General features: G+C 32.4%; 5 protein-coding genes and 1 long non-coding RNA gene across 9 annotated transcripts; 4 read left to right on the top strand and 2 right to left on the bottom strand.

Moving 5' to 3' along the window:
• Nucleotides 1-3,014: 3,014 nt before the first annotated feature.
• Nucleotides 3,015-10,005, bottom strand: LOC106719091 (SNF-related serine/threonine-protein kinase). 2 transcript variants are annotated; one of them, XM_045680173.1, is made up of 8 exons: nt 9,781-10,005; nt 9,292-9,526; nt 8,340-8,545; nt 7,926-8,261; nt 7,559-7,849; nt 7,296-7,422; nt 6,882-7,055; nt 3,015-5,006 (listed from the first exon to the last, which is right to left on the bottom strand). In XM_045680173.1, exons 2-8 carry the CDS (start codon nt 9,511-9,513, stop codon nt 4,392-4,394), a joined length of 1,971 nt encoding a protein of 656 aa, XP_045536129.1. In that variant the 5' UTR covers nt 9,514-9,526; nt 9,781-10,005; the 3' UTR covers nt 3,015-4,391. The 2 variants fall into 2 exon arrangements, with proteins under 2 accessions (XP_045536129.1, XP_045536130.1); XM_045680174.1 differs by having other exon boundaries at nt 9,292-9,533.
• A 1,055-nt stretch (nt 10,006-11,060) lies between these two features.
• LOC106719110 (protein cornichon homolog 4) lies at nt 11,061-11,576 on the top strand. The gene has a single exon (XM_014513365.2). It carries the CDS (start codon nt 11,103-11,105, stop codon nt 11,574-11,576), a length of 474 nt encoding a protein of 157 aa, XP_014368851.1. The 5' UTR covers nt 11,061-11,102.
• Nucleotides 11,516-14,297, top strand: LOC106719109. The gene is made up of 4 exons (XM_014513363.2): nt 11,516-12,126; nt 12,265-12,622; nt 12,910-13,159; nt 13,611-14,297. Exons 1-4 carry the CDS (start codon nt 11,598-11,600, stop codon nt 13,935-13,937), a joined length of 1,464 nt encoding a protein of 487 aa, XP_014368849.1. The 5' UTR covers nt 11,516-11,597; the 3' UTR covers nt 13,938-14,297.
• A 4,111-nt stretch (nt 14,298-18,408) lies between these two features.
• Nucleotides 18,409-62,656, top strand: LOC106719092 (heparan sulfate 2-O-sulfotransferase pipe). 2 transcript variants are annotated; one of them, XM_045680234.1, is made up of 10 exons: nt 18,409-18,603; nt 21,128-21,339; nt 44,951-45,090; nt 55,856-55,944; nt 56,300-56,519; nt 56,860-56,998; nt 58,106-58,262; nt 59,969-60,093; nt 60,382-60,536; nt 62,072-62,656. In XM_045680234.1, the coding sequence occupies exons 2-10, from the start codon at nt 21,296-21,298 to the stop codon at nt 62,305-62,307; spliced, it is 1,305 nt and encodes a 434-aa protein (XP_045536190.1). In that variant the 5' UTR covers nt 18,409-18,603; nt 21,128-21,295; the 3' UTR covers nt 62,308-62,656. The 2 variants fall into 2 exon arrangements, with proteins under 2 accessions (XP_045536190.1, XP_045536191.1); XM_045680235.1 differs by having other exon boundaries at nt 18,409-18,598.
• Nucleotides 62,657-64,572: 1,916 nt separating this feature from the next.
• On the bottom strand, nt 64,573-103,078 carry LOC106719206 (glycogen-binding subunit 76A). Of its 2 annotated transcripts, none has more exons than XM_014513487.2 (2): nt 102,919-103,078; nt 64,573-66,738 (listed from the first exon to the last, which is right to left on the bottom strand). In XM_014513487.2, exons 1-2 carry the CDS (start codon nt 102,928-102,930, stop codon nt 65,098-65,100), a joined length of 1,653 nt encoding a protein of 550 aa, XP_014368973.2. In that variant the 5' UTR covers nt 102,931-103,078; the 3' UTR covers nt 64,573-65,097. The 2 variants fall into 2 exon arrangements, with proteins under 2 accessions (XP_014368973.2, XP_014368972.2); XM_014513486.2 differs by lacking the exon at nt 102,919-103,078 and adding an exon at nt 88,265-88,568.
• On the top strand, nt 66,665-106,987 carry LOC123721445. The gene is made up of 3 exons (XR_006756234.1): nt 66,665-66,736; nt 87,551-87,554; nt 106,966-106,987. It is a non-coding gene; the product is annotated as an uncharacterized LOC123721445 (long non-coding RNA).
• The last annotated feature ends 4,190 nt before the right edge of the window (nt 106,988-111,177 follow it).

The raw sequence follows: 111,177 nt of genomic DNA on the forward strand, positions 1-111,177 counted from the left end.
GACGTCACATTAATTTCGCTAACTACGACATTCTCGCAAAAGCTTAGTTTATGCCTACAGATGGCGTCCAGGTACACGTTTATTAGAATATTTCTATATCTAAAAAAAAGCTATCTACAAATATTGTTACTTAGAAAACTGACTGATAAGTGATTTATAACGATTCTAACACTACAAATGTGCACAACATATAAAAATGGAAAATATATAACAATTTAATATTACATTGCTTTGATCGCATATATAATGTACGAATATAAGGCAATAGTGATAGAGACGGAATAAATAATAGGTTATATCCAAGTATATTTATTACAGATCTATTGCAGAACAATATAGAAACGATCATTCTACAATCGTACAATATAATAAACAAGATAAAAATACTCACGATACTAGATTAGAGGGTACATAGGATAGTTAGGATAGTTTTGTCAGTTTCATTATTATAAGGCCCTTGTACACAAGGCAACGTAAACCTTTGAAACCCGGCGATTTTAGTGGCTAAGCGACTTACGCAATAGGATGTCGTGGTTCATATACAGCGCGCCTTTCTGAAAACCTTTTTTCAAGATTGTCCTGAGAAAAGTCGCTGCGATTTTCTAGAAGGCGGACCAAATCTATGCTTGATCAAATAGACGACTTGCAGCGACGATATAAGTTGCCTTGTGTACCGGGCCGTAACACTGAAAATAAATAGAAAAATCGATAATTTATTTAAAAACATGTGCTATTTATTATAACCGCAGCACCTCACTACCTACATTCTCTTTGAAGAAAAATACAGACAATACGCGTTACAAGTGTCGCGTGGAATTCCACGCTATATACCAGGGGTGGCCAACTAATTAGTGCAAAGATCTGTTTACTAACGAAACCCTTGTGGGATCTATTACAAACTTCTTGAAATCTCAAATAAAACAGCACATAGTACACAATTATGTAATGTTTTTATTTTATTAAAAGGGAAATTATAAATTGAAAATTATTCTTAGTAATTGCGTATTAATATTAATGAGAGCGTTGCGTCGAAGCATCATCCGCTACGTTGGTTTAAGTAATTATATTTTCGCCTTGCTATGATCAGTTGGACTAATAGTTGCAACCGACCGGTTGGCCACCTCTGTTATATCACCTGATTATAAACACTAGTCTGTATATATTTTGAAATGATACAAAAATACTCACGATGAATGTAATCTATGCATTAACTGTCTCATACTCAGGGTGACGGTTTAAGGGCTCTTATTACACCCACCAGGCAGCGTCTCGTCGCGTATTTAGCAAGGCGTTTTTGTGTGGATCACGAGTGAACGCTTCGCTTACATTTTAGCGAGACAGATATATAAATTTGTAGCAAAAACGTTTCCGTTTCGCTTTATTCCCATCCACGTCAAACGATTTTTAAGACGCCAAAGTAATTACGTCAGAAGTGCATAGGAACTTTTTATTCAAAGTCAATACAAATTTGGCACACACCAATATAAATATGAAAATATTGGCAGCAAACTAAACTGAAGTAATAATCGCCAAAAATAAATTTTAGATCAGAAAACAGACTCACTGTTTGGTATCTGAAAGCTGTTTGTTTATTTTTTACAGATTTTTTTAACTCATTGGTTTGGTTATCTTTCAAAACAGTTAAAATATAAAAAATGTGTGTAAAAATTGCAATTTTTATATTATCTACATCATCTATCTCTTAGATTGCAATCAATATTGCTATTTATGAATATTTATAATATTTTAGTAAATATTTAATTCCACAAAGGTAAGTTCACAGCTCCTATGTGCAGATATCTTTCGTTACAACAATGACCAATTATTCTTATATGCTTAGTTTTTTAAATGTATTATATTGAAAATTAAAAATTATTCAAAATAAAACCACGTTTTAAATACATAAAAATAAAATATAATAAAATGTACACGAAGAAATGAAAGATGAGAAAGAAAATTATAATTTTTTAACTACATCTATAATTATAAATTCCAAAATAAAAGGAGCCATAGAGGATAAAAATATTGCCATTTATACATTTTTAATAATAATACGAAAGTATAAGTGTGAAATTTATTCAATTAATATCCAGAATTGAAATAAAGGTAGATTTGATAAATTATATTTTGTCAACATTTCGATTTTTTTGATGCACTAAATATATCCGCTCCTTTTTCTTTAAGAGTGAAAAGTAGACAAAAGAAAAAAAACAAGCAAAGCACATCTGAGGTCATTTGAACTACATTAAAGCTACAACTAAATTAATTACAAAGTAAAAACAATCATTGTTCGAATTATTACGTCATATAGTCCATTATAGAAAAGCATTGTGACGGAAAATGCAAAACTCAAATTTCTAATCTTTGGCTTTGGTTATTTTACACTGATAGAAAAAATTAAATGAATAAAACCTTGTTATAGTCAATCTGCAATTCATAAAATTGTATTATGCTAACTAAAAAATATATATAAAAAAGATAACTTATTCATTTTATCTATATAAATTTTAAAATAAACTATTTATTTACAACAATTTAAATATTTATATACATAAATTTTTAAATACACAACATTTAACTCGACCATTACAGGATTTAATGCATACAAATTCACAACAAAAATATTCCGTCCAAACATTAGCAACACACAAGTTTAGGATGGAAACACACTAAGTGGAAAACGTACCATACAATGACCCAGGAATTTCATGAAAAAGAAATATATCAATGTTATCATCCAATTAATCTCTACAGCAGTACCAATTTCTCTCATTTTAAATTATAATGCAAACATAAAAGTGTTAAAAAAACGGTATGTTTCCACCCTAAAATTCATGCGGGTAGTTTTAAAGTAAAGCAACAAGTTCAAAATAAAAAAAAATGGAATTGGAAATTGCTTTCAAACAATAAAATCAAACCCGAAAAAATTTAAAATGTAGTGCGATCGAAAGAAGATCATCTATCAAAGTTATATATATCTTTGAATTATAGTATTGCAGCTTATAAATATCATTATATGTTATTCAATACTACTGCCGACTGATACAAGACGAAGTTAAACTATTAAAAAGCGGTACTATGTGCTCTATACTTCGAATATTCAACATGAATGAATCTTTTGCACTCCGCCCTAATGGCTCTAATCTATGACAAAACATCAAGACAGGGGTACACAACCTAAACTTGTTTTGCCCAATTTTGATAATATATTTTTGATCTTTCACATAACACATTAAAAATAATTATAATTAATCCAAAAACCGAATACAATTTTTTCCTCTACACATGTATATATTTTACAAAACAAGATTTGATTCCGTACCCCTGAAATGGAATAATGCAAAACGACAATAGTACTTTAGTAAATCTAACATAGAATTGGAATCCAGAATCCTATATAATGTAGCATTTTCATAGACATAATACTGACGATTTACTTGAATTAACTAAATTCTATTGTAAAGATGAGGACGTGTGTGTATCAAAGAATCATAATAAATAATATACCTCGAAAACATCATGATTTGGGCCTTTATAACGGTCAAATAGATAGAAATTAATCGTTATAAAGTCTCAGTAACGGATTCGTCGTAGGCACCCTGTTGACCTAAAATATTTACTTACATATAAATGCGATAGATGTGATCTGTAACCGTAACCAAGATGGCCCCGACACTGTGACACTGCGCATTGTGAAACTGATCTCTTGTGAATTCCATGTCCCTCGATCTCGATGTAAAAAAGTGAAAAATTAACTAAAGGTATAAATTGCCAGTCCATTTATATATAACACGGTGAGTAAAACGTTTCTAAAACACTACCGGTATAATTTGGCGGCAAACGGGGGCCTCGTTGCTATATTATACATATTCAACGTCACGATTAGAAAAAAGGCATCAAATTATGCTGATTGTTACAATAACGAGGACGCGATAGCACCTGAACCGATTCGCTGATCCGAGCGCGAGATGCATTCCGCAGAGGGAATGATCGCACTCGTGACACGCTCCCAGACATTACGTAAATTGATACTTTACCCTTCTGTCGACGGTCTATCATCATTTTGTTAGTAAAAATATATATAAATATTGAGATTTTATTCTGCGAATAAATATTTCATAACGTTCGAAAAGTGGCTTCAAGATGTCACGAAGGGAAGACGCACGCGACAAACGCTCTACGAAGGAATTACATAAAAAAAGTTCAGATGTAACAATATGAAGTAGAGGCATTGATTGCTTAAAAATTAATAAAGTTAACTACAGCATATTCCGACTGCTCCTACTGCGACCGCAATACGAGCATTTTTTCAATAAATTAGAAATAAATTTAAGTGTATGTATCGTAATAGAGTAGAGCGTTCGTCGAAGTTCCAAATCGATCCAAATCCGTTAGCAGAGTCCGTGCAGGCGGCGAGCGGTGGGCGCGGGGCGCGCGGCGGCCAGCAGACGCAGCAGCGGGCGGCCGCACATCGCCACCAGCCCGCCGCCCGCCCAGCGCGCCGCCGCCGCCTCCTCCACCTCCGCGATGCGGTTCAGCGAGCGCGACTCGCGCAGTCTGCTCTCCTTGCGCGCTGCACGTCTGCGCCGCCCGCCGGTGGAGCCGCCGCGCGCGTCGCCCGCCGAGCCCCCGCCGGCGCCGCTAGAGCCGCCGGGTGCGCCGCCGGCGGGATGTGCGGGATGCGCGGGCTGCCGTGCGCCGCCCGCGCCCGCCGCGCCACCGCGCTCCTGGCTGTCGCTGGAGTCGTCGTGCGAGTCGCGACGGGCGCGCTCGTGCGGCGCCTCGGTCTGTTCTGCGGCGCGCTTCTTCTTCTCGGAGTCGTCGTCGGAGAGGTCCGAGGAGGAGCAGGAGCCGGCGCGCGGGCGACGACGGCGGCAGTCGAGACGCTGACGCCGTGCGGGCGGTGGTGCCGGTGGCGGTACACGCGCGGGCGCCGGCGTGCCGTCTGTGGCGCTCGCGCGACGCGTCTCCGATACGCACACAGTTGCGCCGTCGTCCAAGTTCACCTGTGTAAATTTCTTCATTAAATTTCTTTAAATTACGGAGTAGGATTACATTGAAAGGTCCATATTTAGTTTTGTTTTATGTTAGTAAGGGTAAGAAATCAACGTTTTGAACATTGCAATGACTAACAATAACTTGTTGTCGGGAATGAAAATTTATACAACAGTGATCACCTAACAAAAAGCGAAAGCCGAAAAAATAGTAATTATGTTTTTTTTTTAAATAGACTCTAGATCTCTTTCTTGATTAATCCAAGCTTAAATTAAGCAAAATTGTTAAACAAACTTCTGTAAATGGTCAGAAATCAATAATAAAATATGTGGAGGTTAAAATCATTTTATTATCAATTTTTACCATGTGTCAGTTCACAAAGTAATAAAATATATTGTTGAAAGACTATTAATTATTATATTAAAAACTAAAAAATTCACAATAACACATTACTTTGTCTATTTTTTACATAACAATAGAGTCCAAATCCAAATAGATTTTTATTTATACATATTTTTTTATCACACAAATCTAAGGTGAAATAAATTATAGTAATTCTTCAGTACGTTATTGCAACATTCACTTTACAAAATATATGACTTTCTTAATATTGGAAAGTATTTATTAAAATTCAATTCCTTACAAGTCTTTCTTTCCATGTAATCTTTAGTCTATGGCACATCAGTTTTCAAATAAAAAAAATCATATTCCTTTTTATTTTAATGTAAATTTAACTTGAATTCTTTCTTATAGAAGAATCAAGATAAATACATTATTAAATATTCCATTCTAATACTAAACATTCATAAAATACGATATAATAAAAATAAAGTTAATATAATCCTAACATATGTACTTCTAATAATACATTACTTACAAATAGGTCACATTGTAGAATACGAAACGTATAAGCGATTAATTCATAACGGTTAACTTTAATAATAGTCAAAAATAATTATTTTTGGTGTCTATGTCGTTTACAAATACATAGAGTAGCACCAACATCAAATTTCATGTCTCATAATAGTTATTTGATCAGTCCCAAAGTGTATTTCTTTCACTTAAATCAACACTAAGTTTCTCATTAACCAGATCAGAACAGTTAAACACACAACAACAAATAAAGGTAACAATAGTGCAGAAGCAATAATTATACATAATAGTAGTACACAAATACACTTTTCAATTAGTAAACTTGTGCAAGATAACAACAATTACACAATCAAATGAGACCTGACGTCACAACAAATAAGTACAGTCGGGGTAAAAATTGGTTCGTCACTTTATAAGCGACATGCATTTGTGTAGGTTATTTGGAAAATAAAGATAGTGTCCATACAAACTTTATAACGCACTGTACGTAGACTAAAATGGGGGATGTAAAGTCAGTGGGGGTCTCATGTTGTTGTGAACTTTTACTTGTCACCTTAATGTTAGCGAAACTTTTACTCCCTAGAGATAAGGAATTGCGTGTTTCATACACGGTTACAAAGCACAGTCAACACTTCATTGGTAGATATATAGTTTAAGTAGCAGCAGTAAGCATGTTGTTAGACCGAGACGTTGTGTTCGCTGATACTGGAAGCGGAAAACATATAAATAAACATAACAGACATTAGTGTAATCTTTTTTTTACCGTTATTTATTTATTCTGTTCAAAATGTACTTCATCTTTTCTGGATTTCAGATTGTCATACAAAGTACTTTAAAGGAAGCGTACTTATATTATAATCTAAATAAAAGCCTAAATATTGTAAATATCTAAACATCACTATACTTAGATATAATTAGACTAATACTAATTTTCTTCGGAACTGTAAATCCGTGTAATTGGCATTTTATATTATTAAAACAAAATTGGACAACTTATAAGATGACAGACATACCTTGGTAAGGTTGTCTGCGAGTTGCGCGGGACGTGCGAGGTGCAGGCGCCCCTCGGAGCGACTGCCGCGTCGCACCTCCGCCGCGCGCCCCGCCCCCGCCCCCGCCCCCGCACCCACCGCGCCCGCCTCCTCGTCGTCCTCCTCCTCGCGCACGATGCTGCACTTGCGGGAACGCTGCAACAATCATAGTATTACTGCAATACTGCATGTTCCATCACACTCACGATGCAACAAAACTTGATATACCACACATGCTGAATTATATTGTTTAATGCTATTCTAGGTGGGTCCTAAATTTAATTCTTCAACTGCAAAATAATATAAAACCAAATAAAGTGTCAAAGATTAAGTATCAGTTCTGACTATATAAATGTGTTGTTAGCACTGGACATATTATATTAGTAGTGTAGTTACCGGCGGCGCATCTTGCGGTGTGCGCGGTGCTGCGTGGTGCGGCGGCGGCACCAGCAGCGAGCGACCACGCGAGGTCCCCAGCGGCACGCCCAGCGCCTCCGGCCGCCGCGCCGCGCGCGCAGCTTGCCTGACAACCAAAGCTTTACTAAAATTTCGTAACAAAAACTGGAGATGAAAGCGAATATTAACAAGAATGTAAACGATTATTTACTTATTAATCAAAAGCTTTTCATTTCTAAGCTCGAAAGTATTCAATTCATTACCTTTTAGCTCGCAGTTTTCTTTCCGCTAGTAGATAGTAAGTGGCGGTTATGTGATTATAATCATTCTTTTCTAAAGACTCCAATATATGTTCTTTTGTTGCGATAGAACCGTTAACCATCCTCTGTAAAATAGCTGTACGGTCTTCTTCAGATAGCTGTTCCTTTGTAACAAGGGGAGCATCAAAATCTTCCACAGCCATGCCCTCCCCGGCGGTCACCCACGGATCTGTTGCTATCTCAGACAGAGTAGCCCGCTTCTCCGGTTCCCTGACTAGCATTCTTCCTATTAACCTTAAACCAAATATCGAAGGTTAAGGGTATCTGTCGTACTAATAAATTTGGTATTAATTAAATGTTTATGATATACCTTTTACAAGAGTTTGATATATGTGGTGGTATAGTATATTTACAATCCATGATCATTGTAAGTGTTTCACTATCGTTTGCTTCTTGAAATGGTGCTTGACCACAAACTAACATGTACAAAATTACACCTAGAGACCAAACGTCAACCGCGGGGGCATCATACGAGTCACCTAATAAAATCTCAGGGGCCGAATACGCCAACGATCCACATGAAGTCTCTAACTTTTGTCCAGGACAATATTTGTTACTAAAACCAAAATCAGTCAACTTTACTACACCTAACTTTTCAAAGAACACCACATTTTCCGGTTTCAAATCACGATGCACAACATGTAATCTGCAAAATAATAATTATATTTATAATTTATCAAACAAATTAATAAAATTTTACAAGTTATATTTATTCAATAAATACCTATGACAATATGAGATTGCACGCACGATTTGGCGAAAATAATCACGAGCAAGAGATTCTGACAGACCTGAGTCATGTTTCATTATGTAATCATATAAATCTCCTCCATCACCTAACTCTAATATTAGGTATAGTTTAGTCTGTGTGTCAATTACTTCATACAATCTCACCACATTGGGGTGTTGTACTAATTTCATACAACGAACCTGTAAACAAAAATGTATGATCAAATTATAATTTAATACAATGTATTCTAGTTTTCTTTTTTATTACATAAAATAATGCTAGAGCTATAAACATCTTAAATAGATAAAATAAAATTTAAATAAAAGTAAAATTTTAAACACCTCACATTCATTTTATTAAACTGACTGTGCAGTAACAGAGATGCAGTCTATTTTTATTTAACCCCTCTTGTACCATAAAAGTATAAATAGTATAGAAAGGGGTCACAATACTAAATTGGACATATTGAGGGGATGAATACATATACCGGTAAAATATTACTGAGAAATAATTGTAGCAATAATGCATAAATGTATGGATGTAGAAGAAACAATTAGAAATCTACATCCCTGCCTATAGCACTCACTTTTAGCAGACAGGTTAGATGATAAAAATCAAATACTTTTTAATATAACATTTTATATCATTTCCTAAAGATTACAATATTTTTCATAGGTATTTGGCAGATGTGCAGTCTTATTAGATTTTTCTTACTAGATCCTTTTTAGATACTCCTAGAAGTGTATAGTTAGAGCCACTTTTAAATGTTATAAAATATTTGTCAATGCATTATATTAGTATCCAATATAACAAAGGACAACTTATTGGTTAATTTATAATAAAAAAAAATAATAGAACCTTATTTCTAAATTTTTTTGCTAAAAATTTGATGGTACTTAAAGTATGGTACAATGTGTTAAAATAATAAAAGAAGTATTCTATTCACCTCTTGAAATAAATGGGATTTTGAGACTTCATCTAATTTACTTTTGTCAATCACTTTTACAGCAACTTTTTCACCAGTGAAAACATGTCTTGCTAATTTCACAACAGCAAAATGTCCAGAACCCAGAGTATCAAGCAAATCGTACAAGCCAGCTATTTTCGTGTCGTAAGCACCAGCGCCTGTGGCCACTGCAGCCCCAACTCCAGATCCACAGTTATTCATTTTCACTCTAAAACTGAACACTAAGCATCTATCAACATTTACAACATTCGTCATGCTTAACAAATTTAATAACAAGAGAATCGGTAAACCCTTGTACAAAAATAACTTTGAGGAAGTTTCTAAATACTATTCATTAGGTAAATATAGATGTTCACAAGAAGGAGTGCCAATGGCCTGTATGACAAAAAATATATGTTTGACAACACTTTGATTAAGCTATTATAAAAATTAAAATAAAGATTAACTAAATAAATGTAAAAAACTTACGTGGAAACAATTTATAAATTAAAACTGACTAGATACCCAGCACTGTAACAAAATGTTGTTAACACAAGAAGATGCATAGGAGACACTACCGTACAACTAAGTCACTTAAAATAAATAACAGTAAATATCGAAAATAGACTGATAACATTGCATTATTTTAGTTAGAAAATTGGAATTATCGAACGAAAAATAGATGTCCCGAGAGCCTCAATTTCGCCATTTCTCAAATTCGGTTCAGAAATGTGAACAGTTGATTTCTAAAACAAAATTACACATAACCTATTTGATTGTACCCTTATTAAATAGCTATTACAAATATTAGAAAGGAATTTTTAATTATAAATTATTGTTTTAAAATATTTATATTTACAAGAAAGTTAAGAAAAAGACTTAAATTAATTTCTACTAATTTCCAAACGAAAAGTGTCAAATTTTGAGGAATTCAAGCTCTTCTAGATCAGATTTTTGTATTTTTTAATAAACAAATGAAAAGAGTAAGAGATTAATTGTTAAACCTAAAAGTTAGTTTCTGCCTACCCCTGTGGATTACGGGCGTGATTTTTGTTGTTATTGTATTCAAAATGAAAGAAAAAATAAACAGAATATCGAAATTGAAATGAAATTTCCAAACTGACTGAAATGTCATTCTAAATTGAGCGAAAAAAATAGCCGTTTTCCCAGCGTCAAAAACGGTCGTCGTTGCAACCTGTTTATTATCAGCGGTTAAGTATCTACTATATGTAGCAGTATGTAGTTTAGATATAATTCATCATTAATTGTATTTTTAGAGAATGGTCAATCGATTATCGATTGTAAATCGTTGGTAAACTGTTTACTATAAATTCTATAATTAAGTACGGTTTAGAATGAATGTAAAACGACTACGGTATTTGGCGCAACAATTTTCATGATAGTCAAATCAATCTATTCTCGACTTTATTTTTAGGATTTAAAATAAAATCACGTACTTCGGACATAGGTTTGTGCAACGTACAACAACGTAGGTTGGTTTGATTTTGGCTCAAGACATAAAACGGTGCCTTGGTCACGTCCCGGGAGACCACAGAACACATTTAATATACTCCTAGCGGAGACAAAACGGTCTTTGGAAACGGTTACTCGTCGCAACGCCCCCCGCTGCTCGCTGCTCGCTGCGGCTGAAAATGATTTTATCGATCTAGTCGTAGTTTTATTAAAGACATTCACTTAATTTTAAATAGGATTGGCAAGTTTGTACATATTCCATTTTCTGTTTTTAACTAAATTTTTAGGTGAATCTTTTATTTGTAATTTTTGCAATAGTAATATCGGTATAGTTAGTAATGATATTAGCTGAAACTTTGTTGTTTTCTTTGTCATTGGTCGATTGTGGTGCTATTTTGTTTTTGTTAGTTTATTTTATCATCACATTATCAGATTTAGAATGTGACTATCTAAATGCACAAGAATGTTGTGACAAGCTTAATTATTGGCTGTTGCCAAAATACATAGGGCATTCTTTCCTTACATTTTTGCTTTTGTTACATGGACAAGTAATTTTATTTTTGTTAAATTTGCCAATGTTTATTTGGCTATCTTTCGAATATTTTACAATACCGCAAGGAAATCTTGGGGCTTATGATCCTGCGGAAATTCACAACCGTGGCCAATTAAAAAAACATATGAGAGATGTTATGATTTATATTGGGTACTATTTGATTTTTTTCTTTATCTATCTTTATTGTTTTATATTGGCTCTACTAAAAGGCGATCCAATTAGGCGTGGAAGTGAAGATTTAATTGTAACAGAAATTTAAAGTAAAATAAAATAAAGTAAAATGTATTCAGTATCAGCTGAAAACTCTGTTAACACAGTGTACATTGGAATTGATGAACTGTGTTTTGATAAAGACGAAATAGACAGCAAAGACAGTTGTGCTAAATTAGAATTGAAAGATAACATTACAGCTTATATTGAGAAGAGAGAATTGATTAGAAATACTGAACCTTTAGAATGCGACAGTGCTTTAATAGAAAAAGTTACATCTAACTACATTATTGTCAAGACGATAATAAGTAACCTATGTTGGCAAGATAAACTTGTATGTAAGCTTGTAAATAGTACTTGGAGTTCAGCAGTGCAGGCATTACAGAAGGAACATTTGTGTCCGGAAGACTTTGTTGTTGACCTTTGCAGCCCAGCAAAGGGTGGTGGAGGTAAAGGATGGATCAAACAGTCGGGTACATTCCGCACGGAGCCCCTAGTTATCTTTACATTTGCGAATACAGCTGGTATGTTTTTCTGCTGCAAATGCAAGGTATTTTCCCCTAGGCTATGTGAAGAACCTTGTCAAAAGGAGCATTGCTGTAAGTCCAATGAATTGTGTCTATTCATAGCTTATCTTTTGTTTGTCTTGGTTGGCAACAATTAATGCATGAGTTTAGTATATCTCAGAGTTCATACAGTTTATCAACATCTATATAACAAAATGTTTTTCTTTTCAGTGATAGATTTAATAAATCGTCAAGTTAATGCTCCGAAGAATTGCATGCTAACAGCGACAGCTAACTATTTAGTATACAGGCCTCTACCATTTACAAATACTTATGTACACTCAATAACTCATTATACGGACACCTGGAACAATCCATTCCTAGCTGGTGTATATATACCCAAGATACCTAATGTCGGAATAAAAATAATAAACATTAGATCACAAGATGGCTTAAAGGCAGAGTTTTATGATGTTGTTGAGAAGTTATCTCAAGATAATATAATAAAAGGTGTTGTAGTGTACGTCACTGACAAATACCTACTGAATTCAATTGATGATATTGTGTTTTTGCATTATCTTAAAGATGTGTAAGTATTGTAATCTGAATAACTTATTATATGTTAATATAAGCTGAACTGGCTACCTTTGGCTGCACTTTTTTTTTTCAATTAATTGTAGAAAGTGCTGTGTATGTTTCTTTCACTCTGTCAGTCTCTCGGCAATAAATATGTTTTTATCTTTTAACTTTTCTAAATTTGTATATTGTTTATATTAACGTAACATGGAGATTTTTTAAAACCATTGAGCTGGCACCCACTGTTAAGTGACCTCCAACAGTTATGAGTACTTTTCAATGTTTATTAAAATGTTGCAGGCAACCAAATGTACCATATGCACTTGGAGGCTGTCTTGTTGAAGATACAATGTCTGACAGCAAAGATATTGACAACATAATTGACAAATTAAATGAAAACGCTGATTTTATAAGTGAAAATTTACTTTCTATGTGTTTATTCACCGTACCAAAGAATATCACTGATAATGAATATAACTTTGAAATGTACTCCTTTGTCATCAATTCGTCTGAATGGAAAAAACCATTTATACAACAAGCCATAACAGAGGTGAGATGAGAGATCTTTTATATTGACTAAAGCTATGCCATAATTTTTCTATTTACTTTTTAAGAAAATTAGTCCATTCTGTATTGTTATATGCTCAAGTAAATGGTTAACAACTTTATCTTAGTCATTATCCTTTAGTACTTTCTATAAGTTTTCATTGACAAAACATTCAAACAAAAGTATATTGTTGTCAAATTCTCTGAAAAAGCCGAGTTAGTAATATTTTCTATGAATTTTTCGGGAGGAACCCAAAGAGATTCAAATATAATTCTACTTATAGAGTGTACATTATAAGCACTTTCCTTTTAAAATTATAAGAATTATCTCACATAATCATCAGAGCTCTATAAGTAGAGTTTTTTGATAATATAGTTTGTAATGTCTTGTGTGTTAAATGTATTTTTGGTAACTGAATGTTATTATTAAAAATAATTATTTTTTTTCATTGCAGTTTTCTAATAAAGTACCCCGGTTCGAGCACAGCATCGCATTAAAACTGTCATGTGTTGGTCGCGATCAGAAGCACGTTATTGAGCAGGATTGCTTTCGTGATGCTTTCCCGGATACACCAATAGCCGGTTGCTATGGTAACGGTGAACTGGGCATCAATCATCCAACCAGAGTTAAAGCGGAGCCATCCTCTCCTGCTGCCAAGAGACATAAAGATCACTCGGAACCTCATCATGGACTCATGTATTCATATTCAACAGTTTTTGTTTATATCGGTTGGGGTAAAATGACCTCACCCAAAGGACCTCTACGTACTTCTACAGTTTAACCACCAGTTTTGTTGAATCTTTTTCAAACAATTGAACCAAATAGTGTATTCACCAGACTCCATGTGAATGCACCATTATATGTAAGTTGTACTAAAATTTAAAAAGATAGCTCCAGCAATGGTACCGATATGTCCATGTGAATGGACCTTTAGATTAAGTGCATTTTAAATGTAAACCAGGATTAAATGCGGTGAACTCTGAGACCTACAAAAGTTTCAATTCCTTTTAAAATTAAAAAATACTCATAGTTCTACACATTTGTAATTATAGTTGTCTTTAAAAGTTAGTAAAGAATGTAATCCATCTATTTAATTATTTAAAATGGAGTGTCTTTATATAATACCGAAAAAAAAATTGCGAATATGAAGCTATATGATGTCGTTTTCGTTATTCCAGACTATGTTCTATATCTATGCCAAAATTCAGCGAGATCCATGCAATCGTTCTGGAGATACCTTGTAACAATCATCCATCCATCTATCTAAAAATTCGCATTTATAATATTAATAAGATTTGCTTACTAAAATCCAAAAAAAATTATTACGCTACATGCGTTACAATGCCAAATTCAATAGTTATGTCAAACTGTAAAATCTGTAATATTAATTTACGTCGGTCTATCAGAGTTCACCATACGTAACATAAATGTAGAATTAAATATATGTATACTATATGTAGTTCTTTTATTAACTTATGTATTTATGAATCTTTTGTATAAATATTTGATGTGAAATATATCTCAGACTTCATCAGAAAGTTGTTGTTTAATTTCTTAGTACATACAGTCGAACCGGGATGAGCGAGTCATTGTTCGGTCTACGGACGACGTACGCGAGAAATTCGGATTAGAGAAAACTCGCCATAAGAGAGGAAAAGGTTCCTTTGACTCTCACTTATCCAGGGTTCGACTATAATAGCACAGTATTTGGTATTGTCTTTTGTAATTCTCAAACATATGCTTCCGAGTGTACTTGATTAAAATGTGAAATGCCTATGTCTATTAAGCTGTGCAAAAACCGAGACTTGATAACCATTACAAATCATTAAAAATGCGCGTGCAGTTCTATCCATATAAAACTTTATAAATTACATATCGTGAAGTGAAAGTTCTGAAAAAAAAACGAGAGAGAGTATCTCAAAAGCCGATACAACACAAGATTTGCATAAAATTCTGTTGATTTAATATTCGCAATGCCATTGTTTGTTAAATACCTGATATGCACATTAGCAACGCGCATGCATTTTAACAATATCGCTACTTTACGGTCATTATGTAGTAGACAGTAACACACAACCAATAGCTTCATTTATCCGTTATATTCAATTCAAAATAGTCAAAGGGTTATCGGGCCGAATTAAATTCGCCATAAAAAATTATGCGTAGTAACAGTGTATTATAAATAAAGTCATCTAGTGTCGTTTTTCTCGTGCAGTTGAAATTGTCGTGAAGCTAAACTGGTGCAGACAACGGTTTTTTCAAACAATAACGGCCGTGCTGCAGATTCACTGGGAAACTGTTAATTCATTTTTACGGATCATTTGTTACGGGATCGCGTGCGCGTTAAGTGTAACGCGAGATTTACGTTTTATAATTGCGATGTGAGAATGATTTAAACAATATAATTTAGAATCATTAATCACTTCTTTTGTCATACGGTTTGAGACTATTTCATTACTTTAAGGTGCCAAAAAAGACAAATGATTGTTCTATGAATATTTCATCTTATATTACAACATCTTTTTGTTTAAATCATTAAAATAGTTTTTGGAAATAATACTTACTCCTATTTTAAAAATCGATGCTGCCGTCGACATAATTTGACCTACTAACAATTTGCTACCCACTTTACAGCAGGGGTTTTTATTTAAAAATAATCAGCGTATATTGCTTGACTAACCTTTATGATGGAACTAAATTATATGTGTAAATGGATACACCTAATATTAGTGGATGTAGTTTTAGTGCCGTGAAACATAAAGAAGTTATTTATGACGTCGTTTCAGTGTAATATACAACATTGTCTTACTAAGAAATAGAACTGTAGGTTTACTGGTACGAAGGAGTGCCCGTAAACAAAAATAAAGATACCCGACAATACATCTGTAAAAACAAACCACAATAAATCGACTTTTTTTTTTACAAATTTTACTTATTTGGCAAATTATTTTGCATACTTTGACGCTTTTTACCCCAGAACTCAACATTGTCTCATCATGTGTGCAGTCATTATGAGACAATGTGATTACGATAAAACAACAATATGTGTGTTAATACAACTGCAATCAGTTAAACGCCAAAAGTTACATATTTACTAGCTGTCGCCCGCGACTCCGTCCGCGCGCAGTTAAAAAAAATGAAAAGTAGATGTTGGCCGATTCTCAGACCTACTGAATATGCTCACAAAATTTCATGAGAATCGGTCAAGCCGTTTCGGAGGAGTACGGTGACGAAAACTGTGACACGAGAATTTTATATATTAGATTATGTTTGACGAATATCTTGAAAAAACTTTTTTAGCATATTTTATTGTTATACCAGTCTCATTGGTCTATTTACATCGTCTTTTTAGCATAAAAATATTGAAATAAATGGAACGGATTAAAATTATAACTTATTCGTCACATGGATTACCGAATTTCGATACAGTTATGTGGTATTTGTATATTTACATGTCGGACTGGTGTTAACAAGTTGTGTAACACGTCTAGATAAAATGTGTGAAATAACCGTCCGATTCTGACTATACCTTTAAGATAGAGAAAAACATCTATATAAATCCTAATAAAACATGTTCGTATAGCGTCTCATTTTCTTCACTATCGTCATGTAATATTAGGTTAAACTTTACTAAGGAATCTAGTATTTTTATTAAGAATTCCTGTGTAGAATAGAAACATATCTCGGTAACCGGTCACCTTGATATAAATTCTTCTGTTTTATGTTAGAAATGTAAACATACTAGGACCTTTTAATATCTTTATTTAAATTATCGTAAAATGGTACTAAAAACAAGTTAAGTCATCGTTTAACCTTATAATACGAATAAAAGCAAGTTTAATTATAACCTATTAAATATATTTATTAGGTCCTTACATATGAAATTGGCGTTTTTCGTACTGGCCACTTTAATCACGAATTTCTCCTCTTTGGTAAGGAATTCCAAATTCAAAATTGGACAGCTATAGACTCATGTAATTGTGGTTCGATGACCGTCATTCATTTGTTTTTTTTCTTCTGTTTTTTTCTGTTTGCGTCACTCATTTTACAAAATGGAAAACTTAAAATATCGCATTATTTACGAGTACGAGTTCCGCCGTGGCACTAGTGCTGCGGAAACGACTCGAAGGGTGAATGATGTGTATGGCGGTCGTGTTGCAAAAGAAAACACAGTTCGTTTTTGGTTCCAACGTTTTCGTTCTGGAAATTTCGATCTGCAGAACAAGCCCCGTGGACGGCCTGAGACTCAAGTTGATAATGAAGAGTTGAAGGCTATTGTGGAAGCGGATCCATCGCAAACCACGTCCGAGTTAGCTACAGGCTGCGATGTTAGTGATAAAACTGTTTTAATTCACTTGAAGCAAATTGGGAAGATTAAAAAGCTTGAAAGGTGGGTACCTCACGAATTGACTGAAGCAAACCGGCAAACGCGCGTCGACTGTTGCGTTACATTACTAAACCGGCACAATAATGAAGGTATTTTAAACCGAATCATTACCTGTGATGAAAAACGGTTCTTTACGATAATCGGAAGCGCTCAGCGCAATGGTTGGATCCTGGCCAGCCAGCCAAATCCTGCCCCAAGCGAAAATTAACCCCAAAAAAGTTACTTGTAAATGTTTGGTGGACTAGTGCCGGTATTGTTCATTACAGTTTTCTCAAATCTGACCAGATGATTACGGCTGATGTCTATTGTCAGCAATTGCAAACCATGATGGAAAAGCTAGCAGCTAAACAACCTAGGCTGGTCAATCGCTCCACGCCACTGCTGCTTCACGACAACGCTAGACCACACACTGCGCAACAGACGGCTACTAAATTAGAAGAGCTTCAATTGGAAAGTCTAAGACATCCTCCGTACTCCCCGGACCTTGTTCCAACAGATTACCATTTTTTTCGAAATTTGGATAACTTCTTGCAAGGGAAAAAATTCAACTCCGATGGAGCAGTCCAAATCGCCTTCAAAGATTTTATTGATTCCCGTCCGACTGGTTTTTTTAGTAAAGGGATCAATGAACTACCTATGAGATGGCAAAAGTGCATAGAAAATAATGGTTCATACTTTGATTAATTAAATATATTATATTAAAAAATATTCGACTTTTTGTTCCTCCCATACAAAACGCCAATTTCATATGTAAGGACCTAATATTTATTTTAAACCTTAGCTACGTAGGGTACCTACACATTTTGTTCTGCGATTCCTACTTTTCAATGTTTCGAGTGGTTGCAATGTGAGTTTGTGAGAGTCGACCCCTGGCTGTCCAGTGAGCTAGTGGTTACTGGACAGTTCGCCAGTGTGCCGTGAGATGGTCCCGCGATCAGACGTTCTGTCAATCTTTACATATTTCCCGCCAACGAATGCGCACGCCGTAGAAAGTCGCGCGAAACGTCGAAAGTTTTGTTTTTTATTTCAATAAAATATTTCGTTTTTAATCTGTGGTGAGGTAATAAAATATTTATTTGATTTGTATGTATTAAGTATAATATATTTTTTTATTATATAAAGCGTTTAGTTCAATTTTTTACTTAAAAAAGTTTCAAATTAATCTTGTTATATACGCAATTTTTTACAACCATTATATGATCAGTTTTTGTTATAAGACACGTTTTATAAAGAGTGCTATTCTAATATATAACATTTTTGATTTTACCCCAAAAAACCTATAATAATTGCACAATAAGAAAAAGAGTAACAGAAATAATTTATTTAGTAACATTACAATCGTGTTTTTTACTCGAGAACAATTTTTTGTAAGGATGTCCCCAATCTAATTTTTTGTTATACATTTCAAAATAAAGCTCATGTACGTGCTAGTTCTGAAAAACAACTCCTCATGGTACAGACCAAGTCTTGCCTTATTTTTATCCTTGTTTTACTTATTTTATCGCTTTGCTATTTTTATCGCCACTGATCAATCCAAAATAAACCCACGCCTTAGATACATTTGAAGTGAGACGTAAAGTTAATTTTTTATTCCAGTTGAAATGATTGTAATTTTTTTATGATACATTTATATCTGGATTAATTTAATTTAATAATTTCTATTCAACATTATTAAAGTAATAAAATTTAAGTTATTTTTTTTCTTGGTTACTTAATTGTGTTTATGAACTTTTTTTTGGGAAATCATTTTTTTAATAGTACTGTTTAGATTTTTTTTTATATAAATATATCTTTTCCTCAACACTTACATACTACGTATTAGTCATTTAAATAAGATCTTCAGATAGTTATAAGTACAGTGTTAATTGAATAAGGTCACCTCATTAGAGTTTTTCTTGGAAAGAAAATATTACGATGTCAGTGATGAACTCATGTTTTATCTCTGGCTATGAAATAATTTGTTTTATTTTTTTGGAAGACTGAAATAATAGTTTTGTGAATAAAAGATTCTTTTAACTACAAGGATTTAAAATTTCAATAGCTGAGCTGGGTTCTGCAAGGTTATTCACATCTCTGTGATAAGACACGATTGTATTAACTTTATTTTTTTTTAAACTCTCACGTTAATTTACTCCAATAGGCGTGGACAACAATTGAATTTGTTATCCGCTTTTTACTAACTTTAACATTCTATGTAGAAGTACGATGAGTGCTAGTTTTTTTATCCGTTGTATAAATTTAATTTACAGTTCTATTTAAAACTAGCTGTCGCCCTCGAATCCTTCCGCGCGGAATTAAAAAATACTTAATAAGTAGTCTATGTGTTCTTCTAGACTATGTTCTACATATGTGCCAAATATCATCAAAATCCGTTCAGCCGTTCCGGAGATACCTTCAATCATCCATCCATCCATCAAACCAAACATTCGCATTTGTGATATTAGTAAGATTTTGAAATTGTGGAAATCTAAAATACATGTCTAAGCAGTGAAATTATTAAAAACTAGTAATATTATAATTTATAGATTGGCAAGGGTATTAACTGTTCCACTCATTTAAAAATATTATGTGGTAATATAGATAAATAAAAAGAAATAATAATCGACACAGTTTGAATGAAGTATATTATTAAATATGATTCTTTGGTATTTTAGTCATTTTCTGATATCTCTTCACTTTGAGTTAGAAACGCTTAAAAATCTCAAGTAAACATAAGTTAGTATTTGACAACTTAAACGGGACATTTTTACTGAAATTACCAGTATAACATATTTAAAAATTCCGTTAACATTCTCAATGTTGACGTTGTAACAATTTGTTATCGTTTTATTTATATTAGTTAAAAGTTAGTGTTATGTAACAGATTCTCTTTGATCATAACCTACGACTGACATCAAGCTTTTTGTATTACTGTATATACATTCTTATTTCTTAATGACTAGCTGTAGTGGCAAAATATAGTCGTACGTCTTTCACTTTCTCTTTTTATATCGCTGTCTAATTCCATTAAGTTCTGTTATTACAAGATTGAAAGATTTTCGGCTTGTGTCATGCTACATGATTCCGATATTAACTCACCGTTACATTTGAGTAAAATATTTTGCAGTTTCATGTAATCATTTGTTTCGATTATCGAAATTCTTGATCTTCTCTGTTAAGTAAAATAAAAAAGTATATTATAAAGATGAGAAGCAACTCTTTCTCCTTTCGTTATTGCCTTACAATATCTGTCTAATACTTCCTTCTTCCAAATAAATAACTAGCATTGAGAGCATCGGTGTTTAGTATATTCAGTTGTGAAAATATTAAAAGATAATTGAAAACGAATGAAACTTGGTTAGTCTAATGTGTTGTGTTTTTAACCTTCTAATATTTACATATAGTATATGTTAAATTCGATAGAAAATTTCATAAAAATAACTCATTTCTACGTATCAACAAAGAATAAGTACATGGTAGATAAATAAAGGATGTTGTAAGTTTTTGTTCCATAATTTCAATGAAAATAAAAACATGAGATGTTTGTTACTTAAAAAGGAAGTTTTTTAGACAATTCTTATATATTTTCTTTTGTTTTTTTGCAGCAAGCTTCAATAATAAAAACGTGCAATCATTAAAAAGTGACGATAAAATGATATAAAGTTTGAAAGACTGTGTTTGTTGATTCCGGAACAAATTTAAGATAAAGTGAAAGTATTTTCTTCGTGGGATAGTCCGTTCGAGGGAATAACACGAAAGTTGTACAGAAAACAATGGATCACCTGTTCCGGCAACGTCGGATTAGTATGCCCAAGCGGTAAGTTTTATGTAATTTTTTATTCGTAAGATAAAATTATGATTACAAAAATTTTGTTTCGCACATTTTTAAATTTTTTCATTAATGTTAATAACATTCACCATTGATATTAAATTAGTTTTTTTAATTTGTTTTTTTTTTGGGATTTACTTCCTTAATTAAATTAGTTAAATTATTTTTAATCAATGTACGTTTCTTAAAATTCGATAAAAAAATCATTTTAGTGATGTTCAAATGATGAACCTGTGAACTCTTAGCCGCTTTCTACTTCAACTAATTTTATTCAACCGAAAAAAAAAATGGAGTGAAACATCGATTCAGTTTTCGTCACGATAGTAAATCAATGTTTTTTCCAATAAATGAAGTCGGTCTTAGAATATAGTGGAGGGGTAATTTGTGACTTATTTTATAAGATTTTTGTACCAAACTTATTTGTCATATAAATGAAACTTTGTCAAAGCATGAACGAAGATGTCCTTTTTCACGCACCATGTTTGCTATTTTAGTATTATCTACTCTACATTGATAATGTTTGTTTTGTTTTTACTTTTAAATTAAATTTTAATGCAATTATGCTGAAAATATAAAAACTTTTATAATGAAATCATGCGAATAAATTGTTTCGTATTTACAGTTATAATACGTTATGTTATAACGATAACCGACTATATCTATCTATCGTAGTTTGCGTTTTTACGCTTCATTTCTTACCCTCACTGATGTGTACGATGGCGTACAATAATTACCTTATAAATCGGACATGTGTAACTGTATTTATTATTACTAACTACATTTCACAAAAGATACTTCAAGGAATACATATAATTTTTGTAAAAAATTGTACGTCGCGATTGTGAATTCTCGTCTGCAAATAAAAATAAACGTCTTTCTGAATATTTTTAGTTTTATTTAAAGTTATAGTATAAAACATTATTATAATATACAACTTTTGTAGGACATTAAAATTCAAATGTAGTAGATCGGTTTTTGTGGTACGAGGTTTTATGAACTGTACGTTGTCTTCGTTTTGATCGCGGTTTTGTGACAAGAATTGTAATATTTGTGCCAGTTTCTAGTGTTATATTTTTCGCACTATATTAAGGACAGACTTAAATATAGCTGCTTTTTGGTTTATTTAATAGAAAATATTTTTAATTCACATTTACTTACCGTGCTGTACAGTGTCCGTCAAACTAAACATTCGGTCTCAATTTTTTTTTACCAGCTTGTCCAATTTAAGGATGAATATTAGCTACGTATCCTATTTCCCTATATCCTTCTTATCAGATTTTAATTACATAAATAAATTCAATTAAGTTAAAAGGTAATTTTTAAAGTTTCTTTTAATTTTGGTCATAGACGTAAAATGAACAATGGACATAAGTGATGTTGTCAATTGTTGTATCGAAAGTTATAGTTTTATTTCAAGTGGGAACATTTATCGGTTGATTGTCTTGTATTTGCCACAAACTCGGCTATCAGGTCAACATCTTTGTTGACCGACGCTCCATTTATAATATTCGAAATTTTTGTAGCGTTCGCGTGTAATTTGTTTTAAACTTTCGTTGATACGAAAGTCTATTCGGCTGAGACTTTCTACATGAAAATGCGTTTAATGCGTGCGTCTTAATGACATGCGACATAAGACTTCGCCGAATGTCGTATAAATGCAGAACATGTCATCAGGGCTCTCAAAGTATGGCAATGGGACGTAGCCGTTACACGATCCGGTGTGTTTCTAGTAATCAGTAGCCGTAAACTGATTAACAAGAGACGTGGAACTTTGAACGGAAGTAGCGTTATTTTCTATCATTCGTCAAGCTCTTGTTTATTTATAATTGGGAAAGTTGAATTGGGAAAGAAGACTGTTAAAACTTTAACTGGCAATTTATACAAATATTTGGGTATAAACTCACTTTAACCATATCATTCTACATATTTGATATTACTAACTAATATACATTGCTTTTCAGTTGGTTGTTAAAATAATAAAAATAAATTCTTATGAAATCAGTGTCATGTTAGCAGTTACAAATATACCGGTAGGTATGTATGTATGTACGTGAATGTCAAAGTTGTGTGAGCTAACATTGTGAACGGTTTTCACAGAGTAATACATAACGCGTTCATCAACAGATGATCTTAACAATACTGTTTTTAAGCATTACATGTTTACATTATTGATTAAAATCTTTATAAAATAATATTAGTTTGTATTTATTTAGGAATTAACTTATGTATTAAAAAATAATATTGAGGAATCTATCTGTCGCCAGCTGCTGCTTTCGCCACTACTACGTCTGCGCGGAGTAAAAAAAAACTTAGTAGGGGTATGAAAAATAATATCCGAAAAAAAAAAATCATAAAAATCGGTCAAGCGGTTTTGGAGGAGTATGGTAACAAACATTGTGACATGAGAATTTTATATATAAGATATATAATGATAATTATAGCTAAATGTACGTTTAATCAGTTTATAAAGTATCAGTTGGTTATAGAGTCCTACCTAGTGTAGATATACAACACATTTCTAACTTCAAAGTCAAACAATGTCATACTGAAACCGCAACGGAATACAATTCATATGAATTTCATACTAAATATATGCGCGATAAATGTTGTTTTTGAACAGAAATCTTCGTCTTTCTATTGAGAGTGGTTTGCGGCACTTCTGCATTACTTTAAGGTTGAAAACACGCAAGACGAGTTCTAGATTCATTCTAGATTATCACTATAGCTGTTGGCATTGTTTATCGGATAATTACAGCTTTACAATCGTCTTTACTTAACGTCTTTTTGCAATTTCCGTAATTTACGTTGTATTGGAGATAAAGAATGCAATTTGCTCATTTCTTAGGTAAGTAAAATAGAGTTTTAGAAATATAATGGGATTTTTGGTTCATCTGACATGTACATAAGATTAAAAGTAAATAAAAAGAACCAAAGTAATTTATGACGTTAAACGACATGGTAGAGGAGATACGCTTGTGGCAAACTAAATAATGCTGATTGAAAAATTACCTATTGTTTTAATGACGATAACTAAATTACAAGTTAAAATTCGCTTTTGAGATCTTTTTTGAAAAGGGTTATGTGGGGTTTGACCCTCGGTAGCCAACCTCAAGCGCAATTGAAGAGGGTTCCGGGATCTCCGAGGAACGCACCGAAACCCATAGCACGTTACTACAAGACTCTGCATCATAGTGTTACGGCAACATAGGACCACGCTAAGTCACTGGCTTCTGCTTTTGAATCCTAGCCAATGATATTATTTTAATAATGAGATTAGTACGACTATTATTTTATACTTGTATATTTCATTATAATATCCTTCACTTAATATTAACATTAGATATTTATATATAAAATTCTATTCTCTAGCTATTTGTGATCACAAGTATTCGAAGTGTGAGCTATAAACAAATACGTGGGTACTTGTATATCTGGGTAAACGTAACCGTTTTGCGTACATTCGCGCGGTCGGTTTGATTGTAATTTACATGGTTAGTTTGTGCGTGGTAATGTAACTCACCTAGTTGCATGTAACGGACAATTACATGTTACACTTTATAATTATACGTGTATGTGAAATTTATAAACGCTGAATGAGTTACATGGTTTGTTAAATTTTAAATTTGAATTTATATTTTTTGATAATTAGAATATCTTACTACTTTTTGTACTTAAGGTAGTTTTGTGATTTTTTTTGTCAAAATAACTCTTTAGGTTTTAATGTACGTTATCGTTAGTTGTAAACAACTTTCTTAATACACTCATAGTTTTATAATTAAGATCGTATCTCAGTGAATAAAAAGAATGCATAGAAAATATATGCATAGCTGTTCAAACGAATGTCCAAAAACGTTCATTAAAAATCGTCGGGAGTGTGGTGCGGTCAACACAAGTATCCAAGATGCATTCCACCGCGTATTTAGGCGTCTTATCGCACATATTGATTGAAACGGAACATTGTATTTGGATTGTACAAAAAAATCCATTTCATTCATGACAGTTAACTAATTTAGGGCTGGCCATACCAGCGAAGTACTGGTACTTCGCTGGATTTCAATGTATGAAAAACTATTATAAACTTATATCGAATACCAAAAGGTTATAAATATTCCAAATACTTTAATGTTTTGTATTGTAAATGTAATAATTTTAAAAACAAAAATCGCTTTTCGTTTTTAAGTGATGCGTTGAAGTCTTTTGTATGAAAGTATGTTACAGTCATTTTGCATTGTTAGCTTAGATAAGCTTAAATTATTTCGAATTTTTATTTACATTTTTCTCCTAAATCTTGTAAACTAACAACTTCATAAACTTACGAGTAAATCATCTTACAGTATATATACTTTTAAGAATTACAAAGTTAATTTTGATCTATAGTTGAATAACATTTCTGGTTGATTGGGGTCACAGGTATTATGTCAGCCATAACATATCGAAACCAACGTCCTTTTTGCATCACTTTACCATATAGGGAGCGGACGCTTAGACATACAAGCTTAAAAGGAAAGCTGGCGATGAATGTAAAAAAAGTCGTTACTGCGATACATGTCGGCATTTAAAACCTTATGCGATATAGTTTGATTGGCAAGAAGTTACGTAATCTACTTATCATTTTAAAATAGCGTGGAAATTTACCAATAAGCATTGAATTAATTTCGTATTTATTTCAAGCCAGAAACTAGTTAAACTGTTGTTACTCACTTTCATACTTATAAACTAAGGTATATAATAAAGTGTAAACAAGCACTTTATTATTGGATATGAATTTGCCATAGATGACATTTCTTTTTTCATGTTTACAAACTGTTAACTATAACTGAGATAAGAACGCAAATTTTTACTATTTTATTTTTAACCTATACTTTTATACATTACGTACTTATTTTCATACAATTTAAAATTTCTGCATAAAATTTTCCTCTGTAATTTTTTTATGTCATACCAATGAATGATGTATTAGCATGTTTCACAAGCATAATTTTATTTAAATTCTTTACCATAATTGTGAAAACAGATAGAGTTTTATACTCAGGGCTCATTGATTTCTAAAGAAATGTTGAGTAATTAAAAGTAATGTTGGTTCTTCCTTTTCTTTTTACACTTTATGTAGTAATTGAAATAATAGTCGTGTTTTAAATAGACAACGGAATGTGTAGGAAAAAATAGTATCGTAAGCGAAGTACACGCGGTTAATTTATTCTAAAAATACGAAGAAGGCGAAGAAAAGAATTTCGTATTGTCATTAAAAACTCACAAATAAGAAAGGAATACCTTTACCGTAAGAGGCCTTTTTAATAACTTAATATATCTCAATATTTTACACGAAATTCTTGTAAGTAGTGAACAATGGGAGCAACGACAATTTCTCACTAGATGTTGGTTAATAATTGCAGTAATGTTAATTAATAATGTGCAAATAATGTAGAGAAAGCAAACTCAAGTAAACGCAAACACGAACTAAGTTATTGAGTGATTTATCGATTAATTATGGTATAACTTCGTAAATTACGATAAATGGCGGCAATTTATAAAATCAACGTGGGTTTAGAACACCTAGAAATCTCTATAAAATCGATCAAATTGACTGCAATTATTTACAAAACTTGTACGTCATTAATATTGCATACAGGCGTATTAAATATCTTATTCATATCATTGACACACTTTTTAAATCAGATCATCGGTGAGTTAATCCCATTTCTTTGTAAAAATGAAAATTAATCGAGTCGCTGGGCAAGTTGGCCGTGGAAAGCGGCTCGGCGTTGCGGCAGCGCGTGCTCTCGCTTTACGGCTACCTCGGGGATTGTCTCATTAATTACCTATAGTATCTATTAATCTCGCCTCTTGAGTCACGTTTACGCCATTAAACTAACATACTAGTTCTTTAGAAATTCATGCTTAATGGAATTTAAGGGTTCATCTTCGCTTTTGTCCCGTTATGAGGGAGTTAGATTTTCTTTGCTTAATTTACATATTTTGTAAACTCAGTCGACACTAACACTCAGGCAGCAATCTTCAAGGTAACTCTTACTATGACTTGATAAAATTATGTAACACAATTTCTCTAATAGTTCTACTAACTAACATAAAACATAGGAAACTTCAATAAGATAAAATATGTCCCATATTATATAAATAAGCATTCGATTGAGAACCGAAACAAAAGACTTAAAGTTGCGTGAACAATAAAATGATTGTACAGAGTACAGACATATTGACCTCTTTCGCTTTCTCCTTGTATCTCTTATTTGTGCTATTGTAAAGTAGGCTTATATCGTTTGTCTGATCATTAGAGAGATATTATAGAATTGACATATATTAGTTTTATTTTTTCATTTATTTAGATAGTTCCATATGTTTTTATTAATAGACTATTGTGTTTTGCAGGAAGTGAATGTTGATGAAAGTGAGACTAACGAAAGTTGAGGTTCAATAATCAGATTAGGCTTGCATTATTTGCTTGTAACATGACCGGCACTTATAGATTCGCTCAGCATGTCTTTTAATGTCGGCGAAAGCGGTGTTTGTTGCATAGATCACTCTAGCCGATGTTATCACTTTTGAAGCCAAAACAATGTCTGCTTATAATTTAATTCATTGGATTTATTAAACAAAAATTTACAGTTACAAGAATTTCGAGCGCCATTTGTAATTTTTCGTATTATGATGTAATATGGTGTTTGTAGACTTAAATCAGAGTGAGAAGAAGTTATTAACATTTTGAAAGTACTTTAGAGCTCCCAATTAATATACTTTTTTATACTTAAAAGGTTTGAAAAATTCCTCACTCATGAAATACTGTCTCTAAGAAAATAAAACCACTTCATTTTATACCTAATCAATATCGACATCATTATTCTTTATCAAGTTTAGTTGAAAAAATACAAAAAAATCAAATCAATGAAAAAGCTGCAGTAAGTTTGAACACATATAATATTTAATATTGCCTTTAATATAGCTAGTACATTTAATAGCGGTAATAAGACAGGTGTTTATAGTCTTATTGTGAAGTATTCGCGATAGTCTCACGGGGGAGCCATTTAGTTTCGCCCATTAACTCCACATGGCCTCGTCAACTGTCAGTGTTTGATAACAAAAAATAAATGAACTTAGCACAAAGAGCAACCGCTCTGCATTAGTTAGATTCATGTCTAGAAGAACCGCAGTTCATTGATGTTTCTTGCGACTGTGTTAATTTATTTAGCAATAGAGATTTTTTTTCTTAAAGCATAAAAACAAAAAACTATAATAACTCGTTTGAAAAAGCAATTTGATTACTCTAATTTTTTTCAAATTTGAACTGTAAAGCATGGCTCTACATACATAAGATTTCAATAACAAACTTCTGTCTCTTCGCATGGAGGTTACATAAATGAATTTGATACTATAATGTAAGCAGAAACACTAATTGATAGCACTATAAATGCTATAAACAATAACGATCATTATTACATAACATTATAATCATTAAGTAAATTATCCCTAAACTATTCGACATTGAGTGTAATTATTTAGTTCTTCATAGTGTATTCAATAACGCCGCAAACAAGTCTCTGTGATTTATATCTAAGGCAATGTAATTCTATTGTTTACAATTTTGAACTTTTGTTTTTTTGACACAAAACCTTGGTAGTGTTTATTTCATATACAATGAGCATGTTATATTATCAAATATAAACCCATACATTTATTGCTTTGATGCAATAAATTCACTTTGCTACATTTAATTTACATTGACTGAATCACCGTCTCTTTAAAACTCAGTATACATTTTTAGCGTAAATTTTAAATATTCTCATTTTACCATTATTTATTCATTATTTTCATTTTCATTTTACCATACACATTGGAAATTCTGTTATTTTTTTAAATTCACTAAACGTGTTTAGAATGTTTTATGTTCATCTAAAACAAACTACGGACACTTTATTTGCTATACTGATAAACGATGATATTGAAGAACCCATAAAAATGTAATTGTCCGAATTAAGTTTGGACTAATCGATAACAACATTATGACGTAATGATTGATTATGCAAAAAATATAAGTAGCCATTATCTGAATGTGTTTTAACATATGTCCAATCATATTGTTAATATATATTAGCACGTCACGTCACTTTGATAGATTGATATAAAAACTTTATAGATCCCTTGTAACATCTAATCACATGGTTGTTGAACCAATATTAGCTTTAACATTTTATTAACCTAAAAAAAGCTTTATATTGCTAGCTAAAAATAACCCACAGATTTACTTACTTTTAATTTAAATGTAATTAGATTTTAGAAGACTAAGTAGACAGTTTTATGTGCTTCGGAATATTTTAACACGCGCTAACACGCTTTTCTTAGTGCAATGTACCTTTTGCTCGTCTTCTAAATGTCGTAGCGCAATCGAAAATTAGGGATAATTGATGATTTAAAAAAAAGAAATTTGTTAAATATTTGTTACATATATCAAGTTACAGTTAAAACAGGCTATTTTAAATTATACATATCAAAGCTTTTGATGTTACTTAGAAAAAAGTAATAAGAGTTTCTCATGAATTCTTTCCCTATTCTATTAAGATTTAAAATAGGTTTGTAGTTCAATTACAATTTAATACAAGACTTATAAAAATAAAAAAACTTATTAAGAAACCTACTTGATTAATTTAGGTGTTTATATTGATGCGTCATATGAAGATATCAGGGCTGGGATCTATTTTAAATTAGTTTCTGATTGACTATTGATTTTATGAATGCAGCGGACGCGGGCGGGGCTCGTTTAAAAAAGTTTGTGAGCCAACAAAGCAATGCTCATTATAACTTAATGAAGTAACTCTGAGATAAGATTAATTTAATGTTCGATTACTCTGTTAAGTTTCTACAATTTCATCTACTGAATAGTAACAATAATTAACGTGAGTTAAATGTGTTCTTTGAAAAAAAGATTTTGTTCTTACTCATGTCACATTTCAGTTTTTTTTTAATCTATGTAAATAAGTCTAAATTAATTAGGATTAAGTACCAACATTAGAAATTAAATGACAGAGGTATTTAAAGAAGCAATTTAATTTATAATTGTGACGACAAGTTTTAAAAAATGTTATTTTATTGTACTTTTACCTATTAACTTTTATAATTAGTGCATAAAAATATAAAAATGAATTTAATCACTTCAAAGAATGATAAATACGTAATTAAGGGAAAGGTCGTTATTAAATTTGTTTTTACGAGTGTAAGGACGGTCAACTGGACTCAGTCTCACACTTTCCATATTCGTAATTTCAATCAAAAAGCAAAAGATTGTAAACAAACATCTCCAAAAAATGGCTGTTTCACAACTTTCTTCGTATTAATATTGTATAAATTGTGTGGTAAAGTAAAATATAAGTAAAATATAAAATTTAAGCGTTAAATTAAGTCAAAATATTAAGGGTTATATACAAAAGCTTGTGCCATGATGATGACTAAATTAAATGTTAATTAAAATCCAAAAAAGTTAAAATACAGTTTGTAATATCTACACCACAGTATTACTTGATATCAAGGGTTTTAAGGGTTATATATAAAAGCTTGTACCATGATGATGACTAAATTAAATGTTAATTAAAATCCAAAAAAACTAAAATACAGTTTGTAATATCTACACCAATGTATTACTTTATATCATATGGGTTTATGATGTTTATTCTTGGCCTTGGATATAACAGTATCCACTTCCTCATTGACATAATGACTTAATAATGATAGCTTCAATGTCATGGAAGTATAAGTCAGGATAATGACATGCGTAGTACAATATTTTGTGACATTAACTCAGAGTCTAAACAAGATACTCTAGCACTATAAAGAAGATATAGTTTGTATTTTGTGTTATTAAGTAATACATAATGGAAATTATTTTTTATTTATGTAGAAAATTATATAGTCTGTGACTGTATTTGATCACAATGTGATATTTTTTGTATGCAATAATTTCACTGTTGTACTTCAGAGTTATAGGTTGCTAACTAGTGATGAAGTGGTTCTATTTTATTTGGCTTCCAGTATACTCAAATGTTTTCCACGATCGTGTAGTGCAAGCATTATCGATATCGTTCCGTAAGCGAACCCTATAATTTTGCAAGCTACCCATAATAACTCTCTTCCATGTTTCATAGTTGTTAATCCTTTTTTTACTTTATTTCATACTAACGGTCGCACTCGACTTCGTCGCTAGCGCAGAATTAAAAAAGTAGCCTGTAATATTCCCGCGTGCTACCTTAACATCAAAGCTCCCTCAAAATTAGTCCAACCGAGTACGTATAGTAATAGACATTACCAAGAGAACAAACACGGCCTTGACAAACATTTTTTAAATTGTTTTTCGTTATTAGCAACGAAAATATACATCATTTAAACGAAATAACATATTTTTTTTCCTTATTAAATACAGACATTCCAAATTTACCAATATGTATAGATTTGTAGAACCGTAGCATTTAAATAATTCTTATAAGAGATCTTGATACGTAAAAAGGTAGATCTATGGTAAAAATCCTTCTTATTTCTTTTGTAAGAAAATGTTCAACTTTATCATTTCCGTAGAGCATTATTGAGACAATTATGGGAACATTAAAATATAACAATTGGGATCAGGTGGCCTACAATGTAGACAATTTACTGTAAATTTGGTACAAATTACGTTTATCATATAATCTGTACGAACAGTATTAATGTTCACTATAAAAATAATAATAGATAAAAAATATGTTTGTACAAGCAACAAGGCGTGCACATAATTGTACCAAATCGACTTTTAACTATCTGATTCTTTAACAATTTACTTGACGACCGAATATAAGAATTAACGTAATAATATATTCGACTATATTACAATATGGTTAATGATGTTTTACTTGCAAATGGCGATAATAGTTTTCTTACAAAGAAGATTGATGGTTTTAAAATCACATCCACATGAATATGATTTGATATCTGGTTTATTCAAAAATGGTTGTATTTTACATTACATATATAAAAGGTGGTCTTAAACACGAATTACTTCTTTTGTTTTTATAACATTAAAGATGATAATATGGCTTATCTAAATACACTTATGTTGTCTGCTTTAATGAGAATGCTGTTAAAATGCAGTTACAATTTTTTTTATTAAGATAAGTCGACTCGAAGCATTTGATACCCGATGGTAATGGGCAAACGGTTGAATAATTCTAGAAAGGTATCTTGGAAAAGGCAAAGGCATAACTTGTTAGGAGTCTACATTCCACAATACTTTATTAGCTTACAATCAATTTGAGATGTAAAAAATTCCCCCGTTTTACTTGGGAACAATAGGCATACAGGATGTTGGTTAATTCTCACAATGTTTTTTGATATTTATCTGATGTAAACAAAGTTCATGAATACGCATAATATGTACGCATTTTAATTACTACTTTGCAGTTCTTTCGCATGTAAAGCGTATCCAGATCAGTTATTACTATTATTCTTATACAAATTAAGTAACATTTATAATTGTTGTACAATTTATTACCGAAAATATTTCATTTGTAAAACTTAACTATTTCAGTCTTGGAGAACTTAATTGGTCTGCTCTTTCTTTTAAGAAATTTTACGTACAAAATTCAGTAAATTATATACCATATCATAAAATTACATACATGTGACATGTGACATGACATTTAACTTTACTTGACAGTTTCACGATATAAATCTTATATATATAAAAGAAAGTTGTGTTAGTTACACCATTTATAACTCAAGAACGGCTGAATCGATTCGACTGAAAATTGGTGGGCAGGTAGCTTAGAACCAGGAAACGGACATAGGATAATTTTTACCCCGTTTTCTATTTTTTTTATTCCGCGCGGACGGAGTCGCGGGTTAAAGCTAGTATATTATAAAAGACAGAAATCACTTTACGGTATCTGCACAGCTCAGAATTACATTGCTATTTCTTTTGTTGGTCTCTGCGGACAAGCAGAACGGTGCAGATTTGTGACATTAGAGGCACAAAGACTCTATTGTGTGAACGATGATTTCGTCACTACTTGTCTGCGATGCATACAATTCATAGCAAATTTTCATAACAAGATAAAAAGGTACAACTTTAACTTGTATTCAGAGTCTTTTAGTCACAAAGTGAGACCCTTAGTGTAGTGGAAAACTAAGTGTTAAACTAAGGAACTGCTTAAATCACTATTAAAATACTAAATGTGACATTAAGACTAAATATTGTGTGTTAAAATTATGTAATATTAATTATTGGAATATCCTCTAAGCTTTCTATGAATAAATGGAATATAAAATTGTGCAAGGACCTCCTACGATCCAGGTGAAACAATGGACACGCTAAAAAGGAAACGTCTGTCAGTTATCAAAGAACAATTGCTACTTTTATCGAAACCGTCGCCTTCAAACTAAAATAAAAACAAACTTGAGATAAATTATCATTTCACTGGACCAAAGAAAGACAGTATTGGCTACAGGTTTTTCATCTTTTGTGTTATGAACCTGGTACACGGTATTGTAAAATAAATACCTACATCAAAATTTTATCATTTTAAATTGTCTTGGAATATAACCGTAAGACCATTGATGTAACTCTTTATGTAATTGTAGATCACATTGGTGTGATGTACGAAGCAAACACCATATGTTGCTTGTTACCAATAAATGTATCTCTTTATGGGCGAATCGTTCTGTAGCCTTGAACGTCAGGTCATTGCAGCCTTAAATCTATTAAATATAACAATCTGTGTACTAGTAAACACGATAAAAAACTGATTGTGTTCCTATCAAGCATAGCTTATTCATTTTATCATTTACTAAGTGGTTATTCGGAGAAGAGAATAAAAAAAGTGTCCAATGTGTGGTGAAAAATGACTACAACGTAACTGATAAGGTCATTGACCCGGTTAGTTGGTTGAAACTAATAAACTACGTGGCAACTATAATATACACTATTGGTATTTTTTAGACAAGCCGTACGAAATAATTTTAGGTAGCACATAAAGTAAAAGTTTGTTTTCTATCAATGTATAATTTCCATAATTAATTGGTTAAGAAAAATCAAAAAGAATACTTAATTTTACTAAGAATACTTCCACTATTCTGACATACATCTTGATAGTGTATGATGTCAGTGTCTCTATGTATGTAATATTGGAAAGTAAAAGTGGTCTGTTTGGGCGTTGTGAACCTATAACTTCATAAATTATGCAGTCTTTATGACGCCGCTGTCCCACGCTGTAACGCCGGAAAGTGAGAGGACGGGACCCCGATAAAATCACATGACCGTCCGGATTTTTTATCCAACAACTTGAAACTTAATCGAGCTGAGAAAGTAAACCCATCATTTTGTAATCGTGCAACTTTTACTTAGGCGCGCTGCTTTTATTAATTATCTTTTACGTAATGATTAACACTAAAACCCATGCTACAATTTTTATAATAAATCTTTTTGACATATTCATAACATTGACATTAAAAAGAAATTTTTATCTCCATTTCTACATCATGTTATAAAGGGGAAAGATTAGTATCTTTCCCCTTTATAACATGATGTATAATTATTATATTTTTATATGTAACGAATAAACTCGAAAACTACTGAAACTTTTCAATGATTATTATGCCATTAGAAAGCTACATTATTATTGAATAACATAGAATATTTGTTACTAGGATTTTTTTTAATCGCACACGTTTCGAGCCAAAGCGAATTTATTAAAGTTATTTAATGTTTTAAACCTTTACTTGTATGTATGTGAACTAGTTTTTACATTGTTTGAAAAAATAAAGCGTTAGGTTTCAATACAGATAGAATGAACAATCTAGAAAGTATCTTACTCAATTTTAGAAAGTTAATTGTTTCAAAGAATTATACAGACTAAGGTAAAGTAATTACAGTTGTAAAAATCTTATTAATATATAAAATTAATGCAGACCTTTCAGCAACAATTACGTTTGTGAAAGCAGTATAAAAGTAATGTTATTGCTCCATTTTTCTAAAATTAAACATTAAAGAATTCATCATTCATTGCATCAAAGTATTATAATATTAAATTGAATACTTGATAGCTGTAGTTAATCTTTTCTAAGTTTAGAACACAACGACATCTTTATCATAGCTGTCAATAGGTTAGATAAAGTCTATGGACAGCAATTAAGCATCGACAACGTTGGTGCGGATAATCTCGTATTTCAAAAACAAAAAATGTACTGGTGGGTACTTCCTTTGAATAAAGGCTACACAAAGTTATATTAATGCTTTTAATGCATAATATACTCTCCAGATTTTACAATATTTGTAGTATTTCCAGAGTACAGTTATTTTTGAAAAATTAAAAAATGATAAAAAGTATCTCATGTGTTATTCGAGAATATGTTCCATATCTGTGCTAAATTTCAATAAGATTGGTTGAAGTGTGTGGAGTTATCGAGTAAATATGTAAATCAAACGTATGCCACATTTCCAGGATCATAGATAGCCTATGTGTTCCTTTAGACTGTGTTCTACATCCATACCCGTTGTGCCGTTCCGCAGATACCTTATAATTCATGCAAACATTCGCATTTATAATATTAGTAAGAAGTAAGATATAAAAAGAAATTTAGCATATAGCAGTTGTCTTTTGTCGCTACTCAAATTGGTTTTATTAGTACATAAACATAATTTTGTTGATATTTTATTAGCGCGTTGGTACAATGAAAGTCCGCAGAATCTCGACTGGCTGTGCAAGGGATAAACGCTCAAATAGTGTATACTCATTAAGGTCAATATTGTGTACGGCCGTTTGATATCAGAAAGCGCATCTTGCGTGGAAAGTGCAGTCTGCAACCCGTTAGTGTGGGCTGCACCCAACTTTCCAATCTCGTCTAGATTCAGACCGACTTTAGGTCTGCCATTCATCAAAGCTTTCTACTACTCTATATAACTAATGATAACGAAGAAAATTGTCTAAATAATCATATTAATTTATATCTATATGGATTATAAAATAAAATAAACAATGTCTATTACTTAAAAACATCAATACGTCAATGTCAACACCCCTTGCAACTTTAAAAAGAACCAACTGTATAATGATCGAAGGTTGGAGATGGAGAAATAAGTCAAAGCAATAATGGAGAACGACTTTTACATTTCTTCTGGATTCTGATGTTTATTTATCAAATATGCACAAAATTATCAAGGTATAACGGTGTGTTTCCACTGCGTTTCTACTCTCATTCTCTTTGAGATAACAATTTGTTTTTTCGTATATTTCGGCAATAAAAACCCACGGTAATATTGCTAACCAAAAATTAACAGATAACATTATAACGGTATTTACTATATATAAAAAATATTAAATTCATTGCTTCGATTTTAGGTCACTTACACGATTATGAGAGCGAAAATTACGACCAGATTGTTTTGATTTTTTTTGTGTCTCTTATTAGAAGATTAAGTTGTCATAGATTAACTTTTTTTTAATGATTTTAATGTAAATTAGAACGTTGTCACGGACATTTGAATGTTCAACAGGAATTATTACTTTACTGTTTATCTTATAAAGCTTTTTTTTTTAATTTTTGTGTTCTAGTTTTAATATCTATGCTAATATTGTAATGTATTAAACATAAGAGAAAGATTTAAGTCTTAAAAATGCGGTCAAGACGATGTGCTCTACTGTAACAAATAAATAAAAGAAAAAATGAAACGGTTGGATTTTTTTATGAAAAGGTTTCCGTTATTATTATAACTGAAAACTAGTGACTTAATAACAAATAATAATAGCTATCATTGTATTTTTTATAATCACCAAAGGTTTTTCGAAATAAAATCAGAAGCTTCTCTTGGTAAAAAATAAATCAAGAAGAAATTCTCTTGACTACTCCTTGACTGTAAATTGATATTTCTGTAAAATAATTAAATAGTCATATAGACATTGTCGTATAACAAATTGTTTTGGTTTGTCGATCATTTAGACGGGTGCAAACATCTTATATAGAAAATTCTCATGTCACAATGTTTGTTACCATACTCCTCCGAAACGGCTTGACCAATTTTTATGAAATTTTCTATTAATATTCAGTAAACCTAAGAATCGGCTACTATCTATTTTTCATACCCTTATTAAGTATTTTTACCTGCTCGCGGAAGGAGTCGCGGGCGACAGCTAGTATTTACATTTAACTAGCTCCGTCCGAGTGGTGTTAAAAAAACTTTATAAGTAGCCTTTGTGTTCTTCCAGACTGTGTTGTCTTTGCCAATTTCATCAAGATTCGTAGTCATTCCGATACCTTCAAACAAACTTTCGCATTTATAATATTAGTGAGATTTATTGATTTGCCGTGAGAAAATATCGTTTTATTTAAACAGATAAGTGAGTGATGCATCCGTCTTACCTTAGCATATTGGAGCTCGCTGAGAGATTGATTTTAAAGCTATGCTCGAGGGAAAACGCATAATAATCATTTGTCTTACCAAACTCTCTCAATACGCAGTTTCAAGGTTGCTACAAAATGTGTATGAAGACTCGTATAACAGGCTAACCGAACTCAAAAGTTTATTTACTTAAGTTTTTATGTCCTGGAAAGGAAATCTTAAATCTCATAACCGATCAGTTCATAAAAGGCTATTTTATTTTATTTATTTATTAATAAATTAATTGGTAATAGGTCATAAAATAACGTTAAGCAAAATATCTATAAATGGCCTACAATTTATTAAAAATATTTATTGACTGTAAAATTGTATTAATTTGATGATTATATTTAAAGCTATAAATTGGAAATGCGAATAAATTAAAATGAATTAGCAAAACTAATTTATATTGAGAAAGCGTTTACGACGTAATTTACACTGCATTGGTAAAACTTGAAAATTGAGTTGACACAGTGATCTACTTGTCTCTGATTATGCATTTGGTTTCCATAAATTGGTCATAATTGAATTAATATTACAGCTTTTATTTTAAGTGGATTGGAGAAAGCTTAGCGACATAGTATTAGAATTGCAAAGTGCCTTTGAGGTTTTCAATCGACCGATTTTACCCACAAGCTGACGTGACGATGAATAACGAATGGTAATTACTATCCCTGTTTTACCTACTATAATTAAAGGCTCGGGATGAATGCACCATCAATAAATCTTTGTTACCCACATAAGATAATATAATCTCAAACAAACTGTCACGCTTTTGGATCTGTAACTGTCATTTAGTTGTACATTTGTTGATTACATTTAATGAATGCGTCTAAAATTAAAATTTTCGACCGTACAGATAACAATTTTGTAATCTGCTAAATTCGTAATTACAAAAAAGTGTTGGTTTTGCATGTTTATTGTATTCATTATTCAACGCGATGTAGCTGTAATACATGAATGAAGAATTCCAATGTTTTTTTGGAACGTATTAAAAGAATCATAGTGCGTGACTGTACTATTATTTAATACTGACTGTAATATTAAATGTAGTAGTGAATTCAATAAAACTTTTTATTAAAAGTGACATAAGTAAGCAACGTAGAAATTACCGAAATGACATTTAAAAAGATAGCAGTACTTTCCTTTTGTCGGTTACATAAAAACAAATATTATTATTTAAAAAATGAACGTGAACTCTTTATCAAATGTTAACTAAACATTAAAACTTACTAAACATTAAAAGGGAATAAATATTCCATTAGGGTTCCATTAGAGAACTGGTAAAATTAATTACAAAACCCCTTGAAAGATAACTTTAATTACCGTATTTAAAGGTTTCATTTAATTTTAGGTTAAATTTTGATTCGCGGTCATTAAACATCCGCAATTAAATAAGATATAAAAATCAGTAACACTTTTCTATCTTTCATTTTACACTGCACTACATTCTACAGATTAAACAAATTAGTTGTTTGTATTTCATAATCTATGGTCTCTTTACAAATATTTCTAAATGATTATTGCGGTCATATGAATCACGGTAACTTCCCTTATTGGCCGTACGATTTGTTAGACAATTATTATTATCGGTTTTCTGGGATTCGCTATCAAAAAAAGGTTTATTCATAATAAGTTTCTACGTGCTTTTTGCACATTCATTTATACTAACCAATTCTATTTCATATTTCTGAATAAACGTCATGAAACCGTTCTCTGTCTATTCAAGACTCAATATAATTTTATGAACAAAGTAATACATTAATATTCACTTAGTAAAATCAATGACTTATTTTATAAACACCGTTAGATAAGTTACAATATACTTACCAACGCTACATAATGCTAGTGTTTTTTGTGAGCTTATAGTTCACAGAGAAAATTATCTTATGTTGAGTAAAGTAGATATTTCACAGCTTATTCACAGTTTTCCGTACTAAAATTGTTACTGTAGTCGAAACCCACAAAAAATATATAACTATATACATGTATATCGTTTCGGTAAACATAAATTATTTGTATATTTAAATACAGTTAAACAATAGAACGATGAAACGCAATACTAGCAAAATTACTTATACTGTCGATCAACTGTTCGTCGTTCAAGTTATATACTTAACTGGGATAAACTAGTTTTTGTATGGATTAATTGTAATTGTCTTGAATTATTTGTGTCAGATCAGATGTCTGTTGTTAAATTTATTGCCACTGCGATAGTCGTGGCATTGTTTTATTTGCAAGGTAAAACCTTCATTGTGTTCTCTTGTTTTACTGTTCGTGTTTATTCTCAGGATAAATAAAAACCGCTCAATAGCTAGCTATATTAAAACAGTAATTGCTCCGTTGAAACTGTGTAAAATTTTGAAAAGAATTTTTTAATGTTTGGCATTCCACTTTCACCTTTTAACTCGTTTTAAGAATATTTTCGACCAAGCGCAGTTTTTTTTAAAGGTTATTTTGTAAAATTTGTTATTTATATTTGATTTTTAAGTTGATTATTTCATACAACATCAAAATATAATAGGTTTTTTTTTGAGTCTATAAAGTACTCTAAATAACCTGTTAGAGTGTGTAAACTACTGAAAACGAACGGAGAGACAGGGAATTTTCAAAAAATGAAAGTAAAACCAAAAGTAAGTCAAGAGATACCTGCGCAATAACCTCTTTCTTTAAATAACATGTAGTTTATTTTTATTTTTATTTTTCTGTTTATTTTTCCAAAACGAATGAGAGAGAGGATTACCAGAAAAATGTTTTTGTACAGGTATTTGCCGCCTTATGCTATAAAAAAGAGTTTAGAGAGGGAACACACAGCAATATATTTTTTGACATCGAGTTACCTCGGTAAGAATTTAAAGATGTAATCGTATATTTAGGCAGTGTCATTCAACGTATACTTAAGCAATTCGATATCTGTTTGCGCAACAGTTGGTAATAAAATCATCTAATGTACCATCACTTTCGTTCATATGACTGTTACACAATATTATTTTGTGCTTAATCTGGTTACGTATGTGAGTCTGTAAGTTTTCTTAAAGGTGAAAGGACTTGACTTTTACATTTAAAACGTTCACTTAAAGGGAAAGGAACAAATTAGCGTAGCTTTGAGCGGGCAGCGTGAGAAAAGGAGTCACGTACAATAGCTGTCGTTTGCGGCGTTCCAGTTACAGAAAAAATGCCTTAATACCAACTAACTTTCTGCTCCTTCTTCTAAATACACCATTAACTGTCAATGTTGTGGTCAAATTAGAAACTATGTGTATAATGTACTGTTCCACAGAATATTGTTTTATATGATAAGGGGGACATGGATAGTCCGTGGACATTCGGTACAACAGAGGAACCGTACAAGCGAAAGCCTTTGAGAAATATAAAGTTATGTAGTGTAAAATATGCTATTATTACATTCATTAGTTCAAGACATACAAGATGTTCAAACAATTCTCGCTTTTAAGATGGGTACCGCGAACGACGTCGACTGTACTTAAAGAAGCCAGCTGCAATTTAATGAAAGGATGCTTGAATTTATTTGCAGTTCAAATAGCTGTAACGCAACTCGGAGCTCAGTTGTTCTTCAGTTCAAGTTTTATACAACGTGCATTTACATTTCCGGAATATCTATTTAATTAATTCTATTTCTAGTCGACTCTGGTTTCTTGGGAAAAAATAAGAGTTGGTAATCAGGCGTTCTATTATAGGTTTGTTGAACTGCGTTTGTTACTATTATTAAATGATAGTACGACGAAGTAACCAGAGCCGGTAGATTTCTTGTGAGAAGCAAATACATCTTGGTGTCAAGACTTATTTTTCAAATGATCATTAAGTTCACTTTTCAAATATGTAATTTCAATAAATCTGTGTTACAATGTTATTTCATTGTTTAAAATTTAACAGGGGTTCTAAAAATACACTTGCTCTTAAGTTATTAGACAGTTAAAATTTTAAGAACTGAAAACTAAATACATTTATTATTTTACAAGACTTATTTAAAAAAATCAATGGAATATTGTAACTAATTGAATGTTGCTATTAAATAAATGTATAAGACAGTGCTCTAAGAAAATTATACCTGTAAAAATAAAATAAAAAATGTAACATTGCAGGCACTTTAAGGCATTACCAGTAGTAGTCTTACGAGAGAATGTATTTAATTGTGTTCAGACCTTACATTAGTGTCAGAGCCAAGGTAATTACGAACTTTTAATGAAAGGGTCTTACTTATAATACTATTGGATTACTTACTTGCTTTACTGTATAAATGTGTTATTTTTTTCACTAGTAAGAGATTTTTTTTGTTATTGGTATTTAGTATACAATAAATTTCACCTATTTTCGATATGAAATACTAAAGAATCTGTATAATTTTATATGTTTCAAAGTATTACAAACTACTCATTCTAAGTGTTAATATTATAATTTTCTCGTACACTTTCAAAGCAACTTTTTGCGAGCTTTGAGTGCATATTTGCGCCAGTGTGCAGTTGATTGCTAAAAGATATTTTGTCAACAATTTTGAATTTTACCTTATTACAAAATAAATATTAAGTTATTTATGTTTTAAGTTTCATAACTTTTAAGTTATTACAAAATAACTTAAAGTTATTTTGTTTCAATACCTTGTCGTCTATTATTAAACAATTTGCATAACATATAAATTGTAACCATTTATTGCAACTATTAGTAACTTTGTTAATCATTAACATACATTAAAAATAAATCGTTACTTTTGATATTGTATAAAGTATATACATATTTATTAATTTGCGAGCACCATTATATATAAAAAGGCAATGGATACAAATGTGGGGCAAATAAATGCGTTCATGCTTAAATTATTCAAATAAATACATCTATATAAAGATGAATATATTGTAAAACGTTATGTAATACGTTATATAAGGATAGAGTGTAAATATAATTCGATATGATGTCCGGAGAATGGATACTTGTGAGTTATGTTACCGTTATCCATCGAAGATGGATCGATTCTGCTCGCTCGTAACCTGCACCGCAATAGATGAACATTGTTTATTGCTTATTGTCTGTGAATATCTAATATTTCGGTACACATTTTATGTATAGAGTTGCATAACAAAATAAATGATATGGAGATGACAATAAAAGAAAAACGTTGAAGGGAAAGTGTTTTCCATATTATTATTTCATCACTGATTATTATTTCAAATATTGCCTTTGATATAAGATATATTGAAAAGATTGGCAAAGTAGAGTGTTTCCAATTACAGGCAATTGAATCTATAGATCCAATTGATTTGCAAATTGATCGATAAGCCGATGGGCTCAACGGGAAACAGCCACAAACTGGCCGCTCTGAAATTATATGTGGATTCGATTTTAAAATATAATTTTTATTTATATACATTTTTAATGTTTATTTTTATTTATCGTAACATTACAATAGTCGTAAATAATAAATAACTGTTGTTTGTAATGTGAATGATGAAAGTCGTGGACGACCGGAAGAGGCTTGAAAGATTCGCTGAGTCGTAGCAAGAGGGACGAGAACATCTTGCGTAATGTACTTCTTCCGGTGATTTACTGAGAGTCATGCACAGCTTCTTATGTATTGTATCGCAGAAGCAAAGAATGTATTTAATGTGGATTTACAATGTTTGTTACTGTTTCTATACATTAGCTATTTAAAAATTCATGTGTTATTGCATCTACATATGTACATAGATCTTTTTGATCTTGATTTTCTTTAATTTAGTTTATTGACATGAGTTTTTATTAGTTTAATAAATGGGGTCATAGTAATTTAGTTTTGAATTAAGTAATAAATAACTAACCGATTATTTCTAAGACCAAAATCACTGTATAAAACATATGGTCATCCCTGTATTTATTTTTGAGAAAACGGAAATAACAAAACGGTTTAAACGAGGTTTGGTCTCAAAAACCAACGGTAAGTGTCGAATCATTGATTATTAAAGGTGTCCGTATGTTGAAAAAAATTTCAACTCAATATAGTATTGAAATAATTTAGAATTCGTCTACAGATTTAAATGGATATTGCTATAGAGCTAGATATGATAATTTGTTTAGACCATAAATAATCTTGCAACAAATGCTAAACATGTTTTCACAAGCTGACGTACGATTTGTTGGGAATGTCTTTATGAGAGCTTGTTGAAATGTTTAATTACTTGCTCCGTACACGTTTGCTCGTTTAACGGTAGGACAGTAGTTATGAAACATACGCGAAATGCTGCGTGTTATATTTCGTATGTTTTCTGAGTACTGAATATAGACGCTTTTGTTTAACAGTAACAGTTTTCATGTAGTTCATTTTCTTTGTAATGCTACAAATTATAATTAATTAACGCTATTTTAAATTTTGTTACAAAAATAAATGGTACGTTTTATAACTGATATTACTATTCAATATTATTTAATTTATTAAACAACTAGTCTTATTTAAAACGTTAAGAATATTTAGGTTTAATAAAAAATTAAAAGCATTGCTTAATTTTACTTTTTAAGATTGAACGTTAAATTTCATGTTGGAAAGATGATGACAATATGACAGATTAGATAACCGTTAAATTGTGAAATGAAAAATCATTAAGATATAATTAATAACATGACCAGTAGTATAATATTTGTTTAGTCATCAATAAAATTAACATAAATGCATTAAAACGACAGTATTTTATCTGATATGTTTTGCACAATCATTTTATTCCAGTTTCTAAGACCTAAATATTAACCAGGTCAGTTTTGCATATTCCGTTCTGTAACCATTAAAATATTAGTTATTTCTAAATATATTTTAGCAAAAGAATTAATAAAAAAAAACTGCTTTTAAGCTATTATAATTATATTTCAACCAGTTTTTGACTCAATTCTCACGGAAAAAGCACTTTATTTTAATTTTTTATGTATGTATATGAATAGATTTAAGATAAACGTTTAATTACTATTAGGGTTTTTTTTCACATTCAAAAGTTTGTTTATTAGTAGAGGAAAAGGGAGTAAGAACCCATTTGGTTGTTCAATCCATCAAAACATTGCAAAGGCAAATGACTAATTGTTAAGTCAGCGATATAATAATTTTTGTAATCAGAAATTTATTTTAATTATTTATGAAAAGGTAATTACAATAACCTCAAATAGATTTCAAGGATCGAATATTGATTTCAGCGGTACATAAACATGTGTATATTGTTGTAGGACGAGTGAGCTGGTAGCGCTAGTGGCGGTGTCCTGCACTCTGTTCCTATTTCTGCACACGCGCGATCTCAGCACCAAGCTGCGTCGTATGCAGGGCAGACTCAACGATGACGTCACCGCCTTCAATCATCTCACCGACAGTAAGACTGGTTTTATTATATTTTAATTTATATTGGTTGTACTTTGGCATTTATTTTGGTTCTTGCAACCTTTTTTTAAAACTATTAATTTAAAACTGTACTACGAATTAAATATAACTATAAACTTCTGTCCAAAATTCCATTTGAAAAACGTTTAATATTTGTGACCCACTGACACCGCCGCAAACAATTATTGTCAAACAATAAATTCTTTGCGACAAGCGTTGTATTTTAGGTCAAACGAAATCCTGGCAATGGTTTTAGAAATTGTCATAGAAAAAGCGCTTAGTATGCGATCTGGTGCGTTATATCCCATTGTATCGCACGCATTACTACAGGAACTTGTCCAAACTTTCACTAGCACAAAATAAATGTTAAATGGCGACTCCGACCACTGAATCATTCGAGTACCGTTCGACTGTGGTCGTTTCACACTTTACCCCTACTCATGCAAATGAATATAAAGATCTTTCATATAAATATCACAATAATAAAATTAAACACTCAAATATGTTTAACTAGCTTTTACCCGCGACTCCGTCCGCGCGGAATAAAAAATAGAAAACAGGGTAAATATTATCCTATGTCCGTTTCCTGGTTCTAAGCTACCTGCCCACCAATTTTCAGTCAAATCGATTCAGCCGTTCTTGAGTTATAAATAGTGTAACTAACACGACTTTCTTTTATATATATAGATGATTAAAGTTTCTTGTTGTTGATATCTCTCAGTATAATAAACACTACATATATGTACTTTCTTGTGTAAGTTCTAAGAGTGGCAGTTGGATAACAAAACTAAACCAAAAGTTATTCATGGTCAGTCATTTTTTCCATAGAGTTTAAGATAAAATATATCAGTCTTTATGAATCACATTTCATCGTTACATGATCAACATTAACTGCGACAGTATATGACAAAAAATAATCTGTCATTTTAAAAAGTTGTTGCATTTCATGCGACCCAAAGGATTCGTATGACATATTTTTAATCACATCGATATATAGAAGTAACTTTATTCCCCATAACTGATATGAAAATTATAATATTTACGATGTAATTTGTCCATAGTGAGAGGTTGTGGAGTAACCGAAATAATTTGTTACCACTGATTACATTTTGTGGTCAGCGTAATAAGGTGTATGCTTTCTTTGCGGTGTACAAATCTCGGAAAACTAGTTAAATTGTGAAATTGGATAGATAAAAATGTAACGAAATTTTACAGTTATGATTTTTATTACTGACCACCGAATCAAATTTGAAGTAAGAAATCTGTTACAAGTTGATAATATCAGAAAATTTATTATTATTATTATTAGATTATATCAAAAACAACATATTTACACCCGTCATATATTTATAATAGTAATAATTTACTTACGAGCACAGTAATTATGACATGATTGCCCCGTGCGTGTAGCGTTAAACATTTGTGTGTGAAATTGTACATCATTATGTTTTAAACGTAATGTTCTGTGTTATTTAATAACTTCATCTTTTAACTATAAAACATTATCATTTTATTTCTAAAATGCTTTACTCTACATAACATACCTTTTGAATAATAACTATTGCAATATGTTGAATGAACTCTACGAAATTTGATTTAAGTCTATAAAATTATCAATTAACTAATACACCAAACTGTCCAATGATGGTCTTAATTTATGCTCATTATTATCATTAGTTGTCATTTTAACCGTGCACTTTCACTGCTATAATAGCAGTACAAAAACATATTGTTAATTTTTTACAATCAGTTTCGTCGTAGAGTAGTTCCTTACTCATAAATATTGGTAGCAGTATTAACATAAAAATTATACATCACTTTTCTATCATACCGATACCTAATTGATAGCTGGTACAGTTATATTATAACCTGTCATCCAGGACCACATTCCGGAAGACCAGGTGACCTAAATTAGACCTCACTCAATTAACTACAGCTCCCCACGACGATACGCGATCAGGTAGCTGTTGTGGTCGTTTATATCCAATAATACAACGCCAGTCGTTAAGTAACTGATCGAGCGGTTAAAAGCGCCCCCTAGTGCCATTTACTGTGATAAAATTGGTACAAGCTTCTTGCGGCTTTTACTGCTCTAAGATAATTTCGTAATTGACAGGATACTGTAAAAGTTATATTGAAAAATATAGTCTACTAGCTTTTACCCGCGACTCCGTCCGCGCGGAATAAAAAAAAAATAGAAAACGGGGTAAAAATTATCCTATGTCCGTTTCCTGGTTCTAAGCTACCTGCCCACCAATTTTCAGTCAAATCGATTCAGCCGTTCTTGAGTTATAAATAGTGTAACTAACACGACTTTCTTTTATATATATAGACTAGCTTTTACCCGCGACTCCGTCCGCGCGGAATAAAAAAAAATAGAAAACGGGGTAAAACTTATCCTATGTCCTTTTCCTGGTTCTAAGCTACCTGCCCACCAATTTTCAGCCAAATCGATTCAGCCGTTCTTGAGTTATAAATGGTGTAACTAACACAACTTTCTTTTATATATATAGATAGATATATGGTATGTAGTAGTTATTTGCTATATTATTCCCAAGTAATGAATTAAGAAACTTTATGCATATGATGTTTGATATATAACTAACAGACTAGTTTTAAAAGTTATACAAAATAATATCGACTGTTCAATCGTTCAGTTCTCAATCTGTCTTAACAATTAACTTCAATGAGTACATCTGATTAAGATAAAGCCAAATCTAAATGGATTGAGAAATAAGATAATATCAATAGTGAACGGCGCTATCGACTTTGAATCGTCTTTTTCTTCTAACAAAACGAACGATTTAACAGTTGCAATATTGAAAAGAGATTCATAGATACTTGCTCTATATTTAATTTGTCGGTTTGTCAGTACCGTTCTTACGTGACCATTGTAATTCCGTTATTGTTACTATGTATCCTACTTTGCTATTGTAGGATTAAAATGCTTTTTAAAATAATGTACAACCTAGTTACGAAGTTTAGCAGCCTATAAATATAAAGATTTGAAAAGCTATTTTTATTAAATCAAACATATGCATTATGCTATTTTTAAAACCACAGGTTTAAATATAATATAGCCGGGAATAATAGCAGTCGAACGATCCATTACATAAGTACTGTATACATAAAAAAACATTTTTATTTACATTTTAGTTTGTCATCTGTCATATAAAAGAAAGTCGTGTTAGTTACACTATTTATAACTCAAGATCGGTCGAACTGTTTTAGCTGAAAATTGATGGGGAGCTTAGAACTAGGAGACGGACATAGGAACTTTTTTATCTTGTGTGCATTTTTTTAATCCGCGCGGACGGAGTCGCGAGTAAAAGCTAGTAAGTAATAAAAATGATACTATGTACAAAATGTATAACTAAAAAATAACGTACCTATTATGATATAGTCACTATAACCTTTATCATTAATTTAAAACTGATAATAATATATGCTTTGTATACATAAACACTACATACTGTCAGCAACAATTTATAAACCTTAAAATGAACAAAAAGAAAAGATAGAGGGAAATGTCTATAAATACAAGCTGGTTCTAAACGCTGCGGGCAAGTAGCACTTAACTTGCAGGCTTGAATCTCGCGCTGCATTTCCTCTTGTCGTTAATAAAACAACGTGAACACTCACGCCTATCCCCTTAAGGTGCAGGTAGAGATAACAGACATTATAGGTAGGTACAGGATTTCGTGTTTTTGGAATTGAACCTTGCTACTTTATAGAATTGCACCGCCCATGTGTTTGCAAAGAATGCGTCAGATTAATATTGTCTATTTATTGATTTAAAAACGGTTTGCATTTGTGTCATAAATAATAATTATTAAGTACCTTTGAATGGATATAAGTATTCCATACAATGGATAAAGTGATCTATGAGAAAGTTTTAGGTGTGATCTCAGTAAAACTTTCTGCATAAAAATTCACATATACTTATATTATATATTTAATATTACAACAGAAAAAAATCACGTACTATATCTTTGTTCTCCGGAGAAAGCTGGGAAAAATAGCTAGTATAATATTATACTTTATAATCCAAACAAAAGGCTACTAGGCCTATGTCCGGCCACAAGTTATGTAAATAGAATGTCTTACTATTATTCAAGATTTATATTCTAGAGCGCAAGGCAATTTGAATGTTTTATATGTTTTTTTTTAATAGAGAAAGTAAAGCGATAGTTTCGATTGTAAATGTTACGACTACTATATTACAGCAACGATGTAACGTTTCACGTGATTGTTACAAAACTGAACAAATATTGGCATGGCGTGTTTGTACGACATAGGGAAATAAAGCTAAAAGTTCACAAGTTGGGGGTACAGCAAAAAGACGAATATTTTGAAAGGCGTCTATGAGAAAAAAAGTGGGAATCTCTGCTCTCTGCCCATGATCCAAAAATATATGATGAAAACAGAATTAATATCTTTACATGAAAGTCGATATTATTGATGAAAATATTACAATATCAATTTCAATCAAATGTAAGTATAATATATGAAATACAATATACAGAAATACATAATTCATCCGTCTAACAATGTTAACATTTCCCTCCCATGGAGCATTTAAAGGTCGGTCGACGACCGGCGGCAGGACGCAGCCGTGGCTAAAGCATCCCGAACACCCGGAAGGTTGTCGTGACTACTCGTACAATGGAAACGTTACTATACCGACCATGCAAATCTTACTCGATATGGCAATCGATCGCACAATCCAGGCACTTTTAATAGGGCGTTTTAATTAACTACTGCGATAGCTTATGGCTCTTGGTTCATGGACAGGAGTTAAGGTAAATAATACTTATATTTATATCACTTATATCGTGACTATATGAAATACGTAAAGGTTTTAACAACAAAACTGTATTAAATATTTTAGAATATTGCCACTAATGAATAGCACAATCGACGTAAAAGTAACGTAACTATCAAAGACTCAAATTATAAAAAATATCACAATCAATAACTTGGTACATTATTATATAACAATAAACATTTCTTTGTAGCGCTTCGTTTTGAAATGGACCTAGGCAAGGGTCGAGGCTTATAGTAATTCTTTATGAACTCTATCGCTATCGGGGACCATACGGTATTGTAAGTTGAGACGAGTCACGCCTCTCAATGTCATTAACCGTGAATTTTCACTGTCGAAGCACCCATATAAAACATATTGCTATCTGAAAAGAGACTAAGAGAGATGACAATTATTTTTTTATAAAAGTGCTTTGGTCGTGGTTATCCACGCTAATGAAGTATACTTTCGTCAAATGCCTTCGCATAATCCTTCATTTCTTTGAGATAATTATCGTTGAGTGGAGTTGAAACAAAACATTTTTATTTTTTATACGTTTGTTTATTATTTACATTTTCTGAGAATATATTTCACAAACAATACGAAACTGGTCTTACTACAATTAAGTTTTAATATCGCACCAGTTGTACTGTAAAATGTTTTCAACTTTTACCTTTGATGTTGTTTGTAACTTGTTGTTTTTTGCCACAGATAATACAATCAAAATTTTATATCAGTACCTCAAAAAAGGATACATTAAATTACAAAGTACAAAAACAGTATAAAAAGAATAACATAGTCTAGTTATTTATTCACTTTTTCAATCTTCGTTCGTTATTCCAAAGTTATAAGTAAAATTTCAAACCTAGAACAAATGAAATTATAATGTTTTTACTATAAGTAACCTAGCCCTATGTTAGAATGAACCTGTAATATTCAAAGAATCTCCTCTATGTCCCGTTATTGACAATCATCGAGACAGGGAATTGAGTTTTCGTGACTGTAGACATGATATTATTAACGAGAGTTCTGTTCGTTTTGTTAGATCTTTATGACAGTTACAGACTTGGACACGAATTCTAAATTAGCTGCATTTCAATGTGAATACGAAATTATTTTAACTAAGCTTATATACAATATTTACAATACTATTGAAATAAGAATATGGCAAATTGTTCGACTATTTAAGACTTCTAAAACTTTCTAATCATAAATAAAGGTTTAACAAAGCTAAAAATCCAGGTACCTAAACTCAATTGGAATATTAGTATAAAATGAAATAACTCGCATACTTTTTGCATTACATTCTAAGAAACAGTTTAACATGAAGAACTGTCTAGTTGTCGTATCCAATTAAGGGATTCTGTTGGACTAATTAGAAAAACGAAAAAAAAAAGTTAGTTAACTTACATGTGCACATATTTCTGTTATCTTGTAATGTAAAATGAACTCTATTGCTAGGGATTAAGACTTTATATAGGATATATTATTGTTAACATACCTACGTACTGAGAGTTACTTAGGAAGAGTTATTTTTCCCGCTAATTTTACCGGAGTTGAACATCTCCTTAATACTTTAAATAACTCAATTATTTTCGAAACATTGAGTAGGGAATGTAGTGGCCGAGTTGTTGGAAAAATGTAAAAAAAATATTACAATATACAAATTACATATCTTACAAAAAAATACAAAAAAATAAATAATCATTTTCATCAAAAATGTGTTATTAAAACTTTCACATTCTACTCCACTTTATCTTAAAATATTCAGATGGTTTAAAACGCCAGTAAATCTAGATTATGCATTTTCTAAATCTGCTATGTACTCGTATGATAGAAAGTTTTAATATCTATGCGTAATTTTGTATTGTAACAAACACTTTCGAACATTAACATGCTAATGCAAGTAAATATAACTGTACTACTCGTATCTAAAAATGCAATATGAATCTATATATATAAAAGAATCTAAAAAAAGTCGTGTTAGTTACACTATTTATAACTCAAAATCGGTCGAGCTGATTTAGCTGAAAATTGGTGGGCATGTAGCTTAGAACCAGGAAACGGACATAGGATAATTTTTACCCCGTTTTCTATTTTTTTTATTCCGCGCGGACGGAGTCGCGGGTAAAAGCTAGTTCTTGATAATTATCATCCAAAATAACAGTAAAATATAAAATAATATTTCTCAATCTCAACTGTGCTTTTATTTATTTTTTAGTACAGTTCCAGCCGTGGAAAAGCTCGATTGTATAAAAAACATCTAGTTTTTTTGATAGTTTGAAATAACTTGAGGTCAAAGGGCTTTAGAACGAATTCGTGATGACCTAAAGCCGAAATATTATAGGCCTTATAACAACGTGAATTGATAAAAAAAAAAAGAAATTCTATATAATTTGTTCCAAGCAACGTTCAAGTCATGTAAATAATAAAGGTAACTGTAGGTAAATAAGTAACTCTTTTACGGCCATTTGACTAATGGAACTTTGTTGTAAAATGTTTTTAATCTGTAAGTGATGGTTATTGTGATAAATTTAATTTACTGACTGCGATTTCAATTCGTCTTTATTACTTTGTAATCTATAAGACAAGTTACATTTATCTAAAGACAAATTGAGAATAGGTTATTAAGTTTGTAAAGTTTGGTTTACAAATCACTTCAATTACGTCCATGTTTATACAATGGAAAGTTATAAATAGAATGGAAATGTTAGTTTTAAAATTTATTTAAATACTTACACAGTATAATTCATTAAATATTTTAAATGTTTCATGTTTCATATTCACGCTTAGAAACTAAACAGATTTGTTAGTGGCGCTTTCAAATTGTGATCATTAAACATCAAATGGCCTGCATCAGTAGAGACGGTCACGCAATCTATTACATTAAAATTTACTTAACTTCTCAGTTACCTAATGGTTTTGATTTTTTATCTAAGTTTAACTTTTTATTTGTTTTTATATAAGATGAACCGTTGAAATATTAATAGACATAGATTTTATTAAGCTTTACTTTCAACTACTGAGATCTTTTGAAACCGATATGATAATATTGGATACATTTTGTTTTTTTTAAAATAAATATAAGGTTTGCGACTAGAAAGAAAACGTACATATTTACGACGCACGAAGATGTCATGATTAACTTCACGTCTTCTAAGTAATTATCAAATCTGACGTATGGAAATATAAAGCTCAAAAAGTTCTTTGTAATGCTCTAATAACACACGTGTTGAAAAGTGTGTCAATAGACCAATGTGTGGAACAGTAACATCTTCATTAAGATAGTAATTGACGGCTGAGCCTATGAGGCATTTCACCGGTCGATTCGGCCGGATGCGCGCCGCTAACGAAATCGTTACAGACAGACTTTTTCAAATTCAATATCATTATAAATGATGCATCAAATAGACCGTCTTATTTGTTTTCTTAGGCTCCATTATCTTCAAAATGCAGACGTACTTTTTGCCGTTCCAATTTCCAACAACCTATTAGTATATACGAATATGATTTTTTGTGAACTCTCTTATTTAATACGGTCTTTTCACTCGTTGTCCCTATAATCAGAAAGCAATTACTTCGATAATAGCCGTGCTGTTCTATCCAGAGGGTTATCTTTAATCTATCTTTATCTTATTGATGCGATATTTTTTTCGTTATCGTCCGAATAGTCGCGTTAAAGCGTTTTATTAGCAGCACAATAGACAACCTAAAAAGCGTGTCCAAAAATAACGTCGATCGACACACCTAGTGTAATTTGATTTTCAGCATTCTTGTACGTCTTTTATTATTTTTTTATTCCTTCTTTTTGTGTGCCAGTTGTTGAAATTTTTTAGTTGAAATAAAAATATAACACTTGAAATTTAGCTTAAGTAACGGCCAACATTACTGTTATTATTATTTAAATACAATCCTTCGTGGAGATAAATAAATCTATTGATATTATTTATCTATACCGTCTGAACTCCAAATTCAGAGCTACCATAAAGTACCTAATAAGTTTAACGACAGGGAAGAAGATAGGTATTATTCTTTTCAAATATCTTGGCGGCTCAGAGTCATCGGTGCCCTGTGCAGTGCTCTCCTCCTACACCATAAATTGTGTTCTGCGCAGCGGCTCCCGTGAATTAAAGTGCCGGCAATATATCTGAAAACATTTATACTGTTGTTTTAGAATAGGAGTAATGCTTTTGATGTGATCATTATCCATACTGCCGATATCACCGATCCAAAGGATATGGAACAGGGTTTGTGTGTTCAAATAAGCAATAAGTTACAACAAGCGAGTCAAGTTGATCATTGGCGTATTATCGATTCGTGAAAGACAATTTTCTATCCAGCAGAGGTCGAGTCGTGAGATACCGAGCGACGTGATTTATGCTATGCGACGAAGAAATGTATTACATTAAATCGTATAGTTATGGTGTACTTCTTATTATTATGTACATTGTAACATGATAGGTACACATTTTTTCGTAATTTATTTTACTGCTCTTTGAAAAAGCCTCTTTAATCATATAAAATGTTATTTGTGAGACATGCAGTTATTCTTCACTTACCAATACCAACTAATAGATACTTAATATGATACAAACTAATAGATACGTAATTATGATAAAAAGAACCCGATTAACATATACTGAAAAAGGGTAATCCATCGATCCTACTTTACCGTACTTTATCCGGCACATAAATCTTTATTTAATGAATTGTCGGACACACACTTTATTCTTTGATATTTCCTGTACCAAAGATTTCAATTAGTAATCAAAATAAGAAACAACATCATTGGATTTTTGATGACTCCTTGATATTAAATTAAGGTCCCTAGATCTTATTACATCTTTTAACCAAAGTGGTAAGGAGTGCGGTATTTGCTTAAAATTTACATTGATTTAAAATGACTGAATTTAATTCAGTACATCTTATTTTAATGGTAATCCGTCAGTATATGATTTAACATTTTTTTTTGCAAAATAATCGATTATTAAGCATTCGAAAATCCAATTTTGGAATTCGGAAGCACAGCTCTCTGGTTATAACGGTTTTTAAATGTGAATCAAACTGCGACAAATGTAAAACAGCAAAATAAAATTACACAAGCGCAGAATTCGGATATCTGTTCTTTAAATTGACCGATTAGTTCTAGAGTGAAGACCAGTTGCTAGCTTCACAAAGCCTAAGAAGCATTTCGGTCGCATTTTAGTAACTAAAATTATCACTTTTTTATATCTCATACAAAAACATGTCCGTTTTTATTAAATCATATTTTTAAAAATACTTCCATTATTTAAAAACGGAATATTGAACCAAAAATTGTAAATAACAAATAATTTTAGCGTATGATTATTATTCTAAAGTAAGTTCCATCATCATTATACTTGATATGTTTCAAAGTCAATGACCATTTCAAATGAAGCTTTTAAATCTGTTATTAGGCACAAAACATTTTCATACACACACTACTCCGATATGATTCAGAAACATCAATGCAAATTATTGGTTCACAATACATAATTAAGTGTGTAATTTGGAAATATATGGACCATGAGTGTAACTATAGAATAATTATTTTATCGTAGCAAATAATACGGTAAAATCGCATTAGACAGTGCACATTATGGATTAACTTTTTTTCCGATGTCTATCTTCAGTAGTCTAAATAGTTCGAACAGAGCAAAAAATAGCAGCTATAGTTAATCAATACATTTAAATAACTGTAAAGTTTTTTTATTGTAGTAATTATTTTGCAATTGTCATGAATACTGGCAATTTTTGTATTTTTTCCTACGGTATACGGTAGTTGGCAAATTTTTTGTACAGTTCGTCTTTTAAAGGAACATTTAAAAAAAATAATAATTTTAGTTAAAAATATCAAAACCTCAAAAATTTTAAGTTTTTTTTTTGCTATTAATAAGTAGTAGATGTTTATTTGCGATGTTTTTTTGTTCAGGAGTCCAGACGGATAGAACCGAGCGTGTGTACGCGTCTTCTCAAGAGTTCAAAGAAGCCCTCGAAGCTATCAGAAGGAATACTGGAGCGGTAACACATTTCTATTCTTAACAACACTAACTGACCATTTTGTATGCTTACTAAGTGCTGACTTAACAGTTACGTTAATGCAATATTCATACATATAGTTCGCACTTGAATTTAGATATCTGGAATCTAATTAAAAATATCGTGACCAGTATCACTTTACTAAAGCTAGGCGTTAAATAAAAGTACATGTATGTTTTCAATCTGTATGTGTATGTATGGATGTTGTAAAAAAAACAAAATTATATATCGTTGTTTGAGCTGGAGTACCTAAACTAAATCCTACAAATTAGTTAATTTTTGTTCTTAAACATATTATTATTGTATAGTTGTATGAAATTAACATTTCATGTACCAGGAGCGCAGCAAACCGCAGAGGACGTTGGAGGCGGAAGAAGGAAGATCACAAGAGGACATTGAACAAGAACTGTTAGATGAACTATCGATCCCTGATCCCTGGGAGCTCAACAACACAGCGCGTTCAGAGATAGAGTTGCTGTTCTTCAACCGAGTTCCAAAGGTCGGCAGCCAAACCTTCATGGAGTTACTTCGAAGATTGGCTATAAGAAATCAATTTGGTAAGTATCAAACTGAACTTACAACAAGAAAACTCGTACAAGCACTCGTGGTCTGCTTGAGAGTAAGAGTTCCGTGTGGTTAATGAATTAGTATAAAAATGTTCAAATTATCATTATTTATATTATAATAATAGAATAGAATAGAAACCCTTAAGTCATTCTGGCTGCAAAGGTCTGATTTGCCCATTGTATTGAACTTCTTTCGACTCTGTAGGAAGAAATATTCATTTCAATTCATACAACTTTTTTTTTTTACAAGTGACAAGATGACAACGTATTAGTAAGTACATTTTCCTATATACATTTTCTTTTTGTTTATAATATAATACAATATGTTCAGGGTTCCACCGTGACACTGTGCAGCGTGTGGAGACAATCCGGCTAGCGCCTGCGGACCAGCAGGTGCTGGTGAACGTGGTGTCCGCGCACGCGCCGCCCGCATCTTACATCAAACATGTTTGCTACACTAACTTCACCAGGTAACATGTTTACTGCAGCAGTCATTAAAGGATTAGTTTATCTTACTAGATTAACACTCTGCGTTCTGTATTTAGACAAATTTATGTAAAAGCAGCTCGCTTAAGCTTTTAAATCATAGATTAAATAGCTATACTGGATAAACTATATTTTTTTTAGTAAAAGTAAAGTTAGTAGTAGCTAGATATTATATTCTGTATGTGATTCTTACTATTTACTAATCATCATCACAAGTTACACCGACTTACGCCTTTGTAATTATTAATCACTAGCTTTTACCCGCGACTCCGTCCGCGCGGAATTAAAAATAGAAAACGGGGTAAAAATTATCCTATGTCCGTTTCCTGGTTCTAAGCTACCTGCCCACCAATTTTCAGTCAAATCGATTCAGCCGTTCTTGAGTTATAAATAGTGTAACTAACACGACTTTCTTTTATATATATAAGATTACAAATTTGTCTATCATAAATTCCAGGCAATGGGCTTCGTCTTTATGATGGATTGAACGATTCCTACGTCAATACAAACAAAATAACTTATACGCTCTAACGGACAGGCATTTGCGGGCGTAGATATTATCTTATCTTAAAGAGAACTTATTAAGAACATTAACTCACTGCTCAATTTCCAATGCGTTAGCCGACAGCGCGACAATCAATCATTACGTCTGTTTGTGTCGGAAGATATTAATGTTTTATTACTAAATATAGACCAAATGACGACTGTTCGTTATAGCTAATTACGCAAATCGAGGAAACGTCTTTTGTTAACCGTTAAATTAGTCTATTGTTCGCTATTTGTGAAATAAGGAAATTGTGAAGCAATTTCATCATGCGTACAAAAAAGATTTAATACCAGCTAGTCGGTGAGGAGAGGAATTTTCAATGTTAGAATATTTATATTGCTGACTGGGTCTGCAAATATCCATAGTTATAGATAAGAAAGAATGTTCCAGAGAGTACCTTTGAAGACACCACAGGGATTGTACTAAGTCGAGTCTTTCATTGACTATTTTCCTCTCTTAAAACGGGTTTTTAAAATTGCCTCCCAGTACTAAGAAAAAGTAGTTCATCGTTTATCCTTACTAAAAGTAAATGTTTACTTTTAAGGTTTGGCTATCCGTCTCCTATCTACGTGAACGTGGTCCGGGACCCAGTGGAGCGCGTCATCTCCTGGTACTACTATGTACGTGCGCCCTGGTACTACGTGGAGAGGAAGCGAGCCTTTCCAGACCTGCCGCTGCCGGATCCCGCATGGCTGAAGAAGGTAAATTATATATAATTACTAATAAATTTGAATAAGAATTATAAGTAAATTATTTCAACAATTTACTACATGCGATGCGGAAATATATTGTGATTGTGTATGTTCAAAGTATCATATTAATTTGTTTGAAAAAAAATTATTCAATAACTTCACAGTATTAATTTACATGGTAATAATTTATACCATTAAAAGATAAAAGATTAATTTATATAAACACATAGTCATAAAATTTGAAACTGTGGTAATTGGATAATCTATTTTACGATTAGTTGAAAACAGGCTTTTTATTTTGTGGAGAAGTTTCAAAAGTAAATAATTGAATTCTTATCTGAATAAATAATTGATCTTGTAACTATCATTACTTTTCTTTAACTTGATTTGATATTAAAGCTTTTCTCTGTCTGACTGTCTGTATCTGTTTAAAATTACATATAGAGATAACGTTAATAAATCTCTCGATGTAATAAATGTGACGCATTAAAGCTCTCAGGTTTATTAATCTATGATTTGACAACAGTCGTATCTGATTTAAAGTTCTAATCTTTGATCGAGGGTAAAATATTTCTATACGAGTTGTTTATGGCTTTGGCTTTGTATAGGCACACGGCAAAAGATTATTATTGATAACGATTATTGTATTGCTTTGGATTTATTACTAGTTATATTTTCAAATTATGCTTTTGAATAGTGTTATTTGAACAATTTTTTTTACTATATTCATATTCATAATATGAAGGGGTAACAACTCTATTTTCTCTTTACTTTTTATTCTAATTATAATTGCAAAAAGCTGGGACTAAGACATCGCTTCAACCGCCCCGAGCCATGCCCGCCTGACAGCTAGCACAGACTAATTATAAATATTAATAGTGTTTGCAATTGCAAAACTCTTCCTCTCATTTTTTGCTAATCACACTACATAATAAGACATTGGGTATGCAATGAAGCAACAAAACATGTTACTCATGCCTCCAATATAGTAAAAAAAATAATAATACAGACCACTTATTTCGAACTTATAATATGCTACACAAATATTCTAATTTAGAATGTTGTCTCCATCTTACTAAATCTAGTTTACTCAATACTCTTTGGTCTCTATTATTCATTGACAATATTGATATGTCTTCAAGTTTGTTTAAAATTTTTAATTAATTCGTTCTGATCGTATAATTATTAATGTGTTTTTCACATTCGCCATATTGTTTTAAGGGTACAATTAAAAACTATTTGCTTTCTCGTCTCGTTTGCTGAATGTTCTCAATTCTTGACATTGCATTCAAACATTTATCCGATCTTACTAGTACGTGCATAACATTGGATCAGAAGCGGTGTCTTTGTGGTCGTGTGAATGTTAAAGATCTAATCACATGAAAGATAAAAATTACGGTATATTTTAATTTTAAATTCTGGCATTGGCACGAAAAACTCAAGATTAAAAAAAAATAATTTAAATAAGTTCTTGTGATATGAAACCTTTATCTATAAATTATTATTATTGATATTACATCGAAGGTAGGCCGTTAAGTGTCAAGGCTTACAATCTTCGTATTCCAATATTGCTTTTTCTTGAGAATAAATACAAGAAATTATTAATTTAAATTAACCCAATATTTTCCCTATTCAATTGGTTTAATAAAATAAATCAAAATACAGTAAAATTTTATCAAGCATTTTAAACAACCTAATTTAAAACTTGGTTGCAGGATTTCGAGACGTGTGTGCTGAGTGGTGACCGTGAGTGTCGTTATGTGGAGGGCGAGACGCACGAGGGCATCGGAGACCATCGCCGGCAGACACTTTTCTTCTGCGGACACGAACCGCAGTGCACGTTAGTACTTACCACCAGTACAATCATTACTTTTTTGCATCCAGCAGCCACGTAGGAGGACATTTATCGCTGTACATCTATCGTAAAAAATGTTTGCTTTGCCTGGTTTTCTTGTGGTTGTGTTCGGAGAATAAGATGTTCCTACCTGTTTAGGTACATTTCATGAAAAAAATATTATATATAACTATACAATTTATAAATTGACAAATATATGAAAGCGCCATCTATATAAAACTTTGAAAAGTTTTAATGAACACCAGGTAGTATTGATGTTGTTTGTTATTTCAGGCCGTTCAACAGTCGGGAGGCGCTGCAGCGCGCCAAGCGCGTGGTGGAGCAGCAGTACGCAGTGGTCGGCGTACTCGAGGATATGAACGCGACTCTCCTCGCCTTTGAGCGATACATACCGCGCTTCTTCCAAGGAGCATTGAACTTGTATTGGGGTAAGAATAACATTCTCACTTCGATTCGTAATTTTTCTGCTGAGCACGATGTAAGTGACGTAAATCACTGACAGATGGCGCTGTTACTATTTTGAACTGTTATAATTTCTGCACCCGTCGTGCAAACCGAGGCCGTCTATTTTACTATTGCCACAGGTGGGCACAGTTAATCGAAAAGTTAACTTCGTTAATCGTTAATTCGTTAATTAAAAAATTAACTTCGTTAATCGTTAAAGCGTTAAATTTTCGAAAATTTAACGCTAGTTAAAGTTAATCGTTAACAGTTAACCATACCAAAATTATACATACTAATTTCACACTTATTGTGGCGACACTTGTTTAAAATAGTAATTTGACTATACATTCTATAACACATTAGTATTAGAGACAAGATAAGTATGAATGCAGTATAGTATATTTCATTACGAGTGCGGAAAGCCTGTCATTGCAAAGAGTTCCGACAAATGTCTACCCGAGCCGAGGCGCAGTCGAAGGTGAGGGTTGACAGTTGGAACAAGTTGTAATGACGGTTCCGCGCGTGTACTAAACAACTATTTTTAATATAGTTGCGAAAAATGAAACAATTTAATAGAATCATAAAAACACAATAAACTCAACTAACTAAAATGTTTGAAAAATGGCGCCAACCGTAAAAGAATACAAACAGAGATTTTTTTTTGTTTTCTTCACCCATTCTGGGAAGGCAAAGGGAACTATGCCCAAACGGCCAAGTCTTCAGTAGATTATTTTTATTAATATGAAATGAAAATGAAATTTAATGAGATTAAATAAAATGAAACCTAACCTAATTCATTGAATCAAATCATTAAATCTAATACTGTAACAAATTAGGAGCTTCTTTTTAGAAATATTTGCATGAATCATAAAAACTTCAATGATTTTTTTTCTTTTTAATAGACATTACTTTGACAGTTGGGAAAGAAAACGCACGAGTTTGGAAAAGCTAAAGAAAAAGCACGAGTAAAAAAGTGTTTTAATACAATTGCACAAAAAGTGGCGTATTGCAGGGACGAAGAGCGTTCGGAATGTGGGCTATTACTACTACATACTCTTGCTTTTATATACTCGTAATGAAATATACTATTTCGAACCTTCTTTTAATTTTTTCCTGTTGGTCACGTCTTTCCCGGACGCTCTGATGTATCACACTTGCATGCGAACTTCACATATATCAATTATCAACTCGTTCGTTCACCATTTGAGTCGCCGACAGTCGCACAACATAGCTGAACTTACGACCGTGGCGTGGCACGTAATTTAAACAAAATGACAGCACGTCTCCAAGTTTCTAATTTAACGATTAACGGACTTTTATTAACGGAAGTTGAGTTTAACGGAAGTTAACAAAAGCGTTAACACTTTTTGAAGTTAACTTAAAAGTTAATCCGTTAAGCAAAATGTTAACTTCGTTAATTAACGATTAACGGATTAACGAGTTAATGCCCAGCTCTGACTATTGCAATAGAGGTTCTATCCCAGTCTAAGCTTTACTAAATTTAAATATGATTTTACAGAAGAGCTGAACACGTTCAATCGAATCAATAGAAACGCATTCAAACCGCCAGTGTCGGAGGCGGTAAAGCAAATCGTACGAGCGAACTTCACCAGGGAGATTGAATTCTACGAATTCTGCAAACAAAGATTGTACACACAACTGCGAGCACTAAGAGACCCTGATATCACTCTTCCCACCACAACAGTCAACAAACCAACGAGAACTGACTTCCTTGACAATTATTTAAGGCCCTAAATGTAATGATATTTAATATATGTATTTATGTCCCACTAAATAGGAACTGTAAACTTCTAGAAAATTCATTGGGGAAATGCAAAAGAATTGGGATTCTTTCGTAAGACTGTTTATACGCAATGCAATTAGACGACATTTTACAACCTTACCATGGTTTTCCACCAAAAAAATATGTTTTTGTACAGTGGAAACGCACAGAAGAGTTGTGTCTAAGTGTGTGATTAAAAAAATATTATTGAATGTCTAGGAAAATGTGGAAGGAAGAATGAACATACTGAGGCTGACATTTTTATAGGTTAGAAAATTTGACATCAATTAAAATAATAAGGTTTCTCTAAAAAACAGACGAATTAAGCACCTCATTATTTTCGAAGTAGATTCATTAATTTAGAGAAAGTCAATTGCTCGTATTACAAAAATAAATAAGGTTACAAATAAATTATTATTGTAAGGTATTTAGTATCTAAAACCATTTAGGTACAAAATTAACTGAATTAAGCAGTTAAAATTCAATTAAAATCAAAGCTGAACTTAGACATTATTATGATAAAGTTGATACTAATTGAATCAGAAGAGCTCTGAAAATAGGAAAATCTATTTAAAATAATGTAAAACATAAGTCGTCTTATTTCGGAGAGCATTTTGTGTGTTTTTAATTTATTTTTTTGTCTATCGTTTGAAATACTCACCGTATACGAAAATGATTAAAGTAATTTAATGAAATGTTTTACTTCTGCGTCAAGTTTTGTATAAATATTTACTAAAGAGATGTTTATTGTTTATATTTTAAAAGAGAAATTTTTATCTTAAGGTCCCGCTCTTCGCTCTCAGGAGATAATTTTCTTTTTAATCGTTGTATTAATTTATGTCACTATGATAAGAAACAACTTATTTATTAATATCATCCAATAATTGTGATATGTTTAGCCTTACATTAATTTTAAGTGATATCGCTTTTGTACATTAAAATGAGCTTATGATTTATTTTTTTTATTTTTTTACTAGCTATCGCCCGCGAGTCCATCCGCGCGGAATTAAGAAAACGTAAAGTAGACTATGTGTTCTTTCAGACTATGTTCAACATCTGTGCCAAATTTCATCAAGATCTGTTGAGCTGTTCTGGAGATACCTTCAAACAAACATCCATCTAAATTTTAATTGGTTTATAACATTAGTAAGATTAAACCTTAAAACAGTGATTCTCAACCTTTTTTTGTTGCGGCACATATTTAACGATTTCAAAATTTGGCGGCACACAAAGAAAAAGATAAAAATTATTTACTTATTACAACACACTGCATAAATAGTTTATCAACTGTATAAAATTTATTGTATCTATATGACATTTCTAGACGCGTTTTTTTTTTTCAATTATTTGGATTTAAAAATTCATGTTAAAAATATTTTTCTTTTTAAATGATATAATTTAACAAAATTAACATTATACATATTTGCAAAATTTGGCGGCACACTTTTGAAATTTGGCGGCACACAAAAGTGCCGCGGCACAGTGGTTAAGAATCACTGCCTTAAAATATAAGGCACCAATTTAAATTCAAATTTTCAAAGTACAAAACTAGCTGATAACTTTATTTACAGGCTTAGTATCAAGATAAGGTTAATTTTAATAAAACAACACGCTGTATAATTAGGAATAGTATTTAATTAGGAAGTTTTCATAAATCAGATGTCATATGATAACAATAAAACTATAGAAATACATTGACACATCGGTATATTTATAATTAATATGGCCACATTTTAGGATTCAGGTACATACAAAAGAATTAAAACGAAGTAATAAATATTGCTGCCGACTTAAAAGTAACAATAATTTAAATTTCATAATTTATATTAGTCTTCTTGAATCAATAAAAATCTTTAATCTCGAAACAATCAGTATTCATTATTTACTTAGGGTATATACTTACTATGTCATGATATATTTTCATAAATATAAAAGTAGTAAATATAAATTTATCTATTTTGTAACATTCATATAAAAAAAATAGTTCAGTAAAAATTATTCCCACAAATCTTAAAAATCGTCACAGTTTTTGTAGGACTTCTTAAATGTATGTAGTCTTAGTAATATTGACAGTTATAAAGAGTTATTAACGGTTTTAAAAATCTAAAAATGATAATTCTATATTTCAAAGGCATTGAATTATATTCACATTATTAATAATAATAATAAAAAAAATTCATAGCATTAACTTCAAGATTAACAACAACACAGTCTAAGTTATTTTTCGATATATAGATCTAATTATTTAATACGGCTAATAGTTTGTAAAAATTATTAAAATATTAATAATATCATTCAGAATATACCTCTCTAACTATGTACAAACAGTTCACATTCAACAACTTGCTCACTTCATCGGTCGTTTTAATAATTATTTTATCGTATTATATTGTTCTCGTTTACGCTATACTACAAAATCATAAAGAAATTTAATAATCAGATAGGTCGTTACTGCGAATGGCACTCCGTACGAGATGATCTCTCGATTCTGTAAATTCTACACCTACTCTAAATTATATCACAAAAAACGCTTTACATTTCAAGCCTCATAATATTAGGACGCCACGTATTGCTTCTCTTAGTAATTGATCGTTGTATACAAAGCATGCCACGGAATAAGACATCAACGGTCTGTTCGAGCTTACGCTGTAGTTCCGGACCAGCCGGATTAGCAAGACACACTCCTTCCTTAGAGGGCTCGTCCACTCGTCTTCACCGCTCTTGCACTAAGGCTAAAATCCCTCATATCTTCTTTCAGAGCGTCAGTAAAAAGATGGGTGCCAGTCCAAGGGGGGGTGAAGCGCCGCGGGCGCCGTCTGAATCAGCGCCGCGGGTGAGGTCGCCCCCAGCCCGAAACAGTCGAAGCAGTAGTTAGCTCCGCTGTTATTGTCCCAAAACTGCTGCCCCTTGCATTGGAATCGAACGGCCAACTCCAACCTCTGCCCCGAAGATATGCACGGTGCATATAGCACGAACTGAAAGCGGTCCGAATATCCGTCGCAGGAGCCCTGCACGTAAGTCGCCTGGAGATCGGTGTAAGTTTTCCATCGATTCATCGTGTAGCGAATATGAACAGTTTTATGAAAATCTAAATTTCTTACGCGCACCGAACCGCAGACTGTAACGTGAGCGCCTTCGCAAACTCGAGCGCTCTCAAGGCACACGAGCATCTTTTCTAGCTTCTCAGTGACGTCACGCGGTACTTGGAATAGCGGTACTAACGTGAGAGTGCCGAGTCTGGGCGGCGCTCGTGCGGGCGGCGAGGAACTCAGCATGTCGCAGCCGGTTAGATCATCGTAGGCGGATTTTGGAATAACTGGAATTTCATCCATAAACGTTTTGACATCTGCTAAATCGAGTCCCAATACGTCGGCGAAGCGAACGATCTTCTTTCGTCCCGGCGTGCCGGGCGGCGTTTTGCCAGTTTTTAGAGATGAGCACCTACGAACGCGTTGAGGACGATCGTCTTCGGTCTCTTCTTCTTCTTTTTCCTCTGTGCTTAATAACTTAGGATCAATTTCGGGAGTAGGGGACATCTCATTATGTTCAGAAGCTTCACTGGTAATAATTTGACTCGAATCGACAAGATCGGTAGCAGCTGTTACTTTAATATCGATATTGTCAACAGGAATTTCGTCTTCGCCAAGATCGAGATCTATAATTGACAAATTTTCGATACCTTCCGTCACATCATTTTCCAATGACTTTTCTGTTAATGTAACCTCATCATTGGCCTCCGATGGGTCGCTTTTAGCAGACTCAAATTCAGAATCGCTATCCGGTATTGTCGAATGATTCAGTGGCGAGCTAAGTCGTTCAGATTCTACAACAGCCGGAGATCGAACTGCACAATCGATTTCATCGTAACTATTTTGTCGCGCACAACCTTCAAAACTTATAGGAGAGTAAAGTGGTTTGTCTGTATGACCGTTTTCTCGCGGGACCGGTTGTAATTTCACTGGTGAGTAGTCCGTGTAGAAAGCAGTGGAGAATTTGAAACCATTTTTGTTATTATCCGGATGTTTCAACATTAACCTGGCCTGCTCTTTAATCTCGGTTTCGGTATCGACATCGCAGAACGGCCGGACCGTGTCTGCTGCAGCAGCTCGCTCCGGAAACGCCGCATCGTATTCTTCGACAGGACTGGAAGGGCTTTCGCACTCTAGTTCAAAATCATAGAATGTGTCTAAGTCCCTTTGTGCGGAGTTAGCGGGCCTGTGTGTGGGGGCGGTGTCTCGCGCGAGCCAGCTGCTCTCGCTGTCGTCGTGTCCGGCGCCGAGGTTGCGCAGGCGGGAGTGCAGGTCGCGCGCAAAGGCGGCGGCGCGCCCGCGGCACGACATGGGCAGCAGTGACGTCAGACCACACTGCGTCCCGCTGCCGGCGCGGTCGCCGCTCATCTGCGTCTGAAAAATTAAAACAATATTTTAAGTAAAGTTTAGTAAAGACTTAATGGTAAAGTCGAAAGAAATCTTAGACTTATTCATAAAATAGAACCACTTCTCCAGTTACTTTGAAACAAAGTTTGAAAATTATATTCGTGGGCACCTTGCCAACAAACAACAATACAATTGAACTGTTTATTCATGAGTATCGTGACATCAAAGTTTAATGTCAAAAGTGAACGACCTAGATAAGATAGGAGTTACCCGGCGCGGCTGCGATCTGCAACACAGTCGCGACTAACGAGAGAAATTATATTTCAAAAATATGACGAGTATTAGTTTCATTGTATGGACAATTAGTTATTAACGTAAGATGCGAGGAGATTATAACTGAAAGCAATATTCGCATCTCTTCTTCGTGTTTGTAAAACATATAAAACAACTGCTTTAATAAAAAAAAATAACAGGCCATGCTTAGTTTTGTTCTGTCACCTCAAGTATTTTAACTAAAACAACAGTTAAATTTTAATTAAATATATATACTTGTTAGATTAATAATTAGAAGGTACATGAAAAAATACAATACATAATATATGGTAACATAAAAACCACTAATTTACAAAAGGAAAGAGAAATAAATAAAATATGCTAATAATGATAGAATGTCGAATTTAGAGAAATAAACACAATTCAGTCGGCTCTTTGTAATTTTATGAATGAGACGAACGTCTTTGATAAAGGTTGTTATTAATTGATTGAAAGACAAAATTGTTATAATTTATCAAAAATAGCTAGCTCCTGATACGCTGGGACAAATGCCATATATCTCAAAAGACATTTTAACATTAGGAACTTTTTATATTTTTTAATATAATGCGTAGTTTTCGTGTCTGGAGAGTAAAAGAAAAGATTTTTTTCCTGTAAATAGTATGGAAGTATGATTTATCTTGAAGAAATTTACTTTTATTATTAGTTACAAGGTCGTCTTGGAGGTCACGCAATGACCCATTTAAACGGAGTGTCTTTGAATGAAATGTAGGAAGATTGAAACGACCTTCAGTTTGACCTTCGCGTTATATTTATTATAAAATTAAATTAAATGTAGAATAAATGAACAAATTTATTGCTTTTTTTGCAAATCTTCTATTTATATAAATTAGAATGAATGTTTGTATGTTTCTACGTATGTTTGTGAGCTGTGTGTTCCTAAATTTTAACTTATTATGAATAAAAATTATAATGTTTGATGAAACTTATTTCTTTCACTATAAGCCGACGTTATTTTGACTTTGGAATAGTAACTCATTTAGCACTATAACAAAATATTTTCCTTGAAAGCATTGCATTCGTGGATGTTTTTAAATGAGACGATGCGCGTCGTGTCCTTTCTTATCAATATTCTCTCCGCAATAAGTACACAGTTGGGAGTCTATTTTCATCGGCACAATATCGAAGTCAAAAAGCGTAAACACAGATAAGAGCGAGGCCTCAGTGGCACGTCGCCGCCGCAACGAACCAACGCATTTTATGCCCTATTTGCGTTGCGGCAACGATTTCGGAGCGACGCGACGCGGGCCATCACTGCGTACCGTCTTAATGTAGCACTGTTTGTCGTCGCACCAATGCTCCGACGACGTAGCGCATCTTCTTCACCTCGCTTCGGTTCTTGTACGTCGATCCGTTGAAACATCGCAAACGATCTTATCGCAATTACTAATTGTGCTTATACTTTTGATTGCCACACGAAAATTGAGCTTAATTAAAAAGATCACTTTATCAATGAAGTGATCTGCGTGTGACAATTACGTGAACAAGATGCTTGAGACATGAGAATCATCGCATATCTCATAATTGCGAGATTTGTTTTATACAATGTATATTGCAGCAGTGTACAGTTTATGTACTATACACAAATAGTATACTAGGTTGTATACGATGTAATAATGTAATTATTGTACATTTTTTTTCCTACATATTAAATACATTTCATGTTATTGTGTTCCTTTACACCATCAAAAAGAAAACAGTAATTCAACGCAGAACAAATGATATATGTAAAATTAAATGGTCGGCTATTTTTATTTTTATAAACAACTTCTGTAAAACATTCGAGCAATTTCTTCTCGAACGTAACGTATATATGTATGTATGAGAGTGTACACGGTATACATATATGTATGTGTGAAAGTGTACACGGTATATATGTATGTGTGAAAGTGTATGAACAGGTCACCGTCACGCGCTCTGTCCCGTGCCAAATACAATACCCGTCACAGAACGAGGGCGTATGTATACAGAAATAGAAGCTTTATGAAACTAACGAATTCCGTAATTATTGCCCGATAAATGACCTTCAATCGACTGCACGAAAAACAGTGCAAGAATTTTATTTCGCAGCACTACAAAAAATAATAAACCTTGAAAGTTCATTCGTGACAATTCGAGAACTTATCTTCACTAAACATTTTAAATTTAGAATAACTTTGGTAAATGTCGTTATTCTTAATTTGAATTTCAGAGATAGATTTATTATTACATTGGCGTTTGAGGACAACCCGAAAAAAATAGTTATAAATAGATCATTTTGGAAAAAAAAATGAAAAGATTACAATATGTGTATCGACAACCACAGGTGATGCTAGACTTTCTTATCGATAATAATGTTTTCAAATCTCCCTTATTCTAACTCAAACAACTTAAGCCTCGTTAAAAACTTTCTTTTTTTAAAATAAATGTCCAATATTTACAGGTTTAGAAAACCAAGAACCTAGTACGACATACAAAAACATTTGCAAAATCGATTCACCGTTTTGTAGATCATGCATGAATTAAATAAAATCAAATATAATATTTCTCTTTACAAAATTGAATTTTTCAAATTCAGAATGTTTATTTTTATCGAAGACCTTTATTATTTTTAAGGCTATTTACAATGAAGTATCCTTAGAGATACGATTCCGCAGAATTTTATTTATGTATTTTTCCGTGTCCATTTCAAAGCGATTCAATTTGAATGCCGTTGTCGACAAAAGGATTTCTTTGTTTGTTTAACTGCAGAATGCATAATTAACAGCTAAACAAAGTAAATAGTTTTATATTCAGTCCCTGATTTAGCGCTACCAGCGCCCTGGGCAAGATTTCGACGGCCATCCCCTCCTTTTTACCATGCCTTTAGATGGGGAGGCGGAGTAACAGAATTACGTGAGACTACGTAATTTGCACATCTGTGGCGCCCTTTTCTGTCCAGCACCCTGTGCGGTCGCCCAACTGCGTCCCATTCTAAAGCTCCGGTACTGTTTATTAAATTATTACTATTGACTAACTGTCGCCCGCGACTCCGTCAGCGCGTAATTAAAAGTAAACATAATTAGCAGCCTATGTGTTCTTTAAGGATATGTTCTACATCTGTGCCAAATATCAGCGAGATTCATGCATCCGTTGTGAAGATACCGTCAAACAAACATCCATCAATCCAAACATTCGTATTTATTTGTAAGATGTCATCACAAAATATTGTTATTCTTTGAGATTTATCGAGCACTTTCACTGTTTATAAAAACATATTCACCTTCGATAGTGATCGCCCGTGAAAGACTTTGTTTATATCGTTAAAGAGTTTAATAACGATATAGTAATAAGTTATTGCTTTGTTATTGTCTAAGGAGTTTTGATAGTTTTTAGTTAGATGTCACATCGAAAAAGAAGTAAATTATTATTTTGTAAATATAAATGTCAAATATGTTTTTTCTTCGTCTTTCCTGTTCATATATAATACAATGCTTACACATTTTTCAAAAAAGTGAATTTTTTATTTAATCCCTTAAACATTTTGGTCCGATTCGAGCCGCATATTTTATAAGAAAAAATGGAGGCTGTTCAACTAATAGAATTACAAGAAGAACTGAAGCAAACTCTTTTAAAAGCTCAAATAAATTTTAAGAAGTCGCCCCGTGAAAGAATTACAACGGCTTATGTGGAAGCAAGACTAAATACATTAGAGCTATATTGGAGTAAGTTTACAAACAACCATGATCAAATTATAACTAAGATGGACAAAAGCAATAAATCGCAACTTGAGTATTTCGAAGAAGATGTCTATAGTAATGTGGAAGAAAATTATTATATTTACAAAGGTGAGTTGAACACAACATTACAAAAATTGAACCCCATGCCATCCGCATCGAGAGAAGAATGCAACTTTAAGCAAGAAGACGATGTTAAGTGCTATAGTAGAGATGTCAAGCTACCACGTATTACAATACCGACATTTTCTGGCAATTATATTGAATGGCAGTCATTTTATGATTTGTTTACATCCTTGATTCATAACAATGGACACTTAGATGACGTGCAGAAGCTTCACTATCTCAAAGGTAGCTTATCAGGTGAGGCAGAAACATTGCTTAAAGGAGTACCGGTAACTGGAGACAATTACATAGAAGCATGGAACATTTTAAAAAAGAGATACGATAACAAGAGGTATGTTGCGAATTGTATTTTCAAAAAACTTTTTGGACAAAGAAATATTACTCAAGAATCAGCTTTTAATATAAAACAACTATTAGACACGTCCATCGAATGCATCAATGCTTTGAAACATATTGGTTTGCCTACAGAATATTGGGACGCAATATTAATTTACATTATTGTTTCAAAATTAGACGAAAATAGCCTTAAACAGTGGGAAGAGACAATTAGTGCAGATAATACAGATGATTTAGTAAAATTACAGAAGCTAACAACATTTCTAGAAACTAGATTCAGGACCTTGGAAATGATTGAGAGTACCAACTTAAAGTCAAGGACAATGAAACCAAAAATATTTCACGCAACTATTGAGCACAAATGTTCATACTGTAAGGGAAATCATTATATATACAACTGCAAGGAATTTGTAAAATTATCCATTGAGAAGAGGTATGATTTTGTACAAAACAATAATTTATGTTTTAATTGTCTTATTCCTAACCATCCTGTTATTAAATGTAAACAGCTTACGTCTTGTAAAATATGTAATAAAAAGCATCATTCACTCATACATCCTGAAAGAAAAAGCATTGCAAATATGAACAGCGCAGAAACAGAACAGAAAGACCCGAAGGAGAAGGATTCAGTAGTAGCGGCACACTTCTCTGGAAGAAAACAACCCGGTCAAGGTGTATTGTTACCGACAGCTCTAATCGATGTTGTTTCAGACAAGAATAACTCACACGTCGTACGGGCTCTACTTGATCAGGGGTCACAAGCCTCGTTTATCACTGAGAAGATAGTCCAAGCACTTGGTTTGAAGAAATCAAAATGTCACAACGAGGTCGTTAGCATAGGTGAAGGCAATGACAAACTGTATTTAAAAAATACAGTTACTTTTAAGCTGAGATCGAGGTATGACACAACCTTCAACCTAATTGTCCATGCATTTGTTTTAAGATCCATAACAACCCTTTTACCAACCTGGGGTATAAAGGGGTCCACCTGTACTTTTATAAAAGATTTACCGTTGGCAGATGCAACGTTTAATACTCCTGGTAGAATTGACTTATTATTAGGTGCCGGTGTATACAGTAAGATTCTAGACAATGGCATAGTAAAAGGTACAGATGGTGTAGTAGCACAGTTCACTCGTTTAGGATGGATCCTGTCGGGTGAAGTCACGGATCAAAAACAAAACGGGCAAAAAGAAGTTATTAGTATGCACATCAGAACATTAGATAATGATTTACTCAAGAAGTTTTGGGAGATAGAAGCAGACTTAGGAAGTAGTAAGAAAATATTAACAAAGGAAGAAGAGATATGTGAGACAATATATAAAACTACTACAAAAAGAGACGAGAATGGAAGATATATCGTCAACCTTACATTAAAACAATCTCCTGAAGAAACTATTGTAACATGCGGTAATACAAAGGATCAAGCCATGCGAAGATTTACACATTTAGAAAATAGATTTAAAAAGAATCATTCTCTAAAGGAAGAATATCAAAAGGTAATTAAGGAGTATTTAGAGTTAGGACACATGGTTAAGATAGATGAAGAAGCACAATGTTTGTATTTACCACATCACGCAATTGTTAGAGAAGACAGAGATACCACAAAGGTAAGAGTAGTATACGATGCCTCCGCGAAAGGTAGTAACGGTTATTCTCTCAATGATTGTATGTTAATTGGACCAACACTTCAACCCGATCTACGTACTTTACTAATCAAATGGAGATCATACAAAGTTTGTATTGTAGGAGATATTGTTAAGATGTATAGACAAATAAAAATCACTGAAGAACACTCAAACTTACAATGCATCGTATGGCGCGACGAACAGGAACAACCTTTGGAACACTACAAATTAGTTACAGTTACATTCGGCACTGCGGCAGCGCCTTTCCTTGCTGTTCGGACTCTAGTTCAGTTAGCCGAGGATGAAGGACATAAATATCATACCGCATCTCATATCTTAAAGGATTCTTTTTATATGGACGATCTGATGACAGGAGCAGAGACAGTAGAACAAGCATTTAAGATCTATGAAGAAATAAACAGTTTATTATTAGATGGAGGTTTTGAGATGCAAAAATGGTCCAGCAATTCAAGTGAGTTATTAAGTCAGATGAAGAATAAGTCCAGTTGTGAGATAGAAAAGTTGACATTTAATATGGATCCTATATTCAAGATTTTAGGTTTGACATGGAATAGGCAGGATGACAGTTTTCACATTACAGTCCACTTACCAGAGTTGTCTTATTCCATTACTAAAAGATACATCTTATCAGATATTTCTCGATTATTTGATCCATTTGGGTGGTTATCACCTGTTATCGTAACTGCAAAGGTATTTATACAGAAATTATGGCTTTGTAGAAGTGATTGGGACGAGGAACTGCCAATTGATTTAATTAATCAATGGACTAAATATAGAGAGGAGTTGAGTAATTTACAAACTATTAAGTTACCAAGATGGTTGAAATTACATTCAAAGAATAAAGTCGTGGAGATACATGGATTTGCAGATGCCTCAACAACTGCATATGCTGCAGTTGCGTACCTGAGAGTAATTACAGAAGAAAATGAAGTGAGTGTTGATTTAATAGCTGCCAAAACTAAAGTAGCTCCATTAAAACAATTATCTGTTCCAAGATTGGAATTATGTGCTGCTGTACTACTAACACGCTTGCTGAATGAAGTAAGAAATATTTTGAATATTCCTAAAGAAAATATCTTCGCCTGGACGGATTCCACGGTAGTTCTGTCTTGGCTGCAGTCACCGCCAAGCAGATGGAAAACTTTTGTAGGCAATCGAGTTTCAGAAATTATACAATTAATGGATAACGATAAATGGCATCACGTACGGTCTTTGGAGAATCCAGCTGATCCTGCTTCTCGTGGAATTAGTGCACGAGAGTTAAGAACAAACGAATTATGGTGGCATGGACCGAGCTGGCTAAGAAAAGAATACATTTTGTACGAAAAGAAAGACATTCCATCGACAGAATTAGAAATCAAGAAAAATGACGTTAAGGCACTACATGTTTCAGGTGAAGTTTCTATATGGGAAAGATTTTCTAACTTAAATAAACTAAAAAGAGTATTAGCATACTTCCGGAGAATGACGTTTAAGAAATTGGAGAAGAAATCTACTTATTTAAGTACCAAAGAATTAAAAATGATAATGGACAGATTTAGAATACTACTACTTTTAGAATATCCCTCACGGTGGCCGGTCTTTAATGATTTTAAAGACAAAGGTCTTTGGTGGCCGGTATGTCTAAGGAGTTTTGATAGTTTTTAGTTAGATGTCACATCGAAAAAGAAGTAAATTATTATTTTGTAAATATAAATGTCAAATATGTTTTTTCTTCGTCTTTCCTGTTCATATATAATACAATGCTTACACATTTTTCAAAAAAGGTGAATTTTTATTTAATCCCTTAAACAGTTATTAAACAATTTAGTTATTAAAAACAAATACCGAGTTCAATAGTCAATTGAATACAGTTTTTTCTAATAAGACAACATTATTATTATTATGTTATTCTTGCGTCAATTTTCTACGTATTCGTGCTTGCAAATAGCATAGTTATTGTATTGTATAAGACGGTGTCATCCAAAATTTTCTGATTTTTTTTCTTCAATCTGTATACTACAGAACTGAGCCAGTTTTACTTACAACAAAAAAAAATTGAAAATCGATTCAAATTGATACGACTCTGAACCATTTGTGTCAGTGTGTGTAATGCTGAAATATGGGCGTCCGCAATCAGTTCTGTAATAATACATTATTAGAGGTCACTACTTGAGCGTTATTTACAAGTGGTGAGGAGTCGCGAGCAGTGGTAGCCGGAGCGCTGACCGCCACATTGATTGAATAATAGGCACATACTAAATTGAACTATATTTATCGGTTATGCCCTCCTAGTTTATCAAATGTTTTATTTTCTTAATTCGAATCCCACAATCGCTATTTATTGAGAACTAGCTGTCGCCCGCGATTTTGTCCGTGCGGCATAAAAAAAATAAGTAGTCTATTCTTCTAGACTATGTTCTACATCTGTGTCAATGTTGAGCCGTTCTGGAGATACCTTCAAACAAACATTCATCCATCCATCCATTTAAATATTCGCATTTATAATATTAGTAAGATTTTAATTGTCATATCGTATTTATTGCTATAAGTCCAGTTTCAAATTAAATATTATTAATGGTATTACGAGTACAGGGTTATTTTTAAAAGACTAATAACCTCGCAGGAACATCTACCATCAATACCTAACATCTTAAGAAACAACTTAATGCATTAAATAAAAAGGATTTTTTGCACTGTGGTGACATTTGTAAGTCTACGTTTCATTCATAAAGAACGACGCGACGCGACGCTATTCAAGTTCAGAGGCGCTTGCGCCGCACCGCCTTCCTCCAACCCCCTTGTTTACCTAACATTTGCGATGCGCATAAAGATAGAACATTCAAGCGGAAAATTAAATTAATATTTATTTTTGTATAAAAATAAATTAAGTATATTTTCAAAAGTCGTAGAACAGACGTTGTTTTTATGACGTTCCTATCTAGTCCTGCAGTATTGGTGTTTTACAAGTAACCTGTATACCTTGGAACTAAACCTTGGAAAGGTTGACAAAATTTATTCATCTTGTATAAAGAACTTCCGAGCCATAAAGGTTTTTCCGTGTTTGACAAAGTACCAGAAATAATTGAATAATTTGATATACATATTATCATTTGCAAATTGACAATGAAATTTTTAAAACAGTTAGCACTTCTGTTTATATTGTTTATTTTTCTCTTCATAGTAAATGTAAGGGAGCGGTCATCGTGTGAAATGACCGCTGTCCATAGACATCCGAAATAAGTTCTTCTAACAAGATGCATTGCCTGTCTTTAACCTACAGGGGCCTTTGATTAATTTATTGTTAGTAATTTATTTTGAAGAGTGATTCGGAAAATGATACCGACACTAGTAAATTTTTAAAAGGCATCTAAGGTAAAAATGTTTGGAAACCTCAGAATAGATTTTTAAAATCGGTCAATATTTCTAAACAGTTTACGTAAGAGCACTTGTTAGAACTTGATATGATCCGCGTGGGCTACCCTACATTGGTGCTTCAATCTTGCTTGTATCAATTGATCTTGTAATGCAATAGCCGGTAATTGGTGTATTTCGCAGTTACCTCGTTATATACACGTGTAGCACGTATGCAGTTAAACTACAATCGATATATAGCAGATAAACAACAATACTAAATTTTAGAAATACAAATTCGCAAGTTAGACAACAAAACGAACTTTGTAATTAACAGGAGTCATTTTAAATTTTTCCAAAATATTTTATTTTCTGTAACGTTTAATGAAAAATTAATTAAATTATTTCCTTAATTTATACGTGTGTTATAACATTTTATAAATAAATTAAAAAAAAATTTCTTAACTCTTAAAAATCTTACTAATATTATAAATGCTAAAGCTTGGATTTTAGTCAGAAGGTATCTGTAGAACGGCTTAACGGGTTTTGTTTAAATTTAACATAGATTTAGAACATAGTCTGAAAGAACATATAATATACTAATTAAGTTTTTTTCTTCGTGCGCACGGAGTTGCTGGCAAAACCTAGTAAGTTATAAAGATAAATATAACACTTTGTGAATTTAAATAAAAAAAATGAAAATACTCCGTTACAATAGCTTTTTTATAAATACATTGTGTCAGAAAATGTACTTTATGATAAGAGGCTATTTGAAACAAGCCACCGACCGTTTGCACTGCGATAACAGACACACGACATATATTACCGATGGCATAAATACAAGTGGCCTTAAAAGTAAGTAAAATATATTTCTAGAACATCTTTGTACATAATGTAATAAATTCAAAAGATATGTCATAATCTCATCATGAAATTTAAGTCAAATTGAGTCACTGAATGAATGAATGACAAAGAAAACACCTTGTTTTTCATTAGTTCTCCTTATTGGAGACGATAAGATAAAAAATAATTTCAGCAGTTACGTCTAAAATTCATGAATTAAGAGCCGCTATAAGTTTGGATAGCATAATACATAAACATAAACAAATATGACGTCATTTTTGTATCAAATTACAAAATATGATGTTTAGATAAATATTATATTCACGCGTACAATTGATGATTCTTATCAATAGATAACAAAGCACGTTTATGTAAACAATCGCCATAACTACACGTAAGATGCAGTCTTAAGCTATTTCATAGTAATCGGACAATGAACCCTAGATAACAGATATTAGCAGAATAAAGTGCGATTATGTAAAATGCCGATGAAATATGTAACTGTTTCTACTGCTTAGACTTAGACGTACATAAAAAACATATTGTATTTAATTTTTTTCAGAGAGTTAAAGGTGTCGATGATGCGTTTTTGTTCGCAAAATTACTTAATATATGCATACATTTAAATATATAAAACGATACAAATTTTCACGAATAAAACAAGATTCTATGTATACATAGACGAGATTGTGGAAAAGGTTATATAAAGTATGTGTTATGTTACAAGGTATCTCCAGAACAGCTCAACGGATCTCGCTGAAATTTGGCATAGAACATTGACTAGAAGAACACATGGGCTAAAAAGTTTTTTTAATTTCGCGCAGACGGAGTCTCGAACGACAGCTAGTATTTTGTATAATTATCAGATTAGTAAGTTCAAAATTATCATCATGAAATAGTCAACTTTTTAAATAGATTTAAATTTAAACGTCAAAGAAATTTTACCTGAACGATGCGATGTAGAAATAATAATGCTTTATTTAAATAAGAGATACTGGATTTTTCTCAGTAAATGTATGTCTCGCCGTGCTAATATTTGCACATTCGCGTTGCATATTTAAAAACAACAGTAAAAAAAAACCGGACACCAGTCGATGATCCTCGAACTTAAAAACACATTCAGTTCACACAACAATCAGAAAACTGGCATATTAATAAATAACAAACATTAACGACTTTTAATTATACTAGTGTAAGCAGAGCTAGCAAGCCATTCCTGATACATTTAATTACAAAGGAGTCTAGTAATTCGACTACCTTTTATTCTACTACCCATTTAATTAACTCCAATTAGAATGCACAAAAGCTATGACGTCATACCTACTATCACACGAGATCTATGACGACAAAGTAATATACGCAAAAGTCTTCCCTGTGATTAGAAATTTTGTTCAACCATGACCATCTTATAAAAACTAATAGAGTCTGCTCACGCTAGTAAATAAAATCTAATAGTTGAATTAACTCTAATCATGTGACTCTGTAGAAAAATGCCAATAGAATACCTCATCAAAAATATAGGATGTAGACGTTCACATTTATGCCCGTAAATAACATAACCCAAGACTGAGACAATTAATCTAAAAACTTAGATGCATTAATATATTATAAACGCAATAAGATATCCTTTTGTAAGCCACGCTCATGTTACCAGCAAACCACAGATGGTTGCGGTCTAGATAAGTAGTTACTATGGATGCAAACAATTCCAAAACCAAAATCGCACTAAATAACGCTGCAACTTAGTGCAAAATAAACCTTAATTTTTTCTTAACATTAAAACTTATTTTAACTTAATAATAACTTAATACTATCAATAAAAATACTTTTCGTAACAAAATGTTTTTACCTTTAAAAATATAATTTAAAAATTACCATCCAAATTGATACGTTAAACATAAGTAAACATAAAGAAAGAAAATTATTGCAACTGATATATTTTATTTTACTTATACGATGCTTTAAATAAAGTAATTAAGGTCACTTTTAGTTTTTTTTAGGTAATAAATAAACAAGAACTCTCAATAAAAAAAATATCTCAATATCTATATGGGCTGCATAATATTACTTTTTACTTTTGCCATCGAAATCACAAAAAAATTCTTGGACGTCCTCAGAAAAAAGTAATCTATGCAATGGTTTAGGAACGCATATGAGACAAACACAGAAAATTGCTTTTTTATTTACATTGATTGAATTTAAAGCTGGTGAGACGACTGGAAGATATAAGTGCCAAGCTGGTGAGCGCCATAACTATATTTATACGTCTGGATGCATCTTCGTACTATTTCTGAACACAAAGTGAAAGTCACGACTTACTACAGAATTGTCTATTTGGTTTATCATAAAATAGACTGCAAATGCTACCAAAAGAAAACGTTTAGTAAAAAGCTAATTATACATATATTTTCTAAATAAATTGTTTTGTTTTTTGTTATCATTTAAGAAAATTATTAATGTATAGGTAAATTCTACTAATTCCTTGGAATCCCGTTTCTATTTAGGGAATATGTTTAAGAATCTTAAATCTTGCAATATTCACGATATATTGGTGATTATGCACGCAAATTTTGCTTCATAATTATGATTAAAAAACCCACTTCAAACTCAGTCGTTTCAACTATCAATATTAATTGGCATATTCGTGTGAAATCAAACATTTCAGATGAAAAAATTCTGTTTAAATTCTATAATACGAATGCAAACAGAACAATGTATGCGACGATGTGGCGTCGCGTCGACCAGAACGACCTCTAGCTGCCCTCTAAAAGCGACGCGCAAGCCGACTGTATTAATATTTGATGGAACAACCTTGTGTCCAATGAACTGGCTCCAATTTACATAATAATGATCAATTTTAACAAATCCAACTATAACCGTAAATGACTAACATAATTAAGATATGAAATTAAAAAAAAATAGCAGCGATAAATGTAAAATTAATTTAGGTTACGTTGTGAAAGAAATATAACTAAATGTATTTCAATTTCACTGCACACGTACAAATATTTCAAACACATTTCCACAGTTGCATGAATTATTTCGAATTATACGAATACGCTTCTGCTTAACTTAATGCAAAGGTCAAAATAAGTTTTTAGACATTTTGAAACAACCTTTCTACGAAGAATTTTTATTAATTTCTTGTGTAGATAGTAAAACCGCTGTGGGTACCTAGTAACTTTATTATAGATAAGACTAAACCTTAATTTAAGCCAGACATCCACTTAGACGAATGAAGATTACCAGGAATTAAAGTACCACTACATCTGGTATTGATCGGACGATCCTTACTCACTACAGTACAGATTTCAAACTGTTATCAGTTTTACATTACCATAGAAACTTAATAATTTCCTGTAGACCACACACGTTGGTTAAATTAAGCCTATTAGATATCACAAGTTTAATAATTATCAGGTGAAGATCGGCGAACTGTAATAATATAGAGTGGACGAGTATAACGGAAGGTAGCGACCGGTTGCGAAGAAAATTCAATGAGCTTTCTACAAAGTGACATTTAACGCGAGTCCGCCTCACAAGTTTCCCTTAAAGTCAATTCTAGCGATACCGTATAAAAACTACTGATAAAGATAATCTTAGTACATTTATTAATTACAAAAAACAATAAACCCGACGACGTATTGACATTAGGAGTGAATACGATTCGAATTCTACTCGATATCGGTCATGAACCTAAATAAATATAAAATCTATAGAATATCCCAATAATTTTTTTTAAAAACGAGAAAAAAGTTACCCCTATCAGTCGGGCAACATAAAATTTCATCAATTCCACTACAAATAAATGTTTACTAGCAATCATTCACATTCTTTATGGCACGAATTTTAATTTATGTGAGTCAATGCTTTCCCGGTACTTAAATGAATGTCCGCGAAACATTCATGAAATCAGATAAATGATGCATATAATATTTAGATTAATTAAACAATTGCATTTTTAATAATTATATTACATCGCTTTTACAATTCCAAGGTGAGATGAATTTAAATTAACTTTGGCACAATATAATTAATGCGTAACAGGTGCAGTGAGTTAGTCACAATAATAGTTCGTTGAATATCTTTCGATGATTAGTACAGTCAAATATACATATAAGGGTTCAAGATATAGTATATAAAATTTCAAATAAAAACATAAACAGACAATTTCATTCATATTTTTAATCATGCACATAACATTTACGAAAACTACGGCGGTGACCGGTGACTAAACTAACCCAAACTGAATGTAACTATAAAATTTGTCGTAACACTTGTATTAAATTTTTAAACTTTCGAGAGACATAATAATAAAGTAATTAAGATCGGCTTAGCTCAGTGCGAGACGTGACGCGACCGCGAAGTTCTCAAAAAAAGAATCGCCCTGAAGATGGACCCCTGACGGGTCCGAAACTAGTCGGTGTCGTCACTGGACAATCATAAGTGCGTTACGTTCTTAATTAATTTACTTGTATTAAATGTTATCGTCTCTGTGTTTTCAAAGAGAGTGAAAGAGATCCACAATCTCTAAGGATAGGTATCAATAATTTAAACAATATTTATCAAGTGGTACGATATTATAAGAATCGGCGCGCAGGTAGACTTGTCTCTCTGTTTGTAAACACTTATCGGTTGACCAACGTTTGAACAAGAAGCTGTGACAATACTCCAAGACAAAAATACAAACATTGCAACAGCACGCCATGGCTCTAAGAAACACTAAGATATCTGCACGTAAACAGTAAACATGTGTTTTAAAAAAATAACTTTTTATTCATTTAATAATGCATTTTAGTTAATTCAATAATTATATTTTATCTTCTACTAGCTTTTACCCGCGACTCCGTCCGCGCGGAATAAAAAAAAATGCAGACAAGATAAAAAAGTTCCTATGTCCGTCTCCTAGTTCTGAGCTACCTCCCCATCAATTTTTAGCTAAATCAGTTCTCGACCGATCTTGAGTTATAAATAGTGTAAGTAACACGACTTTCTTTTATATATAGAGATTTTTATAGAATAGTTTTACACATAGTGATTTTATATAAGAAGATATAAAATTCTCGTGTCACAATGTTAGTTACCATACTCCTCGGTAACGGCTTGACCGATTTTTATGAAATTTTATATGCATAATCAGTAGGTCTGACATTCGGCTTCTATCTATTAAAATAGATGAAAACATATCCCTATTAAGGTTTTTTTATCTGCGCGTGGACAGAGCCGCGGGCAACAGCTAGTATGAATATAAGATAAGATAAATAATCAAATTTTACACATATAAGTATACCACAGGGTGCATATTTTTAATGGTTTCTTAGTCTATACTGTAGTTCAATCTATTAATATATGATTAATCTTTAAATCTATAAATCTAAATAAATAAAAAACATAAATCAGTAAAAAGACTCATAATTTGCAAACACACAAGTCATCATTAATATTATTGGTTAATACCTTTCGTAAATCCATTTTGAATGAAAAACGTTAGTTATACAATATAAATACGCATGTTGGGTGAGGTTGGATAACTATCATAATTATATTCGAGGATATGGGAACCAGTCCTACAACTATGCGACACGTAGGGCCGCTGCCCTTGGCACTGCACTGTGCATGCGCATCATACTTACAATGCATTATACATCACATTGTTTACATATATATTAAAAACATTTTATCAGATACCAGAGCTTTCTTAGGTTTCTAATTATAAAACAAAATATACCTAATATAAAATGTTACAGTGCTAATTAAATCTTTAGTAACGTTAGAACATGGCTCTACAAAGAATGACAGAATGAATAAACGAGGAATCAGGATTCGTAATGCTTTCAAAAGACATGCACGTAATGATAGTTGGTATTCTTTGACGCAGATTCAAGTAACACCAACGCATTATATATTTATTCCATTTTACAGCTCAATTCGAAATCACAAGGTATCTATATATATAAAAGAAAGTCGTGTTAGTTACACTATTTATAACTCAAGAACGGCTGAATCGATTTGACTGAAAATTGGTGGTCAGGTAGCTTAGAACCAGGAAACGGACATAGGATAATTTTTACCCCGTTTTCTATTTTTTATTCCGCGCGGACGGAGTCGCGGGTAAAAGGTAGTTTCTGATAATGATGACTTATTTCATTCAATGTGTAGATATATTTTGTATATAAAATCGAAAGCCTAAATTACCTTCCTGTTTAATTTATGAACACCAAACATATGTACGTAATTCATAACAATGTGGGAAATTTAAATCTGCGAATACGATAAGGCAAAGAATCTTTTTCCTTTAAGATTGGCTGTGGTCTGCTGGTTTCTGGGAAGTCCTCGAGGGGATGTACGACAACTGGAAATGAAGTTGAGATTTGACAACATTAAGAGAAAGGCAATCACACAATATGTAACTGAGGAAGAAGGAAGTCATGTTGACAACCAACGATGTCAAGAGTTTTTCCCATTGAATGAAATCATACGATACTATTATCAATTACGATATAAAACGATCATTTGTAAATTGGCCATCATAGACAATTGTGGCCACTCCTACCAAGTTATCTTTGAAGCTCTAACCCAATTTATTCAACACACAATTGATATGTCAAATGTATTTGTTTCCTACGAAAGATTACACAATCGTTTGGCTAATACTGAAGGAAATGTTCTCAGTCTCCAATCTGTTAAATCAATCAGTGGAGATAGCAGTTATCCCATAATTGTCATGTTAAATTAGATCGAAAACGTAAGAGGTTGGTCATACATAAATTTCTCACAGGTTAATTCACAGCTCAGGCTATATCGATTAAACAAAAATTATGTATGAGCTATAATTATTTCATCATAACAAGGACTTGTTAGGGTGTACGTTATCACGATTGTTAACGCCGCTCTATCAGTCTATCACCGGTTTTCGTTTGTAGTAGATAAGGTATCTGGTAATTTTTATCATTGTTAAACTCATTTCATATCCCAAATTTCATAGAAAGATAAAAAGCTTGTAATCGGCCCTCGAAATATATACAAAATACATTATTGGCCTGTCCTTTTCAACATTTATCAGTTACAAAGCTCTAAAACTTTTTGAACCTTTTTTGTTTTTAACTGTCATCACATCAGTCATGCATCTTTCAGATATTATATAACGTTTACGGTGAAAATATGTTAAAAAAACACTATAAATAAGACCATAGTTATTAAAGTGAAATGAATCTATTTTCCTTAAATTTATCACAAGCACTAAAATATGTTATTCATTTGTTTTAATGTTAAAATATGTAAACAGTTGATAAACGTTTTTTTTTTGCAAAATTCACGCATTATTGATAGATAAATTAACCTTCAGATTCGACACTAGTTATTTCGGGCTTTTCAATGTGAGGTCAATGACAAGTAAAAATATATTTATACGAGATTGTGACTGAATTATCTAAATGCTGTTGGAAAGCTGCCTCCAATCACATCAAAATAACATGTATTATCGGTATACTAGCTGTCGCCCGCCAGCCCGTCCAGACTATGTTCTACATCTATGCCAAATTTCATCGAGGTCCGTTGATCCGTTCTGCCGATACCTTCTATCAAATCTTCCCATTTATTATCTGTCACCTTCAAATACAGGCAAAAAGTATATACATGTATGCAAGTTCCTATTTTTTATTGAAATACCTGTCGACTTACAACATAATTATCTCTGTTTTTTCCCAATAAAAGGAGATAACAATATACTTTTAAACATTCCCGCAGACGAAACCTACGATAATGCGGTTAATTATAACTGCATAATTAAGTTTTTTTTTAATAAACTATCAGGTCTAGGTTGTCCATGATGAAATCCAGTGACATAATGTCGTTAACAATATCCATAGACTATTGTAATTGGAACGAAGTTCCTTATCGCGCGTTGTGAAAGGGGGCTAGACGGAAAAAATTCTTACGAAAAGTTGTCACGACACTTTTTGCTATAGACGAATGAGCGCTACTTCACCATGGCAACGACATGACAATATACAACGAAAATTCATAGAAATAAAATGTACTTCTTGTGAAGACTTAAGTTTTTTATTCATAGAATAAACATTGGTTCCTTCACTAATTAATTGAAAGGAACTTCGTTCCATCCGGGTGTCCCTTGACACCTCTCAAGTTTTATGTAATGTTAAGGCGTAATAATTAATAGTTATTACAGAAACCGACATCATAAATATAACACTTGACGTTCTTACATCCCGTTCTAAGAACCCTATCCATGGATATCCATCAATATGATTACTGTGTGCCAAGTTATCCACTACGTCGTCGATTGGATATAATGATACGATATAACTTAGCGGTGGCCGGTAACTTATAATTTTACTATAGGGTAAATGGGCTGGATAAGCGATGATCAATTTAAATGTATGTAGCTCCTAGTAACGCCATTTTATACACCGTGTTATTTTACTCTAAATCACTCTAAAGTGAAGTGTAATTTACAAAAATGTAGTGAGCAGTGCGCGAAGTTTTATACCTTTACTAGCTGTCGCCCGCGACTCCGTCCGCGCGCAGTTAATAAAAAAAAATGAAAAATAGATGTTGGCCGATTCTCAGACCTACTGAATATGCTCACAAAATTTCATGAGAATCGGTCAAGCCGTTTCGGAGGAGTACGGGAACGAAAACTGTGACACGAGAATTTTATATATTAGGTTGTAAGTTGTTTATGCATGTGTTTAAAGGAAATGAAATTACTTTGTAAAGTCCTAGTATTTTTTTTTAAACTAATTATGATCATAGTATGAATGATGAATATGTTGAAGTAAGTCTTTTCTTCTTTATATTGTTCAAATTACAAAATTAGAAACAAAAGTAAAAAAATCAAAACCTAGATAGCCTTATTATGTGTAGTATTTGAACCGGTTTATTAAGATTTTTAAGGTTGGCATAAGGAAAGACTACCGCTGACCAAATTCTAAGTTTTTCTATTTATTCTTGAATAGCTGTGTTTATGCTGTATTTATATTATCTTACAACTTTTTTTTGGATGTTTTAAAATAGCATTGTGCATTCGGCATCCGTAGAATGTTCGTATCTGCACGGACGACGATGAAGTATAGGTTCCCACGTACCTACCAGCTAATACAATAAACAGAAAAATGTCCCATAGAATGGATTGTTAAGATTTCCGTGGATGCTTTGACTTTCAAATTCGTGACAGAATAAGCAGGTAAAGTTACTTTATTCTTCTTTTATGTGACAAAACAAAAATAACTAGATTTGTTATTACTATACCAAACTTTATTAAACCTAAATTATTATATTATTCCGTTAATAGTAAAAAAATAAGGGATAATAATTTTGTAAAATCAAGGAGACAGTTGAGAGCTACTTTACCAAAAGTACCTACAAAATGTTTTATTATTTAACAATTTTATTAAATAAATCTATTTGAATTTAGAACTTCTCCAATTCTTCTATTTAAAACCGCTAACCACAATACTATCGCCGCTTTCTACATATTTCATCATACAAGAAAAATGTCACATGTTTTTATACATTTTGCTTTGCTATTTTTCTCTCCAAGGTTAAATAAAAATATGTAAAACCTTGCATCCATTTTTACATATGTAAATTTAAATAAATTATAAATTCGTTCAAGACTATTTGTACTAATACTAGCGTATTAAAGAATTGAAAGTCCAGTTATATTTGAACTTAACTAGGGTTAAGTAAGAAGCTAAAAATAATAAATGGCTCAAGTTAACTACCACGGACCTGCTCGGTTGTCCGAGTGGGCGGAGAGGTGAACTCCGACGTGGCGCGTCCCCGGGTGGTGGATAGGGGAACGCCCCGGCCTTCTGCCGGGGTAGGGCTTCGGCCCCGCGAACCAAACACTGGTAGGTTAGCTAGGGTAAGCTAGGTTAAGTAGGTTAAGTAGGTTAGGCTGCGGGTCCCTTGTGGGCCCGCAGAAAAGAGGGCGGCGCTCGCCACAAGGCGAGCGTCTATTAGGTTAAGTTAGGTTAGGCGGGCCCCATGCGAGCCCGCACATTAGGTTAGGCTGCGGGCCCCTTGTGAGCCCGCAGAAAAGAGGGCGGCGCTCGCCGTAAGGCGAGCGTCTATTAGATTAATTAGTTATGTAAGTTAGGTTAGGGTGCGGGCCCACTTGTGGGTCCGTACAAGAGAGGGCGGCGTCTCGCCGCAAGGCGAGCGCCTTTTAGGGTTAGTTTAGAGTAGGCTAGGTTAAGTTAGTTAAGGTAGGTTAGGGTGCGGGCCCACTTGTGGGTCCGTACATGAGAGGGCGGCGAACCCGAGCTGAGTAACTGCCCTTTTCAGGGCAGCGAAAGGTGAGGGTGAGCCTTGAGTGTGGTGGGTGGCGCGGCCCACTAGGGTCGCGGCCGTCGGTCGGGACGTGGGAGCACGACCTCGGTAGCACTCTGCTTGCAGAGCTGTTATGCGATGGCGTGTGATCCTGCGTCCCATCGCGTAATCCCGGTGGCCATCACCGGGACCGCGGGCCCCTGTCTTGATCAAGACGGGGGCCAAGAGGTGGGTCTCTATAAACCCTGGCGGCACCAGCGGGGGAGGCGGGGATTCCGAACCTGCATTGCACGGTGTCGTCTTGAGGAGCGCCTAAGGGCGCAGAGAGGGCCCCTCCCGGGGCGGTCAGTGGGGCGTCGCGGTGGCAAGCTCACGCGATCCCGTGGCGCCCCACAGTATGGCCATGAGGGAACAAGGAGGTTTAGTGGGTATGCTCCCATTCGGGGAGAGAATCTCACATAACTCGCGTGTCTTCCCCGAGGCACGGAGTATGCATTAAGCATTCCTCCTTGTAAAAAAAAAAAAAAAAAAAAAAAAAAAAAACTACGGAATTAATAATTTTAAGAATGTAGGTGTAAAGTGAGATTAATTATAAACAGAGATGTCTCCGTATATTAGATGTAGCTATTACATTTCATTTCAACTAGCAACAGCATTGCCAATATAAAGATTACCTAACCTAGTAAAAATAAATAAAGAATTAGCAGTCGCCAAGCGTATTCAGACGACCATTTTATTTGACTATATTTTCTCTTTGAGTAAATAAATTTTACAACGACCAAGTCAAGTGAAATAGTATATTATTAACGTTAATAAAAAAAAAATTAAATTCATTTTATAAAATTCAAATATGACTAAGTACGTACGGCTAAATAAATAGCCGTTTTAAGTTTGTTGGGAAGGCTTTTTGTTGTAACTATAATATAAATTGATAAATATTACCTTTTTCATAAGAACCGGCATTTGGTGCTCCAGCGACATATTGATACCCGGCGAGTTATATTCACTATTCTGTTTACATTGATCCATCTAGCACAGCCACATCCAATACAGACTGTGTTACACTACTGTTTACTTGCAGATTACGAACATTATTTGTACAATGCAACCACTATTTATAAATGTCACACATCTATCTCGTGTTTAAAATAAAACTGACAGGTCGATGTAACGAGGGTAGGTGTTGAACTTTACCGAACCGCGCACGACTACTCCGTACGAACGCGGGGCGCGAATGAGAGAAAAACCTGCGCCCGCGCATCGCTCCTCTCTTAGTATAGACCAATTTGTACATATTAATCACCGAGTTCGCCTCATTAAGTTTTGTTTACATTATAACATAGAGATAAATATCGATTAAGACGATAGGTGATGCTATGTATTACAACACAGTAAATACAAATATATATATGCACGCGAGTGTTGCGTGAGGCGCACGAGGCGCGATAGTGATGGGATGGTGCCCTTCGGTGTAGCCACACGATATATAACCGGTACATAAATACAACCCTGACAATTACACTATACGTGATGCACAAGACAAATAAATAAAGAATAATAAATTATTCAATAAATCGTTACAAAAATACGTTTAAAATGTTACGTTTATTTTGTTACCTGTTTGTAAAATATAAGATCTATTGGTGCTTAGTGTGACTCGCTTTTACGTGGATATTTTTTTAACAATTTGAAGTATTTATAAAAAAAGTATAAAATTGACTATTTTTCCTTTAAAGTTTAAGGATAAAATTTTGTTAACATTTTATTTAGCCATTCAACAATAAATGTTTTTTCCATTCCAGCTAGAGTTAGTTGACAATAATAATGAAAAGGTGCATTTGACTCTTGATTTGACATTTGACCTTTTACCATTAAATTCCTATACGCTTCAAGTTCAACATCATGATGACCTCGTAAAGTAGGTTGTAATTACCTAAGTCTTTTATAACGTTTTTCAAAAATCAAACCTAACAAGTTCATTTGGATATGTCTTACTTGAATTTATTTAAATTTTTCTCAGGTTACTTAATTATAAGTAAGCACATTAATCGTTGGTTTCTGAGACCAAAATCTCTATATAAAACATATTGTTACCTCCGTTTTTGTCAAAGACAATGAAAGGGGTGAAGATATGTTTTATAAATGTATTTAGGTCTCAGAAACCAACAATAGATAAGTTAAAATTAATTGTTGGTTGTAAACTAGACTAAATATAGTAATATTTATATGTAGTGAAATAAATGGGTCCAATTATCATCCGCAGACATTGTAATTAATATATCTATACATTACTTGAATTTACAAATAACACAAATTTGCTGTAAACAAACACATTACGAACCGGTATCGATTGTATCATTAATTAATAATGAGTTGATTAATTAAATGAGAGTAATAGCATTGTTTTTAACCTCATATGTCTTAAAACACATCTGGGGTAAATATTGATATATGTGGAAGTTGTCCTCTTTGATTTATTAAATCCCAAAGTGACAGGCGATTATCCTGTCGCCTGAACTAACAAGCAAAAACTACGCAAACATATTTATGTTTCTGTGTATTAAGTACTTATTAATTTATATTAAGTATTAAGTATTCTGAATATCAAATACTAAATATAACACTATTTTTTTTTTTCGCAATACCTTATATTTAACAATTTTATTTAATTTCACCTCATATGACTTCAGTGTTATTAATTTCACATAGACCGCATTATTTTCTATAAGCTATCTCTTGAGAAATCTATCAAGCGCACTTTCCAAACAACCTCAATACATTTAAGATTTTAATGCATTATCTACAATAAATATTAACAACAACATAATCGCGCTCGTAACCCAGAGGAGTATGCAGAGACCTCGAACCTTCATTTGGCGCGTGTACCTGACACACCTCTTTCGCTTCTACATTCATACATTATATATTACAGTATTATTAAATCGGTATATATTAAATATACCGATTTATAATCTAATAATGTAAGTGATAATTGCCACCACATAAAACAGCATGTTTTATCGGCCCAATAATGTTTCAGGCAGCATACTAAATAGGACAATATGAAATATACCAGTATTATATTTATTGTTCTCATGTAAGTGACTTTCCTTTGTCTTTCTGAGAATAAAATTCTTTGAACTTAGTATGCAAACATTTCTTAGATGGGTTAAGTTAGAAATAATCACTTCTATTAGTGAAAACTTCCACATACCATAGATATAATAACTATACCTACATAAGTAAGGGACAAAGTAATTTCAAATATTCTTCATTCATTCACATTTCCTCAGAACTACTGACAAAAACCTTTACACTTGTAAAAACATAAGCGAGTCCCATCCCATAATTTATCAAAGTCGATAAATATTCCCAAAATAGAAGTTAAACGCTTTATCAATCCAGATTACGTGCTATGGAGATCAATAAAATAAATATTGATCTTGTATCCATTACACAAGGTTCAAATTACATTGGAATCTTAAATATACGGACCGATCGTGAATACCATCCGTTTGTAAATGACCTAGGCAAATTGCACATCGGACCAGGATTCATTCTCATAGTGTGAAATTTTGAAACTTTCTGCTGGTTTCAATTAAAGTCACCGACACTTCATTGTTTGTCATCAGTGCATAAAAATAAAATAAAATGTCACGAGAAAATAAAATCTTAACGAAGTATTCATATAAAACACACCAATTAATTCACTAATTGCTGTGTAGGCATAGGTATATGACTCATTAGGCGTGCTTAGGCGAATTACAAACTGGCGGCATTCACGATTCGCCGGTGACATAGACATGTAAATCTTACCTACGGTTCCCGAATGATGAATGGTGCGCTGCGGGGTGCGTGGGCGCAGTACTCCAGAAGGGAACAGGATATAGATCACTACATTATTCAAAAGTTTCAGATACAAATAAGGATCGGTAACGCCATTGATTATAATGTAGAACAAGAAAGCCATTTGTCCGTCTCACAGTTAAACGTTCAGATTACTATGCAATTTCTAACGCGACAAGTCGGAGAAATATTGTTAAAACTAGCAGTGCTTTTGGCTGACGAAGATTTCTTCTACCTTGTTATGATTTATAAAAAATAATTTAAAATATGTATATCTTTTAATGTATAGATTATTAAAATGATATATTTTACATACAATTCAATTCCTACAAACATTAAAATTGACGAGTCCACGGAGTTAACAGAAAACTATGCAATCAGTAAGATATAAAAGGTATGCCTAAAAAAAGGAACATCGCTGTATAGCTTCAATATACGTGGGGTCGTAACTTTCTAATATGATTTATTATGTTAATCATGAGATGAGTTTATTGAACATTAAGTACAACGGTATTGGAAACCTGTATCTTTTAATAAGCTAGTAATAAAATGGGTCGTTGTCTCATCTTAGGAAGTAAGAAACGAACAAGTTGTTATAATTATCTATCAAGACACAACTGTTAAGAAGTCTTAGTTATATTTAAGCTAATTTATTGATATAAAATCCTTAATAAATTGATAAGAATTGAAAGAGATAGGACAATTATGATTCTTACCAATTTAAGGGACATGTTCTTGGAAATAATCAGAAAAACTACCTAAAATTAACGGTCATAGAAACAACTATGAAATAAAAGGCAAGTAAAGATTATTTTTGGAACGTAGAACAAAATCAATAGGTATACTATGAATAATGCTAACCAAATTAGCACATTGAATTAAACTACAGTTAATTGCCTAAACAAAACCAAATTCAGTCGAATAAAGATATACTGAGATCTTGCATAATTCTCTGTTCGTGAAACAGGCTCAAGTAATATTTCAAGTAATCTGGGTGCAACAGAAATACACTACAGCAGGCACTCGATATCTCCACAGCAATAATACTGACTGATAAAACAACATCCGCAATCTAAAATCATGAAGGTATTCATTTAGAAATCAATGCTCTTTATATTTAATCCTAAAATATATTCTATAACAAAGAAACTTGTGCTTGACAATAATTTCTAGATGTTAAATACAAAGATACTAGAAAAAAATCGCAATACACCGCAATTTGAAACACAGAAGAGTTATCGGCTGTTTAATTGTTATTTTTTGGTATACCGAAATTAACAAAGACTTGCTCTTAGCTTTTCTGTATGAAAAATATAGAATCCATATTCAAATTGTTAAGTTCGAATGCCTTAAAATTAATGTCTAATCTATAAAAATCTCAAATAAAAACCTTTCATACGCAAGAAACTAAAAATATGCATTTAACTTCTAATACAATTTCCACTGAAATAATCAATGCATTACGTGCTTACTATAATTGAGAGCCTTGTTCAGTAAAGACATAATGTCAGTTTGTTGCACGAAGAAATTAATTATAAGTGAGCTAACATCTGGCGGGTAAGTAAATCTCTTGTGCCAAGTGTTCGAGGAAAACAAGAACAGCGTACACGCGATGCAAATTGAACTAGAAGCAAAGCCAGTAGACATAGCATAGCAAGTAAACAACGGAATGCGCCTGGCTTAGGGAACCGGTCGGGTTACCGTGTTATTGCCACCCACCTCGTCGCCTCAGTGCTTTTTTGTTCTATCGACCAAATTGACCGAAAATGGACTTTAAATGTAGTATCGTAAAGATTTAAATTTCAGTCTTGTTGGTAAAGGAAGATTAGGAAGTTTTTGTTTCTAAAACTACAAAAAAACATTTAAATTTTACGTATGACACGACACTGCAATGAATTTTTTGTGCTTATTTGTTCTAAGTCCAGTGTTTGTTTTATATCCTACATCGTTATAAAAATTCAGTGCTTGTGTGTTCTATGTCCAATGAATTGACCAATCACAGCCCACGACGCCATGTCCGCCATTTTGTTTGATTGTCATTGTTTCCGAAGTCATCACTGAGACCACTTAGTCGCTCCCGGAAAAAATAAAAAAAAACATATCAATCGTTGTGTGTTTGTGCCAGAATTGTTTCAAAGAAGTGATAAACAATGTCTGCAACTAGTCGCAAAAATAAATATAAGAAGATGCAGCTCCGAACTGAGCAGTGAGTACTTTTTAACCTTCTCTCAATCCCGTTATGAATTGGATACAGGGTGTTGTTTTTAATAACTGAGAACCATTTCTGCTAACTTGTACACTTTTACCCATCCCTCAAAGGGAGAGGGAGGGTCCGAAAGATGCACGTCGCTCTGGTCGCCCTGTTACGGATAAAATGGATGCTATTTTTGAAAAAGTGGAGCAAGATTGGCATATCAGTAGTTACGACGTAGCTGAAGAACTGGGAATTGAACACAAACAGTTTTGGCGCATTTGAAAGAAAATGGGTACACAAAAAAGCTCGATATTTGGGTACCTCACGAGCTCTCTGAAAGAAACCTAATGAACCGTGTACTCATTTGTGATTCTTTATTACGACGTAATGAGACCGAACCATTTTTGAAGAAATTGATAACCGGTGATGAAAAGTGGATCACGTACGACAAGAACGTGCGAAAAAGGTCATGGTCCAAGGCCGGTCAGGCTTCACAGACTGTGGCGAAACCCGGGTTAACTCGCAACAAGGTGATGCTGTGTGTGTGGTGGGATTGGAAGGGCATTATTCATTATGAGCTGTTACCACCAGGCAGGACCATCGATTCAGAACTACTGCGAACAACTGATAAGATTAAAGCAAGAAGTTGAGAGAAAGCGGCCGGAATTAATCAATAGAAGGGGTGTGGTTTTTCATCATGATAACGCTAGACCTCACACATATTTAACCACTCAGCAAAAATTAAGAGAGTTTGGCTGGGAGGTGTTAATGCATCCGCCGTATAGTCCTGACCTGGCACCTTCAGATTTCCACCTGTTTCGGTCTCTTCAGAATTCTTTAGGCAGTGTCAGGTTAACATCACGAGAGGACTGCCAAAACTATTTGACGCAGTTTTTTGATCAGAAGCCCCAAAATTTCTAAGAACCTATAAGATGGCAAAAAGTTAAAAATGTTTTGAATTTTCATATAAAATGCGAAAAAACTTTTTCCCCAACCTATTATAAGTTCTTTTTCGATTTTCAAATAAACCTAAACAGTGTATGATTAAATTGTAAATCAGAGGCGCTTGTCTAATACAATAAGTGCCGATCTGAGATCATCAATACCTTTAATTATTGTAATAGCACTTTTGAGTTTTATCTTTGACATCCCTATCTTTGATTTCAAAGATAGAACTCAAAAGTGATTTTATAATTTTAAAGGTATTAGGCAGGTCATAAGTACAATATTCATTTATCATAAAAAAATCCCTCAAAAAATTTTTTTTCTTTTGAAAACCTTAAAATGGTGTCGGTTTAGGGATTTCGCGCATTTCGCAACTATAATTCAAACTAGTGGCCGCAGCGACCACAAACTAGAGGCAGATCTTTGCTGCACAGTGCGAGACATTCCTATAAAAGTCTGATCGCTGCGGTCACTACGGCAAAGTCGTAGTAAACTAGTGCACGAAATCCCTTAATATTATTATACTCATAAAAACAATTAATAAACGTATTGTTATAGTAAGAGAGAGAGTTATGATATTGAATGTTAGTTTGACAGCTAAAAAAAATAAACATCCTATATATACTTTTGGCACATAGAACAAACAAGCACGCAAAAATGGAACAATAACTTTGGCCTATCTCTTATGTGATAATGTTCTAACTCCATATTCGTAATAACATTTGTGCATGTTTGTTCTATCTCCAAATATAAACTGTGAAATAAGGTATAATTCATAACCATCCCTACATGAGAATTATAAAAATCTATTGATTGGTAACTATTTTACTAAGAAAGACTTTCGAATCTAAACACAAATGCTTTTTTTTTAAAATCGAGATAAAAACGTGTCTACTGGAAAAAGTAACCGTTGGTAGATAGAACAAATAAGCACTGAGGCGACGACCTCTATTACAATCAGTGGCCCTTTTCAAATTTACCGACACGAATCTAGGAAGCAATTCACCACCGAAGTCTTCGATTTAACCCAATCATTTATGTATACATTTAATTTTTTTCATAAAACTATGTCTGCGATTTTAAGGGGTTTCGAGATAATTTGCAACAAATTGCAGATTTTAAATAACAGACAAAACATTGTATATTTTCCTTTAAAAAAATGATTCTACCTTATCATGTATTGAAATACATGATAAGGTAGAATCGGCAATTCTACTGTTAACTACTGTTAATCTAAATGACTTGCCTAGGATTTTCATTATCCTATATCTATAATCGTCCGTCAAATTCTTAAATCTATGGTATATGCAGCATACAATAGAGGTCATGTCGGTGATAACAATGGGTCATGTCGGATAATAGAGAGCCGCTTGGGCACATGTTCTCCAGGCAGGGCCACCGCGACTTATGGCCCACGACCGGCCTACTTGATAAACGACGTCGTCTACAATTTATGCGACCCTGGTACCTTCTCACGATTTTAAAATGGCACAGAATTGAATAACCTAAAAATTTATCCTTCAAAAATCATCGAAGGTAAAATTAATAAAGACTAACTAGCTTTTTCAGTAGTTCAATTGTTTTGCTCATTTTTTTAATTTATTTATTAAAATATTTTTATTTTGTCCGTGTTGTAATCATCAATGCCTTTACAGGCTAATTATTTTTTTTAAATAATGATTAGATTTAAAATTCCTATGTCTAGACTTATGCTGTTAGATTAATCAATAACATTCCTTAATTATCAGTTTTTAACATGATAATTTGTTAACGGGATTTGCATTGGATACTATCAACTATTAATAAATAACAAACAGTTGAATCACAGAAGAAAATGTAGACAAATGTACTTTTTACATCAAACCAGAGTTCCACCGAAACACTTTAACAACACATCATACTGTTCTCTGTTTTTTCAGAGAATCGGAGAAATAACCCACTGTTATAAATATTAAGTGAATATACCTAAAGAAGGAATTTTTTCGTATCATTTATTAGGAATCCTAAGTTGTCGAATTACAGTAATTAAATAAGAGGTATGTAATTACTTCAAGATACCACACTACTAATCAATGAGCGACACCTAACATTCTTAGCCATACGTTTTTCAGCACTCTCTGTAAGGAGTAACTTGATTAATTTTGTTAAAACTACAAGTTAAAATATGAAAAACGTTTAGTTATTTTCAAGAAAAAAACATTAACTACATTTATTTAATGTTACTGTTATTTCGAATTACGCAAGTAACATTGATATAAATGCTACAAAATGTTGCCATAAAAACTTTTATACGTCCGTTGGTCATCAATACAAAGTTTGGCTTTGGCCACCGGCCGGATCATTTGCTACAGAAATAGCGTATAATCTGCAAAGCGCATGATTCCTACGTCACGCACTACACATTGTCTTTGAACGAGATTGAATGCACAATAAAAGGGTATGAATAGTTTCACTTTATAAATATTTATACTATGAATTATATTTACAGATCTGACAATTGTCTTTATAGTCTATTTGAAGAATCGTGGTTATGAACGCTTCATTGATTTCTTGTAGTTATAATTGTTTAAAATCGAATAAAACTCAATAAAAGGAAGTGTGAAAAAGATAGAATAAATACATATCATAATGTTCTATAATGAAAAAATCTTTAATTTAATTTAATAATTTTAAAAATGGAAAAGTTCTACATGTTCTCTCTTTTTATGCTTACTCCGACGTCTAACAATTAGAAATGTACATATGTTTAAATAAAAATGTAACTGTTTCTTAGCAGATTTTAAATATATTTTAAACTCAATGTATAATATAAAATTTTCATAATTGTTTTCTTCACATTAGAAAAAATTCAGTTTATGACAACATATATGCTGTGGACATGCCTCCATACTATAAATACGACACTTTTGAGCTATTCTTAAAACGAAAATCTTGTAATTTGACACTAGCAATGAAAGCTTATTTAGATTTTTCACTATAAATATATTTTTCTCCTTACAAATGTACATATATGTATTCCTTTACACTCGAGGTAAACTTTTATGTACATGTAAGATGATACAGTTTAAACTGACATTAATCCCGTCTTAAAGAATACAGAACGCAATTACTTTGCCAACGAAGAACGAGACATACCAAAAAAGTTTTGAAAAGCAAATACCTAGAGTAGTAGAAAAGTTATGGAGAGTTTTTTTGCTTTTTAAAGCTGACATTAGTCGTAATCACATAAAAATACTCTTCTAATATATATATATATAAATAGATTTCTAAATGATACACTAAAAATACTGAAAAGAATTTCCCTCGGCGTCGCGCGGGTCAATGACCTTGTTATTGGTAGGAACAACGTGACCTTCAACGACACTGGTGAAAAATAGCGAGAAAATTTATTCATCCATATATTCTGCGCATTTGAATCCTAATAAATTTTCCTTAAAGTTACGTAAATCGTATATTTCGCAAAATCAAAAGAGTTACTAGCAACTATATTTAACATTCTGGCCCGATGAGAGAGGCGCTGCTGTCGCAGTTAATTCTGTCGTTCATCGATAAAAAAAAATACATGGCCATAGAAATTGGTCTAAAAAAAATTAACATGGCAGCTACAGTACGAATAGGATTTCGTGATACTTTTTTGACATTAACAGGAGGGCGCTACTGAGCTATCATAATTTAATTTGACTTATGCCCACCGGGTCAGATATCCTTGTTGGTCTAAACATATAAGTTAGTTGTTTTGAGAAAGTAGAATTAATTGTTACAATCTTCATCCTTTGCAGATAAAAGAGATAGTGTTGTGTTCTAAACATTTGAAAATGACTAAAGAACGATGAACTGAACAAAGAACGATGCCCATCATTCAAACAAATAATGTTACACTAACAAATGCTTCTGCAATATTTATGTACATACAAGTGTTTATTTTTTATCACAACTGATAAGGATTATAAAAAAAATTATCAACTTATTTTATGCTTTTTAAATTTCACACGCTTATTAAGGAAATCTATTATAATATTTGTCAAATCAGTGATTTGGTTGGGTATTGAACATCTTGTTTTATATAAAATGTAAATAAAACTTCAGCCACAAGTGTTTTTTTTTCTCTATTTTTTAGATATCCAATATAAATCTTATTTTCCATGGGGTCACTTACCAAAAGTAGCACACGAACATAGATGCTTTAGATGATGAAAAAGCATAACTATCGAATTGCCGCCACGGTTTTTTTTGTGTGGCATGAATTTTTCTGTCGCATGCCCCTAGTACCACATTACGCCATTAGTGGTCCGCACTATTATTCTTAAAATAACACATAATAAAATGACACTTTACTGTTTGCAAATAAAATACTTGATACAAATCGAAATTTTATCCCATAGTACTAAAGTAGGAGCTCACAGGAGTCGAATCAGCGCAGCGTGACTGTCACGCATCGTAACTCTGACACAAGCGCATTTCATTCAAATCTACAACTACTACACTTTAAATAGAATTCAAGTCAACGTATCATAGTCGAACACGCCCTTTATATGTCATGTCGTAAGTTTCCACTGCCGAAACACACGTATAAAAACACATTGTCATCCCTGCCATACTATTTATAAAAATAATATAATCATATATTTACAATTTACGAGCTGTCGCCCGCAAATTTGAAGGCGCGGAATTTAAAAAAAGCGCGTGAAAGTAATAAAGCTTCGAAAACACGTAAAAACTTTTTATGTATTCAGTTATGTCTATATGATTATCTATGTATATATAAATGATTATGTCATTTTAGGTTAATGCGCATTCGTTCATTCCATCGTCGAAGAGTGGACAAGGAGTTTAGTCATGTGAGTTAACCTTTATTAAATAATTCGTTTTAACTCTTGCCAATTTTTCAAAATTTGTTATCTTATGAATTGGCAAAGCCGAAAAACATTATAAGTCGTTAGCTAAATTATATTTGGAATATGCCAGACCGAAAATATTGATATTAGCACCGGGCAACTGTAAAAATAACTCAACGAAGTATACTTACTGCTAATGTATCTAAATCTGTCCTCAATATTAAAGCATTAATGAACAAATAATAAAAATTACACTATTAATTAATTTCTTATCTCTGAATATCTTCCTTTTGTACATTTTAAAGTGACTATAATAACTTGCAAATTAAAATAAAAAAACGACTCGTTCTATAACACTTAGGGGAAAAATACGAATCGTATGCCAACACATCAATATCTATAGGATGTCTCAATGAAATGACATACAAACAAACTCACACACATAAAAACATACTTACATACCTGCGATAAACATTACCTTCTTGAAGTCGGGTAATAATTGGTAACTTTTAAACAAGAAAGTCACTAGCTTAACATGACAGCTCCGTTAAGCGCAGCACGATACTTATTAAATGCAAAGTTTCGCCCTCAAAAGACATCTAGAACCTGTCTTGCAGACGCAAGGCATAATTATATTCTAATACAAACTTTATAAGGACAATTACTTGGCCAGAGACGCTATCACCAAGTGGCGCAGAACCAAAGCTAAATAAGTTAATTAACTCAGACCGCATACGTAATTAGACCCTGGTATACAGATGAACAACTTTTTAAATTAATTTGCATATAACTCATATAGTAAATCAAGATTTCAAAGTAATTTTATTGCCTTCACTACAAGACAAGGTTCCGCAACGGCCTAGGAGTAAAAGAACTAGATACAGAAAACGTATATGGTCACAATTTTGATTATCGTCTTTCACCAACCTCATTGGCTATAACTCTCCGGATCTTTAACATTTTAACAGCGGTAAAGTCTGCAGCAGTTAATGCTGTTGAATGACCCGCTTGAAATGTGCAACACCACGACCACACAGAAGACTGGCATAAAATAGAAGAAATTCGTTTTGTCTGGTGACTTTGATGCAAAATTATTCTTTCGATACCCATTTTTCTAATAAGGATGAAAAGGGAAAGTAGCCCTAAAGGAGGAGGAGATGAATAGGTAAAAGAAATGTATTTCTTTAAATTTATTCTCTTTGGGGAAAATACACATAGTCTTTACATCCAAAGTTTAGTAGTTGATTGTAAAATTATAATGAACATTTTAAACAGCATCTGCTGGTACGAATCTATCAGTTGGTTCACTTCTGTCAATAACAACGGTGAGTAATTAGATAAGAGAGGCGATGCATAGACGAGGTTAGAGGTTAGTACCCACTGCCCGCTGCCCGCTGAGAGACAGATACAAGTTTACGATAATCGTATTTGTATACGGTACCAATAAACAACTTATCTAAGATCAAGTGAAACTACCTTAAGTAAACAAGTAGTTAGTGCTAAAAATAAGATTAATAGAAATGCATCCAATGTCCGTAAGCCCTCAAATTTAACATAGTACATTTGTTGCCTTGAAAGAAAATTCTGGGAATGTCATTGAAGTTAAAAATGCTTACTTTTTACTGCAATACGTTTTTACTTTTAGTCTGAACTGAAGTTAAAAGTGAGAAGGCAAATGGCGATTTTTGCCTTTTTACGAAAAGTAAGCTCAAAAATTTTCCGAATAAAAAAAGATAAATTGGTTAATACAGATGTAAAGTCTTGTAATTAAATACGGAAATCCCTGCATTCATCTATAAACGCCCGAATATCAAATATTGTATTTTCATAAATATAACACTGATCACATATATTATGTACATTAAGGTATGCAATAATATCAAACTATAAATTACAACATAAATATACAATATAGATAAAATCACATAAACACGTGAATGTATAAACATCCGTATCTATTCATAAATATTATTCCTTCGCATTAAAATTTCTTCGATGCTTATTATACATAAGCTAGTACATATATATATATATAGATATATAAATAAAAATATATATTTTTTTTATTCTATGAAATAAAATTTTAATATAGAAAAAGTGTGATAAGTCGACAAAAGTTTTACAGGGCAATATTGTACTATCGAAATGTCGAATTATAAAATATTCTGCCTAAGACCCCTGTTGTCCAGTTTAAAAAAAAACCAATGACAATGGTTATTTGGAGCAAAGGAATACAATACCTTTTATTCTATTGTAGTCATCATATTGGACTTATTAAGTATTTCTTAAACATCGCTTCTACAAATACAAAAAACCGATTATTATCGGTTTTCTTACCGCTACTGATTTTACCGGTTTATTCTTGCATTTCTAGAAAAGCACATAATATTATCTTAATACGGAAATGTGATATAGTTTATATCTCGGAATGTTTTACCGATTCACATGATTACCATTTTATTGAATTGTATTTCTTTTTTGGAAGAATGGAAACCATTAAATATTTACGTAAAAAATAAAACAAACAATTTGAAATGTGTTACATTAAGTTTAATTTATAATAGTTGCTAGTTTTCGTTTGCAAATCTAATTTTAATAGTAACAAACCTGTACCAACTTCATTCGCTTGATAAAATAAAGTTAACCGCGCTCTACCCCTACCAAACACGAGTTTTAAAAACAAATACGCTCATAATTCAAAAACTCTGACTGCTCTTAATTATATCATTAAATAGTTTATGTCCTGACTGAGATAAAAGTATAAAAATATAAACAAGCAAAGGAATATTCCGATAATAATAATAAATCAGTTCAATAAATAAACGTCCTATATAGATTGGCTCGCCTGCCTACTGTGAGATGTTAAATTACAATCAACTATATGGTCATTTATTTTTTAATAATAAAAATATCAAATAATGTGAAAGAATTTCGAAAATCTATCCAGTAGTTTTTGAGTTTTATCGTCGCAAACATAGAAAAAAGCAATTAATTTTTTTTTATTTGAAGATAACTTGTTGATATTAGAAAGAAAACAGTCCTAACTCAAAAACTACTGAAGGTATATGAAATATGAAAAATAAGAGCCACAGTGTACTCTAGTGTATTATGCAGTTATAAATACGCTATATCCATTAATTTTATAAAAAAGGAAAGATTTGCATTTTTCTATGTTTGTGACGAAGAAACTCAAAAACTATTGGACTGATTTCAGAAATTATTTTACCTTTGAAATACAACATTATCGTTGAGTATTATTTGATATTTTGAATACTAAATGTTTGCAATATAAATGTCCACCATTGTGAAGTGTGTTAAGTCCACTTGTTGTTAACTTTTTTATTTTATTTTATATATTAAGTACATACAACTTATAGCTAACTTAAAAATATAATGAAATAATTTAAAACTGACCGCTAATTAAATCATCTATCATCATCATGCAAATCATCCAGCAAATTTACGTAAAGTTTTCTATTAATTTTCATAATTTTTTTTAACCATGGATAATGTACTTATTTGACTATACTTGCTTATATTTAACCAGCAGTAGTCTTTTTAAAACGTTTTAATTTTTTACTTAAAAGAAAGGTAGTTATTATTATTTTACTTTCACTTTGATTTATAAAAATTATTAGTTTAATTTATCAGTGATTAATTAAAAGAAATGAACATAAATAATATAAATAAGTTACAATCTAAGGGGTCAATAGCCAAACATATTCTAATTCCAATATAATATAAACACGTGTTCAAAAATAATTAATTAAACTCACCCTTAAATCCATTTAATCAGAACACAATATACACGTAGCACAATTTCTATACGATGTCAAACGTAACGTTATCAGAGTGTTACAACTAACGTACAGACGCGTGACACTAAAAGGGGCCAACTGATCGTGTTTGTGTCTGACCGAACACTGAAGTGTTCGACCGATCACAATTGTGTCTGACGATCTGAGGAAAGTGCAATTCTACTGTGATTGCTGCTCTAGCCTATAAACTATTATCAATTGTGAATTATTAGATACAATAGAATGTCTAGTCTAATAATGTATTTATAATTACCCATAAATAACGTTTTACGAATGGAAGTACTTCGAAAGTACTACCCTGGCATTTTCTCAGTACTTCGCTAATACTTATCGTGTTAATAAATTTTGTATTTATTTTTTTTCAAAATAAAAATGTGTGCTACTCTGACCTCCTACAATCCTACAACAGACTGATAAGTGGTAGGTAATGATGTAAATAGCAAAGCAAATAAGCAAAGCAACAGCAATATTAACTTTTTGACATCAAAGTCATGGTTCAGTTTTGGAGCCTTATTAATACAAACAAACATTCAAATCTTTCCTCTTTATAATATTACACAATAGAATAATTATAATTAGTATTATCAGAACTTCAGTCAATGTAAATAGGGTACAATGTACGAAATACATGAACCCCAGACGTTCATACTGCATTTTAAGTATTAATGTAGTTTCTTACTATAACGTACCTTTAGTTCTAAAAAATGTTGATAACTTTTATAGCATAGTCATGTACTTACTCATTACAATTGTAATACAATTAGCATATTATAACGATTACAAAATTTGTTACATTATTTTGATAGCATTATAATCGTGTAAGAATTCGTAAACTATATGAATGAAATAACTGACATTAAATATATTTATAAATAAACATAAATCAAAATACGTTATTTTCTGCGCTTATCATGGAAGGGGTTACTGAAATTCTCGTGGAAAATAACCGCCATTTGTTTGGATCGAATAAAACAATGTCACGCTTAATCTATAAATAAGAGGTCCCGAGAATACTGGCCGGCGCATAGGAGACGCGGGGGCGGTCGCGGGCGCAAGGGCGGGGACGGATGCGAAAAATTGGCACGCGCATATAAAACTTTACATGCATCTAAAATTGACTAACATAAAATGACGTGTACCGCAGTTTGATTTTTGTAAACAAAATAAAGTTAAAATGCAAATATTCTACAGGTTATCTGGAAAGAAGATAAAAAGGAAAAATCACATGTTTGTGGGCAAAAATACAAAGGTTTAACTCTACTTTACAACTGCTGCGATAGATAATCTACTACTTCATATTAACAATGCACACACAACGGCTAAAGAGTAACAATAGTTGTATACAAATGTTTGTTTTAGGCCATTGTTCCATACCAAAATTTATAAAGCTCATTTATAAGAGCAGAATGGATTCATTACACAGCAAGAGCTAGGAACACGGTAAGATGCGAAAGATTTTCTAATTCTTGGGTCTTATAAAAGAGGTTGCTGTACTGAACTATACAGTCTTTTAGAAAATGAAGCGTTTCCTTATTTATATTAGGTTTAAGCGAAAGTCTAACAAAATGTAGCGATTTCTTTTTAATATACATTGCGGGAAGAACTGTGGGGCACAGATAGTTAATGCAAGAGTATAAATCATCGAATAGAAAGACCGTTTTGTATTACGATGGTTAAGACGACTTTGGATATATATTTATGACTCTGACCCGTACTTGTTATCAATATAAAGCAAACATTGGAATAAATATTGTACCACTTCTACCTCTATCGCACTACACGTTGTTTATTTACTTCTTCAAGATATAAAAGAGTAACACGATTTGCGGAGTCAAGATTCAATACGAATCTTTGTACTAAAAATTATCCGCTTTGATCCTTATTTCTAACATACTTGTAATAAATTAATAATGTAGCTCATTTACACTCCTGTCGTCTTTGATTTAAATAAATTTTTGATAAAACTACGGGAACATTACAGCTTCCTAGTATCATCCAAAAAACAGATATTACCATTCGAAAAGACAATAAAGAGACCAAGTGACCTTTGAGAAATAATATTTAAAATCAAAAATATGAAATAAATTTAATTACAGGCAAAGATGCCGTTCTGTTTAAGAAAGAACTTTCATGTACCAAAATAACAAAATAGTTTAAATAACAAAGACTTTGGTATAAGTAATAGAAATTGGCAAAGTGTTCTGCACATTGATACCTAGGTGTGTGGTCAACCACACCTCCCACCTAGTCACCACACACACACACATGCCAAAGGCGTCACATGATATGATCTGATTGTCTAATGCCCTAGTAAAATGTACATATTCAAAGTGATTACTCATTAATCACATAGGCAAACGTCTATTGTGAAACGTGGCTTGTCTTTTGAATTGGCACACAGATTGTTGGTAGCCTCATTCAGGAGAGTTCTGAGAGAGAGAGAGTTGGCCATACTATTGGAAGATACTCGTACGTATATCTAAGTTGTATGTACGTCCATCGTACAATCTTTAGCCTTAAGTTGTCGAACATATTACAGTCAAAAATGAGCATGTAAAATGGTTAAGAATTAAAATAATTATATTGCGAAATTATTTAAAATCATTCTTAAAATCTCTTTCATCAAGTAAATCTTACTAAACTTTCTTACCTAATATTATTAAAACAAAATCTTAGTTGTTTGGATGGATATTTGTAAGAAGGTATCTCCAGAACGGCACAACGGGTCTCGAATAAATTTGACATAGATTTAAACATAGTCTGGAAGAACACATAGGTTACAGAGTCGCGAGCAAAATCTAGTTATTAACAATTCACGATATAACATAAGGCTCAAATGGAGTGTGTATAAAAAATTTAAGCTACCAAAAATTATAGTGGAAACTCCTTTGAGTCAAGTATCTAGAAAATGTAATCATTATAGAGTCTGAACTAAATATAGATTATAATTATTGTCATTATCAAAGTACGAGCAATATTGTAGGAATCTTATTGTACTTTCGAATAGTGTACACAGCGCATACATGTGACGTAGCCAAGTTATCTCTAAAGTGGAAACACACATTATAGTGTTTGTTCACGTATCGCTAAATCATGACCTTACTCAATACGTGGACCATTATACCGGTCGTAAAATAAAGAAATACATTACGTTTTATGACTTTTCACTGCCTTTACATCTGAACAGAAACATTGATATCTCAGTGTTTCAAAATAATATTTCTGATTAAGTATTTCTCATAGATTCGTAATTATAATCGAGTAAGGCCAGATTTTCAAAACAAAACAATATTTTAAATAAATCCTATAATTTTAATCAAGTAAAACACGCGAAGAAAAATAGTTATTAACATAAATTAAAATGGTTACTAAAGTTCTCTTTATAATCGGGGAATTTTCCATTTCAAAATATTTGCTTTACGCGTCGTTACATTTATCAATACACGATGGCACTATAAATACAAATATCGTTCGATTTGTGCACGAAAGTGATTGGTTAATAAAGTTTTACTTTCGACATTCTAAATATAAATAAATTTGTGAAATAAGACAATATTTTCGTATTTTTTTAAATGACAAAGTGAGTAAAAGATAGTGATGAATACGTTGAAAAATACGCGATATAGTCGAACCTGGATAAGCGAGAAACCATTATAAGCAAGAGTCAAATCCATAAGTAAGAAACTCTGGTAAAGGAGAAACCTCTGAGAGAAACCTGATTAAGCGAGAATCTTAGGGAAAGCGAGGAAAACATCGCGATCCTTTGGACTCTCGCTTAATCAGGTTAGCCTGTATTTCCACCTCCCTTACTTGCCTGTAGTCTAAAGTAGAAAGGAAAAGCAACAAGCTTCATGCATCAAGCATCAGGCATAATGGATTTGTGTAGTTAAATGAGCCTAATAAGCCCAGGTCCTGCTTCTTTTCGTCGGAAGCTAAGTCAAAAGTTTTGGTAGCTTATTACTTGTACATAGTTAGTGATAAGTCTCAATAATAAGTCACTTACAGATCTTTTGGTGTGCCTTTGTACAGAGTGCAATGCGGAGAGTAGATATTTGACAGCTCCCGCCCAAATCTGACAGCAGAACTCCATACACCACCCGTCCCCGCTGCATTGAAACAAACAAATATTAGTTACAGATATATCAATTTTTATTGTTATGTTTACCAACAGGCCCAGATTAAATGTACCCTAAGTGTGATATACTACAATAAGGGGGGGGGAGGGGTTAATGGATATTCTTAACCGAAACTAGCTAACCAAAGACTTCGTCCGCATATTATTTAGGGTCGCAAAATCATTAAAAAAAAAGAATAAGCTAAAGTTACACCCGTATACATCATATAGCTTCTCTTAATAGTCCGGGAATAATCGGTTCAGCCGTTTCGAAGCCGAAACAAACGCGAACTCGCAGACAGGTAGAAAAAAAAAGAATAAAATTATCGCAATTTTCTTTTGGTAATACATAAAGACACTCCAATTTTATTTATCTGTATATATAAAATATTTTATGTAATTAAATTAAAGTTCAATGTAATATTTATTTACGCGATATACATGTGTGTGTAAATAAAATACTTGAATGTCTATTACAGCATACAAAGGCAATGACTGATTACAAGCGAGCAAGTATTATACACAAATGCAGCCGGAATTCGTCCCCAGCCACAAACGGATCAGCAGACATACTTGGCAAATTGGACTGCATTATCGTGCCAAGTAATGCACTTCTTTAATTGCTAATTCCCAAAGTATTTGGGGAAAATTATATACATAGATCCATTAAAATTAATACATGACAAAACGTATAGCCTGGTTTGCCTAATAATCTATTTTTCATACCACTATTAAGTTTTTTTTAACTGCGCGCGGAGTTCTTTTTAACGGAGTCGTGGGTGACAGCTAGTAATAGAGAAATTTATTGAAGTATTTTTCAATGTTATCCAATTTTAATTCAATTCAATGCTGTTTAATTTCATTCTCAAAAAATAGAACGATTAAATCTTTTAATTTCATAACCTTTGATTTCCACTGACAAACCTCATTTTTTGTACCAAGGTAAAAATCATATCAGACCTCTCGTTGTCAATAAACAGAGATATTTCTGCACAAGCGTCTCAGCACAGGAAACCTTACAGTAAGTGTTATATCAAATCATAGTACACGTAGAGCATCAAGTTATAAACCCAAAAATCTTAATCTTACTAATATAATAAATGCCAATGTTTGAATGTATGTGTATAGATGGATGTTTGTTAGAAAGTCTTTCCTAAATGACTGCTTGAATAGCCTGGAAGAACACAAAGGCTACTAAGTTTTTTTTTATTCTGCGCCGACAGAGTCGCAGGCCGCCGGCGGTAGCCGACAGTTGGCTGAATTAATAACTTTTATTTTTGGATGCAGCGGTATATTTGTCGTGTAATTATTCTAGTTGCATGTTTCTTTGGTGTTTATGGTATTAGAATTCTCACCGGGAAGTGTCTCAAACTCCGAACAGGTCGAGTAACAGAACAACTATCTCTACATGTATTGAATATTAATTACGTGCCGACGCTATGATTTCTTAGTATATAAGAATACAGATGGTCCCGACAAAGGAAAAAATAATAATTTTAAATAATACCAGACAGAATTACTGAGGCTTCTATGGTTTTTATACCGCCATCTATTGGCTGCTTTTTAATACACAAAAAAAATAATTTAAAAATTTTGATTTAGCGATGTAAAAAAGTTATGACGAATGAAATTCGAATTCGTTTAACACTAAATAATAATTTTACCTCCAACGACCACTTCAATGTGCCAATATAATATAACCTATGACACTCCGGAGAAGAAGAAGAATCTAATGACACCTCACTCTTACAAATCGGTTCAGTTGTTTTGCCTCTAATCAGTGACACAGGAATTACAACTTACTTACAAACCCACATAAAAACCAACTAGTCAGTCAGGTAATAGGAAGTTCGCTCTTACTTGGGTCGCATTTAAAAAAGAAATCCGTTATAAAGAACACATTATTTTCTCGGTTGTGAAAATTAAATTCAATAATCACCTTCAATATTGAATCTTTAATACATTAATTGTTCTATAAAACAATATGAAGCTAGGTATCCTGTTCATGAATGATCTATTGAATGGAAAACAAACCGACAGTCATGTCAATGGACATATAATGAAAACAATTGAAATGAACGTGATGTAAAACAGCATTGTCTAGAACAAATCGACTCTGAACATTTATCGTAATATTCTCTGTGCTTCATGAATTTAAAATGACTTTAAAAATGTTATTTAATATAAAAACGATAGGTGATTTTCTCACATATTTAATAACATTTTCAACTTATTAGAAATTAAATAAGACATTTTGCGTAATTTTTGAACGGAAGAAACTTATAAATAATTTTTAAAGTTATATCTAGAGTATTAGTTATGTGATTGATACTCAAAATATCTACTGGAGTATTAGTTTTTGAGTAGTGTGTACTAGTTACTTTATTCTCTAACAATAGATTGGGTATTATTAACTTAAAATATGCTAAGTTTATTACGACAGACACGTCTAAAGTTAAGCTCTACATAACCGCAGTCAGTGACCTAAGCCTGGTTTCTAATTTCTTAGTTGGTAACAAACATGTTATAATTCATATAACATAATCAGTAATTTATCTTGCACCATTAAGACAAAATTATGTTTATTAATATCGTGATCACAGTTACTGGTTATTCGTGGAACAATCTATGAACTCACTAATATTTCATTATATTTCCCATTTTTTCGCTAGACAAAATTAATGCGCGCTCAAATCGTCATTTAATTACGATGACCACGGCTTTAAAGATTTTAGTGTTGTCTGTTATTGTATTTCATAGATTTATAGATAGAACATAAAATAAATGTAGGTAATAGGTAGAACATGAATTTTAAAGGTCTTAAAAGATATAATGTTACCCACATCAAATGATTTGACGTATTACCTTTTAGTATATTTTCGTAATAAAATAAATCACACAAGTTTTAACAATCATTACTTTTACTTTCTAAGGTTAATACGGAGAACCAAAATTCTAAATGTTCGCTATTTCCTCTCGGACATTGACTTAGGTCAGAGGTCAAGGTCACGACACGGAATTTCATTGAAAGAAAACCAATCGTAACAATTTAGCCGATTCAAGTAGGTACTTATAGTAAACAATGACACATATTTTCAAATTTAGAACAGTAAAATTAGTAAAATTATTTTTTTAAATGTAACGCAATTTAAAACAGTTTATTTATACTCACCGAATAAAATTCGTCGTCTTCGTTTGTAAAATCCAAGTCAATTTATACCACAACACGAGCACAAAGACATGTAAACACGGTATTGTAACTGAAAATGAAAGTGATGCGTACTTCAGTAAGCGTGAAATGAATTTATTTACATGTAGGACTGCGTGGCGCGAAACGTCGACTGGCTGAGGACGAGCTGAGGTCGGGCGGCGCGCATGCGTCATCCAGACAACATCGGCGGTCTGACTGGTGCCTGCCAACACCACGAGCTGTGCCAACATCCTCACAACGTCACTGCATGAGGAAAAAACATTTATTAACGAAGAGAAAACACTACTATATTCTTATGACAACCGTGGGTACAAACTAGCTCTAGGACAAATCCCATTGGCAAAAAAAATAAAAGGTACACAAAATTTCAAGTTTCAGTCGGAAGTAAGTGAACTGAAATTGGATGCGCCAGCGCTGATATAATTTTGCATGGGTACCTTGTTCTTGTTTTCATCGCATGTAGGACAGCTTTAACACTGTTGTATACAACATGATTCTTGAGTGATATGACGTCACAGCACGTTTAAAAGTACATATCTATATAGAAACTAGTCGGTGACGACACCGGACATATACGTGAGTGTTTTAGCCGTTTCTATATAAGTTATCTATAAAGAGTCTAAGTCACTGATTAAGCAAATATGTCTAATATATTAGTAACGAAAAGTACCTAAGAAAGTAAAATAGTTACAATATTAACCAAATACTTGTACAAAAGAATTACCATGTAAAAATTATTACAGGATTTCATTCATTTTGTTAATGCGCCATCTAGCATACGAGCCAATACACACAACAGTGATGAAATTCAAAAAGTTTCATTAAATGTCCGCTAGATGTCACTATTTATGATGTTTGTAACTTCAAACATTCAGCAAATAGTTTTAATTTT

This window comes from Papilio machaon, chromosome 12, assembly GCF_912999745.1.
Source record: "Papilio machaon chromosome 12, ilPapMach1.1, whole genome shotgun sequence".
In the NCBI taxonomy this organism is placed as follows: Eukaryota; Metazoa; Arthropoda; class Insecta; order Lepidoptera; family Papilionidae; genus Papilio; species Papilio machaon.

What these genes read in the sequence shown, in the direction of transcription:
- LOC106719092 (XM_045680234.1), top strand. Translation starts at nt 21,296, where the DNA reads ATGGATCACCTGTTCCGGCAACGTCGGATTAGTATGCCCAAGCG. An exon ending in TCAGAAGGAATACTGGAGCG is followed by an intron (nt 55,945 to 56,299) that starts GTAACACATTTC and finishes TTCATGTACCAG; the next exon opens with GAGCGCAGCAAACCGCAGAG. An exon ending in AGCATTGAACTTGTATTGGG is followed by an intron (nt 60,537 to 62,071) that starts GTAAGAATAACA and finishes ATGATTTTACAG; the next exon opens with AAGAGCTGAACACGTTCAAT.
- LOC106719109 (XM_014513363.2), top strand. Translation starts at nt 11,598, where the DNA reads ATGTATTCAGTATCAGCTGAAAACTCTGTTAACACAGTGTACATTGGA. An exon ending in TTGCATTATCTTAAAGATGT is followed by an intron (nt 12,623 to 12,909) that starts GTAAGTATTGTA and finishes AAAATGTTGCAG; the next exon opens with GCAACCAAATGTACCATATG. An exon ending in TACAACAAGCCATAACAGAG is followed by an intron (nt 13,160 to 13,610) that starts GTGAGATGAGAG and finishes TTTTCATTGCAG; the next exon opens with TTTTCTAATAAAGTACCCCG.
- LOC106719110 (XM_014513365.2), top strand. Translation starts at nt 11,103, where the DNA reads ATGATATTAGCTGAAACTTTGTTGTTTTCTTTGTCATTGGTCGATTGT.
- LOC106719206 (XM_014513486.2), bottom strand. Translation starts at nt 88,351, where the DNA reads ATGGATCAATGTAAACAGAATAGTGAATATAACTCGCCGGGTATCAAT. An exon ending in TGCCGGTTCTTATGAAAAAG is followed by an intron (nt 66,739 to 88,264) that starts GTAATATTTATC and finishes TTAATTTTTCAG; the next exon opens with ACGCAGATGAGCGGCGACCG.
- LOC106719091 (XM_045680173.1), bottom strand. Translation starts at nt 9,513, where the DNA reads ATGAATAACTGTGGATCTGGAGTTGGGGCTGCAGTGGCCACAGGCGCT. An exon ending in AATCCCATTTATTTCAAGAG is followed by an intron (nt 8,546 to 9,291) that starts GTGAATAGAATA and finishes TTTTGTTTACAG; the next exon opens with GTTCGTTGTATGAAATTAGT. An exon ending in TCGCAGACAACCTTACCAAG is followed by an intron (nt 5,007 to 6,881) that starts GTATGTCTGTCA and finishes AAATTTACACAG; the next exon opens with GTGAACTTGGACGACGGCGC.